The sequence below is a fragment of the Malaclemys terrapin genome, chromosome 4, assembly GCF_027887155.1.
Source record: "Malaclemys terrapin pileata isolate rMalTer1 chromosome 4, rMalTer1.hap1, whole genome shotgun sequence".
NCBI lineage: Eukaryota > Metazoa > Chordata > Testudines > Emydidae > Malaclemys > Malaclemys terrapin.
The window spans coordinates 140537537-140660115 of record NC_071508.1 but is presented as its reverse complement, the minus strand read 5'-3'; the positions used below and the strand labels follow the sequence as shown (position 1 = coordinate 140660115).

General features: G+C 42.7%; 1 protein-coding gene and 1 pseudogene across 1 annotated transcript; one reads left to right on the top strand and one right to left on the bottom strand.

Annotated features, from left to right (window-relative positions):
* Positions 1-48004: 48004 nt before the first annotated feature.
* Positions 48005-81679, bottom strand: LOC128836163 (ras-like protein 2; annotated as a pseudogene).
* On the top strand, positions 63136-118456 carry PPM1A (protein phosphatase, Mg2+/Mn2+ dependent 1A). The gene is made up of 6 exons (XM_054027932.1): positions 63136-63312; positions 91728-92581; positions 95004-95121; positions 100588-100696; positions 105858-105915; positions 109648-118456. Exons 2-6 carry the CDS (start codon positions 91748-91750, stop codon positions 109675-109677), a joined length of 1149 nt encoding a protein of 382 aa, XP_053883907.1. The 5' UTR covers positions 63136-63312; positions 91728-91747; the 3' UTR covers positions 109678-118456.
* Positions 118457-122579: the final 4123 nt, after the last annotated feature.

Genomic DNA, 122579 nt, shown 5'->3' with positions numbered 1-122579 from the left:
GGCTGGCCTTTACGATCCAGGAAAAACACAACCATGGGTCCCTTGATGCTGGGGCAGACCCCAGCTTGGTTGGCAGCAGTAAGGAGCAGTTCCACCTGGACTACCACTGATAACAGTACTGCCATCACCAGCTCCCTGGGCCAGCTTCCCTCCCGAGCAGCCATTGTGACATCTAGTGATGGGGGTACCTCAACAGAATGAGAGACATTGCGGACTAAGCAAGGCACTAATTTAATCAATGACACTGAGTCTCTACCCTCAACAAGTCACATAGGCCAAAATTTTCAGACTTAGATGCCTAATGTTAAGCTCCCAAGTGCAGGGGTGCTGAGCACCCACAGATCCAATTGACTCTAGCACTTCTAGAAATCAAATCACTTTTATACAGGTGCCTGAATAGGGATTTAGATCTTATCTTATATACACAAGTTTGAAAATTCTAGCTTTAATTTTTCTGTGCCTCCATTTCCAGATCTATAACAGTCTCCACTTCTGCAGCAGAAGGCTTGGCCTGGTGGAACCTAACCATTCTCGCCAGCTGCACACACATTTGGCATAAATTGTCATTGATTATTATGGTAGTGCCCCCATTCTACTCGGCACTGTCCAAGTATATAATAAAGCAGACCCTGCCCCAAGGATCTTGGAATAAGCAACAAGGGTGGGCAAGAGGTATTATGGGTTGGGTTAAACTTCATTGAAACTGGTGAGTGTAACAGCCACTCTTCATTTGGAGTAAATGTAGGACAAAATTAAGCTTCTATGTGGAACCAGATAGCTGAAATTACAGCAGCCTCCTGTCAAAACACAGATGCAGGTCATCACCCAAAATAGAAGCACAGGCAAGGCACATAGGGGAAGAGGGGTATCACTGGATATTGGTTGTTGGAGGTACCTGTGTCTATGGGAGAGAAAGAAGCAGGAAAAACACCAGAGAAGCAGAAAGACTAGGAGCAGAAAGCCAAGGAATCAGAACATCCACTGGGATGATGGCCTGAGAAAAAGGTTAGAGAGCTTTTTGCACTGAGTACTGGCTGAAATAAATTTAGAACTGTGAGCAAAGAAATTATTTCCTGTTTGATTCCTGTGGTGCTCAGGGAAACAGGACTTTGTACACTCTTTGTAAATAAATAGGATTGCACCTGGCCAAAGAAATATCTGATTCCAACGTCAGTTTCTCCGCCTAATCAAAACAACCCACTGGGCTCCAAAAATTGGCTAACTACTTGGGTCAAAAGGGGGAAGAGAGGAATATACGTCAATATTTTTTACTCTTTGTGTAAACAGCCACTATCTTGACTTGGCCATTGAGCTAATCATTATTAGTGGGCTAATTTCTTGTGAACATCACAGTATAAGTGGGACTTGGGACAGATTTGAAGGAAGATTACCACACTTTTTATATCATAATCATCTCATTCTTACATCCCCACAACTTTTGTTGTAGCTAGGGTGACCAGATGTCCTGATTTTATAGGGACAGTCCCGACTTTGGGGTCTTTATCTTATATAGACTCCTATTACCCCCCACTCCTGTCCCGTTTTTTCACATTTGCTGTCTGGTCACCCTAGTTGTAGCCACCCATTCTCTCTCATCTTATATTTATGCCTTGTCTACACTACCAAGTTTTGTCAACAAAAACTGCCTTTTGTCAACCAAACAGTGAATGCGTACACACCAATCTGACTTTTTTTGGGGAAAGTGTCCAGTTTTGGCTACAAAATACAACCACCCCAACGAGAGACATACACCTTTTTCCTCTAAATTTTTCTCAACGAGGTGCCAGTGTAGACACCATGCTTGATTTCATTGCTTTAATTGGCCTCCAGGAGATGTCCCACAAGGCCCATGCTGACCGCTGTAGTCAGCTGTTTGAATTCCGCTGCCCTGCAGCCAGGTAGACACCCACTCCCCCTTAGAAGTCCCTGGAATTTTTGAATTTCCATTTCCGGTTGGCTCTGCATGGAGAGGTCTTATCACATGTTCCCAGGTAACCATGGCAGGTTATCACACCAAACGCTCTCCTGCTTGGACCATTGCTGAGCTGTTTGATCTGATCAGTACATGGGGACAGGAGGCTGTGTAGTCACAGCTGCATTTGAGCCAAAGGAATTGGGATACCCACGGGCACATTTCTTGAAGCTTGTGTTAAAAGGGCTATGATTGGGACATGCTGCAGTGCAGAGCGAAGATAAAGGAGCTGAGGCAGGCATACCAAAAGGCAAGGGAGGCAAACCATCAAGCCGATGCTTCACCTAAAACCTGCTGGTTCTATAAGGAGCTGGACACTATCCTCAGTGGCGACCCCGCCTCCACTGCCAAGAGCGCCGGAGATACTTCGGCGGGCCTGGAGGCAGTGGAAAGAGGACCTAACCCAGAGGACAAAGTTATTGATGAAGTGATGGAGTTTAGATGACGATGTGCAGCTCCCTGTGGGGTCGCCCAGTGGGGCAGGCAGCCAGGTACTGTTCTCCATTCCAGAGGTGTTTAGCCAGTCTCAGCAGTTACTCTCCAGCGAGCAAGAAGCAGGAGAAGAGATGCCTGGTAAGTGGCTGTGGTTTGTGTGGTGCGGAGGTGGGTTCAGGGTATAGAAATGTGGAAGGCTGGCTGTGTTTCTGTGAACTGCACATTTCCCTATGTAGCTAATCGGTATGGCAGAATAAGGTGTTGATGCACGCCAAGCTCTCACGGGAATCCTCCAGACAGATCTCTAGGATACGTTCCTGGAAGTACTCGGTAATGCTCTGCCGAAGGTTCCTTGGCAGAACAGCTTTGTTCCTTCCCCTATTGTAGGAAACTTTCCCGTGCCATTCAGCAATCACTTGTGCAGGGACCAAAGCTGCACACACATGAGCAGCATAAGGAACAGGGCGGAAGCCACAAGCATGGAGTACATGTACTTCTGTTAGTCTCAAAGGTGCCACAGGACCCTCTGTTGCTTTTTACAGATTCAGACTAACACAGCTACCCCTCTGATACATGTACCCTAGTTTCCCTGCTTACCCATAGCAGTGAGAGAGCTGCTAGAATGTTCCCCACCTGTGGAAAAGTGTGGGAGAATTTTAGAATTTTTTCCCTAGTATGCTGCACCACAACCCTTGCAAAGAGTGTGTGCTCTTTTCCCATGAGGAGCGCCCCCCCCCCCCCCCCCGCCCCAACACTCAGCATGCTTTGGGTGTTCGCAGAGGGATGTGCCTGGCTAGGGTCAGTGACAGTGATTGCAATTTAACTCAAATTTCAATGCTGTGTATGAACGTAACAATCTTGTTTCTGTGCATTGTCCCGTGTGCTTCACCAGATGTGGCCTTCAGGAACACCCCACACACCCCAGCCTAGCATCTCCGCCATCTAAGAACGTGTCCAAGGCTATGGCTACACTGGCGCTTTACAGCACTGCAACTTTCTCGCTCAGGGGTGTGAAAAAACACCCCCCTGAGCGCAACAAGTTACAGCGCTGTAACGCGCCAGTGTAAACAGTGCCCCAGCGCTGGGAGCTGGAGGTGGAGTACCTGCAGCTCTGGGAGAACTCTCTCCCAGTGCTGGCGCACGACCACACTCGCACTTCAAAGCGCTGCTGCGGGAGCGCTCCCGCGACAACACTTTGACGTTTCTAGTGTAGCCACGGCCCAAGATGCAGCAAAGAAGACATGTTCCGGGAGGTACTGCAGTGCTCCGATGCAGAGAAAAAGAGAACGCAAGGAGTGCTGGGAAGCCAAATGGCAGGACATAAAAGAGAATCAGGAGTTTAAGGATGCAACTGAGCAGATGATTAAAGTAATGGAGGAGCAAAGGCAGATGCTCAAGTCCTTAATAATGCTGCAGACTGAGCAGAGCTGTGCTTGCCCTCCCTTGCAGCACATTCAGAACTCTTTCCCAGCCCCCCCCCCCCCCCCCCCCCCCCCCACACACACACACACACACACACACACACCTCTGCCCACATTCCTTTCCACTTTCCGGGACTTCTTGGTTTCCCATTCACTCCACCCCCTCAGACAACTTTCACAATGATAGCTGGACCCACACACATCTGTGAAAGTCTGTCCTTCCCTAGTTCCTCCTTTCCCACCAACCATCTTTGTGTGTTTGTATGTGCTGTTTCCTGTGCAATAAAAGCAAAGTTTTCGAATGGTGACCGATCTTTATTTGTTCTCTACAAATTGAGATTGCAAGCACTACCAATACATGCACAGGCATTTTAATAATTTGCTTACTGAAATATAAGGCCTGTACAGGAGTTGGCCGGGGCTCAACCTGCTCCGGGGCGGTGGGGAGCCACACCGACTCACTACCTGCTGGGGCTTGAGTGCTTTGTTTGGCTGTCGGGTCTCGCCCGGCAGCCCTTGCAGTCCTGAAAGATACAGGAAGCCCGACCCCAGCTCAGGGCGGGCACCCGCGTTAGGTCAGGGCTCAGACCCTTAGTCAGGGTTGAGCAACAGTAAACAAAGTATTTAGCCCAGGCCCTAGGTCAGGGCAGGGCAACAAACGCTGCGGCAGAGCTCAGGCCCTCAGGCAGGGCTGAGCCACAGTAAATAAAGTATTTAGCCCAGGCCCTAGGTCAGGGTGGGGCAACAAACGCTGCAGCAGAGCTCAGGCCCTCAGGCAGGGCTGAGCCACAGTAATAGGCCTGAGCCTCAACAGGCCTGGGGAGGGGGAGACTGCCACCCACAGGTTGGGTGGCAGGGGAGGATGCAGGCCCTCCCACTCCACTGCATCCCAGCCCGGGGCCCTAGCAGCGGCAGAAGACCTGCTGCTTCGTCAGTGGGGATCCTGGCCGCAACACACTGACATTGGCTCTGGCAGTGCTACAGCCAGACTGGGGTCTGGCTGCCCCCGGGCTACTTCCAGACACCCCCTCTGGGCCTACCTGGATGCTAGCGTCGGCCTCGAGGGATCCTGGACCATGGGTTCATCCGGCCAGGGATCGTTTGGCAAGTCCAGGAGCTCCTTCGGGTAGTGGGTGCCAGGCAGGCCCGGCGGCTCCTCGGGGTAGCGGGCGCTGGGCAGGCCCAGCGGCTCCTCGGGGTCACTGCCATCTGCGATGTCTTCATGACAGTTAACAGAGCATAGGAGATCCATCCCTTCTCACAAAGATGCTGGGGTGCACAGCAAAGAAGGTTCATTGCAAAAATGCCGCGAAAGAAAGCCAGAAGCCCATGGACTACTGGGACAGCAAGCAATGCATCATGGGACATTGAGCCCAGTTCCAGGATGCGCCGCGATCCACTCTGCTTTCCCACAACACCTAGCAACAGAAGGTGTCAAGCTGGACTGTGGGATAGGTACCCACAGTGCATTGCTCACACTGTTGATGATAGTGCCCCCACTATGAATGCACTCTGCCAACAGAGGGAGCAAGTGTGAACATATGATTCTAATTTTTATTATGTTGACCTTTGGATGTTGGCATCACTTTTGTCAACCAAACTTGGTAATGCAGACCTTAGAGTGCCTTAGAGTGTAAACTCACCAGGTTAGGGACCTTCTCTTTGTTCTGTATATAATGCCTAGCACAATGGGGCCCTGATGAGGCCTCCTAGGTACTATCAGAATACAAATAAAAAAAATAGTAAGAGAAAGTGGTGGTTTTATGGTAGCTTGCATAAGAGATGAAATGGGGAAAAAAAACAGATGGTTGGGGAGAAACAGACTGACCCTTGCACCAGATTTTGTCAAGGTGTTGGGAGTAGTAATGAAACAAAGGAAGCATCTGTGGCACATGGGCTTTGAGGAGAAGATACTGGCTCCCACTCAGTAGCCTGCATGTTCATGGTAGCAGTGCAGTTGAACTGTCTGCAGGTTCGCTACGTTACTCCTGGGGGAATTCTATGCCAAAATATTAAAAATTCTGCACACAACATTTTAAAATTCTGCATATTTTGTCAAAACAATATAATCACACCATAATATAATTAAATGCAACATCCCTGTGGTGGGGAAAACACCACAGCCACTCAACACTGTAGCATTTAATTTCAGAAGGGGGGACTACACAAAAATGAGGTAGTTAAACAGAAATTAAAAGGTATAGTGCCAAAAGTGAAATCCCTGCAAGCTGCATGGAAACTTTTTAAAGACACCATAATGGAGGCTCAACTTAAATGTATACCCCAAATTAAAACAACATAGTAAGAGAACCAAAAAAGAGCCACTGTGGCTAAACAAAGTAAAAGAAGCAGTGAGAGGCAAAAAGTCATCCTTTAACAAGTGGAAGTTAAATCCTAATGACGAAAGGAGCATAAACTCTGGCAAATAAGTGTAAAAATATAATTAGGAAGGCCAAAAAATAATTTGAAGAACAGCTAGCCAAAGACTCAAAAAGTAACAGCAATTTTTTAAAGAACATCAGAAACAGGAAGCCTGGTAAACAATCAGTGGGGCCATTGGACAATTGAGATCTAAAAGAGTACTCCAGGATGATAAGGCCATTGCAGAGAAACTAAATGAATTCTTTGCATTTGTCTTCATGGCTGCAGATGTGAGGGAGATTCCCAAACCTGAACCATTCTTTTTAGGTGACAGATCTGAGGAACTATCCCAGATTGAGGTGTCAGAGGTTTTGGAACAAATTGATAAACTAAACAGTAATAAAAGTCAGCAGGACCAGATATTCACCCAAGAGTTCTGAAGGAACTCAAATGTGAAATTACAGAACTACTAACTGTAGTCTGTAACTTATCATTTTAATCAGCATCTGTACCAAATGACTGGAGGATAGCTAACGTGATGCCAATTTTTAAAAAGGGCTCCAGAGGTGATCCTGGGAATTACAGGCCGGTAAGCCTGACTTTGGTACTGGGCAAACTGGTTGAAACTATAGTAAAGAACAAAATTGTCAGACACATAGATGAACATAAATTTGTTGGGGAAAAGTCAATGTGGTTTTTGTAAAAGGAAATCATGCCTCACCAATCTATTAGAATTCTTTGAGGGAGTCAACAAGCATGTGGACAAGGGAGATCCAGTGGATATAGTGTACTTAGATTTTTCAAAAAGCCTTTGACAAGGTCCCTCACCAACAGCTCTTAAGCAAAGTAAGGTCCTCTCATGGATTGGTAACTGGTTAAAACATAGGAAACAAAGCATAGGAATAAATGTCAGTTTTCAGAACGGAGAGATGTAAATAGTGGCGTCCCACTGGGGTCTCGACTGGGACCAGTCATATTCAACATACAATATTCATTAATGATCTGGAAAAAGGGGTAAACAGCGAGGTGGCAAAATTTGCAGATGATACAAAACTACTCAAGATAGTTAAGTCCCAGGCAGACTGAAGAGCTACAAAGTGATCTTGCAAAACTGGGTGACTGGGCAACAAAATGTCAGATGAAATTCAATGTTGATAAATGCAAAGTAATGCACATTGGAAAACATAATCCCAACTATACATATAAAATGATGGGATCTAAATTAGCTGTTACTACTCAAAAAATAAGTGATCTTGGAGTCATTGTGGATAGTTCTCTGAAAATATCCACTCAATGTGCAGCGGCAGTCAAAAAAGCCAACAGAATGTTGGGAATCATTAGGAAAAGGATAGATAATAAGACAGAAAATATATTACCTCTATATAAATCCATGGTATGCCCACATCTTGAATACTGTGTACAGATGTGGTTGCCCCATCTCAAAAAAGATATATTGTAATTGAAAAAGGTTCAGAAAAGGGCAACAAAAATGATTAGGGGTATGGAACGGCTTCCATATGAGGAGAGATTAGTAAAACTGGGACTCTTCAGCTTGGAAAAAGAGATAACTAAGTGGGAATATGATTGAGGTCTATAAAATCATGACTGGTGTGGAGAAAGTAAAAGGGAAGTGTTATTTACTCCTTCTCATAACACAAGAGCTAGGGGTCACCAAATGAAATTAATAGGCAGCAGGTTTCAAACAAACAAAAGGAAGTATTTCTTCACACAACACACAGTCAGTCTGTGGAACTCTTTGCCAGAGGATGTTGTGAAGGCCAAGACTATAACAGGGTTCAAGAAAGAACTAGATAAGTTCTTGGAGGATAGGTCCATCAATGGCTATTAGCCAGGATGGGCAGGGATGGTGTCTATAGCCTCTGTTTCCCAGAGGCTGTAAATGAGCGACAGGGGATGGATCACTTGATGATTACCTGTTCTGTTCATTCCCTCTGGAGCACATGGCATTGGCCACTGTCGGAAGACATGATACTAGGCTAGATGGACCTTTGGTCTGACTCAGTATGGCCGTTCGTATGTTCAGTTTCAATTATTTTCACAATTTTATTTCAAAATACCTATCAGCAAATGTCTATTGTGACATTACACACCATATTCTTTATGGAAATATGCTTATGTTATGGATATGACATAACAGAGGTACTTTATGCAAGATGGATCTTGTAAGATATCATTGGAAAGGTTATAATTTACTGAATGTGATTATCCAATTTGTATGCATGTATCATTTCTGTATCTAAAGTTAGGAATATGGACTATGTAACAATTACAACTGGGTTTTTTATTGGAAGATACCCACCAGATGACAGGCCATCAGATTTGATGGGACATTAGGAAGGAACAACAAGATCATGGAGATACTAATCTCTCCCCTTCCTGGGAGGCATCTGGGGACATAACTGTGACACTACTAGGTCAGGTGGTCTTGTTACCTGATACTAAACATTATCTGGAACTTCTTGTAACTTTCCACTAAAAGGGAAGGGGGGGTCAAGTTTGGGAAACAAAGGATTCCTGCCTTATGTAAATCTTATTTAAGAGTGTGGAGGAAGGCAAACGGGACTCCTCTCCATGGCCTGTCTGCCCAAGAAGAAAGGCTACTAAAGACACGTGAAGGGAAGGCAAGAGGGGAGTCCAGACTGAGACAGGGATCCAGTCTGAAAAGAAATATAACTGGAACTCTAAACCACAGAAACTTTGCAACCTGCCTAAAATAACATTTAGGATAAGAAATTACATTTTGTAACCTGTGTGACAAAGTTCCTCCTCTAGCTTGGTGGGTCCTGCGCTTATTGGCAGATTTTCTTGCCTCAGAGATTCACCATGTGGGTTGGGAAACAGCCCAGAGACCTTCCCCTCTGGAAGAACCCACAGTCCAGGTCAATTGGGAGGCTTGTGGGGGAACCTGGGCCCGCCCTCTACTCGGGTTCCAGCCCAGGGCCCTGTGGACTGCAGCTGTCTATAGTGCCTCCTGTAACAGCTGCATGACAGCTACAACTCCCTGGGCTACTTCCCCATGGCCTCCTCCAAACACCTTCCTTAGTCTCACCACAGGACCTTCCTCCTGGTGTCTGATAACGCTTGTGCTCCTCCAGTCCTCTCTCTCTCAGCTCCTTGCGCCTCTTGCTCCCAGCTCCTCACACTCGCAACACAAACTGAAGTGAGCTCCTTTTTAAAGTCCAGGTGCCCTGATTAGCCTGCCTTAATTGATTCTAGCAGGTTCCTGATTACTCTAGTGCAGCCCCTGCACTGGTCACTCAGGGAACAGAAAACTATTCATCCAGTGACCAGTATATTTGCCCTCTACCAGACTCCTGTACCCCACTGGTCTGGGTCTGTCACATATCCCTCCCCCCTGCTCAACGCCAAGGGGTTGGGCAGCTTGGGACACCAGACAGTGCACACGTGACAAGCCATTGACGTTGCCATGACGGCTCCCTGCTCTGTGTTGCACACGGAACTGGAAAGGTTGGAGGGATAAGAACCATCTGGTCACCCTTGTGTTCTTCTCCTTGTTCCGCTGCATCCATTGAAGAGAGGCATGGTCGGTCACGAGGACAAATCTGCGCCCGAGCAGGTAGTAGCGCAATGTTTCCATGGCCCATTTTACAGCGAGGCATTCTCTCTCCACCACTGCATATTTTTGTTCCCTTGGAAGGAGTTTCCGACTGAGGTATAGAATTGGGTGTTCCTCCTCCCCGACCATCTGTGATAGAATGGCCCTCAACCCTACTTCCGATGCATCCGTCTGCAGGATAAACTCCTTGGTGAAATCAGGGGCTATCAGTATGGGGTTACTGCAGAGGGCAGTCCGTAGGTCTGTGAATGCTTCCTCTGCTGCGTCAGACCATCTCACCAGATCAGGTCCATGGGCTTTCACTAGGCCTGTCAGGGGCTTGCCCTTGTGGCAAAGTGGAGTATAAATCGTTGGTAATACCCCACCACACCTAGGAACTTGTTTCTTGCGACTTGGTCGGGGCCAATTTTGGATGGCCTCTAACTTGTTCACTTGGGGTTTTACCAGACCTTTTCCCACAATGTAGCCAAGATATTTGGCCTCTGTAAACCCTACAGCGCACTTGGCAGGGTTTGCTGTAAGGCCAGCTTGCCTGAAGGTATCGAGGACTGTCTCCACCTTCTCCAGGTGGGTTTCCCAGTCTGGGGTATGAATGACCACATCATCCAAGTAGGCAGCAGCATAACTTGTCCATGAGGCGCTGGAAGGTAGCTGGGGCCCCTGTAGTCCAAAAGGGTGGACAGTATATTAAAAAAGACCCTCTGGTGTAGAGAACGTAGTCTTTTCCTTTGCATCTTCCACAAGGGAATCTGCCAGCAGGGCCAGCTCTGGCTTTTTTGCCGCCCTAGGCAAAAAAGCCACCCGCCCATCAGCGCGGCAGGGGAGGGCGCCGAGCCCGGCCGGGGCTCTCCGCTCTCTCCGGCGGCCAGAGCGCCGGGAGCAGGGCGGAGAGCCCGGCTGGGGCTCTCCATTCTTCCTGACCGGACAACGCGCCAGGGGGAGGGCGGCGAGCCCGGCCGGGGCCGCTCTCCCCGACCGGCCAGAGCACCTGGGGAAGGGCAGCGAGCCCGGCTGGGGCCCCGCCGCGCCGCCCCCCTTCAGGCGCCGCCCCAAGCACATGCTTGGTGGGCTGGTGCCTGGAGCCGGCCCTGTCTGCCAGTACCCCTTTGTCAAGTCTAGGGTAGTCAAGTACCGGGCATTACCCAGACGGTCCACTAGCTCATCTATGCGAGGTATGGGGTACGCGTTGAACTGGGATACTTCGTTTAGTCGCCGGAAGTCGTTGCAAAATCTTGTGGTGCCATCAGGTTTGGGCACCAGCACGATTGGGCTGGACCACTGACTGTGGGATTCTTCGATGATCCCCAACTCCAGCATTTTTTTTTTTACTTCTGCTTTTATTTCCTCCCTTTTTGCCGCTGGCACCCGATAGGGCCTCATTGTTACTCTGGCCCCAGGGTCCGTGATGATGTAGTGATATGTCTTGGTTGTTCGACCTGGTTTTGTCAAGAACACATCTTGGTTCCGGAAGATCATCTCAGACACCTCATTCTTCTGGTCTGGTGTTAAATCAGGAGACACTCTCACCTGTTTGGAAGGCTTGTTTTCCTGGGTTAGGTCTTTTTGGACCGTTGTGCATGCCTCTTGTGCATGCCAGGGTTTCAGAAGGTTAACGTGATAAATCTGTTCTTGTTTTCTGTGTCCTGGCTGCCGCACCTTGTAGGTTACTTCCCCCACGGGTTCAACCACCTCATAGGGCCCCTGCCATTGGGCCAGAAGCTTGCTTTCTGCCGTGGGTACCAACACCATAACCCGATCCCCTGGTTGGAACTGTCACACTTTTGCCTGGCGATTGTAATGGGTTCGCTGGGCCTCCTGTGCCTTCTCCAAATGTTCCCGTACAATAGGGGTAACCCGGGCTATCCAGTCTCGCATCTGCATTAGATGCTCTATTATATTTCTCCCCTCATTGGGTTCCTCTTCCCAGATCTCTTTGGCGATATCTAGTATGCCATGGGGGTGACGCCCGTATAATAACTTGAAGGGGGAAAACCCAGTTGAGGCCTGTGGTACCTCCTGGATAGTGAACGTAAGGAAGGGTAGTAGGGTGTCCCAATCCTTCCCGTCCCGACTTACCACCTTCCTTATCATAGCCTTGAGGGTTCAATTAAACCTTTCTACCAACCCATCAGTCTGCGGATGGTAGACCGAAGTTCTCAGGGTATGTATATGGAGCAGCATACAGGGGTCCTTCATTAGCTTCGACATAAATGGGGTTCCTTGGTCCGTTAATATCTCCTTTGGTAGCCCCATTCGGGCAAAGATCCCCACCAGCTCTTTGGCTATAGTTTTAGAGGCCGTGTTCCGTGGGGGGACGGCTTCTGGGTAGCGAGTAGCATAGTCCAAAACAACAAGTATATATTGATGGCCCCAAGCTGTCTTCTCCAGGGGTCCCATTAGGTGCATGACTATTCGCTCGAAGGTGACCTCTGTGATGGGAAGGGGTACTAAAGGTGCCCTCAAGTGGGGATGGGGACTGTGCAGCTGACAGTCTAGGCAGGAGGCACAGTACCTCCACACTTCTTCATGTACTCCGGGCCAGAAGAACCATCGTAGGACTCATGCCAGGGTCTTCTCTACCCCCAAATGCCCCCCAAAAAGATGACTATGAGCAAGACTTAATACAGTGTTCTGGTGTTTTTGAGGTACTAGGATCTGCTGTACCTTCTGCCCCTGTACTGGTGCAACCCGATATAAGAGATCCTTCATCATTATGAAGTAGGGTCCTGGTCCCTGGGTTTTCCCTTCCACGGGGACCCCATCTATTTCAGTCATCTCCTTCCTAATGTTGTCATACCTTGGGTCTTCTGCCTGGTCCCGTCCAAAATTTCCTCTCCCGGGGCTAATCTGCCCAAGATCTGGGGGCCCAGTCTCTGTTGCCTCAACTGGTTCAGAAGCATTAGGGTGGGGGTCAGACTCAGGTGCTTCTCCCTCCTGCGTGGCCTCTTTTTCAACTACGTGGGTCTGCCTATCTACAAGAGCGACCCTCTGGCTTTGGGTCAGTATTTGGGTTCTCAAGGCCTTAGCTGCCCTTCTTTCCCTTTTTGTCTTTCTACCCTGTCTGGGAGTGGAGAACAAATCTGGGGATATTTCAGAGAAGATTGGGGGTTGACAGTCTGCTGTGGATGCCTCATCAATTTTAGGGTCCCCATCCTTCTCCAATCCCCCTACTGGGAGTAAGTTTCCAAACCCTGGGAAGTCCCTCCCTATGAGCACCGGCTATGGGAGTTTAGGGACTACACCTGCTGCTACCTCAGTAGTGTTCCCTTGGATCTCGATTTTTACTGGGATGGTGGGGTAGTAACTAACTGTCACATGTTATCCCCGTACGGTTAGCCTGCAGCAGCTGACTACGCTTCACGAGCTTCCCTGAGATAAGTGTGATAGCACTCCCCGAATCAACCAGTGCCGTGGTCCCTACCCCATTTAGTTTCACTGGTCTGGTATACATATGTGGGGTTAGTGAGACCCCCAGAAGGTGGATTAGGGAGCATGGATCTGCCCAGTTCCCCAGGTTACACTGCATAGGCTCCTCAGCATTGGGACACTGTGCAGCTATGTGTCCCCACTCCCCGCAGGCATAACATCTGTATGGCGCCCTAGGCATTCCCCGGTCTCTTGGTTTGGGCAGTCTAACATCACTATCCTCTTCTCCCTCAGTGCTCCGACTCTTTGTGGCCCCTGATGGGCCTTCAGCCTCTCTCTTTTTCCACATGGGCCCTCCTGGTGGCCCAGTCACCCGAACTTTAGGGCTTGGTGCTGCTAGTTTAACCCGGGGTGCTTCTTCCTTAACTGGTCGGGTCAGCTCCCTCGCTGTCCTTCGCCTCTCTACCAAGGCGACAACCTCGTCATGGGGGAGGGTTCGTTCTGGCTTACCCAGGCACGAAGGTCTGGTGGTAGTCCCCTCATGTATCGGTCGATGACCAGAACCGCTAATATCTCTTCCAGACTCTGGGACTCTGTTTGCAACCACTTTCATGCGAGATGGATGAGGTCATACAATTGGGACCATGGGGTTTTGTCTTCCTGGTATCTCCAACCGTGATACTGCTGGGCCCGCACTGCTGTCGTTACCCCAGATCTGGCCAGGATCTCTGCTTTCAGCTGGGGGTAGTCTGCCGCAGCCTCTTCAGGCAGATCATGGTAGGCCTTCTGGGCCTCCCCACACAGGAATGGGGCAAGGATGCCAGACCACTGATCTCAAGGTGTCATAACTATAAAGGGAAGGGTAACAGCTGTCCTGTGTACAGTACTATAAAATCCCTCCTGGCCAGAGACTCCAAAATCCTTTTCTCTGTAAAGGGTTAAGAAGCTCAGGTAACCTGGCTGGCATCTGACCCAAAGGACCAATAAGGGGACAAAATACTTTCAAATCTTGAGGGGGGGGAAGGCTTTTGTTTGTGTTCTTTGTTTGGGAGTGTGTTCGTTCTTGGGACTGAGAGGGACCAGACATCAATCCAGGTTCTCCACATCTTTCTAAACAAGTCTCTCCTATTTCAAACTTGTAAGTAAATAGCCAGGCAAGGTGTGTTAGTTTTCCTTTGTTTTCTCAACTTGTAAATGTACCTTTTACTAGAGTGTTTATCTTTGTTTGCTGTACTTTGAACCTGAGACTAGAGGGGAGTCCTCTGAGCTCTTTAAGTTTGATTACCCTGTAAGGTTAATTTCCATACTGATTTTACAGAGATGATTTTTACTTTTTTCTTTAATTAAAAGCCTTCTTTTTAAGAACCGGATTGATTTTTCCTTGTTTTTAAGATCCAAGGGGTTTGGATCTTGATTCACCAGGAGTTGGTGGGAGGAAGGAGGGGGGATGGTTAATTTCTCCTTGTTTTAGATCCCAAGGGGATTGGATCTGTGTTCACCAGGAGTTGGTGGGAGGAAGGAGGGGAATGGTTAATTTCTCCTTGTTTTAAGATCCAAGGGGTTTGGATCTGTATTCACCAGGGAATTGGTGAAGATTTTTTCAAGGCTTCCCAGGGAGGGAATCCATTGGAAATGGTGGCAGCGGAACCAGAGCTAAGCTGGTAGTTAAGCTTAGAAGTTTTCATGCAGGCCCCTACATTTGTACCCTAAAGTTCAAAGTGGGGATACAGCCTTGACATGGTGGCAGAGCGGTGGGATCATTTTAAACCCAAAAGCCAGTAAGATTTTTTTTCCCTTCTAGCTGCTTGGAAAGCCGAGCTGGAAGTAGATGCATATCTTATCTCTCCTTGCCTGAAGGCAGAGGTGTTAAAGTTTTTTTAACAAGGTCCTTTGTTAAGAGAAGTGTTCAAATAAGCAAACAAACTTGACTGGTAAGAGGAATTTACAAGCTGAATTGGTTTTTTTTTTCTTTTTACATCCTCCGGAGTAGCTAGTTAGAAAGTCTCTGTTAACTCAGCAGCAGCCAGAGCTGAGAGCTTCCCAGTTTCAGTCAACTGCAGAGGGGGTGACCCAGCACAAGAAAACAGGAAAATGACTACAAAAGAAGGAGCTGAAAAAAGCCAAAGAGGAGGCTCACAAAAGAACTATGGAGCTAAAAAGAGATGGAGCTGAAAGAAAAAGAGATGGAGGAGAGAGAAAAAGAAAGGAAGCATGAACTGGAAGTAGCAAAGGTTAAGCAAGCTTTCACCCCCATCCCTGTTCCTAAGCCGTCCACCAGGGCTCCGTCTGTGTTACCAGAGACCCAGCCAAAGGTGGTGGAACCGGATCCCCTGCCAACGACTGCAACAGCCGTAGTGGATCCAATCCCAGAGACCCAGCCAAAGCCAGTCCCAGAACCGGAACTGGCAACGCAACCAGCACCAGGACCATTGCCAGCACTGAGTCCAGCGCTTGCAAACCCGTCTACAACTCCAATGCCAGAGGGCACCAGCGAGCCTGACCTGGCCGAAGCAGCAGATAACCCTACCCAAGAGGCTCAGCCAGAGCCTGAGATACCACATAGTGCACCAGCGGACAGCGGTTCACAGTCAATGGAAACAGCCCCAGCGCCTGCATCGCTTCCAGAGGGACCAAGCCCCAGTCCACAGTCCAAGGAGGAACTGATGTCTCCAGCATCAAGGGAACAGTTCCAGGCCAAGCAGGAAGCAGATGACAGCCTTCAGAAAGCTTGGGCGGTGGCGCGGAGCACCCCACCGCCTCTCAGCTCTTCTAACCGATCCCGGTTTGTTGTAGAACAAGGACTTTTATACAAGGAGACTCTTTCTGGTGGGCACCAGGAAGACTGGCATCCTCAAAGACAGTTGGTAGTTCCCACTAAGTATCGGGTAAAGCTCTTGAGCTTAGCCCATGATCATCCCAGTGGCCATTCTGGGGTGAACAGAACCAAGGACCGGTTGGGGAAGTCCTTCCACTGGGAGGGAATGGGCAAGGACGTTGCTAATTATGTCCGGTCTTGTGAGGTGTGCCAACGAGTGGGAAAGCCCCAAGACCAGGTTAAAGCCCCTCTCCAGCCACTACCCATAATTGAGGTCCCATTTCAGCACGTAGCTGTGGATATTCTGGGTCCTTTCCCAAAGAAGACACCCAGAGGAAAGCAGTACATACTGACTTTCATGGATTTTGCTACCCGATGGCCGGAAGCAGTACCCTTAAGCAACACCAGGGCTAAAAGTGTGTGCCAGGCATTAGCAGACATTTTTGCCAGGGTAGGTTGGCCCTCCGACATCCTTACAGATTCAGGAACTAATTTCCTAGCAGGGACCATGGAAAACCTGTGGGAAGCTCATGGGGTGAATCACTTGGTTGCCACCCCTTACCACCATGAAACCAATGGCCTGGTGGAGAGGTTTAATGGAACTTTGGGGGCCATGATACGTAAATTCATAAATGAACACTTCAATGATTGGGACCTAGTGTTGCAGCAGTTGCTTTTCGCCTACAGGGCTGTACCACATCCCAGTTTAGAGTTTTCACCATTTGAACTTGTGTATGGCCGCGAGGTTAAGGGGCCATTACAGTTGGTGAAGCAGCAATGGGAGGGGTTTACGCCTTCTCCCAGAACTAACATTCTAGACTTTGTAAGCAACCTACAAAGCACCCTCCGACACTCTGTAGCCCTTGCTAAAGAAAACCTAAAGAATGCTCAGGAAGAGCAAAAGGCCTGGTATGATAAACATTCCAGAGAACGGTCCTTCAAAGTAGGAGACCAAGTCATGGTCTTAAAGGCACTCCAGGCCCATAAAATGGAAGCGTCGTGGGAAGGACCATTCACAGTCCAGGAGCGCCTAGGAGCTGTTAACTATCTCATAGCCTCCCCCACCTCCAACATAAAGCCTAAGGTATACCATGTTAATTCTCTTAAGCCCTTTTATTCCAGAGAATTAAACGTTTGCCAGTTTACAGCCCAGGAAACAGATGACGCGGAGTGGCCTGAAGGTGTCTACTACGAAGGAAAAAAGGATGGTGGCGTGGAAGAGGTGAACCTCTCCATGACCCTTGGACGGCTGCAGCGACAGCAGATGAAGGAGCTGTGCACAAGCTTTGCACCAATTTTCTCAGCCACTCCAGGACGGACCGAACGGGCATACCACTCCATTGACACAGGTAATGCTCACCCAATTAGAACCCCACCCTATCAGGAGTCACCTCATGCCAAAAGTGCTATACAAAGGGAGATCCAGGACATGCTACAGATGGGTATAATCTGACCCTCTAATAGTGCATGGGCATCTCCAGTGGTTCTAGTTCCCAAACCAGATGGGGAAATACGCTTTTGCGTGGACTACCGTAAGCTAAATGCTGTAACTTGTCCTGACAACTATCCAATGCCACGCACAGATGAGCTATTGGAGAAATTGGGACATGCCCAATTCATCTCTACTTTAGACTTAACCAAGGGGTACTGGCAAGTACCACTAGATGAACCCGCTAAGGAAAGGTCAGCCTTCGTCACCCAGGCAGGGGTGTATGAATTCAATGTACTCCCTTTCGGGTTGCGAAATGCACCCGCCACCTTCCAAAGACTTGTAGATGGTCTCCTAGCGGGATTGGGAGAATCTGCAGTTGCCTACCTCGATGATGTGGCCATCTTTTCTGATTCATGGGCAGAGCACCTGGAGCACCTGGAAAAAGTTTTCGAGCGCATCCAGCAGGCAGGACTAACTGTTAAGGCTAAAAAGTGTCAAATAGGCCAAAACAGAGTGACTTACCTGGGGCACCAGGTGGGTCGAGGAACTATAAATCCCCTACAGGCCAAAGTGGATGCTATCCAAAAGTGGCCGGTTCCAAAGTCTAAGAAACAGGTCCAATCCTTCTTAGGCTTAGCTGGATATTATAGGCGATTTGTACCCCACTACAGCCAAATCGCCGCCCCGCTGACAGACCTAACCAGAAAGGAACAGCCAAATGCAGTTCAGTGGACTGATGAGTGTCAAAAGACCTTTAACCAGCTTAAGGCAACACTCATGTCTGACCCTGTGCTAAGGGCCCCAGACTTTGACAAACCGTTCCTAGTAACCACAGATGCGTCCGAGCGAGGCATGGGAGCAGTTTTAATGCAGGAAGGACCAGATCAAGAATTCCTTCCTGTCATGTTTCTCAGTAAGAAACTGTCTGAGAGGAAAAGCCATTGGTCAATCAGTGAAAAGGAATGCTATGCCATTGTGTATGCGTTGGAAAAGCTACGCCCATATGTTTGGGGACGGCATTTCCAACTACAAACAGACCATGCTGCGCTACAGTGGCTTCATACCGCCAAGGGAAATAACAAAAAACTTCTTCGGTGGAGTTTAGCTCTCCAAGATTTTGATTTTGAAATACAACACATTTCGGGAGCTTCTAACAAAGTGGCTGATGCACTCTCCCGGGAAAGTTTCCCAGAGTTAACTGGTTAACAATTGTTCTTGGAATGAAACATATTGTTAGTTTTTATATAATCAGTAGTATGTCTAAACGTACATGTGTCTTATTAACTCTGTTTTCTCCTAGAACTCCAGGAAAAAATCACAGCCAGTGTGGAACCGAACGTCCAACGCTATCTGTGATTTGGGGGGGGCGTGTCATAACTATAAAGGGAAGGGTAACTGCTGTCCTGTGTACAGTACTATAAAATCCCTCCTGGCCAGAGACTCCAAAATCCTTTTCCCTGTAAAGGGTTAAGAAGCTCAGGTAACCTGGCTGGCATCTGACCCAAAGGACCAATAAGGGGACAAAATACTTTCAAATCTTGAGGGGGGGGAAGGCTTTTGTTTGTGTTCTTTGTTTGGGAGTGTGTTCGTTCTCGGGACTGAGAGGGACCAGACATCAATCCAGGTTCTCCACATCTTTCTAAACAAGTCTCTCCTATTTCAAACTTGTAAGTAAATAGCCAGGCAAGGTGTGTTAGTTTTCCTTTGTTTTCTCAACTTGTAAATGTACCTTTTACTAGAGTGTTTATCTTTGTTTGCTGTACTTTGAACCTGAGACTAGAGGGGAGTCCTCTGAGCTCTTTAAGTTTGATTACCCTGTAAGGTTAATTTCCATACTGATTTTACAAAGATGATTTTTACTTTTTTCTTTAATTAAAAGCCTTCTTTTTAAGAACCTGATTGATTTTTCCTTGTTTTTAAGATCCAAGGGGTTTGGATCTGTATTCACCAGGGAATTGGTGAAGGTTTTTTCAAGGCTTCCCAGGGAGGGAATCCATTGGAAATGGTGGCAGCGGAACCAGAGCTAAGCTGGTAGTTAAGCTTAGAAGTTTTCATGCAGGCCCCTACATTTGTACCCTAAAGTTCAAAGTGGGGATACAGCCTTGACACAAGGCCAGGCCTCCCGTAGGGCTGTCCTCTCAAAGGTCAGAAGGTATGCCTTTACATCATCCTCCCGTGTCATTTTCTGCAGCCAATGGCTGGCCCGTATGAGCCGCGTCCCATCATGGCCGCGATTCAGCTCTGTAAGGGACTTTACCTGGTTTACCAGTTCCTGCAACATAGCTTGGTCTTGAGCAGCCTGGTCCATCAGCAAGTGATTAGTCTCTTGCTGCAGCTGCACTGCTTCCTGTTGGGCGGCTGCCTGGACACGGGTAGCCTCCTGCTGGGCCACCGTAGCATGTATCAGTGCCTGGACTACGTCATCCATTGTGGTTAAAAAAAATAAACCCTCTCCCTGTTTTTTTTTTTTTAAATCACCCTCCTTCTTCCACTGCACTGTGCACCCCAAGATCCCACTCCTAACACCAGTGTGACAAAGTTCCTCCTCTATCTTGGTGGGTCCTGTGCTTATTGGCGGATTTTCTTGCCTCAGAGATTCATCATGTGGGTTGGGGAACAGCCCAGAGACCTTCCCCTCTGGAAGAATCCACAGTCCAGGTCAATTGGGAGGTTTGGGGGGAACCCGGGCCCACCCTCTACTCCGGGTTCCAGCCCAGGGCCCTGTGGACTGCAGCTGTCTATAGTGCCTCCTGTAACAGCTGCATGACAGCTACGACTCCTTGGGCTACTTCCCCATGGCCTCCTCCAAACACCTTCCTTAGTCACACCACAGGACCTTCCTCCTGGTGTCCGATAACGCTTATGCTCCTCAGTCCTCCAGCAGCACACCCTATCAGCTCCGTGCGCCTCTTGCTCCCAGCTCCTCACACTCGCACCACAAACTGAAGTGAGCTCCTTTTTAAAGTCCAGGTGCCCTGATTAGCCTGCCTTAATTGATTCTAGCAGGTTCCTGATTACTCTAGTGCAGCCCCTGCTCTGGTCACTCAGGGAACAGAAAACTACTCATCCAGTGACCAGTATATTTGCCCTCTACCAGATTCCTGTCCCCCACTGGTCTGGGTCTGTCACACCTGTTTCTTAATTATATTGAGCTTAGCTTGTGTATTTTGTTTTATTTGCTCATTAATCCGCTTTGTTCTGTCTGTTATCTCTTATATTCACTTAAAATTCACCTTTTGTAGTTAATAAACTTATTTCTTGTTTATAATATAACCCCATTTGAATAATTCATAATTGGGGGGGATAAGAGGCTGTACATACCTTCCTCCACGTTGAGGGAGGAGGCGGATTTCATAATATACCTTTGGGTCTGCACTCCAAGGGAGGTGGACACCTGAGTGCTGCAGCAAGTCCCTTAAGCTGAGCCTTCCCAGAACTGATCTCAGTGTCTGTTTTGTTCTGCAGTTGGGTATGGCCCTGCCTGTGTGTGTGTGCTGGAGGAGGCTTAATAGCATGGCTCAACAAGACAGGTAAAAATGGTACCCAGGCTGACATCACAGGTGGGTTCAGTGGTATCTCAGCACATCAGGTGGCAAAGGGTGGCAAACAGTTACATCTAGAACAATGGAGACAAAAAAAGATTCAGGAAATATTTTTTTGACAAATAGATATCTTACTAGGCATATTAATATAGAACTTTGAGTAATAATTCATTTAAACTACAATACAGAAGTATGTTTCCTGAATTCCTCAGAAGTAGTGCAAAGGCTTGACCCAAAGGAAGTCAGGGGTAATGGAGGAATTGAGAGAAATGGAAGTAATTTCTGGGAAGGAGCCTGGGAGGGAACCTGGAGGGTTGTTGGGTGTGGGTAGGAGACATACGGAACAGGTTTTTTTTGGGGTGGGGGGGGAGGGATTGTTAGGGAGCCTCCCCCATACAGACCCTGGCAGAACCCTAGCCTCTCCCATTCAGTCAGGCACATCTTCCCGTGGCCCCATGTCCCCCTGCATCTCCATGTGGTCCTGCACCCCCATTCCTCCATCCCTATGTGGCCCTGCACCCTCCCTCTGATTCAGCCCCAAACTCAATGCTGTCACCCCACTAGCCCCTGAGCTCACACCCCAGTCTGCCCCTCCACTAGCCCAGTCGCTGAACCCCAGTCTCTGACCTCTCCAGCATCCCCATATGCCCAACTGTGTCCATTCCATGTCTCCTCACGTGGTCCTACTGTGAGGAACACAGCCTCTTGGCCAGCTGGCTGCCCTCTCTTCTGGTGCCACAGCAGCCCCTGGTGGGCGAAAGGTGTAACTGCAGTGCCTCTCCAGCAGAATCCATATTCTGTAGAGGAAAAAAAAAATCTTCAGGGGCCATGAATTCCCCAGGAGTACTACATACAACTGGGTTCTGGGTCTTAGACTCTGAATGGATTTACCTGGGGGTAGAGGGCAGGGCTGGGCAAAGGTGTGTGGACTAGAAGTCTACATAGAGGGTAGAGTGACCTTATTGTCAGACAGGCCTGGGGGAGTAGTTCCTGAGATGCATCACTGTGGGCAAGTAAGAACATTTTGGAGGTGGGGTTGGGAGAAGCGGGTAGAGAGAAGGTTGCTGATGGCAAAACATTTTGCAGGCTGGACAAAAAAATACTAAGGCCAGCCCTGTCGCATGCCACAGTTAAGCATCTGCGCAGTTCATCTTCTTGTAGTGTGCCATTTGATGAATTGGGAACATGTCTGCATTTTTTCCTATGAATATTGTATGAAATTTGGTTTCTTTGTTGGATTTAGTATTGTTGTCTACCTGAATGCATAAAGTTAAGTCAAAGGAAGCTGTAGAGGAGTTGTTAAAGAACCCAGCAGGAAAGATAAATGACAGAGATAAGACCACTTCAGTATATATCTTCAAAGCAGTTAAGAAAACAATGGGGCCATGTCAGAAGGTGCCTCTATTGCTACCCAGGGTACTTCACTACTTGTCCCTTTCACCTGATCTCACAGTCACAAACACACACCAGGTTGTGACTCTTTCACCAAGTGTGTATTTAGTCTTTCCTTCTGAAGTATCATGCAGGCTTACAGCAAGAGGCTGCTTCTCTATACCCCTCTAAGCTTCCCCTTGCTTCCTGTTCCTTCCATTTATATCCTCCCAATTACACTGTTAGCCCAGGTTTCAGAGGGGTAGCCATGTTAGTCTGTATCAGCAAAAACAACGAGGAGTCCAGGACTCCTCGTTTTCATTGTTAGCCCAGGGATTACCATCCAGGTGCTCATAAACCCCCAATAGAAAGTATTTAATTGCTCATAGCTGAGACTGTAGCTTTCTTTCTGCTGCATCAACATCAGTGATCAGGGTGCTACTAATAGCACCCTGTCACAGGCCATTATGTGGAGATTCTACCTGCAGGTGCTAGCAAAGGTAATACATTTTGTTTTTCTAAGGCTGGGACGCTAAAGGATTGAAAGATGCCGATCAGTTAGGAAAGTGCCTCCAGCAGAAAGGGAGAGGGAAGTGATCAGAGAGGCTGGCGAGGTACGTTATTCCCTGATAACCAGAAACTTCTATGCTTAAACTCTGTACTTTTTTTTTTTTTTTAATCTTAATAACATTTTTAAATTGTATTGGATGAACTTCTCGTGGGTAAAGAGACAAGCTTTTGAGCTACACCGAGCTCTTCTTCAGGTCTTAAAAAAAAACAAAAAAAAGCTGACAGTCTGACTGAGACACAGAGAAACAGAGGGAGGAAACTGAAAGCAGTGCGGACTGTTTTCTCTCAACTCAGAAACAGGAAATAAGCCAGACCTGCTTGAGTGGTGTTAAGCTTCAGTAAGGGAATATGCATGGAGCAGTCTTTGTATGCAGTGTTTGTTGGTCCCAGGATATTAGAAAGACAAGGTGGATGAGGTAATATCTTACAAGACCAACGTCTGTCGATGAGAGAGAGAGAAAAGCTTTTGAGCTACACGGAGCTGAAGAAGAGCTGACTTGAAGAAGAGCACTATAAACTCGATAGCTTGTCTCTCTCACCAACAGAACTGGGTCCAATGAAAGATATTGGCTCACCCACCTTTTCTCTGTAGGAATCTTTGTTATGTTAAAATCCACTTCTCTAAGCTGTGTGCCTTTGGAGCAAAATAAATTATGCTTTGTTTTGAATAAGCTGTTTCTGTCTCACTGCAAACCTGTGCTGTCAGAGGCTTCTGCAGGAAAATTGCAGGTGCCAAACCAATTGGGCCTGCTGAAAAAATGCAGTTGGCAACCTGGAGTAACCTGGAGACCAAGTCGGAGACTGTTTGGGTTGCAATATCCCACCTCAAAGAAGTAGAGGCACTGGCCTGCCACTGAAAGGGGTTCACTCAAGGGACTGGAAAAGGCTCTCCACAGGAGCAGCCTGCCCACAGATTATGACAGCCATTATTTATGTTGCAAAATTCTGTGTAGGACTAAAATTGGTGTCACGGAGTTTGGGGAGACAAGGCCCTGCACCCCCAGCTTCCTGTGATTCACCATGACTCTCAGCCAGCCAGTAAAACAGAAGGTTTATTTAGACGACAGGAACACAGTCCAAGATAGATCTTGCAGGTACAGACAACAGGACCCCCTCGGTCAGGTCCATCTTGGGGAGCCAGGGAGGCCAGGAGGTCTGTCTGGCCTCCCCTCCATTTTCCCAGCCAGCTCCAAACTGAAACTCTCCAGCCCCTCCTCTCCCTTTGTCTCTTTCCTGGGCCAGGAGGTCACCTGATCTTTGTTCTCCAACACCTTCAGTTGGCACCTTTGCAGGGGAGGGGCCCAGGCTATCAGTTGCTAGGAGACAGGGTATCGGCCATTCTCTGTGCAGACCCTTGCACACCCCTGCCCTCTAGGGCTTTGCAACAATCGCACACCCTTATCCCACCACCTAGATATTTAAGAAATGCATAGGGGAAACTGAGGCACCCACACATTATTTAGAGAAAACATTAACATTCCCACTTCATCACAATTGGCTAGACAGCTAAGTACTAGTTTCTATTTTCATAAATTAGAGAACTTGATGTTATGAATTTTAGGCATGCATGAGATTTTCAGCATGTGAGTGGGTGGGTGTGCGCAGATCTTCTGCAGGCTGAAGGACAGGTATGGGCAAATGTCTTAGCCTATTTCAGAATTGCTTGCAGTTCATGTAAATTAAACATGGTTTAGGAAGATGCAAGCCAAGAGATGAAGCTGGAGGGGGTCTTTCATCAGCTCTCCATGAGTACTGGAATACCCATTACTGTTCTAACACACAACAACTGAGATACCTTCTGCTATGTCCACAGTATATACAGAGAGAAATTAAATAAAAACAAATACTCCTGCTGAAAGGTTGCAATATAATACGATTTTATTTCTTAGAATTCAAAAGGATAACACACAAGAAACCAAAAACAGAGAGAGAGACAAAACAGGCTGCTCCTTAAGACAGTGAGGCACAATTCACTCCACTTTGCTTTCAGATGTTTCTTTCCAGACTGTCTCTGCTCCAGTGCTACCAACCACAAAGCTTGAGTTTTCACCAACAACATGCAAAAAGGAGTCCCAAAATCACAGAATAACACATTGCTTCAAAAATTTTGATTCTGCCATTTCAAAAGAAATCAGAGAGGTTGGCAACACTTGTAGCAGATGTCAGTCACTTGCCCATAAGCTGCTGCCGGTTTATACCCCACCTCTCTATTGGCTGCATCCTTATCCAATGGGATACATCCTGGGGCCAATAGGAAGCCCCGCTTTGCTGCAGCCAGTGAGGCTCTATTCCCAGTGGCATGTGTGCATCTGCTGGTTAGAGGAGCTGGATTTGTTCCCACTACACATGTCCTTTGGTGGCTGCTCATTTGAAAGGCCACCAGGTGGCAGCAAAGAGACAGGGACTGGAGAACAACAGAGCTCTAAGTAAAATCACTCAAATTTCACCACAAGAAAGTGATTTGTATCCTAAAAAGTCACCAATTCAAGGTTTGTTTTTTTTGTCACCGAGACCTTTCAAATGAACCCTAATTGGCAAAAAAAAAAAAAAATAAAATAAAAAAAATTGCCCAAGATGGCAACACTGTCTGCTCACACACTTTTCTATGGAGGCCTTTAGCCTGAGTTCATGATGACCAGGAAATCCCGCACTCTTAGCTTGCAATTCCAGGGCAGTCCTCAATACGCCACGCCTTGGTGCATATTACAAAGGATGAATATAAACAAATAACACAAGTATGTAAGGAAAAAATTAGAAAGGCCAAAGCAGAAAACGAGCTCAAACTAGCTAGGGACATAAAGGGTAACAAGAAAACAATCTACAAATACATTAGAAGCAAGAGGAAGACCAAGGACAGGGTAGTCCCATTACTCAATGAGGGGGGAAAAACAATAACAGAAAATGTGGAAATGGCAGAGGTGCTTAATGACCTCTTAGTTTCGGTTTTCACCAAGAAGGTTGGTGGCGATTGGATGTCCAACATAGTGAAAGCTAGTGAAAATAAGGTAGGATCAGAGGCTAAAATAGGAAAAGAACAAGTTAAAAATTACTTAGACAAGTTAGATGTCTTCAAGTCACCAAGGTCTGATGAAATGCACCCTAGAATACTCAAGGAGCTGACTGAGGAGATATCTGAGCCATTAGAGATTATCTTTGAAAAGTCGTGGAAAACGAATGATATCAAAAGACTGGAAAAGGGAAAATATAGTGCCCATCTATAAAAAGGGAAATAAGGACAACCCAGGGAATTTCAGACCAGTCAGCTTAACTTCTGTACCCAGAAAGATAATGTAGAAAATAATTAAGCAATCCGTTTGCAAACATCTAGAAGATAATAAGGTGATAAGTAACAGTCAGCATGGATTTGTCAAGAACAAATCATGTCAAACCAACCTGATAGCTTTCTTTGATAGGGTAACAAGCCTTGTGGATGGGGGAAAGCAATAGATGTGGTATATCTTGACTTTCAGGGCCGGCTTTAGGAAGTGCAGGGCCCGATTCGAATACCCAGCGGCCGGCAGTCCGGGTCTTCGGCGGCAGGTCCTTCACTCGCTCCGGGTCTTCTGCGGAGGACTGAAAGACCCACCGCTGAAGACCCGGAGCAAGTGAAGGACCTGCCGCCGAAGTGCCGCCGAAGACCCAGACCACCACCGGCTGAGTAAAAATTAAAAAGTTAGGCGCTCTTCTTTAGGGTGCGGGGCCCGACTCGGGGGAATCGGCCTAAAGCCGGCCCTGTTGACTTTAGTAAGGCTTTTGCAACTGTCTCGCATGACCGTCTCATAAACAAACTAGGGAAATACAACCTAGATGGAGCTACAATCAGGTGGGTGCACGATTGGTTGGAAAACCATTTCCAGAGAGTAGTTATCAGGGGTTGACAGTCATGCTGGAAGGGCATAGCGAGTGGGGTCCCGGAGGGATCAGTTCTTTTCAATATCTTCATCAATGATTTAGATAAGGCATAGAGAGTACACTTATAAAGTTTGTGGATGATACCAATCTGGGAGGGGTTGCAAGTGCTTTGGAGGATAGGATTATCATTCAAAATGATGTGGACAAGCTGGAGAAATGGTCTGAAGTAAATAGGATATAAATACAAAATGGGAAATGACTGACTAGGAAGGAATACTGTGGAAAGGGATCTGCGGGGTCATAGTGGACCACAAGCTAAATATGAGTCAAGAGTAACATTGTTGCAAAGAAAAAGCAAACATCATTCTGGGCTGTATTAGCAGGAGTGTTGTAAGTATGACACGAGAAGTAATTATTCCGCTCTACTCCGCGCTGATTAGGCCTCAACTGGAGTATTGTGTCCAGTTCAGGGTGCCACATTTCAAGAAAGATGTGGACAAATTTCTCTTGCCTAGACTTTTTCCAACAAAAATGATTAAAGAAAACATGGCCTACGAGAGAAGATTAAATAAACCCAATTTTTTTCAGTCTGGAAAAAGAGAAGACTGAGAGGGGACATGATAACAGTTTTCAAGTACATAAAAGGTTGTTACAAGGAGGAGGGAGAAGAATTGTTCTTCTTAACCTCTGAGGATAGGACAAGAAGCAATGGGCTTAAATTGCAGCAGGGGAGGTTTAGATTGGACATTAGGAAAAACTTCCTAACTGTCAGGGTGGTTAAGCACTGGAATAAATTGCCTAGGGAGGTTGTGGAAGCTCCATCATTGGAGATTAAGAGCAGGTTAGACAAACACCTGTCAGGGATTGTGTAGATCAGCAGTTCTCAAACTTTAGCAACCCGAGGACTCCCATTTTGATTTAAATTTTTTCACGGACACCCAAGCCACCTGCTCAGCCCCAGGCCACGCTCCCACTCCACCCCTTCCCCCAAGGCCCCACCCACACCTGCCCCTCCTCTTCCCTGCCTCTGTCTGCCCCCTCCCCCAAGAGCGCCCCATCCCAGCTCCTTGCCCTCCCTCCCAGTGCCTCCTGCATGCCAGGGAACAGCTGTTCTATGGGTGTCCAGGAGGCACTGGGAGGGAAGGGGAGGAGTTGTTCAGTGGGGCTGGTGGCCCCAGACATGATTCTGCCCCTTCCCCACTCCTTCCCCTCCCTCCTAGCACCTCCTGCACACTGCTGAGTAGCTGTTCCCTGGCATGCAGGAGGCACTGGAAGGGAGGGGGGAAATTGAGGGAGGGAGGGAGGGAGGGGGAGGAGTTGATCTGTGTGCTGGCAGACCCCCTGGAGTACCCTCCCAGATCCCAATTTGAGAAACGCTGGTCTAGATAATACTTAGTCCTGCCATGAGTGCAGGGGAATGGACTAGATAACCCCTCTCGGTCCCATAGTGTTTGTTAATTTACATTGTCTCTGGCTGCTCATTATTATCACTAAGATGTCCAGACCACTGATCTGTAGATAGTTTTGGTCATGAGTCTGGATCTCCTGCTAAGTCAGCCACTGCTCTCCTTCACCTTGGACAGGTGGGCCTTCCTCAGCTGCCCCTTTAGTGACTAGCTTGTCCTTTGCATGCAGGTAGAGGTTGTTGTGACAGTGTACCCCACAAGGCTTTATGGGGGTGGGGTGCTTATAAATGTATGTACGACATAACTGGAATATGTTTTGTGCTGCCTGTGCCATGTAACATATCTCCATAAAGGTTATGGTCTACTATATCTATTCATCCTATCTGTACACATATATCATTTTCTACTTGAGGTTAAGGATATGGGCTCTATACTTGCTTGGTTTCTAAGTAAGCTTTGTGAGGCATTTGATCAATTGCTTTAGGAAGGAATTTGCAAGGTTAAGTACCTGATCAGGAAGCACTTGGGGAACAATGCATCTTGGAATGCTCCAATCCACATAAGAAGTCTTCCTGGAGACATACAAGATACCATGTGGACAATGGCTTCGGCCAGTAAAGACTGAGTCATGCAGGGACATGTGACTTGCCCAAGTGACTCCAAAACTCCATCTTGGAGCTGGACTTTGCATTGGAGGGAGGTCTCCACCCACAAGAGAAAATCTATTTAAACCTGTGGGAGACCTCCATGTTGGTCTTCAGCTGGCTACAGAAGGAGCCTCTCCACCCCCTCCCCACCCTCCAGGATACTTGAAGGAAACTGGAACAAAGGACAGTAACTACAGGGGGTGTGACTGATTGCTGGACCCAGGCTAAAAGGAGATTAGCCTGTAAAAGGGAGCATTCTGGAACTGGTGAGGAACTTATCTGTATTTAGTTTGATTAGACATAGATTTGCGCATTTTATTTTGCTTGGTGACTTACTTTGTTCTGTCTGTTACTACTTGGGACCACTTAAATCCTATTTTCTGTATTTAATAAAATCACTTTTTACTTAGTAATTTACTCAGAGTATGTATTAATACCTGAGGGAGCAAACAACTGTGCATATCTCTCTATCAGTGTTATAGAGGGTGAACAATTTATGAGTTTGCCCTGTATAAGCTTTATACAGGGTAAAACGGATTTATTTGGGTTTAGACCCCATTGGGAGTTGGGCATCTGAGTGCTAAAGACAAGCACACTTCTGTGAGCTGTTTTCAGGTAAACTTGCAGCTTTGGGGCAAGTGATTCAGACCCTGGGTCTGTGTTGGAGCAGATGGGAGTGTCTGGCTCAGCAAGACAGGGTGCTGGAGTCCTGAGCTGGCAGGGAAAACAGGACTAGAAGTAGTCTTGGTACATTAGGTGGCAGCTCCCAAGGGGGTTTTTGTGATCCAACCCGTCACAGTCGTCCTCTTTCCTCCCTCCCTGCCCCCCCTATTCTTGATCTCCGTAGTCCTTCTGTGAATCTGGCAGCTATTGTTCCCCCACTGAGCAGGATTCATTTTATGGGAATAGAACCTCCTGGCACTTTGGCTTATATCCGCATTTGTGCTCTTTGAGGAAATCATAGGACTGGAAGGAAATTGAGAGGTCACGTAGTCCTGCCATGAATGCAGGGGACTGGACTAGATGACCTCTCGAGGACCCTTCCAGTATTATGATTCTATGATTTCCTCAATGAGCAAATTCACCATTCAAACCTTTTACCTTCTTGAGATACACGTTCTTTTGACCATAGAATTATTCAAGATGTTTCTCTTACTGTTCAGACCCAATGTTTCTGTCCAAGCAGAAGGATTTTTTTTGTACTCTTCCTGATTGAGATACACAAACTGATCACAATATTAAAGCCATTCAAAATCTGTCTTTGTGGTTTCTTCACTTCTCGTAAAAAAAAAAATTATTGTTTGCAGCACTAATAGTGGGAAAAGAATATTTTTATAACTAATTTTAAACATGTCGCTGAAATTTGAAGTTAAAATCTGAAAATAATTTTTTTGGCAAGTATAGTCAGATGCTGAATTGTGTGAGAAATAAAAAAAAAATGTGATAGAGCTAAGTATGTCAGGAAACAAATGTGATGAAAGTTAACAGATTTGGATACATTCCGCCCCAGATAAAAATCTAAATCAAATATGGAGAATAATTTTACCAAGATATTTTTCTTTAATTACTGCCAGTCATTGGTATACATTACAAGGTAAGGTGACATTACAATAAAGGGTGACACTTTTATCAAGATACAGAAACCCTGGTTGGGTCATCAGTGGGGTTTGAAGCTAGAACCTTCAGAGCTAAAAAGCATGACTTGAGCTACAGCTAAATTCCTTAAGGGGCTCCTAAACCCTGTGTGTGGATCTGCCTTTAGATGGAGACAAGCCCCACATACTTTGCAGTTTAAGAAGCTGCAGCTGCTAATGGAAGAGCTGTTTAGCAGAGTACCAAAGCAAGATGAAACATCTTAAAGAGGAAGAAGTAAAGCTCCCAAATTTGACTTATATGTAAGCGGGGGAATTTATTGTGGGGAACTTTCCCGGCTTATACACTATCCTGGTGAAATGGGCTAGCAAAGAGATCTGAGTCTTCACTCCCACTCCCTTTACCTAAAGGCCTGCCTGACCACTCCCCTTCCACTTTCCTGGGTGGTGGAGTCCTCGTAACCCTGACAAGGCTGACCTTGTTGTGGTCACTTAGGGCAGGGGCTAGGGTGTTCCCACTCCTGAGTGCTCTCACTCCTCTGGACGCTTCCCTGCCCCACTGATCATTACATGTAGTTCAAAGCAAATACAGTTTATTAAACAGCAACTACTTAAAAAAAAAAAGGGGGGGGGGAATGGAAAAGGATAAAAGAAACATGTAACCCCACTCTGTGGTACAGGGACATCACAACCAGCAGTCTCTCTGGAATGTAAGGGAAGTTCACAGTCTGTCCCTCATGCTGTATGGATGCAGCAGGTCAGACTTTCTCTGGCGGGGGCCACACACCCTCAGGATCTAGGTGGCAGCCCCTTCTTCCCAGCATCAGCCCTGTCGTGGTTATGATTCTCCCCCTTCTCCCCCCCAGTCTGGTGGGGTCTCCCTGCGCTGGGCCCTCTGCCCAGGGTCCCTGTGGCGGGGCGACAACTCACCGGCACAGCGTCTCCTGCTGGTTATCCAGGGAATTAGCTCTTTTTCAGCTCCAGAGCACCTCTGCTGGCTGATGCCTCACCTGCCACTGCCCCCCCCCCCCCTGTGTTATTAGACCCCAGTGACCTTGTATACCAGGGTTCTTCCCCCAGCAATAACCCCTCTGTCTCTGGGTCTCCTCTCCCAGGGGAGCCCCCAACCCCCTATCCCCACCTTGCCTCAGTGGCTACTGCCAGTCATCATCTAGCCCCTGTTCCCTGGGGCATACTGCAGTCTATAAGCCACTCATCATTAGCAAGGGGGGTTGGACCAGCGGCCTCTACCTATCCCTGGGCTGCCCTTCTGCAGCCCTACTACACTTGTGGGCCCTTAACTCAGCCTGCAGCCTGGGGCTTAGCTAGCCTGGAGCTCCCCAGCTCCCAGGGCTGTTTTAAGCCCTTCAGGGCTGGAGTGGGGTGACCACCCCACTACAGTCCCCCTTGCTCTCTCCAGCTGTTCACCACACTTGGCTCCGGACTGCCCCAGCTCCCACGCTGCTGCTGCAGCTCTTCTCCTAGCACAGCTCTGCTCCCTGGGCTGCTTCTCTGGTTCTCTCTGGCTCTGGCCCACAAGCCTCTGCTCCCCATCTCAGCCTGGGCTCCTGTTGGCCTCTCCTTAGCTCGGCCGCACTCAGGCCCAGGGAGCAGCAGTTCACAGGGAGGATGGGAACCCTCCCTCCCATGCCTTGGCCTGCTGACTCTCTCATTAGCCTGCCCGCCCTGTCAATCGGGCTGAGCTGGAGCGTTGGCCTCTCTCCATTGCCTCTGAGGGACGGTTAGTCCCAGGGTCCTGATTTTCCATCAACCATTCCCCTTCCTTTTGGTACTGCGAGCTGGCCAACCAACAACCCCCACTAAAAAGCAACAGAGGGTCCTGTGGCAAAAGGTGCCACAGGACCCTCTGTTGCTTTTTACAGATTCAGACTAACACGGCTACCCCTCTGATACTTAACCCCCACTAAGTTTTAGTAAGGTGCCAACAGTCCCCTTAAATATACTTAAATCCCAGATAAGCTAAATGAAGTTGGTTAGAGATTGGGAATACATATTAATAACTTGAGGGTTAAAAATGATTTTAAAAGGTTTTTTCCATATTTTCCCCCTCAGGGTGCCTTGCCTTACTTCACCCTTATGAAACTAATTTTCACTTCCTGAAGGAACGATGACTCATAACACTGAAAAAAATAGTAAAAGAATTAAAGCCAGAAGGCAAACTAAATCAGGCTGAACATCAGTAAAGTGACAGTTCTGGTGCCCTCGGAGCAGTGAGTGATACAGACAGCACTTTGGAGAGCAGTGATCTAGTAAGCACATTTTTGATGACTACACAAAGAACACAAAGGTGTGGTTGTCAAGAGCAATGGGAGGCAAAGGGAGGATGAATTACAAGGCTGTGAAAATAAAATGACAGATAGTTACCAATACTGTGCATGTGCAGTCCCAACACTTGTCCACTACTCACTGTGAAGTCTGGTGAGCTCCCCCTGCTGACTCTAACAGCAGAAAACAAATTAGTGAAGCTCTAGGAATAATCTAACAAGATAACACGTATTACTCCTGGAGTTTCACTAATGATACTAATGTACGAAAAGACTATAAATAAACAGAGCTAAGTTGGCTTCTGTTCCAACCAAAATAAGAGAAATAAATGCTTGGTAGTGTTCATTAGATTGTTATTTCCATATGTTTATTTTATTATTGAACTATTGAACAGTATCCAGAAGGGATACTGGGTTTCATTAAGGCTACGATTTTGTCACAGAGGTCACAGGGGTCACAGCAATCATGAATTTAAATAACTTACTTGAAATCTCAGAAATGGCTGTGAATGCACCTTTGACAGCCCCAAACTGACTGGCATTACGACCCGGCACGTGGGGTTACAGTGACACTCAGATTTGGCCTGTCTGCCCCTCTGTCTCCATCTACAGAGGGGCAGACAAGCCAAATGTGAGAGGCACTGCAACCCAGTGTATAGGTCCCTACCAAATTCATGGTCCATTTTGGTCAATTTCAGTCATAGGATTTTAAAAATTGTAAATTTCATGATTTCAGCTATTTAAATCTGAAATTTCACGGTCTTGTAACTGTAGGGGTCCTGACCCAGAAAGAAGTAGTGGGGTGGTCACAAGGTTATTGTAGGGGTGTTGCAGTACTGCTACCCTTACTTCTGCATGGCTGCTGGCAGTGGCTGCCTTCAGAGCTCGGCGGCTGGAGCCATAGGCGCCGACTCCGTGAGTGCTCCGGGGCTGGAGCACCCACGGGAAAAAATTGGTGAGTGCTCTGCACCCACCGGCAGCTCCCCACCCCACCTCAGCTCACCTCCACCTCCGCTCTGCCTCCACCTCCTCCCCTGAGTGCGCTGCTTCTACCCCTAGCTCCCAGCGCTTCCTGCTACGAAACAGCTGTTTTGCGGCAGCAAGCACTGGGTGGGAGGGGGGAGGAGGGGGAACGTGGCACGCTCGGGGAAGAGGCGCGGCCAGGGATTTGGGGAAGGAGTCCAATGGGGTAGGGAGGGGGTGGAGTTGGGGCAGGGCAGGGGCGGGGTCGGACCGGGGCCAGGGAGCCTGAGCACCCACCGGCACCGGGAAAAGTTGGTGCCTATGGCTGGAGCGTGGTGGCTGCTGGCTGGGAGCCCAGCTCTGAAGGCAGAGCTGCCACCAGCAGCAGCACAGAAGTAAGGGTGCATGGTATCATATTGCCACCCTTACTTCTGCACTGCTGCTGGCAGGGTGCTGCCTTCACACCTGGGCATCTGGTCAACAGCCGCCGCTCTCCGGCTACCCAGCTCTGAAGGCAGCGCAGAAGTAAGGATGGCAATACCGTGACCTCCCCTAAAATAACCTTGCGACCCCCAGTTTGAGAAATGCTCATCTCCCCCCATGAAATCTGTATAGTGCAGGGTAAAAGCACACAAAAGACCAGATTTCACTGGGGGAGACCAGATTTCATGGTCTGTGATGTGTTTTTCCATGGCCGTGAATTTGGCAGGGCCCTACCCATGCACCAGGTCACAATGCTGGGAGCAGGAAGCCAGGTCCAGCCCTGCTGGACAGGAGTCACAGCTGCAGTGAGTGCAGGATGGGCTTGCTCTCCAACCCTCTCTCTGAGCCTCACTTTTCAGCACCCCCACTACGCTTCTGTGTATGTCGATGTAGTGAAAGATACATTATTCGGTGACATTTCCGTGACTATTTCCCCCACACCTCTGCCATAAAATTCACTAAAATTTCTGTGCCAAAATCATAGCCTTAGGCATAATGCAATCTCTCTATCCAGGCATTTCACTTATGAATAATTCATTTTTAATGTTATTCATATTTTTAAATGGGAAAGGAAAAGCTGTTTACGGTTGAGACTCTAACAGAGTAAAAAAAAGGCAAAAATCTAAATTAGGAGCTCTTGATGGTTTGCTCTCATAGTGTGTGTGTTTCCTAGTGGTCAGGGCTTAGGCCCTTCAACATGCAGGGTAGGCGGTTGTTAGGGGAGCCCAGGCCCCCCCACTCCACTGGGCTCCGGTCCATGGCCCTGTAAGGGCTATCAAAGGTCTGACACCAGGGGTGCCTTGAGGCTGCCCTCCCTAGGCCACTTCCTACCACCGCACTATTGTTCAAAGTTCACAGTCTATGCCAAGGAGGGGTGAAGGGGGTCAGCTCAGCGCCTCCTCATGGCTATGCTTGGCATAGCAGCTTGTGGTCTCTCTCCGGGCAGTGGCTGCCTCTTCTTGTGACTTAGCTCTTTTGCCAGGTCAGTTCCCACTCTCTCCGCTGTCGGAGTGAAACAAGTGAAAGTATTTTAAAACGAGTGTCCAAAATAAATCAAAAACCTCTACAACAGGGCCGGGCAAACTTTTTGGCCTGAGGGCCGCATCAGGTTTCATAAATTGTATGGAGGGGGACTAGGAGGAGGGGGTCGTGGCCCGGGGGAGGGCATTAGGGGAGGGGACCGTGGCCCAGCCCCCACCTCCTATCTGCCCTCCCCCGGGACTCCTGCCCCATCCAACCCCCCCTGTTCCCTGATGGCCCCTCTGGGACCCCTACCCCATCCACACACCCCCGCTCTCTGTCCCCTGACTATCCCCATACCCCTGCCGCCCCATCCAACCCCTCTTCTCATTCCTGACGGCCCCCCCCGGGACTTCTGCCCCATCCAACCCCCCCTGTTCCCTGATGGCCCCTCTGGGACCCCTGCCCCATCCACACACCCCCGCTCTCTGTCCCCTGACTATCCCCATACCCCTGCCGCCCCATCCAACCCCTCTTCTCATTCCTGACGGCCCCCCCCCCGGGACCTCTGCCCCATTCAACAATCCCTTCTCCCTGTCCTCTGACTGCCCCCAGAACCCCTGCCCCTGACTGCCCCCTGCCGCCCCATCCAACCCTTCCTCCTTCCTGACTGCACCCCGGGAACCCTGCCCCCATTCAATCCCCTGTTTCCCCCGCGAACACCATCCACACCCCCGCCCCCTGACCTCTATCCAACCCCCCCGGTCCCTGCCCCCTTACCGCACCGCCTGGAGCACTGGTGGCTGGCGACGTTTCAGCCACGCCGCCCGGCTACAGCTGGGCCATGCTGCCACCGCCACCACGCAGCACAGCGCACCAGGTCAGGCCGGGCTCTGCAGCTGCGCTGCCCCAGAAGCTCACAGCCCCACCGCCCAGAGCATTGCGCCGGTGGCGGAGCGAGCACGCTGAGGCTGCGGAGGATGGGGAACAGCAGGGGAGGGGCTGGGGGCTAGTCTCCTGGGCCAGGAGCTCCGGGGCCGGGCAGGACGGTCCCGCTGGCCATAGTTTGCCCACCCCTGCTCTACAATCATTGCTGTAGCAGATCGTGTGAAAGAATTTGGAAGCCAAATTCTACATGCCAGGTGACAAACTGTTTTGTACAAGCTGCAATGTTTTGTTGGATCATGCATGACGGGCAATCGTTCAGCGCCACTTAAACTCGGAAAGCCATTGAAGCAGAAAGAGGGCTCTGCAGCATAGTGCATTGCTGGGAAACAAAAAGGAAAACAAAAACAAAACCAATTTCTTCTCTTTCTAAGAAGATGACTGAGAGCTCTGAGACCCGTCATTTAGCTACAGTGGAACTTGTGGATGCATTTGCAAATGCTAATATACTGTTGGAAAAACTTGATCGCCCAACGCTGCGTGAATTTATTCAACAGAATGTACAATATGCCGATTGCTTACCAAATGCGAATAAGCTACGACAGGACTATCTTCCAAAGGTTTTGCAACACATTTTGAGGAGATGAGGTCTCTAACTCATATGAATCTTTTGCAGTTATTTCCGATGAGTGCACAGATGAGCAAGACAACTATGCACACCATATTCTGTTTGATTTTATTTCTGACTAGGCCAAAGACATACAGACAGGAAAGCTAACAACAGTGCTCAACAACTGCATTTACTTGGATGCTGTTAATGCCACTACAGTTTCTCAAGTGATAATTAAAACTGTTTCAAAATACGGTGCGGACTTTGACAAAGTATCTGCTTTCACAAGCGATGATGCAACTTACGTGACAAAAATCTTTCAAATTGGTTCTCCAAGGTCTAATGCCAAATGCTGTCCATGTTACATGTAATGCACGTATAATTTCTCTAGTCAATGAGCTGTGGAGATGCGAGTTTGGTAAAGTTGATAAACTAGTCAGCTACATTAAAAAGATCTTTAAACACTGCCCTAGCTGCAAACTTCGATACAGGCAGTACATTGCAAATGCAACTGAAATTGCGGAACAAAAAATTGCACTTCCCCCAGAGCCAGTAATTACTCATTAGAATTCTTGATTTTGAGCTGTACAATACCAAGCAGCTCACCTCAAGTACTGCTGAGAGTTCATCTGAGAAGAGCTCACACTGACACCGAAAATGCAGGTTTTAACAGAACTTTCAACCCTTCTAAACAATGCTCAGCTGAATGAGGAAGTTCAGTTCATTGCTAAGAATGCCACAGGACTGATGGACTTAATCACTTGGTTCGAATCTTGACATGTCATAATCCATGAAGCTTACAACAAAGTAATGGATGTACTGTTCTGGACTGACGCTCAGTCAAATGAAAATCACTCTGACGATGCTGAGTTAAATGCCAGTGCTCAGCAAGTGTTTTCTTGTATGGGCAATGTTATTGCTATGGGGAAGAGTCAAGCGATGTAGCAAAAATGGCTCAAAAGTTTCAGCAACCTGCAGCAAGGCTCCTAAAAGCTGTGCATATTTTTGACCCGGCACACATGCCCCTGTTGATGGGGGATTTAACCTCACTTAATGCAATTCCCGGCTTTGATAAGAATTGTAGGCGGCAGGTTCCTGCTTACAAAAATATCATGAAAGCAGCAGACTGAACTTTGCCTGTGCTACGGTTTTGGATCTCAGTGGAAGGCAGAATCCCCCACCTTGCAAGGCTGGCTCAGCGCTGTCTGACAATTCCAGCCTCCTCCGTGCATGCAGAGAGCTGTGACTACACGCAGACAGGTGTTTTCAGCACAGAGACAGGGAATGAAGAAAGACACAATTGCAGGATGCTCCATGCTCACATTCAACTAATGACATTTGAAACCAGAACTTCTTTTTCCCTCTCCTGCTTTTGTTAACTTAAGGGCTTTACATGATTTTTATTTTTGCTCTCTTTAAATACATATTCATGCTTTTGTTACAACACCGTGAAATTTAAGATTTAAATATCTGAAACCGTGAAATTCAAGATTTTTAAATTGCTATGACTACGAAATTTACAAAAATGGACCATGAATTTGATAGGGCCATGGATATAAAGGTGCACTTAACTATTAGCATGTAGTTAAGTCCCATTGGCTTCAATGGGACATGAACATGTGCTTACTGTGAAGCATATGCTTAAATGCTTTACTGAATAGGGGCCTATAACTGTAATTCTGGTGAAGCTTTTTCATGTTAAGAATTAGTTTTGCTAGTAAGAAGTTGTACATGGTTCTCAAGTACCCAGCGGCGGCTCCAGGCACCAGCACTCCAAGCGCGTGCCTGGGGCGGCAAGCCGCGGGGGGCGGCCTACCGGTCCCTGCGCGGCAGTCAGGCTGCCTTCGGCGGCTTGCCTGCAGGAGGTCCGCCGGTCCCGCGGATTCGGCGGCAATTCGGTGGCGGGTACGCCGAAGCCACGGGACCGGCGGACCTCCCGCAGGCATGCCGCCGAATCCGTGGGACTGGGGACCTCCCGTAGGCATGCCGCCGAAGGCAGCCTGCCTGCCGTGCTTGGGGCAGCAAAAAAGCTAGAGCCGCCCCTGCGAGTACCAGGTGGCTTTAGCAGAGTTCTATAGTCATAATATTAAGCCAGAATTAGAAGTTGATTATAGTTTTGTAATGTAAAGTAATAACTTTCAATGGCTTTCCTATGATTGACTAAGTTAGTTTTTATACCTCTTTTCTTGATCCACTGTTAACTTTTTCACACTGTCCTAAGGCTGTCTCTAGACATTTTAATATAGGGTGACCAGACAGCAAGTGTGAAAAATCGGGACAGTGGGTGGGGGGTAATAGGAGCCTATATAAGAAAAAGATCCAAAAAACGGGACTGTCCCTATAAAATCGGGACATCTGGTCACCCTTAAAATCTTTAGACCATAGCATCTTTGAATGCCTCAAGCAATCCTGGCTTGCTATGGTAACGGAAGTGATTCCTTTTGGGTAATGCCTTGCTTAGTAAACAAAAAAGCCAGAGTCTTAAAATCTGGATGCCTAGAGTGAGGTTACTTAATGCACATTTAGGCACCTAAGTAAAAGTGGTCTGATTTCAGAGGAGCGGAGCCATCCATATTCTGGTCTACTCTGATTATTATAATGTACCAATCACCATTTAATTGAAGTCACCTGTCATTGTTTCACTGTAACTGGATCACTTTATTTGTACAACAGATTATTACAATTCCAGACCTATGGAAGATGTTGCCCCAAGACCTTCTGACAATAAATTAAATTTCACAATACCAATGCAAGGTAGGTAAGTATTTCTCTGCCTTCATGTGTCTTGGCCTTTGCTAATTTTTTTCAGGTTTCCTCTAAAACCCTTGAAACCCTTAATTGTTTTCCAGGGCTAGGACATTCCTTCAAATATGTTTGCTCCTTTGTTCAATCAGGAACGACCTTAAGTGCCAGCATGCTTTACTGCCCTGGGATATCCTGAGCTCCCAAGAGTGCTTCATTGGAAGTAAATGTGATGCTGGCAGACCAGATGCCAACGCCCCTAGCCCACATCTGAACACTGACAAATGCATAGCTGGAAACCAGTCTGGCTCACCTGTGTGTTGTTATTGGTAAAATAGGTATTAGAGTTATAAAAATGTGTTTAGTGTTTAGGCTTTGCGAAATGCTCATAAATTGCTGCATGTATTAATCTCACTCCTAATATCTGTATCCCAGGTTATAAGGTTCTCTCAAGTGTTTGCATTGTAAACCTTTGTAACTGTGTAACTCACCTGCAGTCAGGAGAGAAGCATTACCAAGGGTGAAATACTAGTTTGCTGCAGGAGATGTTATATCCTGCCTGACAGGAAAAAAAAGAAAAAAAAAAAAAGAAAAAAAAAAAAGGCACATAGACACCAGACAAACCATTGTGGAACATCAGAGGAAAAAAGACTTTGTTGATTGCTCTCCCCACCCCCAGACACCCATGAAGAGTTGATGTGCAGTGGATTCGTCCCTTAAGCTTGAGTTCTGGGGGAAGGGAATAAAAATCCTGGACAAGAAGAAAACTGTATCTTTATGCTGCTTGGACTCTGAGGGGGAGGATTACTAAGCATAAGCAAAAAATCCCCAGTGGCCTGGGTTAGCCCCAAAGGACATATAGCGCTTGCTTAAGCTTCTACTACCTTTTGGAATTTAAGACTGTAACTCATTTGTGTGTGTTGTCTTTGGTGTAAGATCTGAAGTGCAGTTGACCTGGGGTAAGTGACTGGTCCTTTCAGACTGGGAGTAACCTGAATATTGTTGGTGTAAGGGGCCATCTATTGAAGGCAAACTTGCCTGGGTGGCAAGATAGTTTGGAGTACCCAAGGGGACTGTCTGTGACTCTATGGTTATGATGTGGTAGTGCCTGATACTTGGTTGCTGAAAACTAAGTATGGAACTCACAACCAGTTGGTGGTTTGTGCCTTGCTTCTTAACAGTCTGCCGTGAGGTTGATACTCATGCTCTTAAGCCACTCCAGACAGTTTGACAGTAAGATATAAATGGGTTCAGTTTTCCCTGATACCAATCCCATAAGAACACAGGTATGAACAGCTGGGCAGGGATGGTGTCCCTAGCCTCTGTTTGCCAGAAGCTGGGAATGAGCGACAGGGAATGGATCACTTGATGATTACGTGTTCTGTTCATTCCCTTTGGGGCACCTGACACTGGCCACTGTCGGAAGACAGGATACTGGGCTAGATGGACCTTTGGTTTGACCCAGTAGGGCCATTCTTATTTTCTTATGTTCAGTTTCCATATAGCTGAGATGCAGATTCTTTGTTCTACTTTATAATAAATAAAACTCCATTGCAATTACAGTAGTTGAAATTATTTCAGTGTCTGTGTAAAATGCAAGTTTGAAAAATCCTCGTGCTTCACTAATTTATTTATGCAGGTACACTAACACTAATATGGATATCTACTAACATATCTACAAGAACAGTCTTGTATTCCCATGTACTATTGTGATCAAAACAGAGCAGTTCTAAGGAGAAAAGCTCTTTCCTTAGATTAAGAAGATATAGTTTTAGAGCAAATCCATTTTTAAATGAGTACAAATGGAGGGAGGCCAATTTTTCTTCAGTGCTATTGGCTTCAGAATGTTACCTGTGATTCACTGTTTTAGTGTTGCTAGAATAGGGAACAAACAATCATATATATACACACACACACACACACAAAGAGCCCTAGGTAAATGTAACTGGATGCCAAAATATGTCCTACATAAACATGTGTAGCTAGACATCGGGTAATTTACACTTAATTTACTGTAGTCCATATTTTTATATCAATTTTAAGTACAAATTATTTTATTGTTAGAAATTGTTCTTTCTTCTATAATTCAATTGTTACCCAGTTACCATCTTACAGAAATAATGAAAATTGAAATACACTGCAATTACTACACTTTAATTTTTAATTTAATTAGCTTAAATAATGAGCTATCATTTTGTTCAGACAGTGATTTAAGGCACAATCTTGTTTTCATTTAAGTCAATGGCAGTTTTGCTATTGTCTTCAGTGGGAGCAAGATCAGGCTCCTTTCTATATCAGAATTAAGCAAAGTGCTCTAGCCTTCAAGATCCTACACAATTTAGCCTCTCACATCCTTCTGTGCCCTACTCTCTTTTCATTTCCCTGCTTATTTACCACTTTGCCCCACGAAGCAGCATGTCTAACTTTCTCCCAGTCTCATCTTCATGCTTTGTCCTACAAAACCCCTTCCTCCTAGAACCTCACCACTTACTCAGTCCATCACGCCTCCATCCTTACTTCCTTCAAGTCCCTCCTTAAATTGCCATTGCTCTTTGGGCTTGTCTACACACACAACTTGCACTGACTTAGCATAAATTGGTTTAAACTAGTGCAAGTTCTGTGTGGACTCTTTATCAAACTAAAACTGGTTACATCTGTGTAGCTTGTACCTGTAAAATTTAGGCCTTGCCTAGAGGGTTGAGATGCACTACTTCAACTTAAATTGCCTTTTAAACTGATAAAATTAGTGCACACCCTCTGTTTCAGTTTAGCTTAAACCTGTTCCTAGTCAAGTTAAGCTACACCAAAAAGACATAAATAAAGAGACGCTTTTGCCAAAATAAGTGTGTCCGCACAGAGGTTTGCACAGATTTAATTAATCCCACCTTTAATTAAACTGGTACAACTTTGTATGTAGACCAGGCCTTTTATGTTTTATCCTGGAGATAAATGTTAAATAGAAAAATAAAAATAAAAAGACCTTGACAATCAACAAGATATAAAACAAGCATACAAAAAATCAAAACATACAAATAACGATATATGTGCTAAATAGGCAGCCATCGATACTACAATGATAAATGCTTTATAAATGACTATGGACACATACAGAGAAACACCTGCTGCTTATTCACTTGCTTTTTGTTGCATTCCTTCTCCCATTCTTTGCCTGTATGTTGTATCATTAGCTTGTAAGCTGCTCAGGGCAGGGACCTTATCTTTATTCTTGCGTGTGTAGAGTGCCTGGCATGCCTTTGGTGCTATATAACTAATACTCTACAATTATTATTTCTATTATAAAATGAGCTCCTCTGGTGCTCATTGAAGAGTGAAATTCACTCCCATGCAGAGGGACCACACAAGGCCTATATACTGCTCCAGTCGGCCTTCAGCCCTATTTTGAGGGGTTAAGTGGGACTCACGTAGTGCACAGATATGCTTTGTGCAGGCCCTCTGCACAAGGGTGAATTTCACCTCAAGGTGAAGTTTAAAGCTCAAGCTCTGTTGACTCGCTAGCCTATGCTCATTTCTCCAGACTCCAGTGCCTTCCGTTTTCTTCCTAGTTTATTGACATTCCATATACTCTTGCCCCTGGTTATGAAAAAAATAAAAATGCCTAGGAAAAGTCCAAGCATTTTTACAAGGGATGGGAAATTTATGTAAAGATCAGGTTTGTTTAGGATACATAAGAGTGATGAAAACCAGGAGTTCTAAAGTTATATCATGCATTTTCTTGTCATAACATACTGTCATCAGTTTACATAAGGCTCTGACTAAACCATCTGTGTTTATATAAGTGCTAAAAATACAGAACATATTTAGTTTATTGTATAAAACTCCACCTGATTCTGATAGCATTTTGCTTGTGTCACAATATTATTTAAATAGGTCAAGATACAAAAGTGTAATGGGCTTTTTCTGAATATGAGAATTGTCCCTTTTTTTTTCCTTACGGGTATAACTATAAGAAATTAGTCTAGACCATATCTGGAATGATGGGAGAAAACAATATTTGCCCTCCTCTCATAAAACGTTCTTGTTTTCTAGGTCTGGGAGAGTTGTGTTGTATAAATAATAATAATCAAAAACTGGGAATTAAGATTTGTATATTTGATTCCCAGGTCTGATGAGGAAATGCTGTGTGACTTTGGGCAAATCTTTATGGGCCTGATCCATAGCCCAGTGGAGTCAGTGGAAAGTCTTTCTTGTGCGTCAATTTTCCCATCCACAAAATGGTTATAACAATGATTAACTTAGCTCAAAGTTAACCATAAAATTAAGAAGGTACACTGACTGGAATTCTCACCAGCTCTCCCAATCTTGCCCATTTCATAAGTATTGAGGAGGATACTGTTATGCAATTTGATTCTGAGTATACATATGGTTAAAGGAATAATATCTGATAGTGCCAAGATTGTTAATAATTTCTCAAAGGAAGTAGTTGAAGCCTCCTCTTAAGACATTTAAAACTAAATTGCTTGAAATGATACTTTAGGGGACCCAATCCTGTGCTGGGTAGGGGAGGCATGGCTGGAATTAGATGACCCAAAAATGTCTTTCTCAACCCTAACACGTATTATACTTTTACATATTACATATTTTAATCTTCATTGTTAGCAATGCCCTTCTGGAAGCCTATTAAGAAGTGTCTCTCGTGCCCACTTGTTTTCCTTTAGTTTTCAATTATATATTCCCTTTTGTTTCTACTGGAACACTAAATTAAAGTGGCTTTCCTGTGTACTTCCTTTTTTGTGAACCAGTATCGTCAAGAATGCCAGCATAAATCTGGGTATATGGTTTGTTAGTTAACTTGTGCACCCTCTGCTGGCTCTTCCATAACAGAGCACAAAGCATCATAGATCCTTCATATATAGTGACAATAATGTGATTGGATTTTAATCCAAAAATCCATATTTTGAATCTACAAGGGTTTCACCACCAGATTATGAATTATAAGGAAGATCGAATTTGAGGTCTAAACTGGCCTTTTAAAAAATAATACTTAATGGTGTAATGAACTCAGAAAATAATTGTTTGGTCTTTCATGTGAGCTTGTTGCCTTTTGGGACAAGACATCAAAGAATGAATATAGTCTGAAAAGCTGAGAACATTCTGAATGGGCTCTTAACAGAGTTCTAGAACTGTCATTTTAATGAAGAGGTCATGAATGAAACGCCAGAAGCATATATTGTAGGGATTCTTTTTCAGGTTATCAAAGATTGCTGTTTTTCTCTGTATATCCCAACTAAAAACAGTAGTATGTATAGGATGGGTAGACCAATATAAATCCCAGTAAGTACTTTGAAGGTGGTAGAAAAGAAAGGAAACTCTGATATGAAGGACAGATATTTGCAACCATTCCAGCTGCACAAAAAGGCAGAAAGTTGGCTTATACAGCCAGCTGGGGAAATCTCTGAGTGGCATAGAACAGGCATAGACAGTTGTACAACATGTGCTCTTGGCCCCTCTGAAGTATGGAATGTGTGAGGATGGGAGGGTGTGGCTGGAGTACCTAGCATACCAGCATTCTTGCGGGTAGCATGCCCTGTAGGGAGCCATTCCAACTGACACAAGTTAAAGCAACCCTGAGGCTGCTGTAACTTGCACCAGGGGCCACACTGGCTCCCTTTTTCCTGAGGATCAAGGGGACAGAAAGATGGCAGAGTCAGCTATGCCCTTCTTCTCAGGTGTGCTAAACACAGATTAGGTGGATCTGAGGTTCTGACCCATCACCTGCAGTGACAGAGTCCCAAATTGTGATCCCAATCCTGCAAGTATTCCATCTGTAGAACTCCAGTTGACTTTATGAAGTACTTAGTGTTGGGATGGATTAATGTTGTTATTGGGAATCATTACAAGCAGCCCAGCGATCTACTTTGTTACTGTCAACTTTGTGTCTACAACTGCCTGTGTCACAACCTCTATGGTTTCAGTAAAGTTGCACAAAACAATAAGGTTTTGCTTTGTATGAATTGAGTAGCAGATCGATTAGAGTTTTCTAATGATGTGAAAAAGCATTTTATTCATTTCACAAAAAAATAAGAGGTTAATCATACTAGCCCCAAGTGTTTAAATAAAAACTTAATTTAGTCAGCATCCTGTTATCACTCGCTAATTATCTACATGATCGTCCTACAAGTGACCCAGGCTATAGTGATGAAAGTCACCTTGTCACAGCTGCTGTTTTCTCTAAGTTAGTATGAAATATAGGCTTGATCCAACTCCAGTGAAGTCAACAGGAGTCTTTGATTCCAGTAGATGTGGATCATGGCCTTTAAGAATGGCTTTCAAAAGAGATAATGAAATCTTCTTTTTCTAGCCTGCATTATTAAAATGTACTAGGTTTTTTTCCTCGTGTAATTCTCAGGTTACTTTTGCAGTCAGAAGACAAAATGGAAGCTCCCCATTAACAATATCTCTAAATTTTCACAAACTTTAACTAAACAGTAACTGACATAATGGTGTAAGAGTGTGCTTCATGTTTCAAGGATATGAATTACGTTGCTGTTATGGTTGCACATCTATTAAAATGTCCATTATTTTCTATCCATTATCAGTAAAGAGCCTTTCATCTCTCGACTGGGTCCAATCCAGATCAACTTCAAGTCCAAACATTGTCTGTAGTAAGCAAAAACTGTACCAGCCAATCTCCGTGAAATTAATTAATAATGGTTTAAGTCCAGTTATCATGGATGGATGTCCACTTTACCAACACCTCACTTTTCTAACGTAATTGTTTGTTTGTTTTCCCCACATATTATAGTGCAGAACTGGTTTTTTTTCTAATTTGTTTCTTTTAAAAAAGGATTATGTTCTTGGTTTTGAACACAGAATAAAACAATACAAAGGGGCAAGTTAGAAACACCATGACAAGTGTTGGGTATCAGCAAATAAAGTTACATTGAGGTACCAATGGTAAAAGGTAGAGATATGCAAAAGAGAAATAAACATGGTATGTATATAATGGAAGTAAGGATTGATAAACCTTATTTAATAAACATATGAGTGGTAAATAATAAACTTTAACGAAAGGAGACAAGAAAATACATGTTTAAATCCTTAGAGAAGTCATAGTCCCAAGCCTCTCTGGCTTTCTTGGTCTCCATGTGTATGGACTAGCTGACGTTTTCATTTTCCTGAGGAGCACCAGCCACTATCTGTTCTGTATGGAGAATCAGATTATTTCTAAGGGTAAGGATAGCTCTCTTGGCTACAAACAAACAGGGTCTGTGTTTTTTGTTTGTTTGTTTGTTTGTTTGTTTTTTTTTGCAGTGATACGGAGCTGCACTACGTTATAACTTGTCTGTTTTTGTGAAACATGAAATGTTTTGATTCAGGTACTATAATAGCATGTCCTGGGATATGAGGGTTTCCTCTTCTGATAGGTCACCTGCTCCTGGTATACTGAGTTTATACAGCTGCCTTAAGCACTTTCTCTTAATAACAGCCCTTTCTGCTTGGCTAATGTTTTGTTTCACTCCATCCCCAAAGAAACACATACTGATGTGGGTTACACAGCGTATTCATTACTTAGAAAAACAGACAGAGGCATAAAACTGCTAAGAACCCAAATTCCTAGCAACTGCAGTTCTTCTCTAAGGAGTCGATTTGATCCCAAAGCCATTTTCTGTCCACCATCCTCTTCTGCCCAGCAGGCATTAACAATGTTTTTATTTTTGGCAGCAGTCACACCACACCAGCACAAAAATAATTAGACTAAATTTAACCTCAGCAGTGTTGTCACTAGAGAAGGGCTTAGGTGGCAAAAATCCAGTGGAATATTATGAACACCCCTCAATTCAGAACTATTAAGGAGTTTCGGTACAGTCCCTTGTAAACACAGGGGTTGTTTGCAAAATGTTGATCAAGGTTCAGATTTCAAATATCTCCAAATATTGAGTGTTTGAATCCAACATTTTGGTTCCAGCCCATCTCTAGTTATAACTATTTAATTTATACAAAAATGTCTCATTAGCTGTGTTGTAGCTAAGAAGCTTGCTAAACGAGAGCAGTGACTGATTAGATTTACATTAATGAATGTGGCAAAAAAATAAGTGTTTGAATGTACAAAGATGCCAACCAGATTCAGATACTTAAAGGAGAAAACTAGATTCAGGTACTTAAAGGAGAAAACTAGAAAAATACAAGAGGCTTAACTTTAGTAAGCAGAAATCTCACCCTCTTGTCTGAACTAATCTGCTGTACTTTGGGGAATTCTTATCTTTATAAAATTTTGAAGTTTTTTGCTTTAATATTAACTTATATCCAAAAAACCTGAGAAGGCTGCCAGGCTCTCAATGACTCAATCTGAAGTATCCTCATGGGTCAGCAGGTTTATACAGATATCTTTAGCTATGACTGAACTAGAATCTGAGTTATTTTAGGCAAAATAAAATTCCTTGAAACAATCCTATGAGGGGTTATAAAAACTGGTTGGGACTACAGACATTTTACACCCTCAAATATCTCAGTAACTATGGGCTTGATACTGCACCATTGAAAGCAATGGGCACCGATGGCTGATAGAAGACAGCGAGCAAAATCAGTGGCTTATATAAATCCTCATATGGATGACAGAGACACTATCAGATAAATTAAGTAAAGACTAAAGCTCTAACTGGTAAAACATGTGAGTTGTTCCGTGTTGCACAATTCTTCCTGGGAAGTGGAAAAATCTTCTGACCAGAATAAAACTTCTAGCAATTGTACATCCAGGCATTACAAATGCTCATCAATGAGAGTTCAGCATTCTGACAATTCTGGAAAATAGTATACATCTCTTTGTATCTGAAAGAGAATCAGAAAGACAGCTGGTCAAAAAAGTAGTATTGTGCACTGAGTTTATCCCAGCCTCTATGGTACAGTACTTCTAAATCCACCTAAACTGTTGAATAGTGTTGCTTTAAGATGTTACACAGTTGCCATGTTCCACCCCATTGGTGGAACATGTCATGCAGAATTCCCACGAGAGCCAATTAGAAACAGTAAAAACCCATGCTACTGTGTATTTTGTATATGCCACATATCTCACAGAAAAAAACTATTCGAGAAATGTTTGATTTTTTGAAAATATTATTTGCACTATTTTTGATATTTCTTTATATTTAGGGGAAAGAAACAAATATTTCTGGACATTCAGCTCTTCAGTAACCTTTTATTACTATCAAAAGGAACCCTCCGAATAGATGGTGTTTTGCAGATGTTGGTGAGCTGTCAAAACGCTGTTGTCAAACAGTATTCACGCTGCACTGTCTGAATTTGTGCCATATTATCTGTGTCTCTTGGGTTCAGCTTTGGAATTGTTACTTGGAAATCTGAATGGGTAAGAGAGAGTGCTTTTTCCCTTCTAGATCACCTGATGCAGGCTAATAGTGACCAAAAGTCATCACCATTTGACAGCTATTTAGTGTGGCCTTTCTGAAATAAATTGTAATTCTCCGTCCTTTTCCTAGACAAGACCCCATCGCACCAAAAAAAAAAAAAAAAAAATCCCACAGCAAGGGCTCCTTTATTGTTAGAAAAGAATTCAAATGCTCCACAGACTGAACTAGCTGCCCCCTCACCCCACAGAGGGGGAGGCTTCAGTGCTGGTTTTGCCCAGGCTCTAGCCCATGTGTTTCACTTTAACCCCTTCCCAGCCATACAAAAGAACCTCTACCCTGAGCTTGAGAGTGCTTTAAGCCTGAGCTAGCAGGCATGGCTGAGGGTATAAGCTTGAACTTGGGTTTCACTTCAGCCTGAGATGGCAACCCACCAACTTTGCTGTGTGAACGCAGGCTAATCCAGCTGGGGTGCTGTTAGTCCTCCTATCCTATCCCACAATTCCACTTGGGCTGTATTTCTTGTCTAACTCCTCCTTTCTTCTGCACTATGTTTTAAACCTACATTTGCCTGCTCCATTTCTGTTGTACTTCCACAGCATTTACATAGATGCCAGTCAATAAATCCCTCTCCCGTGCTGCCAGTTGGCCAGAAACTGACACTAACCGTGTGGTAAAGCTGTGGCATGACATCAGTAAGACCTACAAGAGCACTTCCCAGGAAGGACAGACAAGTTCTCCCACAACACACTGTGAATGAATTCATAGAATGGCCCAATTCAATGTACTACTAGGAACCATGAGTCATTCTGCTAGAATCCGCCCAGCAAGTTCAGTACCATTGTGGACACAACCACATGGATCTGGCACAGGTAGGGCTTTGCAGTGGGGATGCTCCACTCATGCTAGGCTAGCCCAAGCTAACACTGCAATGAAGACATACTCTAAAAGTGGCCCCTCCAGAATATAGTAAAAGTTCATTGGCAGAGCAGTGTGGGGAACTTTGCCCCTCTGTACCTTTTTTTGGACTTCCATTTCCAGAGCTATCAATCCAGTATCTTTACCAAGTATTAGCTTAATTTTCAAAAAAGGAAAATGATGTTCTAGTTTTGCTATCACTACCTAACTTTTGAATCTGATGCTCCTGAGCAGTTGCCAAATACTGGCTAATAACAATTGTGAGTTTTGGAAAATGGAGTCTAGAGTTAGCACATACCAAACCTGAATTCTGATTCCCTTTAGCTTTAAACAAAGATCCCCTATCAAAGGCAGTATTGGATGCATGGACAACATCCAAGATTTTCTTACTATACTTGTACTGTTTCTCATTTAGATATATGAATGTGAGTGATAAACATGGTAAGTAATGGTTATTAATAACTGAAAAACCTACATATAAAATACAAATCTTGTAAGGAATAAAAACAAACTAAACAACCCCCCTCACCATCACCACCATTCTAGCATAAACCCTCTGCTGGTACAAGTCTTCAAAGTAAAGGGTTTTCCATTCTTTTGAAATGTAGGTGCTTACTACATTTTTATTTTCTTGATTTTTCTGAACTGTTGCTTACTTCCATCAGAAAATTTTCACTAGAGAAATTCAAACATCTTGACAATTACTTTCTCTCATTCACAACTAAAGATGAAATGGGAAAATTGCTTTGTGAAACTCCTACTGAATTTGTGCATAATTAGTCAGACTTAAAGAGTCTTAGGTTAGTGATTGCTATTCATAAAAAAAAAAAAAAGTCCCTACCACTCGGCACAACAAGGTATTTGTTTTTAAATGATACTAGTAAAACACAGAGCTTGACTCAGTGTGGCCAGAGTGTGAGGATGTGTGTAATGTTCCTTAAAAAACTGTATCGGGAAGACAAATTGTAATGGAGCTGGTACATTTCAAGAATGAAGAAAATGCATACCCAACCTTTCCACAAAAGGCCAAGCTCTTTATGAAATGCTTAAAGGAGAATCAGTTTGGGTGTGGATAAAGCACAGGCATGCAATCTAAACCATCCATTGACTACTTCTTCACTACTGGCATTTTATGAAGTTTCCAAGTGTACAGCTGTTTCAGCAGATGTCTGCAGATATAAGCTTGCCCGGGTGTTACTGAATTTACACTGAGATGATTGGAAGCATGTAGCATTTTGTTCCAGATGGCTTTTAGATTCCAAGACTAGGTATTCCCCTATAGAGAATATTTCGCAATCTTATGGGCATGAGTGCTTCTCAAGATATTTGCAGGGTCTTAGCAATGTCAAGATCATGAGACCACAAGCCCTGGGTATCATTAGTAAAAAGTTTTAGACATGATGTCCCTGAAGTGCCAAGTGATTGCTCATGTGTTTGATGAGATTTATACATACAGCAGAGTATGCACCTGGGCAATTTCTAGTGATGGTTGACATCTTACCAAGAACCCTGTTAATCATTCATGTTTTCTAGAAGCTTGAGATGATCTAGAAGCATGCATGGGTGCCATTTTTAGTGACCTTCCGTTCCAGCCTCATCCTGAAAATCAGAATTGGTATGATCACCCGTGATAGTACACAACTGCAAAATGCATCTCAATTTATAACATAACACAATTACTCAGCAGTAAGTCTCACATCCAGTCTGTGACTTCCATGCAATGACAGGGGAACTCTCCAAAACTGGAGGACTGATTGCCATAGATAAATTATACTGTAGTCCCACAAAGATGACGTTGTAAAGGATACATAAGGGACATTGTGGCCTCACCAAGTGTCAAGAGTCCAAATTGCAGTGTGGCACAATGACCAGAAAGACAGATTCTAAAAACCTCTCATGCCCAAAGCATTACCCAGTAGGCCTTGGAAAAGGAGAGCATTAAGTCTGTCCAAAGAAAGTAACATACTTAATTACTAGCCATTAACTATTCTTCTTATAAAAATATATATTCTGTTTCTCACTAAAACCAACAGCTCACAGGGAAGTTAAAATACATCTTGTCTCATTCTGGCATCCAGAACGAATAGTCACTGACTATAGGCCAGAGTTTGTCATCTTTTAATTTTAAGCTTTTGGGATATGGTGTAATTTCAAGCATATTACTTCTGGTTCCCATCATCCGCTACTGGCAGATTGGAGGAGATACCAGTACAGATTACTACGAGAAATCTACAACAAAAAGACTGTTTATTTGATTTGCTGTCCTGTAGTCACTGGAGTAAATCCAGCTTAGCTACTTTTGGATCAACATATCAGAATGATGCCAACGTTATAGGTAAATTTGGCCCTCCTTAAATAACATGAAGCCAAATTGGGGAGATCTCAGGCTTTCTTCTTTAACAATTGGAATGCAGCCCAAAATTTACCCATACTTTCACCAGGACACCAAGTCTAGCTAAGACTGGATGAGAAAAAACACTGGAAACCACCAACACACACAGATTAACACTGATCAAAGTAGTCATTACAAAGGAAAGAAGTGGAATCTTCTGCTGGTTCCAAAACCCAGCTGAATTGCTACATGATCCTAGTATCAATGGTATTCAAACACACTCTTAGTGAAGGGAGATAGTCTTGCTGAGAAAAATCGTAAAACTAATGAACATGTTTTTCCACCTTTGCAATCTTACAGTCCAAGTGAATCAACTGGACAAAACCCACCTCATTGCTAATAGATAATTCATTGTGGAATGATGGTAAAGCTGACAAATTGTCTTGATCTTTAATGTATTAAATATTCTTGTTAAATATCATTTATAGACGACACTTCCTTTAAAACTTTAGCAGGAAGCTGGGAAGGAGCAGGATTAGAAAAGGCTCTAAACAGAAATTCTACAATGAAGCAGAGACAGACAGATATAGTAGCGTTAGGGATGTTTTCCTTTTTCCTTGTTCAGTGCCAAGGAACAGGACTCTTTCTGAATTCACTTTTGTCATATGACACACAGTACAGCAGAAGTTTTACAATGAAGCCTGGGCTGTCCTCATTAATGTGGAGGTTCTGCCTCCAAAGACTATAGGTCCCCACAGTCAATACCTTATCTTGCTCTGGGCCTACATAGAGAATTGTGCGCTGGGAGTTGTAGTCTCTTCAGGCTACAAATATGTAGTAAAGAAGAGTGTACCTACATAGCTCCATTTTATTCAAATTAGATGTGGTCCTTGAGTTTCTGGTTAACTGTTGCCAATGCCAATAAATTAGGTCTGACAAACTCAAAGTTACCCTTTAAGAATGTATTGTGGTTATTTGACTCAATCCCATTTGCTGATAAAAACATATAAATAGAAAATGACAACAGCAAAACTCTGTACCCATGCATTCCTGCAGCTTAAATCTAGGGCAGCACTGAAAAAGCTAAACCATACTTTTATTTAGCTTCTTAACATTTGCCGTCACATTTAAAAAAAATACAACCAAAAGCAGTAAATAATACTAATTCAAATCTAAACATTCATTATGATGATACATAATTCAAGGAATTAAAACAGATTCAGCAAAGTATTGTGTGTGTTTATGAGAGGAATGGAGGCTGAAGAATTATCTGTGTGTTGATTTGGAACCTTCGTTTGGAGAAATGTGTGTGTAGTTTTAGGGCCAACGTTTCTAAAGGTCTGCATAAGCTCTCCCTTTTGAAAACATGGGCATAGAGGATCATTCCTTTTATTCAACAAGCTTTAGAAAATTAAATACACTTTCTAAGGCTTGAGCTGATTCAAAAATGTTAATAAATTGTCTGGGTACTGCAGGGGACCTCATGTCTCATAGATGGGGACATGGTGAGTTAGGTGCTGACCTGTCAAAGTCTCATTCGTTGTGGGGTACGGTGGAGACTTTGCCTGAGGATAGATTTTCAGAGGAATGTGTGCTATAACTCCTCTATTGGTTTGGCTTCACAAGAAAATTGTATTATATAAGAACATGGTTGTGAAGAGCTGAGTTAGCTGACACATTGCTCATTGACATGATTTACTGGTCTATGTAAATGAGGGCAAATTGTGTTCAGTATCATGTTAGTAGTAACGATTAGCTGATGCAATGCTGAACACAATTTGATCTGGTCTACACGCTCTGGTCAGTCATGGTCAGCAATGCCAGCTAACTCAATTCTTTGCAATTGCATTTAAACACAATAAACTTTTCTAGTACAAAAAAGCTCTATGGGGATGAGATTTTGCTGTATGTGTTACAATAGCTCTACCCATCTCTGGGAATTGAAAAGGGCAGAATGATTTTGCTCTATGTTTTATGATAGGCCTTATTTACATTAGAGCAGTCACTCAGTGGGGTTTCAGGTGATGGTATTCACAGTCCGAAGCCTCACGAATTGAGTGTGTCCACATTAGTCATCTGCATTCAATTTAAGGCTTTTCCAGCATTCACATTAGGGCAGCCTTAATCTGATTCAAGATGTGTGTGGCTGTCATGAGCACCATCTCTTACTGCTCTCAAAGATGACAGCTGCCTCAACCAGTGAACCTCCTTAGTCCTCCAGCTGAGTCCCCACCCTATGCTTCTCAGCCCTCCACAGTATCTCTGCCCCTCCAGCCATAGTCCCAGCCCCATTATCCCTCTTATTCTCCCCTGAGAAATGCTCCCCCTCTAGACCCATTCCAGCCCTGAAAGTCCCCAGCCTGTGCTCTAGTTGGGGACTCAGAGAAAACTACACATGCTGCCCCCATACCACTCCCCAGTAACCCTCTGACCATGCCCCATTCCCATGACAGCCTCCTTGAAAATTCCCCTGCCCACCCCTGCTAAGTTAATACTCGCTGGCTTCAGCCCTGACAATGCAATGCCAGTCCAGCTGTAGTTTCCTAGCTACCAGTACCAGGGCCACTCAGAGGATTCAGAGAGCCTGGGGTCTTCGGCAGCAGCGGGCCCCCGCCGCCAAAGTGCCGCCGAAGACCCGGCACTTCGGCGGCGGGTCCCGGAGCGGAAGGACCCCCCGCTGCCGAACTGCCACCGAAGACCCGGAGTGGAAGAAGCTCCAGGGGCCTGGGCCCCGCAAGAGTTTTCCGGGGCCACCGGAGCGAGTGAAGGACCCCGCTCCAGGGGCCCCGAAAAACTCTTGTGGGGTCCCCTGTGGGGCCTGAGGCCTGGGGCAAATTGCCCCACTTGCCGCCCCCCTCCCCCCCCCCGGGTGGCCCTGACCAGTACCAGTTTGATGATCTACAGGAGGATTGACAAACTGCAGCTTGCAGCTGGTGATCCACAGTGGGATTGTCATTTTAGACTAGTGTGAAGGGATGAGGGGAGTATTAGTGGAGACTGGGAATGAGTATTTGTAGAGGAAGTATTGGCGGGTTCCCACTGGCTCCATAAGGATGTCAGCTAGAGTTGGAGGAAAGTGCTCCCTGTGCTGTGTTGCACCTGTTCAGTTCCCCTTTGACAATGATCCATTTTTCAAAGGATTCAAAAACCACAGGATTGTGCAACCCATACTTCTTGCTGGTGATTCACAGCTGGATTGCCAGCTTTGCACTTTCTGGTCCATGAGAGGGGTCGCTATCATAGAAAACCCTGCCATGAATCAGTGATCATAACCTGTGACCCACCCAAACCCTTTGGACCTGTTTCTTTGTTGTTGGGGCTGGGCATGCTTTCATGGCCTGTCCTTAGTCCAGTAGGGGCTGGATCTGGCCCTTCCCCCAGACTCAGGTAAGGGGGTTTTTCCTTCACGATTTTACACTTTGCTAGGTTTGCAATTAGGACAGCCTCCCGCAGGGATCAAAGGACGGTGGCAGCCTACTCTAGGTGGGCCTCCCTGTCTCAACTATAGATGACCACATCATCTAAATAAGCTCCAGCATGTGAGCTATGTGGTTCGAGGACTTAGTCTATGAGCTATTGGAACATCACTAGGATGCTCTGGAAGCCAAAGGGCACAGTCCTAAAGTGATACAAGCCAAACAGAGTGGCAAAATCAGTTCTCACATGATTCCAGTGTGAGTGGAATCTGCTAGTATCCTTTGGAAGCTCTAACATTATAATATACTGGACCTCACCCAGCCAGGCTAGTAATTTATCCACTTGGGGCATGGGCTAGGAATCAAATTTGGAGATAGCAATGATGTTTTTCAAATCTATACAGAACTATATAGCGCTAATCCAGTTTAGGGATCAGTACCACTGGGTTTCACCAGTTGTTTTGGGATTCTTCAATGACCCTAGTTCCAATGGCACAGAGCTCCTGTTTCACCACATCCTGCATTGTTTTGGAGAGTGGTTAAGGGTTCTCCCTGATATTTTGCCCTGGATCCATCTGGACATGGTGTTGAACATGATGAATTTGTCTTGGCTGTGATGAGCACACCATTGGGAAGGCATTCAATAGGTGTCTTATTTAGGCCCTTGGCTCCAGGTCTAGGTTCTCTCCCCAACTGCATGGGGTCAGGATCCAGGGAGGTGGATGCTTGGGGCCACAACTCTGGCTCAGAGGAATAAGGAGTGATAAACGAGCTTTCCTGCTCCTTCCAGGTTTCAGGAGGTTAATATGGTAGATCCTGTTGTCAGATCTCATAATTAACTAGCCATATGTGATGGATTACTTCATATGGTCCTTGTCATTTAGAGAGTAGCTATGTTATAAGCTCACTCCTGAGATTGCTGGGCACGAAGGAGGTTTTTTTTTGGTGAAGGTCCCTAGGGTCTTTGAGCCTCTCCTGGAGCGTTAATGTATACTGTACAACATTCTCTGTTCTAGGAGTTTGTTCCTCACACATCTCACGGATCAGATGAAGAAGACCCTGGGGTTGTCTGAATAGGGAAAATCCAGTAGATGACTGGGAAACCTCTCCAATAGACAATAAAAGGGGAGGGATCAGCTGATCCCAATGGCAGGGGTCCACAGCAATAAACTTTTTCAACATCCTTTTTAGGGTCTGATAAAACCATTCAACCAGATCTTCAGTTTGCAGATGACAGACATACATACACAGGATTTTTATTTTTAACAGATCATACACCTCCTTCAACAGATGAGATATGAAGTTGGTGCTTTGAATGGTGGTGATCGTCTTAGGTACCCCAACTCTGGAAAAGATCTTTAGCAGTTCTGTTGCAATAATCTTTGCATGTGGGGAGTGTAGCAGGATTGCCTCCAGATAGTTGGAGGCGTAATCACTATCACTAATATGTACTCTTTTCTAAGGGTCCAACTAGATCCATCCCTATTATTTCAAATGGGACACTTACTACAGGGAGTGGAGCTAGATGGGCTTTGCCCACCCCTTAAGGTCCTATGAGTTGGCAATCAGGACAGGAGCTGCAGAAGTCTTTGCCCTCTTGGTAAATCCTGATCCAATAGAAGTGGTCCAGAATCCTGGCCAGGGTATTCGCATGGCCACAGAAGGGAAAGCATGAGCCAGTCAGATAACCTCACGCTGATGAAGCCAGGGAACAAAGAGTTGCAATCAAGTTTCAACCGTCCGCCAGTCTTTCTCCAGATGGTACAGTTACTCTGCCTGGAGCTCAAACTGAGCGTACTGCTCTGCTTGATGTGGGCCTATTACACTGCTCTACAGCCAAAATGCTTCTGAAATAAATGTAGTCAAACGTTACTAATTCTGGGTCACTGAGAACGAAAATGATGCTTAAAATTGTTGATTGGCTCTAGTTTTCAAGATATGCTATTGGGTCAGTATATATGACCCTTGACTTGGGAATGGCAGAGGATAAGTGAGTTATAAAGGGAAGGGATCTCCATTTAAACCAGAAATGACTAAAATACATCTTTGACTGGATCTATGAATAAATCTATGACTGGGTTTGGACAGTACTTGCTTTTTAGGCAAAACAATGAATGATGCAATCTGAAGCTGGTATTGCGTCATACATGATATGAATTGCATCATGTTATTCCTAGAAGTCATGGATGATGCGATCATAACGAAGCTTACATCACTCTGCTGAACAAATTGCCCTATATCAGCTCTAGAAAACATACAGTGTCGTGCTCTCTTATTTGTCAGTGTTTGATTTTGCAAAGGGACACATTTCTGTTTAGCCAAAGTGAGCAGAGATGCCTTGTACTTGTGTGAACACTGCAGATAACTTCTGCTATGTTTGTGATGAAGTGACTTTTGCATCACAAAAGTGCAGTATAACCACTATGGTTAAGAAAGCCCATCACCTTTATTTTGGCTGCAAAATTGGAGATCAGGACAAGAGGTGAGCCCCACACATATGCTGCAACACTTGTGCAACAAATCTTCGCCAGTGGTTGAACAGGAAAAGGAAATCTATGCCTTTTGCAGTGCCAATGATTTGGAGAGAGCCAACAGATCATACCAGCAATTGTTACTTTTGCATGGTGCCTCCAGTTGGGAAAGGTGTGTCAAAGAAGAAAAAGTGGACTGTGCATTATCCAAACATTCCATCAGCTATAGGCCCAGTACCCCACGGAGAAGGATTGCCGGTTCCTGATGCATCAGAATCATTCTCACTTGAGTCAGATGAGTAAGAGGAAGAGGATGAAACTTCTGGTCCTGAACCATCAATGTCACAGGACCCACATTTTCTCCCATCCTCCTCCTCTGAACCACACCTCATAACACAAGGTGAACTGAATGACCTTGTCAGGGATTTGGAACTACCCAAGAGTAAGGCAGAGCTGTTGGGCTCCAGACTACAGCAGTGGAATCTCCTGGCAGGTGATGTTAGGGTTTCCATGTTCTGTAACCGTCAAAAGGATCTTGTCCCATTCTTCTTCATGGAAGGTGATCTTGTAGCCTGCAACAACATTGATGGTGTGATGGCAGCCCTCAACATCGTTCACGATCCAGATGAGTGGAGACTGTTCATTGATTCATCGAAGACAAGTCTTAAAGCTGTTTTACTGCATAATGGCAATGTTTTGCCATCAATTCCAGTTGGTCATGCAGTCCATATGAAGGAAACCTATGACACCATGAAACAACTTTTGAGGTGCATAAACTATGACCAACATCAGTGGCAGCTTTGTGGCGATTTGAAGGTTGTTGCTCTCTTGCTTGGTCTGCAGACTGGATACACAAAGTACTGCTGTTTTCTCTGTGAATGGGATAGTCGTGCAAGAGATTCCCACTACATCAAGAAAGATTGGCCACTCCGACAGTCATTGGAGCCTGGGAGGAAAAGTGTTCAGCATCCACCACTTGTTGGAAGATTTTGTTACCACCCTTACACATCAAGCTGGGTCTGATGAAGAACTTTGTCAAGGCCATTGACAAAACACAAGCAGCTTTCAAGTACCTCCGTGGAAAATTTCCAAGGTTAAGTTAAGCTAAGATAAAGGAAGGTGTCTTTGTTGGTCCTCAGATTCGTGAACTTCTTCGAGATGATGCATTTGACCATGCACTGCGTGGCAAGGAAAAGATGGCATGGAAAGCCTTCCAGTTAGTGGCAATAAATTTTATCGGAAACAACAAGGCAGACAACTACAGGTTGTTGGTGGAAAACTTCCTCAAGGCATACAAAAGCCTTGGTTGCAACATGTCACTAAAAATACATTTTTTGCACTCTCATCTAGATTTTTTTCCACCGAACTGCGGAGCAGTGAGCGACGAGCACGGCGAGTGATTTCACCAGGACATTGCAACAATGGAGAAACGCTTTCAGGGCAAATGGAGGCCATCAATGCTTGCAGACTATTGCTGGACAGTGACAAGAGATGCCCCATTTAATGAATACAAGAGACAAGCCAAGAAGCGCCGAGTAGACACTGAATAGGACTAAACTATGTACATAATAGTTTTTTGCCTTTTGTTTCATAATAAATTTTATTTATATAACCCTTTTGGTGATTTTTAAAGTGTTACATAACAGGACAGGTGAAATATTATCATGTAAAGCAACCATAAACACATGAAAAGACCTAGGTTTACAATTTATGATTAAAACTCTACTATCAACACAATATACATAGACATAAAATGTAAAAACTTAAATATCTTAGAAACAGTAGCCAATCAGTTGTTTTAATTGTCATATTTGAATTCAGCACATCAAAATACATAATAAATAGCACATTTTATCTCTGAAGCAGATGACTTCTCAAAAATTGTAGACCAGTGTTACCTCACCGTTGACCACTGAGAGCTGGTCATAGGCTCAGCTCAGGGTTTTGTCCTCCCTCTGATCCCTCATGAAGTCAGTCCCTCTAGTTATGATGCCCTCCCCTTTCAGGGTCCAATAGGAGGATCCAATATTGTTTCATTATTAGGGAGAACCTCTGTGGGAGATTCTGCTGGGCTGGACCCCCCCTCTTCAGGGTCCAGCTCCTCACCTATACCTACCAATATCCAGGCTCCACTTCCCAGAGTCTCCTCAGTTTACCCCTCTGGGGGCTTAAATTCTCCCAGTACCTCTGAGAAATGCTCCCAATCCCATCCCAAGATAATGGCATAGGCTAGTATTTGGGGGCAGCTCCACTACAAGGGACTTCATGTTTGCTGTCAATTGCATGTGAGCACTGGGATAAGGTTTCAAGTTCCCAAGAATACATTGTAGAAAGATGGTCCCAAACCTCATAGCCCTGAGGGAAACTAAGTCCCAAATCAGGGGTTGATCACGCCCAGAATCCACCAGGCTTGTCATCTCTGTCCCATTTATCCAAATAGGGATAGTTAGTTTAGCTAGGGTCTGCTTATGGGTTTGACTTTCCACCATCCACATCTGTCCATAATCACACTCCACATGTGGCCAAGAGCGAGACAAGTGTCCTGTGCACCCACACAAGAAGCAAACTCCCCCAGCTGGCATGCTGGGCTCTAGCCTTGGGCCTAATATTCAAGGTGACCCTTTCCTTTGTGACTTGTCTGCTCCCGCCCCCTGGTTTTCCTGAAGAAGAGATGGCGTAATCCTAGAAGCCTTTGTCTGTGCTGGGGTTTTCCACAGGGAACCAATCCAGGGCCCTGCGCCCTGCTGGGTCCCCTAGGGATTGGCACTTCTGTGCCCAACACTGGACCATCAGTCTGCAAATTGCCCCAACTAGGTTCTCCTTTGAATAGAGGGACCCTGTTGGCTTCAGGTGGTCTCTGGCATGACACATCCAAAGCCACTTCAGCAGCCAGGTAGTTTTTCATAAGCCAGACTACACTGGCTAGTGTCTCGGGACAGTGTCTGAGTACACAGTCTCTATCCCCAGCCAGGAGTAGGTGGGCAAAATGCTTCACCAAGATGAGTTTGGACACCTCGACTCCAGTCTGAGTCTCGGGCTTTAACCATTGCCATCACATGGGGCTGGGTTCTCAGTCATCCACTACAGAAAATGCTCTAGGTCCATGTAGCCATCGTCTTACCAAACCATACCCTTAGGCCTAGGTTGTTCAACAGTCCGGGTCAATCAGTCTTCCCACTTCTCCAGGGGTGGGAAGGTCATGCCTGCAGTCTGCACCATTTTGTCACTGATGTTTCTACACACTAGGGCACCCCGTAGGTCCTAAACTGGGTCCCAGCACTCCTTTAGGCCTCTGCTCTGCAGTGACCAAGGGTTTCAACACACCAGTCCAATCCCTGTGGCTGATCCCAGATAGTCCACCCCTTCCAGAATGCCTCCCTCTCTTCCCTCAGAATACTTCTGTAAAGCTGTGGGCCTAATTAGGTTCCCTAGCTAAGGTAAAGGTGCAGTTCCTTCCAATACAAGTTGGTTCAGTTGATTCATCCTCCCTCCAGGGTTGCTGTGCATCAATTGCCTGAGGAATCCTTGCCTTGATTCATCCCAAAATATTACCTGGGCTCCCATCATCTGCCTCCCTACAATATAGCTATTTGTAGCTATATACACACAGCTATAGAATATTTCACCCCTCTCCCATTGGACCCCCAGCCACCAGGAGAATCCAGGATGGGCTTCCCTCTTCCTCCAGTGTTGGGGTGAAGAGGTCGTGGGGGAGGAGGACCCCCCTCCATACAGGATGCAGCAGGGGCAGCTCTCAGACTCTATTTGGAGGGGTGCACTGTGTGGACAGGGGGGTTCTAGAGCTCCTGGAACCTCTGGAGGGCCCTGAAGAACTTGTGGAAGGACTCATCCATGTTGAGGCAGTACCCTCCGTGTAGAGGGATGCAATTCTCCTGGTCGAAGTCCAATGCCTCCTCTTTGGGCACCTGCTGCTGTAGGTCCAGGTTGGCCTCGTTGCCCACAAGGATCATGGGAAACTAATCCTGGTCTTTGATCTGCAGGGTTTGGGTGTGGAACTTGCTGATCTCATTGAAGCTGCTGTGGTCACTGATGGCATAAATGAGCAGGAACCCTTCCCTAGGCATATGTAATGCTTCTGCAGACCTCCAAACTCCCCATGCTCTGCCATGTCCAGGAAGTCTAGCTGGGTCGGGGTCCCATCAATGCTGCAAATCTTCATGTACAAGTCCTCAGTTGTGGGCTCATAGTCAGAGACAAAGTACAACTGGATGAACTCAGGACCTACTCTCCACACTAGTTGGAGCTGGATTTCTCCCTTTTAAGCTCCTCCCTGCAATTCTGACATCTCTCACATGAACCTCGGGCGGGTAGGGCCACCTGAGACCACATTAGTTTGTTAGCCCTGTTGGGGGGGATTGTATATTTTATCTCAGGGAGATGTAACTGTGAGCGGTGTGGGGAGTGGGAAGGCGTGCTTGTGTGCAGGGGTTGTTACTGGGAATGGTGTGCGTGTGTGGGTGCATGTATAATTGTTGTGTACCTTGCAGAGTACCTCCCCTGTGGGGATGGCGTATGTAGTGAGCAGGGAGTATATTTTGCTGTGTGGTACAGTGTCTTTTCCTCTCTGGGGACTGAGAAACGGTTTCCCCATGCATGTTACGCTCAGTCCCCAGCCACGGCCTCGGAGCAGGCGAGTATCTTGATCATATCAGTCTGAGCTGGTTAGATCCCCTGTACACCACACAGCAGCATAGGTCACCGATCCCCTTGGGGCTCTGTGTGTGTGTGTGTGTGTGAGGGTCCCTGTACAGTATCTCTCCCCCATTTCCCGCCTGAGAGCACGTGGGGGGTTCTGTGTCCTGGCTGGTGCCCCACACAGGCTAGTGCTGCTGTCTCTCCCCCCAGTGAGCTGGGCGGGTATACCGCCCATCCCCCCCCTCCTCAGCGTCTCTCTCTCCTCACACACACACACTACCCTCCCCGCCAGAACCCCGGGCAGCTCATGCGCAGTAGGGAGCCGGGAGGTGATGTAATAGCTCAACAGTCTGCTCCCCCTCCCCCCTTGCAGTTCTCCGAGCTCAACCAACATCCGGGCTCTTTACGCTGCGCCGGAGGCGGCGGCTGGACCAGCAGTACTCGCAGCTGTCCTGGGCCCAGGCTTGAGAGAGGAGGGAGGGAGCGCGCGCGCGCGCGCTGGCGAAGGGACGGCCGGGAGCGCGCGCGCCGCACACAGCGGGGTGGAAGGAGAGCGAGAGAGCGGCGGCTCGGGAGCGCGCGTGTGCCGCTCAGGGAGGGGAGCGGGGTCTGTGGCGCTGCGCGAGTCGGCGGCGGGCGGCGCTGGGCTCGAGGCAGGGCGAGAGCGAGCGGGGTGGGGGCGGGAGGAGGGGGGATGAGCTCTTGGTTCCCCCTGGCCAGAGAGCCGCTCTCCGCAGCTGCCTGTGAATGAACTGAAGCGAGGCCGCCGGCCCGCCGGCCCAGCCCCGCCGCGGATCCCTCCCTACGCCGGCCCCCTCGGAGCGCAGAGCGCGGCCCTGCCCTCCCTCCGCTCCCCGGAGAGCCGGTGCCTTTGGCCGCCGCCGCCGCGGGGTAAGTCAGTGCTGCTGCGCAGTGCGGGGCTCGAGTGGGGAGGCGGGCCAGGCGGGCCGAGCGGGAGGCGGCGGGGCGGAGTACGCTAGGGCGCTGAGGGCCGCGCCGCCGCCTGGGCCCCGGGGCCTGTAAACAAGCGGGGGCGGCCCGCGCGGGGTTACGGAGAGAGGCGGGAGGGGAGTGTGACTCCCCCTCCCCCCGGACCTGCCATCCCGGGCAGCAGCCAGCACCGCGGCGGTCTCCGCGAGCGAGTCTGCCCCTGCCTGGGATGCTGCACTCCAGGGGCCGAAGGTGACCAGGGGCTTGTCCGCAGGGGTCCAGCCCCGCATTACGGAGTAGGGAATAGCGGGGTGACAGCCCCCCTTCCGCTCCCCTGGGTGAGAGCGGCTCCGGGCCTGCTGCAAGTAACCATCCAGCAGCGCCCCTAGCCCGCCGAGCTCCATTAATAATGCTTATAAACACCCTCCACACACGCCGCCGCCAAAGCACTCGGGGCAGGGCACCATTAAGAAACACATCTATTTATAAAGCACCCCACCCCACCAAGGGTCGCTGCACAAACACTCCCAGATAGTGATTTCTTATTTTTATAGCAGCCGCCGCCTCCAGGCTCGCCTCCCTAGGCGAACCATCGAAACACATTTCAAGTTTGAATTACATATTAAGGTCCTTAAAAACCAATTTTGAGAACCAAAGCAAAGGTTACAGAGATGAAGCATGTGCTGTCAACATTTCCCATGTTAAGAGTGGGTGGGAGAGATTAGGCCCCTTGTAAAACTATTGCCCATTGACGTACTTGGTAATCTTGGCTGGTTTGGGTTTTTTAAATGTCAGAGATGTGGGCTGAGAATTTTTTTTTTTCTGCAGCTAACATGAACTGTACTAGCCAGAGATGTGTTTAGGATATGCTGGAAATTAATAGTTTTGAAAGAACTGATTTGATAAGCATTTTTTTGACATACATACTGGTGAACAATAAGGGCCCCTCAATTTTGCTGTCTTGCTTACCAGGGACTAGTTTTAGGGTTGGTGTGTCCTTTGACAAGTTAGAAAGCCTGTTGCTTGTTGAGTATCACTATTGTGATAACATTACGATTTAGGGCTCATTATTTCATACAAAGGAGTTATTCTTTGAAGTAGATACCTATCTTAAAAGGAAAGACATTGAGGGCAGTAAGGCTTCAAGTTCCACATGCCATTCACCAGTGATGAGGGGGCAGATTTCCCTGGCATGTGTGGGGCCTAAGTCATCAGTGTTTTCAGAATTTAAGCTTCCATTTATAAAATAATGTTTTATATCTTATGACTGTGAGAGAGGGCCTTCCAAATGTGGACCAGTGCAGTATTTTTTTGGGTCTTCAGAAAAATTGTTCCTGTGCTGCTGCTGCTCCAGACTTTGCCAAGCCTTTGTAATGTGAAACTAACAAGTTTCACTGCTGTTGAAACCTGGGGGAAGCAACTATCAAGAATTGTCAGTTTCACACAGTTCTTTCTGTGTCAGTTTCACATTCCTTCTCCTGCTTGGGAAAGTTATGAACAGCAGCAGAGGCAAGAACTGGAGAGCTCTTCAGAGGAAAGAGGAGTGAGAAAATTGGGGTTGGGGGAGATGTGAAGTACCAGACACCTTTCTTTAAGCTCCTGTTCCCTTCCAACAGTTGGGATGAGGCGGGGGGATAGGAGCTTCATATTTAGTATCAGATTCTTTCTGTCAGCATCCATAAAGATGGAACTCTTGAAGAAGGAAAAACATTTTGGTAGAAATTTCAGCATCCTTCCTTGCAGTAGGGTTTGGGCATCTCAAGTGTTTTGCCCCTGAATCTCTCTCGCTTTATGGGGTCTCCTCTCACCTGCCCCCTTTTATCCAAGTCCTAGTCTACACTCAGTTTTGCTGGCATAGCTAGTGGACGGGAAAAAATCAGACCCCTAGCCAACACAGTTGTGTTGGCAAAAGCCCCAGGGTAGATGCAGTTAGACTAGAAAAAAAAAGTCCTTTTCTTAATATAACTTTGGGGGGGGGAGAGTGAGAACACTTTTGCTGGTATAAGATGCTTCTGATATATAGCTATACTGGCAAACCCTTTCTAATGTAGACAAGGCCTAACTCTTGCTAATTACTTTCCAGAGGACTAAGCTTATCTGGTAAATTTTAGTTTTTCATGGTCGGTATTCAGTGCTTTTTTTCTTTTTTAAAAAGTGAATATATGGAAAACATAAAGTATTTACTGAACTTTCTATGGCAAGGTTTGTAGAGATGTTTCAGTGGAAAAACTCAGAGGAGGATGGAGATATCATGGGATTGGTGAGAGTTGGTTGAAGTTAACATGTCTGAACAGGCATTCACTTGATAGTTTGATGCAAATTCCATTACAAGCAGTATATTATACAAAGATTCGCCCCCCCCGGTGAAATCAAGCTGGTTGTTTCTTACCTAGAGTATAGTTTAAACACAGTTAAACTGAGTCACGTTCTTGCTGAGACCAGCCTTTTAATACCCCAAAATACTTTAATGGCCCCAAAATACTTCTTAAAGATTTCAGTTGGGTGTGGTTTAATTTGTAAACTTATGCAACTTATATGTTTTAGACTGCAGCTGTCAATAAAAGAGAGATCTTATTACACTTTGCCATTTTAGTGGAATTCAGATTAAGCATCTGCTTCCCAAAGATGAATTAAATATAAACTTTATGTAACTATAATAACCATGATTAATTATTTTGCAGTATTGTCAATGTCAAAATCAGGCCTATTCTAATGTCATAAGATTTTTTGAGTTTATCAACTCAGCAAAAATTGTGTAAGATTTGGGTAAAACAAAGGTGTGTCCATAACTTTTATTTAATTATTTTGTGACATTTTAAGTGCCTTCTAACATCTTGGGAAGTACAGTCTTATTACAACTGAATATACAGTATTTGTAACAAATGTTCATTCTTTTTATAAAATGAATCCGACTATTGTTTAATTCAGTGGTTTACTGCCCTAGGTTTTTATTTGTGGAAATTTGGGTTCAAATGCTATTTGGGTCACAAATGAGAATAAGTTTAGTTCCATCCTTGATCCTAGGGTCTGTTGATCCACACCATAAAAATGTTCACTTTGGCATGAGTTGCTGTTTTATAGAGACCAATCACTGGAATAACAAAGATGCCTTAGGTCAAGATGGTAGTGCTTTGGCAGAGCTGTGTAGGAAAGCTTGTGCAGCTCCTGCCATGTTGTGTGTGGCCCTGGCAATTTAGTCCAGGGTTCACTGAAATCATCATATCAGTGCTTTAAATGGAGGCGGTCAACTTGAAAGCTGGTTTATTTTTCATATGCAAAAGTCCCTCTGTTCTCTTGCAGATTTTTGTGGTTTTATGATCACATCTTCACATTTTTAAAAATGTTTTTCCTCCAACATCTTTCAGATATAATAATATTAGGTGTCAAAAATCTCACTTCTGTCAAGTTTAAGTTGTCTGTCCCTTCAGTAAAGTGCCCATCACTGTAGTAATTCCGGTGTACAAAGTGTAAAGCCTCTGTAAATGTAGTATAGTGCCTGAAAGGATGTTGGTGACTGAGAATGTTTGTTGGGCTGTAGGTCCATGAAATGCAGTCCAACAAGTGTTGCTGTATTTCATGATACCTAGACAATGCGTGTCTCGGCTGCATAGGGAGATTGTCTTTCCATGGCTTCTCTGAGTAACGTTGTGGTATAGGTAGGAGGGGATTTCATAAGCATTCAAGATAAGGGGGTAAATTCTTGAAATCATAAGACTAGCAAGAACATTTAGAAGGAGGGGGAACCAAAATGCAGGGAAGGGTGAGAAGTGCTATTGGACAACTGTACTGCCCAGTTGGAAGAATCTCTGCCCTAAATAGCATACAGTCCAAAAATAATTCTAAAATTTCTCATCCAGTAAACTGGCAATGTAGATCGCTGTTTTGGCAGATATTTGTAACTTATTTAACATGTATTTTATCAGGTCCGTTATTGTTCTTTTACAGTTGTTGGTGTATAGAAACTAGTTATTCCAACATGTATTAGTGTTTTATGAGGTCTTCGTTAAAAAGGATGTTTTCTGCCTTGTTTTTTGGTTGATATATCAACAATACTTTTTAACGGGTATTTAAATTGATTGTTGAAATCTTCAGTGGAAAATGACTATATAAGTTCTCTCTAGTAGTATTCAAGGAAAACTCAGGTTTTGTAAAAATAGTTTTACCAAAACTAAACTTGGAGTCAAATTTGACCAAAAACGATAGAAGTATTTTCTAGAAAAATGAGAGAATAATAAATCTAATGAAAGTTTTTAATCATAAATACTCCTGTGTGCTTACAATAAACATTTCAGTGGGGCCACTGGACGATCAAGATGATAAAGGAGCAATCAAGGACGATAGGGCCATTGCGGAGAAACTAAATGAATTCTTTGCATTGGTCTTCACGATTGAGGATGCGAGGGAGATTCCCAAACCTGAGCCATTCTTTTTAGGTGACAAATTTGAGGAACTGTCCCAGATTAAGGTGTCATTACAGGAGGTTTTTGAACAGATTGATAAACTAAACAGTAATAAGACACCAGCACTAGATGGTATACATCCAAGAGTTCTGAAGGAATTCAAATATGAAATTGCAGGACTACTAACTGTAGTCTGTAACCTATCATTTAAATTTGCTTTTGTACCAAATGACTGGAGGATAGCTAATGTGATGCCAATTTTTAAAAAGTGCTCCAGAGGTGACCCTGGCAATTACAGGCTGGTAAACCTGACTTCAGTATTGGGCTAACTGGTTGAAACTATAGTAAAGAACAAAATTGTCAGACAGGTAGATGGACATAATTTGTTGGGGAATAAACATGGTTTTTGTAAAGGAAAATTATGCCTCGCTAATCTACTAGAATTCTTTGAAGGGGTCAACAAGCATGTGGACAAGGGGGATCCAGTGGATATAGTGTATTTAGATTTTCAGAAAGCCTTTGACAAGTTTCCTCAGCAAAGGCTCTTAAGCAAAGTACGCAGTCATGGCATGAGAGGGATGGTGCTCTCATAGATTGGTAACTGGTTAAAAGATAGGAAACACAGGGTAGGAATAAATAGTCAGTTTTCAGAATGGAGAGAGGTGAATAGTGGTGTCCCCTAGGAGTCTGTACTGGGCCCAGTCCTTTTCAACATATTCATAAGTGATCTGGAAAAAGGGGTAAACAGTGAGGTGGCAAAATTTGCAGATGCTACAAAACTACTCAAGATAGTTAAGTCCCAGGCAGACTGCAAAGAGCTACAAAAGGATCTCTCAGAACTGGGTGACGGGGCAACAAAATGGCAGATGAAATTCAGTGTTGATAAATGCAAGGTAATGCACATTGGAAAACATCCCAACTATCCATATAAAATGATGGGGTCTAAATTAGCTGTTACCATTCAAGAAAGAGATCTTGGAGTCATCGTGGATAGTTCTCTGAAAACATCCACTCAGTGTGCAGCAGCAGTCAAAAAAGCAAACAGAATGTTGGGAATCATTAAGAAAGGGGTAGATAATAAGACAGAAAATATCATAATGGCTCTATATAAATCCATGGTACACCCACATCTTGACTACTGCGTGCAGATGTGATTGCCCTGTCTCGAAAAAGATATATTGGAATTGGAAAAGGTTCAGAAAAGGGCAACAAAAGTGATTATGGATATGGAATGGGTGCCATATGAGGAGAGATTAATAAGACTGGGACTCTTCAGCTTGGAAAAAAGACGACTGGTATGGAGAAAGTAAAGAAGGAAGTGTTATTTACTCCTAGTAACACAAGAACTAGGGGTCACCAAATTAAATTAATAGGCAGCAGGTTTAAAACAAAAGGAAGTATTTTTTTCACACAACGCACAGTCAACCTGTGGAACTCCTTGCCAGAAGAAGTTGTCAAGACCAAGTCTATAACAGGGTTCAAGAAAGAACTAGATAAATTCATGGAGGATAGGTCCATCAATAGCTTTTAGCCAGGATGGGCAGGGATGGTGTCCCTAGCCTATGTTTTCCAGAAGCTGGGTATGGGCGACGGGATGGATTGCTTGATGATTCTCTGTTCTGTTCATTCCCTCTGGGGCACCTGGCATTGGCCACTGTCAGAAGACAGGATACTGGGCTAGATGGACCTTTGATCTGACCCAGGATGGCCATCCTTATGTTCCTTATGGTTTTAGTAATGAAAGAGTATCTGAAAATGAAATTTGAATCAGATCTTAATAGAAACAAAAGGAACACTTGCATCTGAAGAAGTGAGGTTCTTACCCACGAAAGCTTATGCTCCCAGTACTTCTGTTAGTCTCAAAGGTGCCACAGGACCCTCTGTTGCTTTTTACAGATTCAGACTAACACGGCTACCCCTCTGATAAAAGGAACACTGCTAGTCTAGTTTTAGTGTTGGAGTTTAGAGAAATGCCAAAAGTATGCAAATATAGTGAAAAGTAAATTTGACACTTAATTCTCTGTTTTAATAATTAAAGATGTTTACAATATCGGTAAGGAGGTCTTGATTTCTAAAAATGAATTTTAACCTTTTAAAATAATGTAGTGTTCATTTCAAAACCCAGGAAATTCAAAAGTAAAGTGTCATTATGTTCTGATAAGCAATTATGGCCTCCGTCCAGCAAAGCAGGTAAGCATGTGCTTAACTTTAATCATGTGAGAAATCCTGTTGACTTCTGTTGGATTATTCACATTTACAAAGTTAATTATGTGCTTAAGTGCTTTACTGTATTGGGACCTAGAAGATGACATATGTATGCTTCCATGTTTGTGTCTTAGTGACTTCTGTTTCAGAAAGGAAAGATGGCCTTTTTATTAACTTGCTGACCCTGCAAATTCAACCTGGAATCTGTAGGTCAAACTGTGTCTTTCTGCCACATGAATCATGACTAATAATCTTCATAGAGCTTAGTTAATATATCTGTATACTTGTGAAACTGAAAAGAAACTAGCTCACATTTCTGTAGCTGAATTAGCTGTACAGTGCTAACAGGAGTGAAAAGTAAGTGGACTCTGAATATGTACAAGAAGTTTATAACTACATTTTTGTGTTCATTCTTGTAGACCTTAGTGTTCTGGGCACAAGCTGCAGAAATGAGCTCTCAAGTCTGCCTTTTACCTGCTGGACTAGTATCTAGCATTTAGAGTATACAACACTGTTCTCAGAAGGTGTTATTCTTGACGATATGGAGTAAAAAAAAAAAGTTAGAATTTTCTGAAGTCGCTATTTTAAATTTAGTTAATGTAAAGTCTAAAGATGTAAACAAAGTTTAAAGGTGAACTGTAAAGGTTTTTTAAAAGGCTTTTGGGGGTAACTTTTCTGATTTACAGAGGAGGCCTGAAAAATATTTTTTAATGGTTTTCTTTATGCTTGTCTTTTTACTTTAGAAATATGAGGAACAGTTCATTCTTCCCCAGTTTTGCCAGCTGGATTGTGGGTGTCAGAGATTTTGGGACATATATATTACACTCACACATTAATTGAACAGAACAGGGGTCAGGAATCTTTAACAAAAATGTTATTTCTCCAAAAGAGTAGTCATTGCACTTAAACAGTCTTCACCTCTCAGTTGCTGAACTTTCACTCCTAGTTCTTGTGTTGTCTTCCAGGTTAGACGTGCCCTGAATTTCTAATGTAAAAACAAGCAGAAAGAATATAATGAAAGCCTTCTTTAGACATTATAACAAAGCAAAAAAGGCCGCACATCCAATTATTTTTCTTCTGTCGGTCACCTTTAAAAAGGTTTTTGTTAGTTTTTTACATCAAGATTGAATTTGTTAGTTTTTTACATCAAGATTGTTACATCTCAGAGGTTTGCCAGTAAGGCTTTCCCAAGATCCGTAGCTCACTGATGACATCTTCAGTGCCATAACAATGTCATAGCAAAACAATATGCTCTACTGCTCCAAATATGTGTTTGAAGGTTAAAAAGCAAGGTTATGAATTGAAAATCCTTAGGCTTTGTTATGAAAGTACAGTAGAACCTCAGAGTTATGAACCCCTTGGGAATGGAGGTTGTTTGTAATTCTGAACAAAATGTTATGGTGGTTCTTTCAAAAGTTTACAATTGAACATTGACTTAATACAGCTTTGAAACTTTACTATGCAGAAGAAAAATAATGCTTTCTCTTTATTTTTTAGTAGTTTACGTTTAACACAGTATTGTACTTCTTTTTTTTTTTTTTTTTTTTTTTTTTTTTTTTAATATCTCTGCTGCTGCCTGACTGCATACTTCTGGTTCCGAAATAGGTGTGTGGTTAACTGGTCAGTTAGTAACTCTGGTGTTCCTAACTCTGAAGTCGTACTGTAACTTCAGCTCACCTGTGGAAGTGTTTGTAAGCTTGAGACTTAAAAAACAAGTCCTAAATGGTGATATTTAAGTTAAATACTTAATCAGTTTTTTCAAGTGGGAATGGGGCTTCTCTGTGAATCCACTCTTCCCGATTTTTATCCCACTGCCACTTTCCTAATGGTTCCACTTCAGATGTCCAAACCTGGAACTGGACAGAAACCAAAGGGGAGTCCTGTCAACATTATCACTCAACTGAAAATGCCACTGTTCAGCTATTCAGTGTTCTTTATTGCACTACCATTAGGCCAAATGACCCAATGCCTATTACAGAATAATTATTGTAAACATTTATATATAAAATAATCAAAGTAGTTGTTACTGCATCAGGAAAAGTTACCTAAAAGCAGAAAACGTTGTACTCATATAGAAGTCTGGATCAAATTGTGGAAGGGGGAGGAGGCAGTGGTTGCACTATCCTCTAATTCTGATTATAATCCCAAAGTAACTGTTAATTCTGTTAGTGATAGAGTTAAATGTTGACAACTGAATTTTCTTCATTTGGCCTCATTGTCAATATGCTACTGAAAGTAATAGAGCACAGTTCACACCTGGTGATGTTTCAGTCTATCTCTGCGGAATCTGGAAGATAGCATTACATCTGTCAGATTCAGGTGATCTTTGCAGCCATAAAGGCTAGAAATAGTTTTCATTGTAATGAAAGATTAAATTCTTCAGAAACTGATAAGGCCACCAACAAGAGTAGTTACTAATCAATAATTGTGGGGTGGGGAGTGTTGAATGTTGTCTGTACACAACTCGTATATGTGGGATATTCTCTGGCCTCTCTCCCCCCCATGCATGATCATCTTGTAGGTTATCCCTCTCAGATGCTATTGCTCCTCTTGGTGGCGCCTTATTTGGATCCTGTACCCTATCATCGCGCTGATCTGCGTGAAGGGGTTCATCTGGTATGTGAATGAGAAGTGCATTCATAATATACACAACTTGATTGAGCAGGAAGTTCAGCCCCATGTATAAAGAAATCAGTCCCTCTGGTCATTGTCATACTTTTAATTTTGAAAAAGTAGGACAAAGGTAGACTGAATTACATCACTTAATAATGCTAGGGATGTATATTTAGTCAACTGAGAATCACTGTGGTTATACCTTTTTAAATGTCTGCAAGAAGAAACAGATTTATAATCCACAGATGAGATTTCAGAGGGCACAGCGAATTGTACTTCAAACAAAATATTTTTTACCCTATATTTTATTTCAGAATTCCTTCTTGTTCTGAGACCTCTTTGGTTCAAAAGACTTCTTAGGCTGTATTTGCAGTTCCCCCAGAAGTTGAGGGTGAGACAGTTAGCTTATAATTGAAACCTGACAAACTGTCTACTGATTATGTCAGTGCTGCAATGTTTACTTACACATGTGTAACACAAAACTGTTCAATGTGGTGTTCTAGTATGATTTGATCACATTTTATTGCATATGCCAATTACATTTGCAAAAAAAATTACATTAAAAAGACAGATGAAAGATGAAGGAAAGGGATATCGCCTCCAAGAAAATTTATTAATGGTAATAGGCACACATTTGTTGCATTTTTTTGTTTTGTTTAAGCTAGTCACATGACATCTCCTGCCTACCCCATCTACTCCCCACATACAGCTTCTCTGCTACTGAACTTGCATCCTTTCCACCCAATATTTTGCTCCTTCCTGCAACATTAAAGGGAGAGGACAGTCATAAGGTTAGTGAGAAATAATAGATGACTTCGTTGTTTTTTTGTAAGCATCAAGGGAGATGAGGGACTTCTGAAAGAGTTAAATGAGTCAGCAGCTGAGGAAGGGTTTTTCACGTGTAACCCTTGATGTGGCTGTAAAGAAATAGACAATTGGGGTCCAGAGGCTGGCACCATTAGCAGAATGGGTAGAGGTGTAGTCTGATAGACCCATTGTTAGAACTTGGCACAGATAATAACAGTAAATTCCGCTGATTAGAGTTCTTACAGATTGTATCTCTTGAGTCCTCTTACATTATATGGCTAATGTTCAGAGGCTGTTTTTTGCTGGAAACGTGCTTCATCAGTATTTGAGGCACTTTGATACCGTACAGATGAATATCATATATAAGTACCATATAAATAAGTTCTGTTGGTACCAGGTGCTTGGGCCCATATCAAGATATTACCCACCCTAACTTTTCTTTAAACAGTGAGGACAAGGGAAAATTGAATGAAAGCATAATTTAAACCGTGCAACAAACCACTTATTTCACAGAAGGTCCTCCACAGTACAGAAAGCTTTTGTATTGCAAGATAGCAGAACCCATTAAGGTTACTGTTGTTCACATCCATGCTAAAACCAAGCCATATTTTAGCCATGTCATATTGTAACTGGGACCAACAACATGGCAAATTTCTGAACCTCCACCAATAAATGAGCGACTGGGAGGAGTATTTAACCTTCTTTAAGGTAAAGTTTTATAAGGGAGGCTGTATTATTGCTCTTAGCATTCTTAACTTCCAGCCATACCCAACTCGGAGGCTATTTCTTCCGCAAATAGTGTCTTACTCCAAATGCCAGTGTAACTTAAGACTATTTAACTGAAATGTTGAGGAGCACAGGTCAGCAGGAGCTAGATCTCTAAAAAGATCCATAGGAAAATTCTTTTGTATATCAGCCAGGAAATAAAACTACAGTTATATTTTGAAAAGAGGATCTATAAAAATACATATGGGACCCTATGTTTCTCTCAGTTAATTCTGTATCAAATTAGATAAGTTCATAAATAAATAAAAATGTGTTTTTTCTAACTGCCTGTGCTGCAAACCTAGCCAAGGATGTGAAAATTAATCTATGTACTTCTGGCTTGTGCACCGATAATAAAGCTACTTTGAATTAGAACTTGGCTAACAACTCTGAATGAGCCAGAAAAGACTCCAGCTCACTTTCCCATAGAGTAAAAAGTAGACAAAACTTGTTGTCAGCAGAGTAAGCACATAGACTCTGAATGTGCACAGGGAACAGATTTGTGGAGTGTGAAACTTTTTTCATCACTTTTATAATTGCTTCACTTGGGGAGGAGGGGAGACTGCATCCTTCCTTCTTCTGAATAAGGTTTGCATGAAAAACAGCTTTAAAAGAAAAAATAAATAAAAAAAACAAAGTTTCTACTGTTTTAAAATAAAAATGGAAGAGTCAGGGTGGCGTGGTCCTTAAGAAGGTGGCTGAAGAACTGAAATCTGCCATTTCCAACAAGGAAAACCAAGACATTGTTTCCTTAATAGTCTTTTGACTCAATACTTACTGTTGAAATTCAAGAAGCTAGCACTGCAGGGATGGAAAATATATAAGCAGAAGAAGAATTATCTTCTGGTTAGGATGCGGTATCTATGGTCAATTCTTGGGCTTCGTCACAGGCTTCATGTGGGGCTTTGGACAAATCACTTCGGCCAGGTCTTTGGTAAGAGCCCTTTGCCTGCATAGCTATACCTGTATACTATTCCAGCAAAGAGCTTGTAGTGTGAATGCAGTTTATTGTGGCAAAACTGCACTTGTGCTGGTATAGCTCATTCTGTACCACCCCTATGCTCCCTCTTTATCTGTCTTGTCTACTTTAGATCGTAAGCTCTTTATGGCATGTTCTGTCTTTTACTACAATGCCTAGGATAATAGGGCCCTGATTTTGGTTATAGCTAGAAGGTGCTACCATAATGCTTCTAATTATTCCCATATCTACATCTAAGAAGGGTGTATTCTTCATTTCAATTTCTAATATTTTTGAAAGAGTAAGAAAAACATAAGGAAACTAACCAGCAAAGTGATACAGCATTATAAAGTAAGACAAGTCAGTTTGGTAATGTTTGAAAATTTAACAAGTGTGCAACAAGTGCTTTCATGCTTTCTCCCATGCTGCCCCCTGTGAATATCCACAAAGCAACCTCATCATGCTTCAAAACCCTCCTTAAAACTCTCCTTTTCTGTGATGCCTACAAAAATTTGCCAAGAGTTAGGCTGCTAGTGAGCCAAAACCACTGACAATCATGCAGACCAGTATTGTCTCATTGTTTCCTTATATTATCCCTATCTGTCTGTCTGTTCTCCTGTAATTTTGTTCTGTTTGTACAGCACCTAACAAAATGGGGTCCTGGTTCATGACTAGGTCTCCTAGGTATTACAGTGATACAAATAGTAACTAATAATATCCTCTCCTAAAGTCAACAGAGCAGTTGCTTGTCTGACCAAGGTTATAGTGATCTCAGAAGGAGACAGTTACTTTCTGCTATTGAACAGCTAGTAAAATGAAACCAACTTCACAAAGTAATGTTGAGATTACATCATCCTGTCTTCAAAATGCTGCAATAACTACTTGCTTTGCTTGGGTAACACTGCTCTGACAGGATGTATTACAGATTTCCATGTCTAAGGCATCTTTTAAGAAAGTCAGATCAGCTGTATTTTTTCATTGAGTGCTGATCTGTGCATTAATGTAGAAGCAGCATTTGTTGTCTATATGGAAAATAAATCACCACTTGCAACAAATTTTCTTCTGCGATTTTTACTAAGAAATGTCTGTCATTCTCTAAACCCCAGAAGAGATTCCTAAGATTTCGGAGGATCAGACCATTCTTTTGTGGCTCCTATAACCAAAACAAGTAGAAAAGAGCTACTCGCACAGAAAAGCAATTAAGATAAAACACAGCTCATCTCCTAATAGAATGGCTATCAAATCTCCCTCAAAGGTCACTTCTGGAGTAGAAAGGGGAGAATGGGGGGGGGGGGGTGTCCTTTGACCAGACAAGAAAATATCCTGTGGTCCATACTGTTGATCTGAGCTCAGAATTCATTTTTATCAAAGGAATGATGATCTAGAGCTGCCTACTCTGGTAGATTTGACTGTGATATTTTAATCTTCACACTGTTAGGTAAATAGCCACATGCACTTGTTAATTACTGTGTGAAACAAAATAACTTGCTCAGTTGGAGGGCAGGGGAAGAAAAAACGTTTATTTTCATATATGATTTAAATGGATCAGGAAGTATTTCATGTGTTTTTATACCCTTTTCTTTCAGTGTAGTAATCATAAGCTTGCCTCTTCAGGTGATGAATTCTATCCTTTCTCAATTCCTGTTTCTATTGGCTTTTTGTTTTGCCCTATCCTTTATTCACTTTCCTGTTCTTGATCATGCTTTTTCCATGCCTAATCCTGATTCCTATGAACTTTGTTCTCTGACTACTTTGTTATTCCCACAGCACTTTCTTCATTCCTCTGCTTTCCTGTCCATCTTCCCACCTCTTCCCATTCTTCCTGCCACAGATCCTTCTGGTTCCAGCATTTCATCCCTTTCCCTATTAGAGGGGCATCATCACAAACATTTTGCTGATTTGAATATCAGTAGAAAGGAAAAGAATATTGCTACGTGATCACCTGTTTACACTCTGACTGGTCATCATAGCCAAGCTGATGCTGAAAATGAAAACCAGCTCCTTGTTTGTTTCCCTGTAAATGCCACAGAAAAGTAGAAGAAACAAATGATTTGCTTGTCCCACTTGTTACTTCGTGGGATATATTCTCTGGCTTATATAAGTGATTTGCAGCACATACTACTGTTCAGGGTAGAGACGATAGGACTAATCATGTATGCACACTCCAACACTGGGCATAATTCCACTTGGTGACATTTTCAAGGAAACTGGCATGAGGACAGTTTGAGTTTAAGCATTGAGTCAGAGATGTCAGTCAGCACCTGGAACTTAAGTGCAGCTCAGATAAGAAGCTTGTCCTAAAGAGAGGAACAGAACTCAATGTTTAAAAAGACTAATTAAATACAATTTCCTGTTTGGACAACCAGATAGGAGTTTCAGGTTTTCTTCGGACATGACTTAAACTCTTAGCCTGTGACTGAATTTCTTCAGACAAATGGGCCTCCTCTGACAGGACTACATGGATATAAATCAGTAAGGGATACTCAGTAGAATTTGTAAGAATGCCTTATGGCTTCATATGTATCCCCTATATCAACTGATAGACCAAAGAGCAATACAATCGATTTCTTGTCTTGTGGATCAGGAGGCAATAGAGCTTTGTTCTTTGCTTGACTGGCAAGATTTAGGGGAACACATGATGGTACAAAGGAATTTTATGAATTCTTCTGAGGTATTCATGGCTGTCCATAGTCCAAATTAGTAACAACCCTGTTTTTCTGTGCCAGTTTATTTTGTACAGCACCATTTCATCCTGTGTTAGGTCGTCACCACACTGGTTGGCACCATGGCTTGTTAGATATTTTGCTGGCTTTTCTAGCCTTTTGTAATATTCTCTGCAGTTCCGTGTGCTGCCTGCACATTGCAACTTGAATTTTGTACACCTTTTTTCAGTTGTAGGATATTGTCCTCTCAGTTGACTTTTAGGAAGGAAGGAAACTCAGTATTTCAGTCATGGCTTATGGATGAGCGCAATAGCTTCATCTTCTGCCTTGGAGAATACCAGCATATTCATGCAGTTCAGGTCTTTGTCAAAATGTTGCCCCATAATTGTTATATTTTGTATAAAGCACCTCAAATCCTTCCTGGAATGACTAACATGAGACAGGGCTCCATTTCTGCAGGAAGCTTCTTCATGAAGAAGGCCCTAAATGGAAGTTAGAGGCTGAGATGGTGACAAGGGAAGCTCCATCCTAGTTAGAATTAGAACTTAGTTCTATAGACACTTGCAAAATACACATTTTTGAGTCTGTCATCTATTTATGGCAATATATTCTCAATTTATCCTCTTTGTCAATAAATGCGGCATTTATGTAGCAAGAACATTGCAAAGAAATGTTTTGGAACTAAATAGCTTCCAAGGAAAAATTGTGCAAGTTTCACATTTCCATTGGTCTCAGGGCAGTGGCACCTTCCTTGTGTTCAAAGCTTGCCAAAATAAATTGGACATTAGAAGAGTCCTGATCTACATAACCAGAGTGCACTACTTCTTTCCTAATTGTAGGAGAAGTAGCAGGGATCCATCAGTCTTCATTAGTAATTTTGGATACTATGATATGATCGTGTTGACCATCTCGAGGTAGGCAGGAAAGAGGTTAATACTCAGTGACTCACAAGGACTCCTCGTTTTTTTTGCTGATACAGACTAACACGGCTACCACTGAAACCTGTCAGAGAGGACTGCATTTTCTGGCTGACAGTGCAGGGTAGCAAGGCTGGGTCAAGGGTGGAGAAATAATCCTGCAAGCAACTATATAAGAGCATTGTGATGTGGAGACTCAGGGAGGAATCACATCTAGGAAAGTGACTGAAGAGAAAGGATGGTCTTTTCTCTGGAACTTGACTGAATTGAGTCATGTTTTGAACTTACTTTGAAGTAAGCCATACTATGCTTTTGCTTAGCACTTTGGCAGATGGAAGCCTTCTTGTATTTTTTTCTTTTTAAAGATTAGGGTGGATTAAAAATAGACTTTTTTTTTTTTTTTTTACGTAAGCCCTCACCCCCTGAATTTTTAAAATTTATATTAAATACAGGTTTATGTAAAAATAAATTTAAATTTAAAATTGAAATTGACAACTTATATTAAGGCCTAAACTACTTATAATACATTTGTCATTTAAGTTAAATATAAAAAATATTAAGCAATAAATGTTTTTTGCAAGTGCTAAATCAGCTTTAGACAGCAGTAGCCACTTCCACAGGTGCAGAGAAAATATTTACTTCATTCCAATGATTAGTCTGTTCAAAGTTGAGAAATCAATTTGGGGTTGAAAAAGCAGGAAAACTTTTCTTCTTCTAATCTATGAATAAAAACGAGGTGTGATGGTGAAATCTACTAGTTCTGAAAACTTGAATGACATGGTGACCAGAAACAATCAGTTCAATTCACTGACTGCAGATAATGCTTCCTTTGTTTAATAAAACCGTTTTAAATGCATGATGTTTAGATAAACTTTTTTATGTATCCATCATTTTAAGATCTATTAATACAAAAAATTAAATACTATGTTTGAATTTTCAATTGAATTTGGATTTCTGAATAGATTGACACATAAGTCATAAATTAAGATTAATCATTATGTAATAAATAATCATTCACCATTTTTGTAACATAAAAAATGTAAAAATCGAGACTGAATAAAGGTAAATTAAGCTATATAATTTCTTAAATATGTATAGACGTGTATCCTCCTGGTTAGCAAAAAAGGAGCACCAAATTTAATGTAAAGGCTATATTTAGTTGCAAATCAACATGTTTTAATGGTTACCAACTAATGAGAATCAAGTTTTCTTTAGGAAAATAACCAAAAAGTACAAAAGCAAAACATGATTAAACTGATTATTTAAATTAAGATTTCCTGCTGACTGACAAATCATGATTAAAATGAATTATATACATTATTTTGATTTAAATCAATCTATCCTGTGTAGGAATTTTTTTTTCAATAAAGCATATTGCAAAGAGATTTAAATTCTTCTTTGAGTGCTATCCCTGTAGCAGGTATCTGTGCGTCCTGGTGCCATCGATTGGCGATTTATGGTGGCAGTGTCCGCACAAGTCACACATGCGCGTAGGCATATCGCAGTGCCATTGGTGTCACGTCTAGCGCACGCACAGCCCAAACCCTCCAGTTCCTTCTCAGCCGTCCTCTGCTGCAGACAGAGCTTGGGGCAGCGCTTGTTACTCTTGCCAAACCTTTTAAAAAAAATTGTAGTTTAAATATTTAATCTTTTAAAAGTTCTAATTAGTTTTAGTTAGTGTTAGTGATCATTTTAGGGGGAGGTGGGAGAGTTTACTTTTCCAGTTTACTCTCCCCGCACCGGGGTTGGTTAACTGTCAGAGATGCCTGGTTCCCCAGGCTTTAAGTGATGCAACTCTTGTTGCAAAGTAATGCCCGTTTCTGACAGACACTCTGTGTGTGTCCAGTGTCTTAGGGAGATGCATATCCTGCATAAGTGCACCCATTGCAGTAATCTGAAAGCGAGAGCCCGGCGTGACTGAGATCTCCACTTGAAAATGATACTGATGGAAAAATCTCTCCAACCAGAGCCAGACCAATGGACCTTCTCTCTGGGCACCCGACATGTAGAGACAGGAGACCTGCCTTCCTCTAAAAGATGGAGGAAGAGGGCACAGAAAGCACCACAGAAACATAGGCTGTCTCCTGCAGGTCGCTACCCTTGATGCCAACACATGCTCGGGTGAGCACCTATATACTCCAGGCACCTCTGGCACCGCCGAGTCCTGAGTGAAGGAGATAGTCGAGGCACAGATGGCAACACGCCTCCTCCAAGGCACTGAATTCACCCGTAAGGGACCCGGTACTGAGCATCTCCTCAAGCACCGTACCTCCACCCTGGCACTGGCATCAGCTGAGAAAACCAAGTTGGCACTGACCACGCTGACTAAATCAACACCACATCTTGACGGCACCGACATCCAAACTGACACAGAATTTACTGCAACAGTGTGGCTTGGCTGTGTCAATGGCACTGCAGTCCCCACTACTTGGTACTGAGGGCTCTCCTGTAAGTTATAGAGGAGATTCCCATACTTCTCATGGCACAGTACACTTATCCAGTGATAGTGCATGGTTCCTGCACATCATCATTTTCTTGCTGCACCACTCATCACTGAAAGACCAGCGACCACCCTGGAGCCAGATAGGTCCCAAATACCCTTATAACCAGCCAGCTCAACTGTGATACGCTCCACCGTCGATGTATCCGCCGATGGCCTTCCCAATGCAATGGGCATATTGGGAACCCTGGGCAATTTATCGGGGACCCCACACCAGGCCACCCATGGCTCATAGAGGTGAGCTGAGGTCTAATCCCATGTCTTCCACCCTGCAGCCAACGGAAGCTCAGGACGTTGGGGATGACACAGAAACAGCCACTGATCAGGAAGCGACATCTCCTGCTCGCAATACTTCCTCCTCCCCGGATGAGGCAATCATGCCACTGTCACCTACCTTGGCGGATGACTTCAAACAGTTCCAGGTCGCCAAAGCCAGGGCATCCCATTGGAGGAAGTGCAGATAAACCAGTACAAGCTGGTACAAATCTTATAACTTGCATCTACTTCCAAAATTGCCCTGCCCATCAATGATGCGATCTTGGAACCAGCTGAGACAGTCTGACAGACACCAGCCTCAATTCCGCTGACATGCAAAAGGGCCGATAGAAAGTATTACATCCCCGCCAAAGGGGTGGACTTTCTCTTCTCGCACCCGCCTCTCAACTCTTTTTGGTGATCGCCGCCGCTAACCAACGTGACAAACAACTACAGTTTCGATCAACCCCACAAGACAACACAAGAGGCTCAACCTCTTTGGATGAAAAATTCACTCCTTGGTGACATTACAATTCCGAGTCACCAACTATTCAGCTTTGTTGGCCAAACATGATTATGATAATTATGAGAAACTCAACTTGTTGACAGTGCAATTCCCTGAGGAGAGACCATTACAATTCCAGGCCATTGTAAACGAGGGTCAACTCATAGCTAAAACAGCCCTCCAAGTGTCTTTGGACGTCACGGACACGGGAGCCAGAATCATGGTCATGGTTATGCACTGGGCATCCTGGTTACAATCCTCTGGCATACATAAAGAACTGCAAACCAAGATTAAGGACCTACCTTTAGACCAAGAGAAGCTATTTTCGACGAGACACGAGGTGCTCCACTTAATGAAGGATTCTCGAGCCACACTTTGCACTTCGGGGATCTACACTCCCCTTGCGAAGAGAAGATTAAACCAGCCTTATCAGAAGAACATGGATTCCTCTTCCAACCGACAGCAACAACAGTGGAATATGAGAACCAAAAACATCACCAACGGTAACAGCGACAGAGACCATCTCACGCTCAACTGTCGACTTCTCAATTGGCTCTGCCCAAGCCACAGTTCTGAAATTTTGGTTGAGTGTCTGGATGACTTCCCTCACCAGGCAGTGCTTCACCCAATCTGTCCCTATTCTTTGGACATCGCCTTCACCCATTCCACCACATCTGAGCTTCAATAACAGTGGACCAATGGATGTTAGAGATCATACAATCGGGATATACCATCCCCTTTACCTCCCGACCACCTACTAACCCTCCCCCCCCAATGTCCCTCTTCAGGGACACTTCTCATGAGTGCCTGTTATGACAAGAAGTCGATCATCTTCTACAACTTGATGCCGTGGAATGAGTACTTTTGCAATACAGGGGTAAGAGGTTCTACTCCCGCTACTTGACCCAGAAGAAGGAGGAGGGATGGAGACCTGTCTTTGATCTCATGAAACTCAACTAGTTCATACGCACTCAAAAGTTCAAAATGGTGACACTGGGCATGATACTTCCAGCACTAGAAAAGGGGGACTGGTTTGCAGTCCTTGACCTACAAGATGCTTATTTTCATATTACCATACACCCTGCTCACAGGAAATTCCTGCGTTTCACAGTAGGACATGAATACTTCCAATACAGAGTACTACCATTCGGCCTATCCACTGCACCAACTGTTTTCTCCAAAACCCTAGCGGTGATAGCGGCACATCTACGCAAACAGGGAATAACGATTTTCCCTTACCTGGATGATTGCCTTCTCAAAGGCCCAACTCAACAAGAAGCACTGGACTTAGTACAAACGATCACACTATTCAGGGATCTAGGACTACAAATAAATGAATGAAAATCCGCTCTAATCCCTGTCCAACAACTGGACTTCATCGGGGCACATCTCAATGCTATAGAAGCCAAGGCATCAATACCCCTGAACAGATTCACAACTCTGACAAACCTTATCTCAGAGGTAAGCGTCAGCTCCCAAATACTGGCTCGAACTGTCCTGCAACTGCTAGGATACATGACAGCCACAACGTTTGTAGTACGACACACAAGACTACATATGTGCTGCCTACCGGGCTGGTTGAGCTCGGTTTACATATCCAACAAGCACAGCCTTCACAAACGACTTCCAGTACCACCCCGTGTCCTGGACTCTCTACACTGGTGGACAAGACCAGAAAATGTATGCATGGGCATCCCGTCCGAACATGAACCCCCATCAGTAGTAATGACAGACGCCTTACTGATCGGCTGGGGCGCCCACATACATCAGCACACGGTTCAAGGCAAATGGTCTCTTGTGGAGACTCAGCTACATATCAATCTATTAGAGCTACACGCGAGTCCACAATGTCTGCAGACACTTCGGACCTCACATAAAGAACAAATTAATTCACATGATGACCGGTAACATTGCCCACGTGTTTTAAATCAATGGACATGGGGGCGGGGGGGAGGGGGCGCTCGATCTAACTCAGTGTTCCGAAGCCGGGAGGGGGCGCTCGATCTAACTCAGTGTTCCGAAGCCATGAAATTCTGGCACTGGTGCATACATCACAGCATAAACATTTTGGCCTCCTTCCTTCCCAGCTGTCAGAATGTGATGGTGAACACACTAAGTAGGTACTTCTCTCAAGACCATGAAAGGGAAAGGAATGGGAGAGTCTTGCTCTCCATTTTCTGCCGTGGGGCACTCCCCTCATCGACTTGTTCGCATCCATAATAAACCGCAAATGTTCTGCTTGAGAGTGGGGATGGGAACCCGGTCACTGGGGGACGCCTTGCTCATCACATGGGATGCACAATTCATGTACACTTTTCCACCGATTCCAATGATGTCATGTGTGATATACAAGATACGAACAGACAAAGCCAAAGTTATCCTCATAGTTCCGACATGGCCCATACAAGCATGGTACCCTTACCTGATGTGCATGGTGATATGCGCCCCTTGAGCTCTCCCTTGTTGTCCGGACATACTGTCTCAGAACAATGGTAGCACTCTTCACCGGAATCTGGAGAAACTCCACCTACAAGCGTGGCTCCTGCATGGTTCCATAATGGCAAACTAGCCTGCTCAGAACAAGTTAAACGTGTAACTAAACAGCAAGAAAGTGACCACGCATAATACTTACCTTCAAAAATGAAAGAGATTCTCCTCCCATTGTCAAGAAAAACACTTGACTGCTTCCACAGCACCACTACTAGTAGTGTTGGAATACCTTCTGGAGCTGAAATGCTTTGGTTTAGCAATGAGCTCGATCAAAGTCTGTCTTGCAGCCATTACTGCATTCGATCACGAGATTGATGGGAACTCAATCTTTGCGCACCCAAATAAATGCTTCCTCCCAGGTCTCCAGAACATTTACCCAGAAGTTTGCCAACCCACCCCAGCCTGGGACCTCAATCTGGTGTTGAAATGCCTCACCACACCACTATTTGAACCCTTAGCCACCTGTTCCCTGCTGTATTTATCCATGAAAGTGGAATTTCTGGTTTCCGTAACTTCTGCCAGACGGATGAGTGAGTTTGGGGCGCTCATGGCCAATGCTCCCTACACAATATTCTTCAAAGACAAGGTCATGCTACGTCCACACCCAAAATTCCTACCGAAGATAACATCAGCCTATGATATGAACCAACCAGTCCATCTTCCCATGTTCTATCCCTGGCCTTACGGCACTCCAACGGAATCAGTTTTGCATACTTTGGACGTTAGGTGGACGTTAGCGTTTGGTCCTTTCCAAGTAAAACCTTTCGGGAAATCTCCTAGACTTTTTGTTTCTATTACCAAGCATTCGAAAGGCTGCGCAATACCCACTCAGAGATTGTCTAAATGGATCTCCACATGCATTCAACAGTGCTATTGTATTCGGAATACTGACCCTCCTACGCATATCAGAGCACATTCCACGTGATCTGTTTCTATCTCGATAGCATTCCTCAACAATTTTCCAATATTAGAGATTTGTAGGGCGGCCACTTGGGCCTCTGTCCACACATTCACTGAGCACTATGCAATCACTCAAGACGCCGCGGCTGACACCATAGTTGGCCTAACCGTACTTACCTCTACAATGCAAATGAACCTGATGTGGAGTACCCACAGAGACAGCACTCGAAAAAGAGAAGGTTACTTACCTTGTGCAATAACTGAGGTTCTTCTAGATGCGTGTCCCTGTATGTGCTCCACTACCCGCCCTCCTCCCCTCTATTTCGGAGTTCACCACTAGGAGTCTGCAGTAGAGAAGGACCTGGAGGGCTCGGGTCATGTGCGCGCTAGATGTGGCACCAACGGCACCGCGAGATGCCTACTGTGCATGCCTGACTTGTGTGGACACTGCTGCCATAAATCTCTGATCAGTGCCAGGAGGCACAGACACCTGAAGTGTAGCATCCGCGGGGAGACACATCTCAAAGAACCTCCGTTACTGCACAAGGTGAGTAACCGTCTCTTCTGGCTCCGACTTCTGTCACAGCTATGTTGTGGCATAAAGGACTTGTGATCTCACTTAGGCTATTTGATCTACATAGAAAGTTGTACCAGTCTAATTAAAGGTGTAATTTTATACCAATTTAGTTAAACCAGTGCAACTTCTATGTCAGGGGTCGGCAACCTACAGCATGCTTGCCGATTGAGTGGCACGCTGTTGCCCACTGAAAGGAGGAGGAGGGGCGGAGGGGCCGGAATGCACCACGCTGTGGGAAGAAGGGGGAGAGGGAAGTTTGGCTGCCGCAGGACCAAGCTTCTGCTTCCTGCTCCCGCAGGGGAGAGCGGGGGGGGAGGGGAGGAGTTCCCAGCCCCCCGCCCCACTCAGCCCCCCCGCTCACTGCTCTCCCCTGTGGGGGCAGGAGGCAGAAACTTGGTCCTGCGGCAGCCAAACTTCCCTCCTCCCCCGCTTCTTTGCACAACGTGGTGCATTCCGGCCCCTCCTCCTCCCAGAGGAGCAGAGCTGAGCGCAGAGTGCTGGCTGCTCCGTAGAGCAGGCAGAGAGAGGTAGTGACGGGACTTGGGGAAGGGGATGGAACAGGTCATATCCCTCCCAGCCCCCTGCCATGAGCCGCTCAGGGCAGGGGGCTGGGAGCACCCCCACGAGCCGAGCACCCCAGCCCTCTGCCCTGCACCCCCACACCCCAACACACACCCATCCCTCTGCCCTGCACCCCCCCACACCTCTCTGCCCTGACCTTGAGTTGCCCCCAACACCCAGCCTTCTGCCCTGCACCTCCACACGCACCCCAGCCCTCTTCCCTGAACCCCCCCCACACCCAGTCTTGTGCCCTGAACCTCCCCACACCCCAGCCCTCTGCCCTGACCCCAAGTCCCCCCCCACACACCCAGGCCTCTGCCCTGAACCCCCCCACCCCAGCCTTCTGTTCTGACCTCGAGTCCCACCCAACACCCAGCCCTCTGCCCTGAACCCCCCCACGCCCCAACCAGCGGGCTGAGCAGGCTGGCGGCATAAGATCAAAATTTTAATTTAATTTTAAATGAAGCTTCTTAAACATTTTGAAAACCTTGTTTACTTTACATACAATAATACAACAATAGTTTAGTTATATAATATACACATAGAGAGAAACCTCTTCTAAAAAAACATTAAAATGTATTACCGGCACGCAAAACCTTAAATTAAAGTGAATAAATGGCACTCGGCACTCGACACACCACTTCTGAAAGGTTGCCTACCCTTGTTCTATGTTAAGGTAAGCCCTTAGAACTCTATGAATGAGTGAAAGATGTACCAGGAACTTACTGGCTAGAGACTGATATTTGAATGATTAGTGGGATATGCTGGGAAATGATATGGGGTGGTGGAAACAGCAAAGTGTGGACAATATTCTTGTGAGAAAATTGCAGTTTTCTTTCTTAGCACCCCAACACCTCCCCCAAAGAAAGCCTTATGATCTTTTTTTATGATCTCTGCTTTTTGGATTGTTGTCATCTTCTCTGCTAGCTCTCCATAAGTAGCTAGTCTGCCTTTGTTGCTATTCATAAGACATCCTAAATCAATCAAATGAAACTAACATGATTTGTTGTTTTACTTTTTTCCTAAAAGGTTCTGAGTAGCAGTAGTCATACTGACCAGAGTCCTGTATATTTCAGCCTACTGCACTGTGTGGGGAAACTAGGAATGATGGCAGAGGCACTGTAGCTTTTTTTGCAGGCTCAGAAAGACAGTGCTTTGGCTGAATCTAAAGCTATTTTTGCAAGAAATTTATTTGCAGAAATTAATTTTTTTAAATGAAAGCTGAAATTCTGCAGAAACTGAAGGCTTAGCACCTTGCTCCTAAGTGAAAGTGTCCTAGATGCAAATCTATATTTTTAAAGCCCAGCTTGGAGCAGAAGTGAAGAACTTCCCTGTTGACTAAAATTTTATGTAGAGTGACATTATTGTTATTAATCATACTTTCACAAAAACATGATAAACCACATATGCCTTCATCTAATGTTCTCTTCAGAGAGCTTTATGCTGTAGGCCAGGGGCAGGCAAACTTTTTGGCCTGAGGGCCGCATTGGGTTTTGAAAATTGTATGGAGGGCTGGGTAGGGGAGGGTGTCATGGCCCGGCCCCCACTTTCTATTTGTCCTCCTGCCCTATCCAACTCTCCCTGTTCCCTGTCACCTGACCGTCCCCAGACCCCCGCCGCCCCATCCAACCTCTCCTCTCATTTGTGACAGCCCCGCTCGGACCCCTGCCCCATCCAACCACCCCTTCTCCCTGTCACCTGACTGCCCCCTGCTACCCCATCCAACACCCCCTCCTTCCTGACTGCCTCCCTGGGACCCCGACCCCTATCCACACCCCTGACCACCACCCCAAACTCCCCTGCCCTCTATCCAACCCCCCTGCTCTGTGCTGCCTGGAGCACTGGTGGCGCCTCAGCTGTGCCGCCCGGCTGGAGCCATGCCACACCGCTGCCGCCACCACACAGCTCAGAGACTGGGTCAGGTCAGGCTCTGCAGATGTGCTGTACCAGGAGCTCACAGCCCTGCCGCCCAGAGCATTGCGCTGGTGGCAGAGCGGTTGAGCTGAGGCTGCAGGTCGGGGGGGGAGGCGAGCCTCCTGGGCCAGGAGCTCAGGGGCCGGGCAGGACGGTCCCGCGGGCTGTAGTTTGCACACCCCTGCTGTAGGCTCTGAATAACTAAATTTCGTAGGATGAGTTCCACAACCACATTGTGCTAATCCTCCGGTCTGATTATATTCACTGCTACATTAGATTTTAAAAATATATTAATTAACACATGCAAACATCTCGCCTTTAAATTCTAGTCTAGACAAGATAGCAGGAGCTTTGACCTACCCTCATATTGGTGATTACTCCAAAAATTAACTGAACAGTTTTCCATTGAGGATTGCTAAAGTTGTATATGGTCAGTCTGTTTTAATAAAAGGTCTCGTAGTCAAAGACGTCCTTTCAAAAATGTATACAAAAAAATTAATGAAAAGGGAAACACTAACTTAAAAAGCACACCTCTGAATATTTTGTTTCTATTTCTGTTAAAAGTTAACTCCTAAAACCCTTGTAATTTAAAGATTAGAGGGAAAAAATCTAGTATGTGTAGTTTGCATTGACAAGCACTTTGTGTATAGCCAGTTTTACTGTATTCTCTGTATATTCACTTTCTCTTTTTGTGCAAATGGTTTAGACAGTAGCAAGGGGTAAGAAATACTTTACAAAACATGAAATTGCTCTGCCAAATTCTTATTTTTATACTCACATTTTCAAGTCCTGAATTAAAACTTGAAATTATTGAATTAAATTCCATTGTTAATACTTTTTATACTATTGAAGTTCATTCCAAAACATTCAAGGAATGTTATAGTGGAATAAATGAGCTGTAGTTTTCTAGGAAATAATTCCATTTTTGAATTATTGTAAGACTGTATAAATGAGTGGGGTTTAGGTCAGTATATGATTTCAGTGGGATGATATAGCTGGAGAGAGAAATGCATTGTCAAGATGGTATACTCTAGCAATTGTGGCATGACCCTTTTCATATGTGTAATATTTTGTATATGCTTTTAAGACTTAGATAACAGTATATACAGTATGCATGCCTTAGCTACAGTTGCGGGAATATTTTTTTAATTAATTTGTTCAAATCCAGAATATTGTGGTAATATAATTTTAGCTATATTTCTTATATTAAATAATGTAGAACAAACGTGCACTTTGGCCACTGCAGCTCCAAATAAATGTACGGTATATCTTTACAAATGCATATCCAGAGGCCTTGTCTACACTACACAGTTTTGTTGATAAGTCAGTTTTTGACAACAAAACTGGAGAGGTGTACACTCAATAATACTCCTGCTGCTGATTTAATTCGCCTGCTATGCCGACATAATAAAACCACCTCACAAGTGGCATAGAGCTTTTTGAAACAGTTAGAGCAACACAATGTCAGTATAGACTGTGCGCTTGCTTATGTTGCCCTAAGTAGCCTCCAGGATGTGTCCCACGATGCCCATCGTGACTACTGGTAAGCAATTTCTACTCTGCTGCAGGTACACAGTCATACACCCCTTAAAGCCCCAGGAATTTTTGAAATTTCCACTTCCTGTTTGCTCGATGTAGACAGCTCACCTTGCATCTTCCTAGCTGACAATGCTTGCTTTCTGCATCAAACGCAGTCCCGCATGAAGTGCACTGGAGTTGCTGGATCTGTTGGGTCTGTGGGGAGAGGAGGCTGTGCAGTCACAGCTCTGATCCAGCTGTAGGAGCTTTGACACCTATGAGCAGATTGCTTGTGGTATGGATGAGAAGGGGCTATTGCACATTGAGTGGACATTTTCAGAGAACTACCCACAATGACTTCAAGATCTTTCTTGAGTGATAACAGCTAATTTAGATCCCGTTTCTATTTTGTATGTATAGTTTGGATTATGTGCATTACTTTGCATTTATCAACACTGAATTTCATCTCCTGTTTTGTTGCCCAGACACCCAGTTTTGTGAGATCCCTTTGTAACTCTTCACAGTTTGTTTTGGACTTATCTTGAGCAATTTTGTATCATCTGCAAAATTTGCCACTTCACTGTTTATCCCTTTTTCCTCTTGGGCTGTGTGCACTAGAGTATGCACATTTCGCTTCCAAAAGAGTAGAGTGGGGGTGGGAATAGAAATTATCTGGAAAGCTACCAGGATTAATTTGTTCCTTAAAGATATTTAATGTTCTGCTGGAATAAAGTGTTGCTGTCATCCTTAGGACAGTGTGGATCAGTTCCTTTATATGCATGTTTACCCCCTTGAAAAACACCACATATAAGTGAAATGTTCTGTCAGCATAGCTGCCTTGTTTGCAGGGGACACTGAAGTTGGGGACTCTTTCCTAGTCAATTTTATGCTTGGCCTATCAATCATCAGGTGGAATAGGACTTTTCCAGCTTTTTCTTTATCTTGTGTTGCATCACGACAGGTTGCACACTCCAAATGGTGCAAAACTTCTGAGAATGTAAAATTTGAGATGATTTGGGTGATTTAATGACTACGTAGTTAAACTGGTAGGGATTAAAAGGGCAAAATGAATGGCTAGGGTGTGAGAGTACAGAGCAGTCAAGATAGACCAGTTGATTTACACTATTTAAAAGCATAATAGGGGTTTTGGGGCACAAATATATGCTTGGTTCTCTGCGCCCACATAAGAGTGAATAAAGAAAATATTAAAATAAAATTTGCTTGCTGCATATATGAAATGTGAATTTCTAATACTTGTAAATTTATTTCCAAACAGATTTCTACAAACATGTTAAAGGTAGTTTTCCTCCTTGAGGTATAAGCACACAAAGTTTGAAGTTTTAAACACATCTGGGCCATAAAATAGACATCTGAGAAGTTAGTTGCTGTAAAAACTAACCAAAACTCTAAGATGTCTATTCTAGTTAAAATAGTTTGAATGGTGGTTTTTGTTGTACTTATTTTCACTACAAGTGTTTTGATGAAAACCACAGACACGAAACTAGTGTAAACCCTTCTTCATGGATGGTTACAGCTTAAATATTTACAAAAACATACAGAGTACACTCAATTAGTAGTGAAGTCCTTACTTAAATCAACAAAAGCAAAACAAGGTAGTTCAGAGTTAAGGCTGACGTTTTAGTTAACTCATTATTATGTAAAATAAGGACCAAAAGTCAGCCATCAATTTTAATTTCCCATCTTCATTTGTGTCTTACCTTAATATTATTTAAGTAACATTTTCTATATTTAATAGTTTCTAGTAACATGTTTAAATGGTTACTTGTTTTGTAGAAATAGCTTAACAATAATATTCTTTTTTCCTTAGAACTGAAGGAACAAGTCATCATGGGAGCATTTTTAGACAAGCCAAAGATGGAGAAGCATAATGCCCAAGGGCAGGGTAATGGGCTACGTTATGGGCTAAGTAGTATGCAAGGTTGGCGAGTTGAGATGGAGGATGCACATACAGCTGTTATTGGTTTGCCAAATGGACTTGATGGATGGTCATTTTTTGCGGTATATGATGGGCATGCTGGATCCCAGGTTGCCAAATACTGCTGTGAGCATTTATTAGATCACATCACAAGCAACCAGGATTTTAAAGGGTCCGATGGACCACCCTCTGTGGAAAGTGTAAAGAGTGGAATCAGAACAGGTTTTCTGCAAATTGATGAACATATGAGAGTAATCTCTGAGAAGAAACATGGCGCAGATAGAAGCGGGTCAACAGCGGTGGGTGTCATGATTTCTCCTCAACACACTTACTTCATCAACTGTGGAGACTCAAGAGGTTTACTTTGTAGAAACAGGAAGGTTCACTTCTTCACACAAGATCACAAACCAAGTAATCCACTGGAGAAAGAGCGTATACAGAATGCAGGTGGTTCTGTAATGATTCAACGTGTGAATGGCTCTCTTGCTGTGTCTAGAGCTCTTGGGGACTTCGATTACAAATGTGTCCATGGGAAAGGCCCTACAGAGCAACTTGTCTCACCTGAGCCTGAAGTTTATGAAATTGAGAGATCAGAAGAAGATGATCAGTTTATCATACTGGCTTGTGATGGTATCTGGGATGTTATGGGAAATGAAGAGCTCTGTGACTTTGTAAGATCCAGACTTGAAGTCACTGATGACCTTGAGAAAGTTTGCAATGAGATAGTCGACACCTGCTTGTACAAGGTAGCCAGAATTTTAAGAGGAGAAACCTATTATGTTTTCAGTACAGTAGTAGGAGTTTTTCCGTTATCAACAAGATGAAAATAAATTTTAGTTCAGATCTATAGAGTAGCTGAAGTTCAGTTTCTGTACAATTTTGTAAAAATAACACTATGATGCAATCATTCTACCGTTGAGCCACTTACTAGAATGCCATTGGGGATATAACTAGGAACAGCAAATAGTAAGGGCACCTGGGCTTCAATAATGGGTCTCCTTGTTTGGTTAGGAGTTTAAATCATGTAAAAATACATTGTGCTCTATTGCAAATCAGCACTTTTAAACAATGACCAAGGGAAATAAAACAGTGCCCTTTTTGCTGTTTCACAATGTAGTAAAAATGGATTTTAAAACATTTGATAGAAATATCAGGTCTGATCACGTTTCGCATAGAGACTGAATTACTTGAGAACTGGTGGTATTGGTATGAGTGGAAAATTTAGTAGCTGAGGAGAAATGATCTATTTCTAAGATTAAAGAAAGGAAATGGAAAAAATGTATAAGTAGCTTTTATACCTTACAAAAAAGTAAATAAAGGGCACAAACAATTTTCTTTTTTCTTCTTCTGTCATTGGGAAATATAGCATTTCTGGCTGAATCATACCAAAACCCTTGCAAAATGACTGAATTTTGATTTCTAAAATTAAGAACTTCAATTAACTACTGAAATCTTTGATCTGATTTTTTTTAAATTGTTCCTTATATAATTTTACTTCTGCATAAAAAATCTTTTATTATACAATTACTTACAAATTTTTTTGTATAGCTTTTTGATGTCCAAAAGTCCAACTAATTATATCTGCTCAAGAAGATGGGCACAATTTTTACTTAACGAATACAGATTTTGTGATTGTTTCTATATGCAATGAGTCTGAATTTGTATGTTTCTATAAACAAAATGAAAGGTTGTTCTGTTGTTCAATAGGACAGACTGAACATTGTTAAAATTTCAGTGTTTGTTTTAACTTTCCCTAGACAAGCATTTAATTCTATTTATAAAACTGAGCTTTGATATGTAAGCTGTAAATAAAGGCAAGATAGCATCATTAGTATTGGCACCATTTCTCTAAAGAGGTGTGAAACAATGACCCCGTTAACTATGTAATAGTTTTCTAGAGACAAGTGGGTGAGGGAATATCTTTTATTGGACCAATTTTTGTTGGTGAGAGATACCGAAAGAAGAGCTCCACAGAACTGCGGTATCTCTCACCAACAGAAGTTGGTCCAATAAAAGATATTACCTCACCCACCTTGTCTCTCCAATATCCTGGGACAAACGTAGCTACAACAACATTGCATAAACAGATTTCTATCATTTTAAAAAGTTGAACTTCATTCACTGCCAATTTTTCATTTATAATTTTGGCTGCGCTAGTCTGCAAAATGTAAATACCACAAGGCAATACTGCTTTTCAATAGCTTCATGATTTAAGCACCAATCTTGCAAATACTTGCATCTGTGCTTACCATTATTCACATGAGTAGCCTCATTGGCTTCAGTAGGACGACTTGTGATTAAAGTTCAGCATCTATGTAAGTGTTTGCAGAATAGGGCCCTTAACAGTTGGAAAATCATTTGAATCAATATTTAGTACTTTTTTTCTGCAAGGTGTGGTTGTACAGTACTGCCGTCAAGTATTTTATTAAAGTTGTGCTTATTTTGCTCACTTGTATTCTAAAAGATTACATAGTGAGAAATAAACACATTTTTCATTCGCACATGAGAAATGTCACTTACACTACTTCCTCTTAATGATTGGCCCTTAGGCCTACTGTAGGGAACTGTCATTTATGGAAATGCACATTTGACACTAGCAATATTTTTAGTTGTCTAAGTTGGGTTTTTTTGACTTTTCTTTATAACTGGCTTCAGATATCTTAAATGTTCATATTTAAGCATTTAATATACCTACAACTAATGTAACCTTTCCCTCCAAACAATATTAACATTTAAGCAGGATGGAAACAGGTTTTATAAATCTCAATAATAAATCTCCCATGTTGTTAGTTCTGCAATTAATTTCAGCAAGACGGGAGTCATCAACTATAGGCTCATTGTAAACATCAGTCATGAAGGAAAAAGTTAACAAAGTATATTTCAAAACTTGTTTGTACTGAACGGTACTCAACATGCAGACTTCTTGAACAGTGTTGTTTGCAAATGCTACAATTTTTTATTTAATGGTATGATGGAAGAAAGTGTTCTAATTTCACATGATTAACAAACTATTTTAAATTTATTTTAAATTTAATTTAATTTTTATTTTCATTATTTTAAATAATTATCAACTGCTTTGATATGGACATGGAATAACATCAGAGTGTGTATTATTCATTGGATACAGGATATTGTCTCAACTGTTTTGTTTTTTTTTCTCTCTAACAGGGAAGTCGAGACAACATGAGTGTGATTTTGATCTGTTTTCCAAATGCACCAAAGGTATTGCCAGAGGCGGTGAAGAGAGAGGCAGAGTTGGACAAGTACCTGGAAAGCAGAGTAGAAGGTGGATCATTTAAAAAAAAATAAGTAGCTTTGTTTCTAAGCAATCCCCCAAACAACTAAACTCTTAACACATGTAGGTTTTTTTTATTAAACCTTGAAGTGCCATTGGACATTTAGGCTCTCTGCACTTGGAGCTAGGAGGTGTGGTTCTTAGCTTGCATAGATGTACTCGTACTAGCTCTCATTCAGTTAGTGCTCTAAAAATAGTAGTATAGTTGTGGTAGCATGGGCTGCATTGGACAGTGGCACAGGATAGGTATGCAGAGTACAAACGCTCCTGGACCCTGAGGGACATAGGCAGGATGGATAGCCTTTGCTGCTGCTCACCGCTGCCCTTGCCACTGTGGCAACATTACTATTTTTTGAGCGAACACGAGTGTGTCTACATGAGTTGGGAATCACACCTCTAGCTCCAGGTGTAGATGTAGCCTACATATAATCTCTGAAAAAGGCACTCCCGTATTCTGTTGGATGTATGCTGTATGTCATGACAATATGCTACTAAAACAGAAACTGCAGAAGCTTATGGCCCAGGAGATTCTATTTAGGATGGCAGAGGAAAGTAATCTACTTGTATTCAAAGTTCTTGATGAGTCCATTGGCGTCACTAACTTCAGACCTGTAAATTCTGATTCCTGGCATGTGCATTTGAATGAAATCTGGCAGCATATTTTTGAAGATGGTAATTTGAGGGCCATTTTTCTGTAAAGCTATGTTCAGTTACATGGCCCTAATAAGTATATTGTATGATGATTTAAGGGTCACAGCAATGTTACTGTTAACATAATAGCACTTGCTAATATGATTATATTTAAGAGTAAAAGCCTATCAACATTTCTGTTATAGCTAAACCTTAAACCTTCATACTGAACTGAAGCTGGGCATATAATGTACCATCCTGCCAGTAACTTTTTAAAAAGCAAATTATATTTACATTTGTGTGTTTTTTGTTTTTTTTTTTTTTAATTTTAAAAGGGAAAGAGAAGTGGAACTGTTTCAGGCACTTTGTGCCATGTAGCTAAAAATGTGTTGACTTAAAACATAATTTTAATATTTTTGTAATCTGGACTGTAGTGCCTTTGGGTATTAAAAACTGAAGCAGAGATTGGGGTTTAAGAAGCAGCTACCCTGATGTCCTCAGATTTCCTAAATATCTAAAACTCTTACTGTACACATGCAGTTTAGTACATAGATGAAATTAATATTTTTCAAATGGAAACATATTGAGGATCTAGATTTTAATTATTCAGTTATTATGATATATCATGTTACTAATATCCAGGGTAAGAGTCCCTAATAACATGCATTGGCATGATATGCACAGCTCTTAAGGTTTGTCATATTAGTGACTGATGAATTATATAAATGCCTCATGAACTTTTTCCCTTTTAACTGTTGTTAAAAATCTTGGAGATTGGAGATTTGACTTAACTTGAGTATACCGTGGTCGTAGAGTTAAAGTTGCATCTCTGTTAACTGACCCCATTGGCATATGTGTATTACAGTAGATGGAATGAGAACATCACGTCCAGATATTACTGAATGAAGATCCTAAGTATTAGAACTGCATAAGGTTATGGTGTAAGGCAGTGGTTCTCCAAGCCGGTCCGCCACTTGTTCAGGGAAAGCCCCTGGCGGGCTGGGCCAGTTTGTTTACCTGCTGCGTCCGCAGGATTGTCCGATCGTGGCTCCCACTGGCCGTGGTTCGCTGCTCCAGGCCAATGGGGGCTGCGGGAAGCGGCGCAGGCCGAGGGATGTGCTGGCTGCCGCTTCCCACAGCCCCCATTGGCCTGGAGCGGTGAACCGCAGCCAGTGGGAGCCGCGATTGGCCAAACCTGCGGATGCAGCAGGTAAACAGCCCGGCCCGCCAGGGGCTTTCCCGAACAGGCGGCAGACCAGCTTTGAGAACCACTGGTGTAGGGAACAATGCATTTGTTTGGTTGCTGAGTTTCTTGCATTTTTAGAAATAACACATTTCAGGGACAAATGAAACTTCATATTTGTCTGTGTGAGTGGAGGAAATTTACATGATATAAAGCACTTTAATCCTAATTCAGTGGACACATTTAGAAAAATATATTGCTGCTACCCCTTTAGAGTCCACACTTTGTTTTAAAGTTATTTTTCTTGGACTTAAACATCTTTTCCCTTTGATAATGCACACAGAAATAGTATTTACACTTTTTATTATAAGCAAAAAATGCAACCTTATAGCAGTTTATAACATTGCATAGTTTCTGAACTTACAGCCCTCTCACTACCATGAGTGAAATTTTTGGGACTATATGTGAGAAAGGGAAACTCAAGCCACAATGTCACTTTATTACATTAAACTTAACCATATTTATGCAATTAAAATAAGATTGTTTCATGCTGGAAACTTAATATACAGTATTGTCTACTGAGGTGGGACTAATATGGCCATTGCTGAAACTTTCAACACTGTGCTGAATAATCTTACTACTGTTATCTTGAAATGCCTTAGTAATAATGCAGTGTTTAAAATTTTCAAAGCTACAATTTCAATTGAAGAAATTGGTAAATGTAAAGAAATTCCGAAAGTGGTTTTTACCAGTCTGTAATGTCTAATTTAGAAAATTAAAATCCAATAAAATGGAAATTTTGTGAATGAGCACTGCAATACATAGCAGTTATATAACAAAATAGGCAGTTTGACCAGCAAACATAGTCCAAGTAATGAGGTTAGATTATATTTTAATATACATTTTCTTGTTGATCAGTTACATAAAAGCATTTTTCATCCCATAATGTGTGGTAAAATCTTATTTTAATATCTTCGTATTAAAGTTTGTTGTACTTAGTGCTGTAAAGAAGGCCATGTATTGATGGCCATCTTGAACAACAAAAGGGAATAAAAAAACCTGGCTGATACAGGTTTCTGCTCTTCCCTCTTACACCAGACTATCCTTCACTCCTTTAACCTACGTTCTTGCATCAATGTTGGACACTTCTGTGGCTCACATTTAGAGCTGAAAATGTCTAACAGGAGGTGAAGTATAAGTGGCAAAACATCTTCGTGCCATCCCCTTTCCAATAAATCAGTGTTGCTTCTAAAAGGTTTTGGAGACTTGCTGGCTGGAAAAGATTAATCAATCATTCCCAGATGTAGTCCTCTAGTTGCACTATTACTCCAGTTACTGAGCTGGTTTGACTTTTTTTTTTTTTTTTTAAATTAATATTCCTTAAGCTCTTTGCTCCATTCTTTAAAACAAATTTTGTAGCATATACATACTTAACACAGTAACAAATCTGGTTATTAGATACATGTAATCCACGGAATTAATTGAAATGGATAATTTTAAATTAACTGGCCATTTTTCAGCAAAACCTGAAATGTTCGATTTTTAAGAATTTTATATGAAATTTCCATTCAAAACAGGAAATAAGTAGATACATTTCGAATTCTTTGTTTAGTGTAAGTACATTTTTTTTCCACTGTCTTAAATGGTGAAAACATTTAGAAGGTTTAAAGTAGGTTAAAGAGAAAGGGATGCAAGATGCATTGAAACAAAAGATAATTTAATAATTATTTTTTTAAAAAAAAAAGAAGCAATGGATTGGTTCCATTTGTTGTCATCAGTGTTATTTCAGACTGTATCTATAGTTCTCTCCAATTATAAATGTATTCATTTAGTGGTGACTGTATGTTAAATGTACTGCAGCTTTAGGTTGTGAAACTGTGTAGTTTAGGCAAACTATAAATCCCTTTATTTTTGTACAGCAGAACTTTAGCTTTAGAATGATGTAGAATATACTAGATGTTGAAGATTACACAATAAAGGAACTTGGCGAACCAAATCTGAGATCTTTGCTTTTTATTCAGATTTAAAAGTGTTAGAATTCTTTTTACTAAATGCTAGATGGTAAAATATGAAGTTTGGCCATAGTTCTTGAGAAAGTGGCACATTTGAGTTTTGAGATGTTTGCCTAATGTGTAATGTCACATGTTGGATTTCTTTCCTACTTAAAATGTAGAACTAAACAGCTAATACTTTGTACTGCAAATTTTGACATTTGGTTATTCTACTGCAAGTACATGCCAGTGTTTCCAGTGTCAATTACTTGCATAGAATCTGGCTGCAAATTGGGCTAAAACTTTTTGCATAGAAGGTTGTAGCCCAGAAAACCTGTTCCGTGCACACAAATCAGTTCATGAATTTGTACTATTTTTTTTTTTATTTAAAAGGAAAGTATACTGGTTTTAGACACTTTAGTCTGCCGTTAACTCACCAATATGAGTTTAAAATGGTATTTCGTACATCTTGATTATTTTTTTCAGTATTTGGGATAAAAAGATAAATTGTCAAAATATTTAAATTGGAAGTGGGTTCTTCATGTGTTCAAATTACTTTTTTCAAATAAATTTTGGAAAGATTTTACTACATAAAGACTGTTTAACTGTGCATGCGCATTATTGTACACATGCCATGACATCCACTTGGAGATCAACAACTCCAAGCTGATTATTTAATAAAATATCCTTCTTAAATACTGTCCTTGAAGGAATTTCTAGTGTATTGAGAAATGTATATACATTTAAATGTCATGGGATAGTAGACAATTTTCATTTACCTTGTAAAAAAAATTAACGGATTTCCCCAAACTGGAAGAAGTCTGATTTCCTCCCTCCCCCCCGCCCCCTGAAAGGTGATAACTAACGTAAATTCAGCTGCATATGTGAGTGTTCAACACCTCAGAAGATGAGGCTTAAGAAATTTAGCTAGCTGCAGCTTTATTCTTAGCACACTTTGCTGTGGCTACTGTAGAGATTCTTTTGCTTACATGACGAAGAGGTGGATTGGGTTTGTTGTATGTAAAATCACCCTCTGTTGAAATATCCCTTTGGTGAGTTAAGGACGGAGTTGTATCTTAACTCTGACATTCTTGGCTCTTGTCAGTTTATGCATAATGACTTTTTATGTTTTTATGTTAATTTGCCATCTGGTATAACTATATAAAGCGTATTATAAACAAAACACCTAACTTCTTGTTTCTTCAAAATATTATATTTTCTACCATGGCAATAACCTTTTAACATTCATTCATATAAAAAAATGGACATTAAAAGCCGGCTTTTTCACAGGATGTTTCATTGGCAAAATACAATAATTATGTTCTAGTGAAGCCTATTTAGAACTACCTAGTTTGTTTAGCTGTTAAGTTACCCTTTGTTATGTAATATACTAATCAAAAAGATTACAGTTTTGGAAGTATAGAACTATGTGAAGAACAGATCGTAGTTGGTCTTTTTTTTTTGTCAAATATCCAATAGCTTTTTACAGGTACACTGGCTTTTTTGTTATGGCACCAAAGATTACAGACCGTGTCCAACATGGTAAATGCTGTCTTTTAAAATGTTAAACTGCTTTTTGATAAAACTGAGTGTTTCAATCTTTTCAAGTTAAATTTGGACTGCACTTACCAAAAAAGTACTTCTGATTCCCAGAGATCATAAAGAAGCAGGGTGAAGGAGTGCCAGACTTAGTCCACGTGATGCGTACGTTAGCAACTGAGAGCATCCCAAACCTCCCGCCAGGGGGTGAATTGGCAAGCAAGTGAGTCTACGTTAGTGTAACTGTGCTTTTGATCTAAATTAACAGAGACTTTTTGTAAGGCCACTCTTAAAAATAAATAAATTGAAATAAGGTTTATGGGGACCAAAAGGGCATCGTCCATTCTCAACTAATCTCTTTCACATTTTGATCTGTTTTAAGTTTGGAAAAAAATCCATGCACAAGACCGTAGTTGACTGTGGATGATAGTTTCTAAAATTAAAAATATGTGAATGTAAACTATAGTTGTAGAAAGAATGGACTGCTTTTAAGGGTGGCCTCCTCTGTTAATTGTAGCTTTAAAATGTTTACTGCTTTTACTTTTTAAGATGTAAGGGAAATGTAATGCATATAATGGCTCATTTTGAAAAGTAGTTTATGTACATAGTTAACAAATAGCGATTACTCTGTGCATTTAATGCTTCACTTGGCAGCTTTCTTTGCTTTTGCTTTTTTGTTAAATGTATACCTCTTTTTTTAGAATTATAAATAAGCTGTTTAGCTAATTATCCCTTTAAAGGAAATTACTGCCTCACCCTGGCTAAGCAGGGGATTGAATTTAAAACTTTATACAGATTCATTTTGATTGTTGTCTTAAAGAAATAGTCTGAAACAAAGTTACTAGTTTTATACATTACATTAAACCATCAAAGAATTCAAATCTCAAGCTCCTCTGTCCAGTAAATCAAGCAATTTTAGTATAGATTACTCACGAACCAATATTTTTCTATTTTAAAATGTATTTATATGAATACATTCTAAATTATCTATTTCAAATTTTATCATTTTCATAGTGTGGTGTTTGCTTAAGCATGATAGCTTTCTTTTAGCTGTCTTTGTGATAAATTATCTGTTTGTGATGTCAGAGTTATGACTTCCAGTGAGCAATAAACAGCTAGACTCCAGAGCAAATGAACTTCTAAAGAAACACAAACCTTGTTTTCATGCTAATGTTTCAGTGTTTAAAAAAAAAAAAAGAAAGAAAACTGAGCTGCCAGTATGAGATGTCAGAACGGTATCTATTTTTAGAATATATTTAATTTTCTTTGAAGCATCATTGAGTCTGAGTTATTGTTAACACATTTGGCAAATCTAAATATTGCAACATTAAATTGGAATGTGTATCATTCTTTTGACTCCTCTGTCTAGCTCTGTTTTTTTTTTTCTTCTATTGGGCTCGTGAGCAAATCTCTCCTGCTTCACCTGACTTAAGAGTATTTTTATGGTGCTAGTGAAAGTGGTGAAAACAGACACCTTTTCATGGGAGACTATTACCTGTGTTGCAGCAGAGCTACATCATTCTGAGATGTTAGATCTGTTCTGTTTGTTATTGTACTGTGTCCTATAAACAGATTGTTACCCAATTGCACAACCTGGTTGATTTAAATAACCTAGACTGCAACTAATTTTAAGTGTTGAGACTAAAAATTGACTTATTTTACTCCCATCCTATGTTGGTGTTTCTAACTTCAGGATTCTCTTGTGCGTGTTTGCGTGTGATAATTTTGCAAATCAATTGTTATGGCTCATTGGTTTTGTTTTAAAGAAATATCTGCAATACCTGTGTAACTGAGAATACATTGATTTGTTTACTCTGAGATGCAGGCTTTTAGCTAGTTAGTGAACAAATGCAATAGCAGCTTAGGCCCAGATTCAAGAAATTCCCTGTTCAGGGACAGCACTTAAAGAATAAAAACAACGAGGAGTCCTTGTGGCACCTTAGAGACTAAGAAATTTATTTAGGCATAAACTTTTGTGGGCTATAACCCACTTCAGCAGACGCATGGAGTGAAAAATACAGTAGGCAGGTATAAATATACAGCACATGAAAGATGGGAGTTGCCTTACCATCAATTCTTGATGTCTGACCCAGGAACCAATCCCTACAACAAACCCTGTTGCCAACTCTGTCCGCATATCTGTTCAAGGAACACCCATCATAGGACCTAACCACATCAGCCACACCATCAGGGGCTCATTCACCTGCATATCTACCAATGTGATATATGCAGTCATGTGCCAACAGTGCCCCTCTGCCATGTACATTGGCCAAACCGGACAGTCTCTACGCAAAAGAATAAATGGACACAAATCAGACTTCAAGAATTGTAACATTCAAAAACCAGTAGGAGAACACTTCAGTCTCCCTGGACAGTCAATAACAGACTTAAAAGTGGCCATTCTTCAACAAAAAAACAGACTTCAACGAGAAACTGCAGAGCTGGAATTAATTTGCAGACTTAACACCAAATTAAGCCTGAATAAAGACTGGGCATGGCTGGGTCACTATAAAAGTAATTTTCCCTCTGTTGATACTCACTCTTTCTTGTCAACTGTTGGGAATGGGCCACATCCACCCTGATTTAATTGGCCTCGTTAGCACTGACCCCCCACTTGGTAAAGCAACTCCCATCTTTTCATGTGCTGTATATTTTTATCTGCCTACTGTATTTTTCACTCCATGCATCTGATGAAGTGGGTTATAGTCCACAAAAGCTTATGCCCAAATAAATTTGTTAGTCTCTAAGGTGCCAGGAGGACTTCTCATTGGTTTTTGCTGATACAGACTAACACAACACCCCTCTGAAACCTTTAACTTTTAAATGTGTGCTTAATTAAGTTACTGAACTGGGCCTTAATGTAACTCAAAGAGATGCTGTCAGTTTGAAAATCATTTATCTGACAATTGTCTACTTGTAACACCTGAGATAATTATGTCTAAAAGATTAGAGAGGAGTCTGTTTTTCAGTTTGTGCATGGAATATCACTTTTTGATAGTCAGCTTTGCTGTTTTCCTTGTTTATCTGGAACAGCAAGGGGGTAGGGGAAGGAAAAGACTTAAAAAAATGTTATGGTAAACCCACACATTTTTCAAGGGAAATCAAGGACAGTGGTAGTACCTGAAACTACTTCTAAAACTCTTTTTTATAAAAATTTACTAGATGTCAAAATGATGGGGGTTCTGAAAAAGTCCTTGGTGGTGTTTGGTTTGTTGTACTGTCATGTTGTGTTAAAGGAAATAATTTTCTTAATTATTTTAATAAAACGCTTTTTTAGAATGTGAGTAATTTAGAATATTTTACTGATTAAATTTCAGGTTTCTGACATTGCATAGCTAGCTGCTTTCTCTCTGAGAATCTTTTCACAAAGACAGCATTATTATTGGGATGTTTTTATCATGCTGAAGTTAATTATTAAAATTGGAAGCAAAAAGTTTGGTTTAAAAAGCTAAGGCTGAAATTCTTGCAGTGCAGTCCAGCAATACTCTCAAACAGTATTTCTTTCTCTTCAAAAATTGTACACCTTTTGGAACTCTAGACATTAGGATGTCTGGAAATGGGCAGGTAATAGATCCAGATTGTTACTCATGGCCAAATAATCAATCCCTACCTTGTTTATGCTGCCCAGAAGTTACTAGGTGATTCTTGGAAGTGGTTGTGCTGATTAGGATCTTCCTCATTCCCTTGTCTCTTTTGCTGTTCTCTGCCTATCATGGAATCTCCCTGCTTATTCCTCACCCAAAGTCCCTCATTCCAAAACTAGATACACCTGCCCAGCCCACACCCTTGCTAGCATGCTACCACCATGGCCCCTCTAGGATACTAACCCCTTTACATTTTCCTGTATTTCCTACACTATCCCTGAACATCTGCCTGGAGTCAGTAATAGGTCAGTTTATATTTATAAGTATTGGGGGGAAAAAAATTAGAACAGCTCATTATGAGTGTAACTAACAGAAAGACAAGGGAGAGGATGTTTATGCTCTCTGTATGTGTGTATATATATCTCCTCATTATATGTTCCATTCTATATGCATCCGAAGAAGTGGGCTGTAGTCCACGAAAGCTTATGCTCTAATAAATTTGTTAGTCTCTAAGGTGCCACAAGTACTCCTGTTCTTCTTTTTAAGGGAGAGGATGACATTCTGCCACTTTAAGGCATGAACATGAGTGCAGAGCACTTCTCCACCTGACCCTATTGTATAGAGTAAGAACCGAGGCATTCTTCAGCTTTGTCCCCCATCCCCCATTCACCCCCCTCCCCAAAAAAACCCCTATCAAAAGTCTTTAAAATCTCTTAATTGTACTAGACCTTCATTTTCTCAGTTATATCATGCTTGCTGAGGAAAGCAAATACTTCCTCTTTCCGTTAGCATTCCACTGTTTTTTAGTCTTAGTGCTCTAACGAACCCCTTGTTAATCTCTTTCCCTACAGTTGGGTAAGCAGGGATCACAAGCTATTTTTATGTTTTATTATATATCTTTGTAATTAATCCTCTACTCCTCATCCACCCCCAAAGTGCAATCAGCAAGGCACAAAAAAGGGGAGGGGAGGAGTACCAAAGCCAAGCTGTTTTGTGAGAGATTATAAAAATTAAAAGTTCAGACATGAATAAAAGGTAAATTTTCAACACACTATAAACTCGTGCTGATTTTTACCAAATTCCCCAGGAATATATCTCTGTTGCAGGGTGAGATATACTATACAAAATTTCTGTTTTAAATTGAGATTGGGTTTTTTTTGGAGGATAATTGTAAAAGGGAGTTGAAAATCGGGCACGTAATGGGAAGCTGCTACCGCTCTATTAAAAATAAATAAATAACCTAACAAGATTTATAATGGAAACTAACTTAAACCAAACCAAGAATGCAGAGCTTTCGTTAAGGGGCACACTAAAAATTGTATTCAGAAAACACAAATACCGTGCTCTCTTGTGAAAAATATTATCTTTGTACATCAATGGTGTGTTGTTTACTGCCACCATATCCTGCAAGCACACAAATGCATATGGTTTACACTGCTCATCGCTCTGTAACCTCCTTGTCTTATTACTTCAGAAACAAAAGGTGGGCATGCCCCTGTCAGTATATCAGGAGCAGACATTTGCATATGAGACTTTTCAATTAGACTATGTAATTTTCCATTTTGTTGGCAAAATCCTTAGGAGTCTTAACCTTTTTAAACTATCTCTTCCTGAATCCAAAAGAGAGCACTGCATAAATTATACATGGCAGCTTTATTTGCAAAAAACTGAAGTTCTATACATTTTGAATGTTTTTACCATTTTTAAGGTTTTGCATTTTAGTACGTCATAATTGCATTTAGGAAATGTCTGACTTAATTTTAGAAAATCCTTAATATTTTGTTTTCTGCTTTGGTTTAGACGGAGTGTGATTGAAGCTGTTTATAACAGACTGAACCCCTATAGAAATGATGATGCTGTAAGTACTTTCATTCTCCCATCATTTCCGTCCTACCCTTTGAAATCTTTCAACCCTTTTGTGCAGACCCTACTACAGCTCTTTGAAGGGGGAGGGATTTTTTCCAAAAGTGCATTCTGTAGACTGTGCCCTGTGAGTTCTCTTCCTCCCCTCCCCCCTTTCCCTCATCTGAACCTTCAGAACTCTTATTTGTTCTTATCCTCTATCAGTTCAAGACTTGAAAGTCTGATTGTATTCTGTCTTCTCATTTCCCCACATCTGGTGCCAGATCCCACCACTAGAAGCAGATATTGTCTTGTTTTGAGATATCTAATTTTATTTGGCTCATCCCTGATGCCACAGAGATAGTGGGAAATCTGTGTTAAAATATTTTTCATTAAGATATCATTTTGTGAAATTTTAATTCCCTGAATTACAGGCAAAAGTGTTCTTATTGTAACTTTCTGCTAGATGCTTAGTAGTTTAAAAGTTGCTATGATTAGCATATTTACAATTCTAGTTCAGTTAACATAATTTTCTGATCATTGGATTATATTATGCTGTAACTTCCCTGATATATTTTTCACAGTGAAAATTCAGTAAAAACAATTATAAAATGGGAACAATAACTCCATTTAAAACTGAACCACTTTGTGGAAACATTTTTAAATTCTTGGGAGTACTGTGTCTCAGAAAGAAAGCAGTTACTTTTTAATGTCTCTGGCATCTAATACTGTGAATCTGATTTTTTTTTTAATTAACAAAAAATTATATAAGTGAAATGCAGTTTGCAAATGCTTTGGCGTAACAGAAGCTGCACTTTTTTTTTTTAAAGGTCTTAAGCTTTATTTGCTACAGTTTACAATGAGCCTCTTCTATTCTTGTCTCCTCCCATTTCTAAGAAATTGACCCATATCTATAAGTAAAATGGAATTATCCCTGCATAGGGATGATATGCAGTCATTCATTTTATAACTCTTCTGCAAATGTACAGTACTCAAATCTAAGTGTCATTGGTAGTCCGAGTATAGGAATTTGCATAGTACGTAGTCAGTAAGTAAATTTCTGAACTTTGACTTGATGCTGACTTAATTTTTTATGTGCTCTAACAAACATGGCCACCTCAGATTCTCACCCTGCCTAGCCTAGTCCTTTCTAGCTTCTGCCTTCTACTACTTGTAGTCCCATAGGAAAGCTTAGACATTACTCTTACAAATCATAATTTTTTAAAAGTAAATAATTCATTTTAATTTTCATGACCAATATTCTCTTTCTGGTCCTGCAAAGAGAGAGAATCCTATTAAATTCTACTTAACAGCTGAATAAGGAGTACAGGGCTGCACATCGGCTCCACCAATCTAAAGTAGTGAGAGATGGCATTGCTCAGACATACTTTAAACAGAAGCCTCTTTCCTCTTAAAGTGATGCCTCTGACTGTGTAAACACAATCTTGCTGACAACTTCTGATCAGTAAAACTGATGGGCAGTCCAGTATTCCTCATTCAACTTTTTTTCTGTTAAATTCTTTGTGCAGAGGGGAAAGAGGATGAAAAAATAAGTATGAGGAGGGAAAGAGGAGAGCTGATTAAGCATAATTTATTATAAGGACATTCCAAGACACACACAACTATGTTAAAATGGAGTTAAGGCTGATAGTTTAATAACTTGAAGATAAAGGTGTCTTACAGGGATGTTGTAATTATCCAAGAACCAAGTATTGCAAATTCAGATAATTCAGAGTTAAGGTTACACTTAAAACAAATCTAAACATATTAAAATATAGAAATGTACAATTAAGACACCCAAGCAACTTTAACTCTTCCCTGTAGTGATACCATATGGCCATTTTAGGGTTTATGGTTCCAGATTAAACTGATTTTTAACGATAGTTTTTGCAATATTTTCCCCTCATGTCATTACAAGAGGAGAATTTAGGTTGCTTTGGGTGCCATGTATATTTTCCATATCTTAACATGTTTAAATTTCTTTTAAATTTAATCTTAACTCTCAATAAATTACTTATGGTGTGACTTGGATTCTAAGCCTTCCTTACAGCAAGAGGGTTGAGAATAGGCATCTGGTTTTCGACCGGAACACCTGGTCGAAAAGGGACCCTGGCGGCTCCAGTCATCACTGCTGACCATGCCGTTAAAAGTCCAATTGGCAGTGCAGTGGGGCTAAGGCAGCCTTCCTGCCTGCCCTGGCTCCGTGCAGCTCCTGGAAGCAACCAGCATGTCCCTGCAGCCCTTAGGTGCCGGTGAGATCAGGGAATCTCCACACGCTGCTCCTACCCTGAGCGCCGGCTCCACAGCTCCTAATGGCTGGGAATTCCGGCCAATGGGAGCTGCAGAGGTGGTGCCTGCAGGTACAGGCACCGTGCAGCACATCCTGGCCGCCCCTTTGCCTAGGAGCCAGACATGCTGGCTGCTTCCAGGAGCTGCATGGAGCCAGGGCAGGCAGGGAGCCTGCCTTAACCCTGCTGTGTCACTGACTGGGAGCCGCCTGAGGTAAGCGCCACCCGGCTGGAGCCTGAACCCCCATCCGTACCCCTGCCCCAGGTCAGAACCCCTTGGGCTACACCCCCTCCCAAACCCCAACCTCATCCCTGAGCCCCCTCCTGCATACAAACTCCCTCCCAGAGCCCATGCCCCAACCCCCTGTACCAGCCTAGTGCCCGCTTCTGCGCTTCAAACCCCTCCTAATCCCTGGTCCCACCCCAGAGCCCACACCCCAACCTCCTGTCCCAGTCCAGAGCCCACTCCCACACTCCAAACCCCTTGGCCCCAGCCCGGAGCCCTCTTCTTAACCCTGAACCCCTCATACCCAGCCCCAGCCCAGAGACCACACCCCCAGCTAGAGCCCTCACCTCTCCTGCACCCCCGCCCCAGCCCAGAGGCCCCTTCTGCCCCCTCACTCCTCATTTCTGGCCCCACCCCGGAGCCTGCACCCCCATCCGGAGCCCTCACCCCTGCCCCAGCACAGTGAAAGTGAGTGAGGGTGTGTGTGTGGGGGGGTCTCGGGGAAGGGGTGGGGCCAATGGTGTTTAGTTTTGTGCAATTAGAAAGTTGGCTACCCTAGTTGAGAATGCAGTCAGAGTAGGTAGAACGTAATTAAGAATAACTGGAAACATGCTCCCTGTGAACTTAGCACACCTGCAAGAAATTGTCCAAATAGATACATTTAGTATACTGTCTTTTTTAGGTTCTACTGGTAATGTTTTTGAATGTGCTGGTTTTGATGTTAACGGGGGGGGAGGGATAGCTCAGTGGTTTGAGCATTGGCCTGCTAAACCCAGGGTTGTGAGTTCAATCCTTGAGGGGGCCACTTGGGGATCTGGGGCAAAATCAGTACTTGGTCCTGCTAGTGAAGGCAGGGGGCTGGACTTGATGACCTTTCAAGGTCCCTTCCAGTTCTAGGAGATAGGATATCTCCATTAATTTAATTTAATTTAATTATTTAGAGCAGCTTTAAAGGTTTAGAAAACAAAGTATATTACACTTGAGACCAGGTGTTAAAACACTGCTTTAGTGCTAGCTAATATTTACTGAATTAAAATAGTTTAATGAATATACATTTTTGCATGTTGTTAGGAATAGCATTTTACAAGTATCTAGTATGAAACCCTTCATTAAAGGGAAAAAAGACTCCTACAATTATCCATATTTTTACCCTTTTCAGTCTGGATTATCCAGAAACCGCTGTAATTTTGGGCACTCCAGACTTTAAAGGGTTCCTTCTTTTTTCTCTATTAAGGACTCTGCATCAACTGATGATATGTGGTAAAACTGCCCATCTAGCTGTGGAGTTTACATTCATCCTCCAGTTGAAAGTGCGGCCCAACCTCAGTGACCCTTCTTAACGTCCATCCTCAACCTTATTTAAAGAAGGGATTATGATGTGTTGGTGAGAGTGACTACACCAGAAAACTACAGCAGTACGACATCTAGCCCAGGAACTGATGTTTTTTTTGTAAAACAGACTTCTGTAAACGTGATTTCAAACCATAATTCATGTTGTAAATCAGACTCCAGCAATTTATGTTGTATGATTTTGTTTTTGTAAAGTGCAATTGTCCTTGTACAAAATGCTCATATTTAATTATGAACTGCTTTAAATCACTATAAAGGTTAGAAGAAATGTTTGGCTTGTTGTGTGATGCAACAAATATATAGCCCTTTAAATTTATGTTGTGGTTTTGGATTGCAAGGAGCAGCAGCCTAGCCAGCTAGATGCTCAAGAGGTGCACAAAACTGTAAGATTATTTTTTATTTTATATAAAGCAGAACATTCGGGCAATTTATCCCAACTGTAGTGTATGAATTTGCTTGGCAGTGGGAAAAATAACTAACATACTGCTCGTTCTCCAACAAACCTATCTTTTTATGTTTTCTGTTGCTATTTACTATGGTCCCAGTCCTGCTGCCACTTGAAATCAACAAGAGTTTCGGCTGTGACTTCAATGGAAGCAGGATCATGCTGTATAATACAGTGCAATCATAAGTATACCAATTCTGAGGTTAGAATGCCTTGATTCTTTGCACCTCTTTTTTACAAACCCTTACCCGAAATTACTAATCAGTTGAGCAAGAGGGAGCAACTTTCTACATACAGTAGGAGTCTGCAGCATTTTTACTATCCTGATTGGCTGAGTCTGCTGCTGTTCCAAGTAAAATATTCTGAATTCCATTTTATCAATAAAGCTTGATTTAAAAAACAAGAAATTTAATCATATATGTGTAATTCCTCTTTTTTTCCTGCCTTTTGAAATTCTGTGCCATTGTAAATGAGATTTCCCATGTGGAAAAAATATTTTTAAATAATTGGTAGCCCATTTTTAAAATGGGGAGAACTTTGACTGTTGCCCAAGGCATAGAAAGACACTGGAGGATGTAGTGGGTTTAATCTGTTACTCTATTTTACATGGATTTATTTCAGGCTTTTTATTTTTCACTGAGATGAGCATCAGTTTGAATTTGCCTACTGTTTAATGAAAATACATTTGTCAAAGCCTGACAATCTTAACATTTTATGGTATGTGTGTTTTTAATTGACCCACTTATTTAGAATGAGAAACTAGTGGTTAAACAGTATTTGTGATTTGAAATATAGCATGTTGACAATATGTAACTGTTGGTCATTAAAATTAAATTCTAATTTAAAAATTTTAAGGGTAATAAACATAAACTAAATTGACTTAAGCTTAACTTTCTCCCATTGAACATACAAAAAGTAAGTTTTCAAATCAGTCGTGTTTGCAAAACTACTGTTTTGTGCACCTTGTATTCTTGTCTTCTTAGGTTGAGGATATTGTGTTTGTTGTTATATAGTAGTTTACTTTAATCATTCAGTAGGCAGAGTCCCCAAAAGGAAAATCAGTAAAATATAAGTAGCTTGTAACACTTACCACAACTAAACAAAAAATCAAAACTTGGTGTAAAATTACTTTTTGATAGGAAAATGTAGTACAATGCGTTTTGCTATATTTGTCTTTTCCCTAACTTTGAAATATACATATTTGTATATATAGCCTTAAAACTAATGCAGAGTTAGGGAACTTTGAACAGTGAAAAAGTAACTTATAGTGTCTCAGAATTAAGTATAGTATATACCAGCAAAATCTTTCTTTTATCCCTCTTGTTTATGTGGGGTGCTTAAACGTAACTTCATTGTATTCAGTTTGTAATCTGTTCAAGCATGAATGAAGAAACCATAAGCACTATTTGTATTTATAAATTTATAGCAATTTTTGGTTAAAGAACCAATTCCTTACCGACCTACAAATAAATGCTTAAAATGTCTAATTTTGTTGTAGAGTGCAAAACTATAATAATGTCATAAGTTATAGCTTCGCAAGCACCTAATTAACAAATGTATTTAATACTACACGGTATACTAGTACAGAAAGCTAAACTTATTTTTAGGATTAGGCAGATAAAGTTCTGTTCTTTACTTTTCTACATAGACTAAAGTTTAGTTCTGGAAACTGCAAAACCTTGAACTGGACTGTGGAAACTTTGAGACCTAAAATCTTAAAAAATCACAAGCAAAATTGTGGTGGAAAGCCATACTTCAAATATAATCACTTAAAATGTGTCATAATGACATACTGTGTACTAAAAGCATTTTCATCTGAGAGGCCCTTCCTAAAAATATAAACATAATTCTTCTGCTATTGCTACCAGTGCTTGTAACTAGGTTTGGAGGTAAAGGAGGAATGTCTATTGCAATCCTTCCTTTTTCTGCCTTACGTTCAGCACTTTTGTGTGGTCAGAGCACTGAGGCTATTATGTGTGCATAAACACTGCCATTCTAGGTACAGATTTTGATTACAAAAATACATGTATTAAGTACATAAAAACATTCTTGCAAAGGACTAGCTGGTCTTTTCATGAATCTGCAAAAAAAAAAAAAAAATCTTAAAAAGGCACTTTTGCACCTTTGTGCATTTCCTTTTTGCACCAGTTAAACTTTTTTTTAATGCTAAAAACATTAGCACCTCAGGGGCAAGGCAGCAGAATTTTTGAAGTATTGTGTGCTATTTATTTCCCTCGGGAAAAGATTCCTGTGTGACAAAAATGCAAACAATGTGCTGTTCAAAAATGTATTTTGAATAGATGTTCAAATAGGATGGTCCCAATTCGCTTGTTTTTAAAAAGAAATGACATTTTGTAAAGCTATTTTGCTTCATATGCCATGCAAGTTTCTGTGTTTTTCTTTACATTTGACAGCTTCACTGGTTTCAGTTTCTGTGAATATTGTTATAGTCAGATTAAATGTTTCACTGATCATTTTGGGAAAATATTGTACTGCTTTATAGATAACACCGTTTCAAATAATCTTAAACTACTCTCATTAATTCAGCTTTGGGGAGGTATGTTATTTAAGGTAGAATTTTTAAAATGTATTAACTTTTAAAACCAGTGTCAAACTTACCAAATGAAATTGCATTTTTAATAAATGGGGCACTAGGTTTGCAATTTACAGTGCATGGGAGACCCCTGCATTCATACAGAGTCCTGAAAAATCTGGGTGCAGGACTCTTGTCCTGCATTGTAAATCGGAAATCTCTAGGTCCTTTATAGTTGGCTTGCTGTGGTGCTAGTCCATCAGTAGCACTATAGAGAGCTTGTCACTTTGCCATCGTTCAATTTCATCCTTCGGCAGAAGTCAGAATCAGAGAAAAGAATTTCATCTGCATGTCTTTATAGTGTGCTGAATTGGGGTAATCCCAGGACAGTCGACCATTGCAGCAAGATGTCTGAAGAATATTAACCAGTAGTTCAGTAACTACAACACTCTCTTGATAATTATTTTTCTAACCTACAGCACTTGTTAACATCTTGTAGTTATGGATATTGACTGACTTTTGAACATCAGCACGATCTACTGCAAAGTTAATGCATCCTCAGTTGCATAGGTTAAAATATGAATAAAAAAGTTACTGGCCATTTTGCTCAGTCCAAGAATTTGAAAATTCATTAGGTAATTCAACAAACTGAAATAAGGAATATAGCATTTATTGCAATTGTTATTTTCCTTCTGCTAGTGCCATCTTAACTAAACTAAACTTTTGACTGTTAATTATGAATAGGGTGGACAACAAGGCAACATTTTGGCTGAACGCTGCTGTTAATCGTTTAAAAAAAATATTTTAGGACTGACTCCTTTGGCAGCTCCTTGTAAGGGAGTGTAAAGGTCATTGCTTGTATATTTCCTTATGGAATTGATTTAAAATATAAGCATTTTGCTTTAGTATTAAACATTCATTTTTTGTTAAACAACTATTGAATAGAAGCTATATGCATCCGAAGAAGTGGGCTGTAGTCCACGAAAGCTTATGCTCTAATAAATTTGTTAGTCTCTAAGGTGCCCCAAGTACTCCTGTTCTTTTATTGAATAGAAGTTTCTTTAGCCTTACATGGGAGTGTCACACTGAAAAAAAATCTGATTATTTTGCTTCTGGTAGCTCTGTACAAACATGAAGGCATAATTCCTCTCCTGACTGGCTGACAAGATGGCTGCCACCATCTTGCAACTCAGAAGTATCAGTTGTAATTGAACTTTATTCCCAAATATATCAGCATTCATTCATGCTGACACATGCTTCATACCTTAAGAACCTTTAGACAAACATGTTTTTTTCAAATTAGATAACGCTATGTTCAAATAGTTTGATATGTTTGAATACTCTGAATTGGTGTGAAAGCTTAAACCTTTAATTTAGAGCATGATGTACAATAGGCAGCTGAGTATTATAAAACTTTTTACTATAAATATTTGCTGATGAGTTGCTTCATGGGAATTAGAAACTGGCAGCACGTTGTTTACTATATGTAGGTAAAGAGACCTGCAGTTGACAAATTTAGTGTAATGGAGTGGTCCAATTTGCTGCCAGGCTTCACTTCATTAGATGTGAAAATTATGTTTTTAGCCCCTCATTGTAGCTCCTTTTTAGTGTCTAAAAGTACATGTTCATAAACTGTTGTTTGGTCTTTATACTGTTGTCTCAAATTAGGTCACTTTTGGTTAGATGGACTCTCAACACTTCAAAAATAAATTGGTGTTGAGAGACATGCTCATACTGTGTGAATTTTCTGAATGCTGTGCTGAGCAAAATGAAAGCCATCTCTTATGTGAACTGCAAAGCCAACATGGAAATTGAGTGAAACTTAGAAGTATGTGCTGACCAGATTACGGAAGAATTCAACTCAGAAATCAGACCTTGCAATAAACTGCATGATTGGTCCCCTGAACTGATATGAACTGAAGTCAGTGGGTCTCTGTGCAGGCACAGGAATATACCTGCTGTGGTTCATTGCAGGACTGCTTAAGTCTGCTTAAATGAAATTGCTTTGCTATATTGTCAGTGCGCTGTAATGGTGATTTCAGAGCCCTGTGTCATGGCAATTGCCGTCATAGCAACGCTTGTAAGAAGCCATAGTAATAATTTTTTTTAATTCCCCTCCCTGTCCCTGGCACTCAAGTTCACTGGACATGCCAGAATGCCCCCTTGTTTGTGATGTGTCCAGGGTTCTGTGCTTGTACTGTCCCACTTCAAAAGCACACTTTTTCAGCAAAGTCTATCAGCCTGGTCAACTGATTCCTGAAAAATAAACGAAAAATTGCACTGCCCTGTGATCTTCTGATCACCTCTTTTTGTCTACTTAGATTATAAACTTGAGAGCAGGGTCCATTTTTTCTCTTTCCTCTGAGTATCACTGATTATATTGGAGCTTGACAAATATTTGTGATATGACTTGCATTAAAGCTAGAGTGGGGAAAATTAAACTAAAACTAAATGTGATTATCTGATGAAGGAGTTCACAATCTGTTATTGGGGGAGGTCTCCAGCATATTTCTGGGTTTAACTTAATTTTTGTTTTAGCTTTGCAGTACACTTTTAATGCCCCATAAAGTGTTTATTCTTCATATGTGGTCATTGTTTTAAGACCTTACTAGCCCAAGCTAAAGGACTCATCCTATTTTTCTCATGTTTTAGTTTCTCTCAACCTTAATGTTTAAGGAGGTTGGATTTATATATTTTTTCTTTTATGGGGACATGAGTAATTCACATTAAAATATGGTTCTGCTCTGAAAAGTTACTTAAATCAATATTAGTATCACAATTTTTTTAATCTATTATCACATCCTAGGATCTCATCCATTCTGCTTACAAGTAAAAATGTTTTTGAGTTCTACTCTTGCAAATTCTTAGGCCAGGTCTACACTAACCCCCTAATTCGAACTAAGGTACGCAACTTCAGCTACATGAATAACGTAGCTGAAGTTCGAAGTACCTTAGTTCGAACTTACCTCAGTTCACACGCGGCAGGCAGGCTCCCCCGTCGACTCCGCGGTACTCCTCTCATCTAGCTGGAGTACCGCAGTCGACAGCAAGCACTTCCGGGTTCGACTTATCGCGTCCAGACAAGACGCGATAAGTTGAACCAGAAGTTCGATTGCTCGCCGCCGAACTACCAGGTAAGTGTAGACCTACCCTTAGTCCCTGAATCTGAAAGTCAGGCTGGGTTCTTTCTGTGCCATTCCTCCCCAACAATAAAGATTCTGCCTTCAGAACTTTGAGCCTAATCCTTCAAGCACTACTAGATGTCAGAGTTTTTAAAATTACTTAGTTGCCTAGTGGGATTTTCAAAAGCACCTAAGTGCCTAACTCCCCTTGAAATCAGTAGGAGTTAGATGCCTATCTGCATTTTTAGGTGCCTAAGTATCTTTAAAAATATGGCCCATAGTGCTTACCCCTACAACTGACCAGTACTATTCATGCTAGCAAACGCTATGCTGGGTAGTAAGCTTTTTTTTTTTATAGGACTGGGTCTTTAGTTCTCAACTTTGTTGACACTGCACAAGCCAGGATACAAGTCAGCTCGCTCTTCATAGCTATTGGGCTTAAAGAGCTAACAGGAGTCGGGTGGCTTTTGTTTTTAACTCTAATCAACAAATAAATAGGCAGGAATCTGTATATACACAGGGAGCAGGTCAACTGAGTGCAGTCACTTTTCAGAGCAGAAGCATGATTTAAAGAAAATTACAAGGCTTCCCATTTAATTTAAAGGAACACTGTTGGGTTGAAAATCATGTTACATTTTGTAATCTGTGTCAGAAGTTTTAGATTAAATTTAAACCCGAAGATCTTAATTTTACTACTAATGCTGACTTTACTTTTTTTGCATTTCAAATCAGTTTGTACAATGAAAATAGAGTAGTCATTTAATGTTCACTTTCTGGTTCTCCGGCACTAGCACTGAACTGCAATATTTCACTTGCAGAAACGGCAAAGGAAAGTTTAAATGCTATGGCGCCAATCCTGCAAACATTTGTGCATGTACACTATTGACCTTTAGGCCCTGCAAGGTCCCATTGAAGTTGAACTATAATTGCAGCATGTAAAGTTACGTGTGTGCACGCCTTTGTGGCATTAGAGTCTCAACTGTTCTATTTTCACTGGAATTAAACGGCAACAAAAAGGTAATTTTATTCACCTTTGCTTTTGAAAAACATTTTAAAGTCTAAATCACCTCACAGTGTTCTTTTAAAGGGAACAAAGATGATGGTGTTAAAATAAGATGTTTTCATAGAAAATTAAGGACAGCAATTTCTTGTTATATAACTTTCAAACGTCTAATTCAGCTATCTTTCTTCAAAGCATCCAATGAGCAGTTTTAAGAAATTTCTTCTCTATTTATTATGCAGCTTTTCATCAAAAGCTTGGAGAAGGGTAAAATTAGGTGTAAATTTTTGGGAGGGATTTGGTTACTCCAGCCCTACAATATCTGAACCAGTTTCTTATGTGGTGGGAGTTGGAGTTAACACAATTTGTGTCCAGTAATGGACCTACTGAATGCTCTGATACTGAGAGAAACTGTTACAAGGAAATTAGCATTCTTGCTGATAAGATTCAATCTGCTGCCATTTGGAACTTGCAGAATATTAAACTGGAAAATCATCATTTACGATAGACAGCAGTACATCCAGTGTCGCTGTAAGTGAAATGTTACCACACATTTTGTTGGCAAGTATTTACCACCACAGCGTAACCACTTGATTCTGGAAGTCAGGATTTCCTAGGATATGTTTCATTGTTGGTATGGGGGTTCATTGTGACCTTGGGTACCAATTTGGATTTATTAACCTGATCTGTTGATGACCCACTTTAACTTTTTGGTGCCAGGAATCTAGTGCTTACTGTAAGTGCTAAATCAAGCAAATGGCTAATAGTGCAAAATGCCCGGTAGTTCAGTGCCTGGAAATCCCAACCACCAGTGCCAAAGGGTTAATGCGAGAGATGGCCTTCTCCAAAAATGTGGGCTCCCTTATCTAGGGCAAACTGAATGCAATTTATTTTCAAGAGGGTGAAGTCTTTAGTGTGGTTTCTTGAACTGGCTGGCTGATAAATCATTTAGACCAGAGTTTTTTGCATCTGTCTTGGTGCTAAGGCCATGTAGAAACATACTGAATTAAAGTTTTTCCCCATCCTCCTTACACAAGTGAATCCACATTGTATCATAAAACAAAATTTCATTTGTAGTGACATGCTGTGCCTGTCTTTTTAGAAAGCTTAATCTACTCTTTATATACATATATATATATATTTTGTGGAAGTGTAACTTTTTCATTGATAACCTGTATAAATGTGTGTTGTGAATGGAGAGATTTAAGCTTGAAAAGCATGTTTGCAGAATACACAGCCTCATTATGAAATTTATAAATTTAACAGAGTAATATACAAGAGCAAAACTATTTTCCTTAAGTAAAATGTATTACAATATATAATAAATTATCCAGTAATTCACCCACTATTTACAGGTTTACGCAATTCAAACTGTTTACAGAAAGTTCAATAAATGTATATTTTGTACTATGTACAGATTCCTGGTCCCAAAGAAAATGTGTGAATTTAGTTTCTAACTTTGAGATTGTATTTTTTTTTTTTGAGTCGGTTGAACAAATTGCATTAAGCTTATTAATGGTGAAGAATTGTAGTTGGGGGATGAAAATTAGAAATTTCTAAATGGTGCCACTAAATAAACAGGCAATTACATAATGTGTGTGTATTTGACTGGTATGGTATAAAACCTCACGTCTATATTTTTTTGTTACTAAATTAGAAAGCCTACATGAGACCTCAATTAAATGTTACAATTCAAGTCTATTTTATTAAAATAGAATACTGTGCATTTTTTTTTTTGCTAACTCATTGTTGATACTAAAATACTGACCCTAAGTTTATCGGGTTTCTCTCCCTGTGTACAGTTGTTTTAGGGTAAAACAATTTGTACTTGACTGTAGTGTTGACTCAAAATAAGAATATCTGGATTTTCAAAAGAGCCTTTGGATTTGGATGCCTGACTCCCTTAGGCTCTTCACGGCTGCTACTCTGAAACCTGTCATTAGGCTCTTCTGAAACTCCCAACCCTGATAATTAGGACCGCTGGAAATGTGTGGCATGGAAATTCTTCTGCATTTTAGCATAAATTTAAGTGTCATGTTATTGCAATAGGACTTAGAGCAGGGGCAATCAATTTTTTGTCAAGATTCAAATTTCTTGGTCAAGGTCCAGACTTCAGAGAAAATAAAAATAATAATGGTAAGTAAATAAAAAGATTTCAGGATCCATTCAAAAGCATCTGGCGGCTTGAATTTGGTCTGCGGTCCACTTATTGACTACCCTTGATTTAGAGGCTCCAGCTGAGATTAGGGCCCCATTTTGCTTGGCTTTGTACATACTCAGAGTGAGGAAGAGTCCTTGCCTGAAAGAGCTTGCAGTCTAATGCCCTGATTCTGTAAATATTTAGGCATGGGCTGAATTTTAGGCATATGTGTAAATCTTTGCAGACACTGAGGTCTAAATCAACAAGACAGAGTGAAAGGAAGTAGAATGGGGACCTGAGGCGCAGAGAGATTGCGACTTGGATGAGGTTACCTAGGAGTTAAACCTAAATACCCTGAGTCCTAATTCAATGCCTTAAGAATTTAGAGATGACCTGGAAAGGGGGAAAATGAGTTTCACCTACTTTGATGCTTTATGCTTTTTAAAAAAAAAAAAAAAAAAAACACACAAACCTTGTTTCGTACATTAACAATTCAGGTGGTGTCTTCCCTGGAAGTATTTATGAACAAGTGGAGAACTGGTAGGATTCTAACATCAAGTCCCACATAAATTCAAACAGATTAAATGATGGATGTTTGATTTGTTATCTTCTGATTAACTCAAATGCCTGGGATCAAAGCTGTCTTCCTTAAAGATTCAACACGCCCCTGTGAAGGGTTGAGAATGCTCTCTGTTCCCAGCTAAGACAACTGAGTTGTCTAGCAAAACAACCAAGTATTATTTCTAAGCAGTGAGAGTGTGATGGTCAAGCTCCCTTTATACATTAAAGTGAAGAGGGAGGAAAAAACATTTTTCCTTTTACTAGTCACTTTTTTTTTGTTTTGTTTATGGCCTTTTTGGTTGGAAAGCTCTTTCTGAATGACATTGAATCACTGGGTTCTTCCTCAGACTGTAGAACTACTGAAACAATATCTGGGTAGCACCTCCAAAGGAGTGTATTAATTCTTGAAGCATAATATTGACCTGAATAGCAACTTCACTTTTTTTATTGATGATCATTTTATTGGAAACATTCAGCTGATGTGCATTGTCCAATATGGGTGGATTCAATTGAAAAGGCATTTACGTAGGCTAATTTAAAAGATGCAAATGGTTAAATGTTCTGCCAAATATTTAATTGCCTTGACCCAGGATGAAAATATTAAGAGTATGTGAGATTAGTCTATAGTAAAGCTGGAAGATTTGGGGAATTACAGGAATTTTCTAAAGACTGACATTTTTTTTAAAACTACTTATATACATAACTTAGGCTACAATGCTGCAAACACTTATGCATGTGAGCAACTGGGAGCTGGATAAACTCAATGGGACAGCTCACATTTGTTTGCAGAATCAGGAGCTTACTAAAAACCATTCTATTAGAATTCACATTTGCGTGAAATTATTTGTATTAAAAGTGTCGATTTTTCTTGAAGACTTCCCAAAATCTTTACTAAAATCTGGAGGAAGACTTGCCACAACTTGGCTAAATTCGCCACAAATGTCCACCGGCACTACTGATAACTCATGAATCTCAGAGCTTTTGCAAGAATGATAGGTTTTCCTTCCTGAAGAATGGGCCACTCTTTTGTTTGTTTATACTCTTATTTTTAAGAACAGCTTTATGCTATGCATTCAAATTTTATAGGTTTTAAGGGTAGCAAATAAGGTAAAGCTTTGTTTTGAGTCAACGCTTCAGGATTTGACCAATCGAGGGTTCTAGAAGTTTGCTAGAATATATACATAAATCAATGAACGTTGGGTTTTTTTAAACTAAAAAATAAGTGGCTATAAGTATCCCCTCTCTTCTTTAGCAGTGGAGGTGATGCAGGTGTTCAAACTTGTCTCTCTCTGCCTTTATGCTATGGACCCTTTTTAGGCTACATGCTTAAGAAGTCTTGTCTCACCAAAGCTGTGACTGGAGGTGGTGATCCCAAAATAAGGACCTCCAGGTTTTAACCTTTCCCTCTATTTCAAGATTCATTTACTGGCTCACCAACAGCAACCATAACTATTGTTCTTGCCAAGAACAATGATCTCTTCTGAGTTGGAAATACTGCCCTATAACCAGCCACTAATGACTGTGTTAAAAAAAAAAAAAAAAAAAAAAGTGTATTTCACTTTTGCACAGTCCCTAGTATACAGCACCGTGGCATTTATCTTGCACAAATAGTCACTTTCCAATGCTTAACTGATTTAAGATCCTAAATCTCATTTTCCAAAAGGATTTAGGCACTTAGGAATCTCAATTCCATTAACAGCTGATGGGCAGACACAGCAACACCTAAATAGCTTTAAAATGTGGGCCTGAAAAAATATATAAAATATATGTGGGCCTTTTAAAAAAAAAATAGAAATAGTGACTATTTTTATGTACTTACATTTCCATCGAGGGGAGGCCTAGAGTCGCTTTGAAAATTAAGTGTTTGGACTTGGGCTCGTCTCCATGTTTTTCTTAATCACATTTCATGTATTTCCTAGTTTGTGTAGATTACTTGAAATTCAACTGCAGTGATTTTTGTAAAAGCCCAGCAGAAATTAAATAACCCCTTAAAGTCGTGATATTTCTTCCATTGTGTCCCCTTATCATAAGACCTACTAAAGATGGGTGTGATCAGAAACCTAATATTTCTTCTTTGTTGAGTCCCAGTTCTCCCCCTCATACTCATACAACCTCCCCCAATCAAAAAAATCCTCACAGAGCTAGCAAACTCAGCAAATGACTGGGAGGTAAGTACACCTCTACCTCGCTATAACGCTGTCCTCGGGAGCCAAAAAATCTTACCGCGTTATATCGAACTTGCTTTGATCCACCGGAGTGCGCAGCCCCACCCCCCCGGAACACTGCTTTACTGCGTTATATCCAAATTTGTGTTATATCACGTCGCGTTATATCGGGGTAGAGTTGTACTTGGGAGATGATCTGAGTCTGTTACTCCAGTTGGATTTGTTGTCTCAAACAATTCTGGCTGGTGGTGTTTTTCCCCATTTGTAAAGTACTAGAGATAATACTTATGTCTGCCAAGGTGTTGTGAGTCTTAGGGCTGGCCCACCCTAACCCCCCACTTCGAACTAAGATACGCAACTTATTAAAGATACGTTATTCACGTAGCTGAAGTCGAACTATCTTAGTTTGAACTTACTGCGGGTCCACACGCGGCAGGCAGGCTCCCCCGTCGACTCCGGGTACTCCTCTCGCGGAGCAGGAGTACCGGCGTCGAGGGCGAGCACTTCCAGGATCGATTCATCGTGTCTAGACAAGACACGATAAATCAAACCCAGAAGATCAATTGCTTACCACCGGACCTGGAGGTAAGTATAGACGTAGCCTTAATTAATGTGTGTATTAAGGTAGGGTGAGAGGTTTTGGAGAATGACACATTGCAGACAAATCAAAGTCCTTTCCCAACATCTCCTTTGCCATCAAAATTAGACTCCATAACATTTGGTGGTTCTCTTCCGCATTGAACACCTGCAGAAACCGTCATTTGAAATGAGCAAATAACTTTGTTCGCATGCTGTGGCTATGCCACATGTATTCTAACCATAAAATCTTTAACTGAGCTAGATACATGTA

Coding starts and splice junctions, on each gene's coding strand:
- PPM1A (XM_054027932.1), top strand. CDS start 91,748: ATGGGAGCATTTTTAGACAAGCCAAAGATGGAGAAGCATAATGCCCAA. Junction 100,697..105,857: donor GGGGGTGAATTGGCAAGCAA/GTGAGTCTACGT, acceptor GCTTTGGTTTAG/ACGGAGTGTGATTGAAGCTG. Junction 105,916..109,647: donor CCTATAGAAATGATGATGCT/GTAAGTACTTTC, acceptor TTCTCTATTAAG/GACTCTGCATCAACTGATGA.